Raw genomic sequence first — 106,215 nt, forward strand, 5'->3', positions numbered from 1 at the left:
ACAGGCCAGACCCCTGTGTTCTCCAAAGGTGAGTCGTGGCCGGCAGGGAGAGGGCTGGCGGCTGGAGATGTCCGGATGTTTCTAACCTCGCCTGCTGTCAAGCCTGTTTTGTACCCATTTTGAAGGTGACAGTTGATATCTCTTTAAAGCATTGCCTTCCTGAGCTTCCCAGGAAGTATCTCCCTTCCAACATAGGAGTGGTATTGGAATACCAGATTTCGTATGAGCCGAGATTAAGCTAAGACTAGCCCAAGTAGCGATTTTTGCAAGTAACGAGAGTATGAGGTAGCGCGGAAATGTTGGGAATGCAGAAAATGGTATTTGGCTTGATTAGCAGTTAGGGTTACATAGGCTACAATTAGAACAGGGCCGTGTCCCTAGACTAATCTAGTTCACATCCTGGCTCCATCACTTGCTAGTCTGTGACTTCGGCTTCTCTGGGCCTCAGCTTCCTTATTTGCATGCAGGGGATGGTAGTATTTGCATTACAAGATCGCGGGGGACAGAATACGTTACATGAAATGCCTTCTGCATACCAAGCACAGTGTAGGCAATACTGTTGTTACATTTTTTGTTTTTAGAGTTTCATTGCTTTGGGGTAATGGAATATGGCAAGTCCTTGGAGTCTCAGCCTGCCTCTTACTACCAACTGATCTTGTGCAAGTTAACCTTTCACGGCTTCTGTAAAATGGGGATACAATAAGGTTTTAGCAAATATTAGCTATTATTAATAAACATTATTAGTAGAATGCATGGTCATTTTCCTTTAGCTTATACTGGTTGTGAACTTGCCCTTCCTGAGACTTTGGCATTATGGCTCTGAGGTCTTAATTGCTCGAGTATGGCTGAGTGACTTGAAGCTGGAAAATCTGTTTCTGTGTTAGAATTGAATCTGATTAACTGATACAAGTTGACACTGATTAGAACACCACCACTTTAGAATGTGGATGGATACTTAATGTCTCTTTGGAGTCATAGAGATGATTTTCTGGGGAAGAGGGGAGTGCAGTGGGAGTATGACAACAGCTGACTCCTTGTTACCCCTGCCTGCAGCTAGATACACCGTCAGATCCTTTGGCATCAGAAGAAATGAAAAAATTGCTGTCCATTGCACAGTCCGTGGGGCCAAGGCAGAAGAAATCCTGGAGAAAGGTCTGAAGGTGAGGCTGATCCCTCCGTGGGATAATACTGAAGAGCACCAAGTTAGCACACAGTTACTGGGGTAGTAGTTACACTTAATGTTCTGTCTTCTGACTTTTGAACTTCTAAAGGGTTTTTCCCTTCCCTTCGAAAGTTAGTAGTTATATGAAATCCATAGCTGTGATTTGGTGTAGTGGGAAGATCAGATTTTGTTCCTGGCCAAATTACATTGAATTGTGTTTTGGGGGTCCTGAGTGTTGCAGGCTGAGCTAGTTACTGGGGGGGTTGAGTTAACAGGGAGTGATTGCTGCGTTTTTTTTTCCTCAGGTGCGAGAGTATGAGTTAAGAAAAAATAACTTCTCAGATACTGGAAACTTTGGCTTTGGGATCCAAGAACACATCGATCTGGGGATCAAATATGACCCAAGCATTGGTATCTACGGCCTGGACTTCTATGTGGTATGAATACTTAATTTTTTCTCCTCCTGGTCTGTGAGAGCGGAATCTGTTCCTCCTTTATTTCGTATGTGCTAGCTTGATGGTGACATGTTGGGTTGGGGCTTTGAGTGTCGTCTGTCTTCTCTCCCTTGGGAAGATACACCTCGTTTGTGGCAGGTGTGGGGATACAGCACTGTGAACTAGATGGGCAAGATCCGTGACGTTTCCGGTCTAGGATCTAGCAAGCACTGATGTTGCACAAAGGTGGGCGAAGGAAACAGTTCCATCCAGCCACTGAATCGAAAATTTGAGAGAGGGTATTGGGGTTGCATTTGGCGTTTGGGTTGGCTGCACTGAGGCTGCTCTTTCCCTGCTTCTTCCCTTAGACTCTGGGAATGGGGTGGCTTCCCTCCAGAGGACATGGAAGCAGGTTTGACGAGGGGGCTGTTTGCTCAGGATGGGGATTTTAATGTAGACGTGACCATTTGTGTCACTGTAATGTTTTGGTCCAACCATCAAAGTAAATAAATGGCAAAACGCTGAAGTCCTGACTAGTATGAACCTGAAGGATGGCAGCACTCTCCTTGCTAGATTTGAACATCCAGACAAATGGTAGTGAGAGTTGGGTGCTCACGGGGGATGACAAACCTTTAAGAAGCACTTTTGAGCTGAAGCAGAGGAGAGAAATAGTTATTTCTTTGTGCTTCTTGAAATTTTAAGATTTCTACAATGCACATGTTGAAGTAAAATTTATTTGCTATTTTTTTAAATAAAAGTGCTTTGAGGTGTGGGGGCAGCGGTGAATCCTTAGCTACCATTGGAAGTTAAGTAGGGGAGCGGGGAGGAGCTGCAAGTCCAGCCTCCAGAGCAGACCTGTAGTGTATAGGAAGGCGATGTGTCATCCAGGATGCAGGTTCCATCACACTGAGATCATGGGTCTCTTGGGCCACCAGGTAACTCTTGAAGCTCAGTCGCTCCAATGTGTGAGTCTTGTCCGTCTGCTCTTGACTCTGAGCTGGCTAGGTGACTGTTGGTTATTCCTGGGACAGGTGCTGGGTAGGCCAGGTTTCAGCATCGCAGACAAGAAGCGCAGGACAGGCTGCATTGGGGCCAAACACAGAATCAGCAAAGAGGAGGCCATGCGCTGGTTCCAGCAGAAGGTAAAGCTTGATCTGTCTCAGGTGAAGTGGTGGAATGTGGTGTTGGTGAATGGAGTTGGGATACGGGGATGCAAAGTCTAGCACCCTTTGGTGGGTAGCTCTTTTAAAGGTGGAACATTTGGGCAACTTGGAAAATGGGCTTCCAGGGTTGGTGGTTTAAAAGAACACCCAGAACCAGGCTTTCTCCCCAGCCCCATGAATGCAGATAGCTGGAAGGGGAGGAATACGGCTTTAATAGGAGCCCCTTTTCTCAGGGTATAGTGCAGTTGAGCATAGTGTAGCAATTGTTAAAGATGGCCAGCTTCCTGTTTAGGGATATGGGATTCAAAGCCGAAGTTCACGTACCTGATTTGAATTCTTGAACGTTAGCCATTGCTGCAATCTTCACTGTTAACCACCTGTTCTGAAAAAATAAAATCTGTTCTCTTTCAGTATGATGGGATCATCCTTCCTGGCAAATAAATTCCCGTTTCTATCCAAAAGGCTAATAAAAAGTTTTCAGTGAAATGTACAATTACTGTTGTGTGTTCTGTGAAAGGAGCCTGGCCATATTCAAGTCCTTGGACCTCAAGCCACTTAAAGCTTCGATGGGAGTAGCTGGTAACAACCCTGTCATCCCCGATTGGATGCCAGTGTTTCCTGGCAGATCCAAACCTGAGAGCTTCGCAGCACTGTCTGTGCTCACCACACCCTTGTTGACAGGCTGTGGTGTGGTGACCCTGTGGAAACTGACTGTAGAGGGGAGGGAATGGTTGGGGCTGGGTTTGAATTTAGAGCCTTGGTTAAAGTGGGGTGCAGGGCTCCCCTCTGTTCAGCGATTCTGCTCTTCACTAGAGGTTTTACCAGCAATGATGTCTGAAGGGATCAGAGGCTTTGGTGTGGTGCTTGGGGTTAAATATTGGACTGAGTTTTCCTTTAAAATGAGAGTCTAGAGTTGATGAGACTATAAGTAGAGAAAGGGGGTGGTCTTTGAGACACATTGCATGGATTTGATTCCTCACCCTGCATTTTATTAGCTGTGTATAAATCTGCCTCAGCTTCCCCGTATGTATCGTGAAGGCAATAATGGTTATATCCCTCAGGGTTAAACGGTTTAATACTTGTAGAATGCTTAAACTTGTACCAGGCACATAGTGCTCAAAAGGGATTAATTTTGTGTTATCATCTGTGAGAAATGTTACTCTTATCCAGTTTGCTCCCCCTTTGGTGTGAAAGTGGAACGTGTCTTGCCTATACTTTACCAGGTCACTGAAGCAGTGACATTCAGAAGCCACCATTTCTCTACTGGACACAATACTTGGCCAGTGGTTCATAGTTTGAATTTTGAGCACAAGTTAACTCAATAATTTACTCACTTGTGACTAATGAGTTCAGTTGTCCCTGGGCCACCTTTTCATTGCTGTTAAATGGTTCTCTAATTTAATAGCTGCCTTCGTAGGTATTTTTAAACCTTGAAGTTATTTGGTATGCCCAACTTTTTATGAAGATACTACTTATTTTGTCTTCCTGATAAAGTCTTAGGCATCAGATCCAGATGCTTAAAGGGGAGAATCATGAAATGTGTTAGCATAAACTTTTTGTTTCACTTGAAACATCAGTGTGCATTCACTTCTCAGTCTTTTACTGTGGGCCACCACTTTGTAAATGGAGTAAAGACTTGTGAAGGAGCCCAATTCTTGTGATTCAGCTTCTCTTTTATAGGCGGGGGCACCTCATTGTTTAACAGCTGTAATTACACTAACAACTACAACTGGAATAAACATCTTTGAGAACAAAGTAACTCTTGGTGAATATATTAGCTAACTAGGACTGGGTGCTAGCTGCTGTGGGAAGTCAGTATATTTTCCAGGGGTGGGAGTGTATGTATGCTAGCTTCATCTAAATAAAGCATTGCAGGAAAATGAAATGTAGAAAGTGAAAGTCCTTCTAATAGTATTGCCGTCCTTGTGCTCTTTACTGTTAGCCATTTGCCGTGTAGCTGTGTTTTTAAGTTTGTGGTACTATTTAGTTTAACAGTGTAAACCTGCCCACCCTCCATTTGGTCCTGCTGTATTGTGTACTCAGTTGAGTTCACTTCCCATTTAAAAATTAAACTGCCCGGGCTTCTGGCCCAGAGGAAAAAAGGCCCTACGGAGTTTGGGGAGTAGCTGGATTTTACTCCTAGTTCTAGCAGTGGTATTTTAGGTGAGTGATGAGACATTTGGGAACTGGAGCAGGTGAGGATGCTTCCTTAACCAGTTTAGAGCGGCAGTGCCAGGAAAGCTTACCCGCTGTCTGATTAGAAGCTTGGCTTCCAGACAAATGTCACACAGGGTCTGAAGCATTGATGTTTGGGTTGAGCTTGCTTGGGTCACTTGGGGGGTTGTTAGAACTCCTATAGGCCCCACCTCAGACCCGAATTCCGTTAACAAGATCTGTAGGTGATATGTATGCATACTAAAGAGTAGAAGCGCTGACCGCATCCTAAGGTCAAAACGGAGAGAGGGAAGGTATAACAGGGAGACTTCTTGAGTAAGTTTAGTTTTATGAAGTTCCTGCTGTGTGGTTTTTCTCATTTCCTCAGCTGCCACCCGTGAAAACTTAGGTAGATGTTAGGTGACTCTGCACCCACGCTACATGTGGTTGTCTTCAGAACAAGGTAGTGTCCCTGGCGGGCATCTGTCTGTATCCCAGTTTCAGGCCCGGGAACACTAGATGCTGCTTGGCTGAATGAATGTTGTAGTCCTGCAACTACCCTTTGGGGCAGAGTTCTCAAACGGGTAGTGTTGCCCCTCCCCGTCCTGGGGTATTTGGATATTTGTGGGGGTGGGCTTTTGGTTATCACAGTAACTAGGGCTGCTGTTGGCTACTGGAGGTCAAGGATACTAAACATTCCGCCATTCGGGATGATCACAAATGTGTGAAGTGCTATGGGGGTAGGTACAGGGTGGTTACTGATGACTTTAGCTACATGATGGGGCGAGCCAGCTGTGCAAACGCTAGGAGGTCCCAGTCTGGTTGAGAAACAGCAGGGAGACCACGACCAGAGGGAGCGAGGGCTGGGGAGAACAGTCAGGTCAGGCCTGCCATTGGAGGCTCCAGCTGTTTTGGCAAGACAGACTTTAGGAAGGGGAACTAGGGCAGAAAGGGAGGGACCACGTGGGCTGTTGTTCCAGGGTGCTGGCATGTCATCCACATCGGATAGCTAAACGGACAGGAGATCAAAATCCAGCCAGGGAAGTGTAGTCACAGGAAATCGTGTACGTGCATATGTTACTGTTTTGAGATGTTAGGTAGAAAATGTGCCAAATAACTTCAGTCAGAAATTATTGCATGAGAATCACAAGACTAAAGACAGGTTCTCTATTGGAAATGCTAATTCACAAACATGGCTAATGTTACCTTCCGGCCTTTTTTTAAAAAAAAAAACAAATTGAGAGGAAACTATAGCTATAATCTGTGCTTTTTTTCCCCTCTTAACATAAAGTGTTTTCATGTCATTACAGTGGCTTCATAACATGCCATCCTTTAGATGTATAGGCCATATACTACCTTAATCTATGCAGCCAGCACCAAATGTCAGGAATGTCAGTTCCATAGAACTGCCCCAGTAGAAGCACTGTTGTCCTGTTTTCTTGGCCCTCTGTCCAGGGAGTGTGTGTAAGGTTCTTGTATCTTAAAGCTGTTGGATGGTGTTATATAATTTCTGCTCTGCTTCTGCCAGCATCGTGACCATAGGCAAGTAACAGCAAACTTCAGCCTCTCTGGCCCTCTATAGCAAAGCCTATTGGGTTTTGTGCTTTTGCCTTTTCCTCCAGCTTAAGCACCCGCTAGTCCCAACCTGTTAAACTCCACGTGTACACTGAGGCGCTCTAGCCGACTGCTGAGTAAAGACAACGAGTAGGCTGCCAGAGGGGCCTGAGTCTTACAGGCTTAAGGCCCAGGCCGTCTAGATGAGTGGTGAGGTCAGGGCCCAGAAACCACCCACAAATAGTTTAAACTGCCTGCCACTGGGGACCTAGCTGGTGCCTGGGGGAACAGTACCACTTTAAGAGCAGCTTGTTATGGAAACCAAGGTTGTGGCTGTCAGAGGGGAATCCAGCCTGAGGTACCCGGGGGCACCAGGAAGACTGAACTTGACTGTTCAAGGTGCAGGTGCAGGTGCAGGAAAGCTTAGGAAACAAATGCAGATGGTTTGTGCTTTTACATATCTGAACAAAAATAATGTGTGATTGTACCAATTAAGGACCTTGTGTAACATGATTTAGGATTATATTTATCACTATTGGTTTAATTTGTTATGTAATAAATATATCAACAGTTAACCTGGAATCTGAAAGTAGCTTAAAAGGCAAAGGCATTCGACAACCGAAGCAGAAGTGATGTTCTAGACTCCGCCGGTTACCCTGCTAAACACATTGCTTTGATAACGTGACTTTTAACCCTTTTAATACTGTGGTGACTGCCTCTGGAAATGTTTTCCTATAGTGTATTTCTATTTTTTGCTTTTAAAGATTGGTTCTGCTTCCTGTATTGTTTTCTATATGTGCAATTTCTTATGGATCTATATGTAAATAACGGGGTATAATTCTATGAGGAAATGAAATATGGTTTATACCATCTCTATTTTCAAAATTCCAAATTTCTTATTGTACTCCAAAATAACTGAAAACAATCAGTTAATTAAAAAGCACCTATTGAAAAAAAAAAAAAGACTGCTTCTGCTTCTGCTTAATCATTACACGGTATATCACAGTGGGTAAGAGCACAGAATTTGGAATTTAAGCATCTCAAATCCCTTGCAGGTCCCTGACAGATAGTGTAGGCTTGTTTTCTATGAAAGGTCCCACTAGCTGCCACTTCACCCCTTTCCAACTCTAATTTTAGGAAATAGCTGTGCAATAGTTGTTACTCTGAGGGTGGTGGTCCAGGCAAACACCTGGGGGGCAGGAGTATGCTTTCCCAGATGTTGGTTGGGATTCTTTCCTGACACGCATATTATCTCATTTAGTTTTCATAACTATGAGGTGTTACGATGATGAGGACATAGAGACCGGCTGTCTTTTTGTACAGTTTTATATAGCTCTTGTTGTAATAAGGTTAAACCTTTTTATAGCTTCTGTTGTAATAAGGTTAAACCACACATCTGCCCCTTGAAATATACTTCCATTAAATTTTCCTTGAAATTAGGTTGACAGGCCCACAAAATGCTAGCCTACATTCTCCAAGTCCCCAAGAGGGCTGACAATCATAGAAATGGAGTTGGTCTTTACTTTTCAAAGACTGGGTCTACAGGGACAAACACCCAAGTAACTGCTGAGTTATAATTAAAGGAAGAAAGTTCTTGAGAATGGGAGATGTGTGCATTTTGTAGCTCATGCTCTGTAACCTCGGGCACAAGGCTGTGTCTCACTGTGCGCTCCCAGTGTCTGACCTCCGAGACCAGCTTGTTGCTCAGATAGGGCACAACCAGCAACACTGCCCGTTACTACCTGGGTGAGACTGCAGGCAAGTCAGCCAACCTCCCTGGGCCTAAGGTCTTGTGTAAAATAGGTCAACACCTACCTTTCAGGGTTATTTTCAAGAGTTAAAGGTAGTATATGTAAATCACATAGTAGGAGCTGTTATCAGTATGTAAATACTACATATTTATTGAATATACTTTGTGGTCTGTGGTAGGCTTAAACGTAAGAGGTTTTATTCTGAGACTTGAGTGCTTCTCTTTCCTGGGAAAGGAAAGAAGATGAGGATGAGGGTTATTCACTGTAAAGGCGCTGAGTAAGCTCAGATTCAGGGGGTTGTTTTCAAAAAACTGGGCCTTGAGAATGACAGTAACTTGGAGAGGAGCGAGGCACAGCTTCCTGTTCTCTCATTTCAGCATTTCTCTCCTTATTCATTCAACAAATACTTGCGTGCTTACCTCCCTGAAGCATGGCATTGAACCGGACAGATACAGTCCTCGCTGCTAAAGTGGACGAAAAGTACATGTTCCTCCTTCCCCCACTTCTCAGGTAGAAGAAAAATCCAGTGTCCTTTTTAATGTTATAAAGAACAAAATAGGGCTCCTCCCCAGTATTACAGTACAGTGATATTAACTATGCTTTTCCAGATCATCCCTTAGCACCACCCAAAAAATGGAGGGTTGGGATTTGCTCCTTCCCAGGGCATTCCAACCCCCCTCTTCCCCCTCCCCCAGTGTTGAAAAGCACTGCATGAGTTGGGTCCTGGGGGCGGGTTTGAGTTCACAGAGCTCAGTTAAGCGTGGTCTAGGGCCACCTGCATCAGTCAGCTGTTAAAAATGCTGATTCCTGAACTCCACTCAGAGACTTGAACTTTGTGGGGCTTAGCAATTCGCATTTTATAGCACTGAAAGTTAAGAGATTCGTTGTTCTCTCAACAATAGCTTTCAGAGTTTTTTGACCACAGCACCCCGCCACACAAACACACACACAAATTTTATATCACCACTTATTAAATACTTACATATATACTCACCTCTGAAAAATAGTTCATGAAACAATACCCTTACTACAGGCAATGCGTTCTCATTTTATAGTCTGTTTTGTTATTTTTTTTCCTGATGCTGGTTCTAACCCATTAAATCTGCAGTTTGAAAAATCCTGCTTTCCAGGGTAGTCAGTTGTGTTTCAATCAGAAAGTCAGAACTTCTGAGCTAGAAGAGCCCTCAGAGGTGATCTGATCCAGCAGTCCCTAAGTCCTAATCCTTGCCCAGCACTGGACTGGTTACAGGAGAATCACCTGAGACATATGTTTAAAATACAGATTCCAGCCCCAACCCCAAAGAGCTTCGAGGAGAAGTAGGAATCCTTTCTGTAACAGCCTTCCTAGATGATTTGTGTGCACAGCCACGTTTGAAAGTTCTAGGATGCAACCCTTAACGCTGTGAAGGCCCTCTAGAATGGCAGAGGATTTGAATTTGCCTGTCTGTATATAGCGGGTGGAGTTTCTCAATTTGTAAACCACCTCTAGTTTATTTCTGAAGTACTGTAATTTACCAGATGTTTTTCTTTAAAAGTCATAAAAGAACCTGTCACTGAATTTACAGGTTTGACATGTTTATTATATTACTTTATATATTTTTAGTTGGCCGTGCCATGTAGCTTGCAGGATCTTAGTTCCCCGACCAGGGATTGAACCCAGGGCCACGGCAGTGAAAGCGCTGAGTCCTAACCACTGGACCACCAGGGAATTCCCCTACTTTTAGTATATTGTACTCCAGTAAATATACTAAATAGATATGTAACTATCTAAAAAAATGTGTCCTACTTAAGTCATTTATTCTGTAAAGTTTTTGAGTGCCTACTATATGCCCGGCACTGTTTAAAGTTCTTAGGCTATATCAGCAAACACAAACAAAGATTTCTGGGAATTCTCTGGCGGTCCAGTGGTTAGGACTCCGTGTTTCCACTGCAGGGGGCATGGGTTCGATCCCTGGTCGGGGAACTAAGATCCCTCATGCCGCATGGCGTGGCCAAAAAAACAAAAGATTTCTGCCTTCGTAGAGCTTAAATTCTAGTGGAAGGAGATGGATAACAAACAAGACACAAGTAAATTATAAAGTATGTCATGAAATGATGTGCACTGTGGAGAAAAGGAAAAGTAGGGTGGGGAAAGGGGGATGGGGAAGGTGGTCAGGGTAGGCCTCATTGAGAAAGTGAGGTTTGAGAGGACTTGAAGGAGGTAAGAGTTGGCCAAATGGATCTGTGAGGCAGAGCTTTCCAGAGAGGGAGCAGCTAGAGCAAAGGCCCTCCACCGGAGGGGTATGTAGCACAGAGAGCAGGAGAGCCAGGCAGCGTAGGAGGGGATGAGGTCAGAGAGGTAAGCGGGTGAGGAAGCTGCCTGGGTAGGGCTTCGTAAGCCGTTATAAAGACTCTGGCCTTCACTGTGAGTAAAACGGATCACTCTGCAGAGTTAGAGCAGAGGTATCACATGATCTGACTTCTATTTTAAAGCTAACTCTGCTGTTTGAGACTGGAATATGGGGGAATGGGTAGAAGCAGGAAGGCCTGTTAGAAAGTATTGCAATAATCCAATCATGTTGGGTCTGACATGGTGGCAGTATTGGAGGTGGTGAGAAATGGTCAGATAACAGGTTTAGAAGGTAAACCAGCAGGATTGCTTTGAATGAATGGATGAGCGATATGAGAGAAAGAGAAATCAAGAATGATTAAAATTTCTGGCCTAAGCAACAGAAAATACAGTTGCCATTAATTTCGATAGGGAAGGCTGTGTTTGGAGCAGATTCGACTGGAAACTAGGAATTCCATTCTGAACATGATTAAGATGTCTATTAATCATCCAAGGGGAGATGTGGAATAGGCAGCCCAGAGGCTGGAGTTTGGGCTGCACATGTGTGTTTGGGGGTCTTCAGCATCAGGATATCCATATTTAAAGTCTTGAGACTGGATGAAATCATAAAGGAGTGGGTGTGGTGAAAAGACAACCCAGGACTGAACCTTGGGGTACTTCAGCATTAAGAGGTCTGGGAAAAGAAGAGGAATTGACAAAGGAGACTCAGAAGGAAGGACTAGTAAAGTAGGAGGGAAAACAGAAGAGTCTGGTGTCCTGGAAGCCAAGTGAGAACACGTGCGGGAGGAGGGTGTGATGAGCTCAGGGAAGTGCTGCCGGTGGGTCAAGTAAAGTGAACACTGAGAACTGACCATTAGATTTCTCAACATGGAGGCACTAGTGACCTTGACTGGAGAGGTGCTGGTAGGGTGGTAGAGGTGACAGCCTGAGCAGAGTGACTGGAGACAGCTGGTATAGACAGCTCTTAGGAGGAGTTTTGCTGTCAAGGGGAGCAAAGATGGGTGAAATAGCTTTTTCTGGTGATTGGAAAAGTCCAGTAGGAAAAAAAAAAATTGATGTGGGAGAGGGGAGATGTGCTGTAGCAATACCTTTGAATAAGCGAGAGGGGTTACTTTTAGCACACAAGTGGAGGGATTCAGTTTGGGTAGAACTGTGGCTAGTAAGTCACAGAGGCTGAGTATGTGGGTGTAGATGTTGGTAGGAGGTGGATGTGGGATGGAGATCCGTGGACATTCTCTTCTGATTGAGCTTCCATTTTCTCAGTGAAGCAGGAGAGTAAGGATGGGGGGAGAGGTGTTAGGCCTTAGAGAAGGAGTGAAAGAATCATCTGGGAGAGTCCTGCACCAAATATGGAGGACCACTCCTGAAGGGCAGGACCCTCTCAGTGGAGCACCGATGGGTGAAGAAACAGGTTGAGAGCTAATGGGCCATGTTCAAGATCACACAGCTGGTTAAAGGCAGAGCCAAGCCCAACCCAGATGGCCTGGTTTCCTGGCCTGGTACTTGATAGATGCACAAGGAACTAATCTTTTCCATGATAGAATCTTTGCTCTTCCTGGTAGCGTCTCAACCTGCGGGTCTGTCCTGATACAGAGTGCTGTCATGCGAAAAGCTTCCTCTCACCTCTGCTCTTGCTTTCTGGCTTCTGTCTTGGCTGTCTTCCAGCCCTGCTCTGTATCTTTGTCTTACAGGTCAGTGATGATCAAACCTAAGAGTGCATTAGGATCTGCTGGAAGACTTGTAAAAACCAGCTTGCTGGGACCCCACCCTCAGAGTTTCTGATTCAGTAGATCTGGGGTGGTGTCTGAGAATTTGCATTTCTAACAAGTTCCCAGTTGATACTGAGGCTACTGATTCAAGAACCATTCTTTGAGAACCACTGAACTAGGCTGTATACTTCTCTGTAACTCATTCATTCAGCAAATTCATATTATGGGCCTGCAGTGTATTGGGATCTGGGGGATACAGCAATGAAAGACAGTCTCTGTCCCTGAGGAACTCCCAGTTTAGTGGGGGAGACAAGTGAATAAATCAACAATATGCTTCCACAGCTTTTTTTCCCTCAGCTTTATTGAGGTACAATTGACAAGTAAAATTATATATATTTAAAGTATACAATGTGATGATATATGTATACATGTGAAATTATTACTACAGTCAAGTTAACTAACACACTTATCACCTCACATAGTTATCTGTGTGTGTGTGTGTGTGTGTGTGTGTGTGTGAGAACACTTGAGTATACTTCTCTAACTTTATTCGTTCCAGTACTGCTTCTATTATTATTTTTTTGCCATATCCAGGTACCACCTGTATTATTGCCTAATGTTTATTTTCAAGGGACTCAATTGTTAAATTTGTATCTCTTTATATCCTACTATAAATGGAACATCAGTATCAGTAGCTGGTTAGATTCTGTTGCCTGCTAAAGGCTCTGGGCCTGAGGCTTGCTCTATTCGAGAATAAGTAGCAGTAGTCAGAGAGGAGCTAAAGAGAACTAACTATAGTAATTATCTGCTCCTGAGCGCCTACCCTGAGCAGGTAATGAGTTAATGTTATTAACTCTCTCGATCCTTGGAACGGCCCCGTTTACACTCTTATCTGTACAGTACAGATGAAGAAGCTGGGGCACAGAGAAGTCAATGGCTATTATGTAGCACAGCAGGGAGTGAGCCCAGGCAGTCTGGCTCCAGGGGCCGTGCCCTTCACCACCACCTGATCACCACCACCGCACTGAAACTTCCTGCATGTAGTCAGAGATTAAAAGAGAAATGGAAAGGGGATACCTTTCTCACTTTGCGATTCAATATTATTTAATATTGTGTCCATGTACACACCCCATACTTTAGGATACAGCAGGTTAGAAAACTGATGGATGGTGTGCCAGAGGTTTGCTCAGGCTGTTCTGTGATTGTGTGTGTGTGTGTGTGTGTGTGTGTGTGTGTGTGTGTTGCAGCGGGGGAGGGGGGGCGGGGGCGGCAGAGGTTGATGACAAAAAACTCACTTGATTTAAATGTCGGTGTCGTGAGTGAACCAGGCAAAGAAAAGGGTTGAGGAAAGTCATTTCAGACAAGACAATAGTGATCACTAAGGTGTGGAAGCGGGAAGAAGGATGTTAAGTTGTGTCTGGAGCCGAGAGCAGTGTTGGGGGCATGGCAGGAAAGCTTTGGGAAGCCGCTGGCTGTAATGGGGAGGGCACGAGCTCTGGAGCCACAGAGACCAGGGATGGAATCCCAGTCCTGGCTCTTAATGACCTTCCGATCTTGGTGAGTTTCTTAATTTCTCTGAATTCAGTTTCTTTGATAAGTAGGGATAGATATTCCTATGTGACTTGGTTATTATGAAGAGTGAAAATAATGTAAGTGAAGTTATTATGACACAGATGGTCAAATGATTATCAGTTTCCTTTGTGTTTAGAAAGCTCCTCCTAGCAGCAGGGTACCAGGGGCGTCAAGACTGGGCAGAGGCAGAAGCACCAGGAACATTTTGCCGTACTCCTGATGTAAGATGATGTGACCTGAAATGAGGAAGTTGGAGAGGGGGTGGCAAGTAGAGATAGCTGAGTGGCGTCTGGTGTTTGTGAATTTTAGTCAGAATTACAGCTGTTTGCAAGCAAACCTGGAAGTCTGTAGCAAATTTTAATTTGTAACTTTGCTGGGACATCCTAAGAGGTATCTGTTATGAAAACCATTTGCTACTGAGGGTGATGGAGGTGAAGAGAAAATGATGTGCTCTAAAGAAAATGGTTTCAGAGACACAAGCCCATGGGAGATAAAGAGTGGAAGTCAGATTCGGCAGCCTTGAATCTATGATGTGAGGTGGCCCCTGTATAGGCAGAATACTGTGTACTCTGCAGCAAAGAGGAAATGCCATTTGTTTCCATCATTTTCATCCACAGTAAAAAAATCATCCAAGGAGAAGGAAAAGGTCAGGCAAAAGTTGACAAGATTTCATAGCTCTATAAAGCACCATAGTCCTGGATTTATGTGATCAGTGGGTATCTAAGGGTCTTTTTTTTTCCCCCAGTTATACCTTATATCATATTTTGGGGGCAATTATATGGAAGTATAAATTTGGGGAAGTCTCAAAAGTCTCCTATCCTTCCAGAATATCAAGCGTTCTCTGTAGAACTGATAGGCTTTGGTCTATAATTTTCAAGGCTATACTTTTCTCATGTTTTCAAAGATGGCAACAACAAATGAAGTCAGTGAGTGCAAGTTCTGAAAAGCGATTACAGGCCACGGAGCTTAGTTTGAGATATGTTAATCCAGTATCCTGGTCCAGGCTTTCAAAGTATATGCCACTGACCAGAGCATATCTGGAGGGCTGTGGTCAGTTTGGAGGTTTTGACATATCAAAGTAAGGTCCAAGGAGGGCCTCCAAGAGTTAAGTGTAAAAGATGTCTAGACTGTTTGAGATCTCTTGTACAAATACATCTCCTTCATCCAAGCTAGAAGCATGTAATTGTCCAGACTGGTGGGTTCAGCCTAGACTGACTCCCACTGAGCCATAACAGCTATTAGAGATGAAAAAAGGGCTTTAAATTCAGACCGGCCTTGTACTGTTGAACTTGAGCTTGTACATTAACCTCTCTGAGCTTCCATTTTCTTATTTGCAAAATAGAGGTAATGCTATTATGCAAGATTATTGAGAATTAAGTGAGATGATACCAGCGACTTCCCTGGTGGTGCAGTGGTTAAGAATCCGCCTTCCAATGCAGGGGATGCAGGTTCAATCCCTGGTCAGGCAACTAGATCCCACATGCATGCCGCAACTAAGAGTTCGCATGCCACAACTAAGGAGCCCTCAAGCCGCAACTAAAGAGCACACATGCCGCAACTAAGAAGCCCATTGGCCGCAACTAAGGAGCCGGCGAGCTGCAACTAAGGAGCACACGTGTCGCAACTAAGGAGCCCACCTGCCGCAACTAAGACCTGGCACAACCAAAATAAATAATAAAAAAATAAAAATTAAAAAAAAATAGATGAGATCATACCATATAGTAGGTCCATGACAAGCACTGGCTTTGACATTCTTACAGGAAACTTCTAAAAAGCCTTTGTTTAGAAGAATAGAATAGAATAGGTAACATCTATCTAGTTTCTCATCTAATAAATATCAAAAGCTAGTGTATTTCAGGTACTGTTTAAGCTCTGGGTATACTTACTCTCATGGGGATTACATTTAGTAAACAAACATATATAGCATCAAGCATTGATTAAGTGGTATGAAAGTTAACTGGGTAGAAGATGATGGAGGATGTAAATAAAAAGAGTGGTTAGGGGAGACCTCTGGGCAGGCTACACTTGAACAGACCTGAAGTGAGGGAGGCAGCCTTGTTGTGAGTATCTAGGAAGGCACTAATTCTAGACAGAGGGAACCTTGACATGAGAAAGGACCTGGCCACTTTAAGAAACTGCAAAGAGGCCAGTGTGACTGGAACACAGCAAGGGAGTGGGAGAATGGAAAGAAAAGAGGCTGGAGAGGTGCAGAGCAGACCACTTAAGGCCTTAAAGGCCATGGTAATAAAGAGTTTGGGTTTATTATGTGATGGGAAGGTGTTGAGGGGGGTTGGAAAGGAAATTGAGGTGGTCTGATGTAGGTTCCTCCCCTCATGCCTGTGACATTTCATCAACTTTTTTTTTTTTCAGAGATTCATAACATTTTATTGCTGGAATGGCCCCTAGAAATTACATGCTCCAGGGTTCACATATTTAAATACCTATAGTGGCTAGGAGTAACAGAGTTGGTTGAAACTGGCATGGTGGTGGACCCTTCCCCTTTCTCAGAGGAGGTGGGGATGGGGAATCTCAATTGTGCCAATTCATCAACCTTTTTAAAAAATCTTTTTGTTTTGGAATGATTTAAGACTTACAAAAAATAGATGTCACATACACACAAATGAGTACAAGTGAAATGGAGAAGATAGGTAGATTGTATCAATATTAGTATCCTGGTTGTGATATTATACTATAATTTTGCAAAATATTACCATTGGGAGAAACTGGATGAAGTGTACAACGGATCTCCATTATTTTTTACAACTGCATGTGAATCTACAATTATCTCAATAAAATTTTCAAGATATTAACATCTTATATAACCATAGCACAATGATATCAAAACTAAGAACTTAAAGGACTTCCCTGGCAGTCCACTGGTTAAGACTCAGCGCTTCCAAGGCAGGGGTCACAGGTTTGATCCCTGGTCATGGAACTAAGATCCCATGTGGTGCAGCCAAAAAAAAGAACTAAGTGGTTAATATTGAGAGAATACTACAGACTTTATTTGGATTTCACCAGTTTTTCTATTCCAGGATCCAATCTAGATGCCACATTGCGTTAAGTTATCTATCCTTAGTCTCGTCTAGTCTGTGGCAGTTCTTAGTCTTTCCTTGTCTTTCATGACACTGATACTTTTGAAGAGTACCGGTCAGTTACTTTGTGGAATGTCCCTCACTTTGGGTCTGTCTGCTGTTTTCTCATGATTAGATTGAGGTTGGTGCATTTTGGGGAAGAATACTACAGAGGTGATGTGCCCTCCTCAGTGCATTGCTCTTAGCGAGTATATGATATTGATATTTTACTAAAGAGGTAGAAGAAGAAAGGATCTGAGCTAAGTAACTTTGGAAAATAGTGTTTGATTGGAAACTAAGGCTAAAGACAAAAAGAACTGTACACAAACACTGTATTCTAGTTGGTAAATTTGTTCATCACACTGGGGAGGGGAAGAGAGAGGAGGAGGAATGTGAGTTAGCAATTCTGAAATTACTTGATGTTTATTCTAGGATAGAACAATAAGTAAATATATTCTAGATAATGAGAATCAGGTTTCTCAGTGTTGAAAAAGAAGTGACCAGAAGAATTACCAGTAAGCAAAGGAGAAATGCTAGAATGAACCCTGTGGTGCTGGATTGAAGTTGCTGGTATTGGTTGGAACTCGAAAGAGATAAATGTGTGTAGGTACATGAGTTAGTATAAACACATATTTTCTAGCTCTTTCTGCTGAGAAGGTCTAGAAAAAGTGACACCTCAGTAACACCACCTTAATCAAGCAATCAAGATTAACATCACCAGTAGTAAGACATACTGACATCGTGATGTATGTTTTAAAAGATTAGTTGTGAGGAGAGAAAGCTGTAGGGTCAAGGATTGGATGTCGAGGCACTTGCAATGAGAGGGCTTGGACTAGGTTGGTAGTGGTGAAGACATGGTGAGCAGGGTGCGATTCTGGATGTTTGAAAATTGGTTTGACAGGATCTGTTGATGGACTGCATTGGATACGGGGCCTGAGAAAGAATGGCATCAAGATTGCCACCTAGGTTCTTGGCTTGAAGAGCTGGGTCAATGGCTGTGCTAGTTCCCAGTGGGCAAAGACTGCAAATGGAGCAGGTTCAGAGAGAGAAAATCAAGAGTTTGGTTTTGAACACATTACATCTGCAATGCCTTTTAGTCATCTAAATGGAGAAGTCACAGAAGCAGTTGGATAAGTGGGGGAAATTGATATAAACTTGGGAGTTAGCAGGATACAGGATGAATCAGTTTATGCATTGTGTGTAGCAAAGTGCTTCTCAAACTTTAGCGGGTTTACAAATCTCCTAGAGAGTTTATTAAATAAAATACGTATTCCTGGGCCTCCCAGGGATGCAGGTTTAGTAGATCTGCGGTAGAGCTGAGACTTCGCATTTCTAACAGTGTAGCAGGTGATGCTGATGCTGCCGGTCTTCCAAGCGTACTTTGAGTAGAACTTGATGCTGGCCTTTCCCCCATGTATTTGATTTTTTCCTTCCTCTTTCTAAGAAGGCAAAATATCATACTCTGGAGGACAAGTGTCTAAAAGTCATATGCCTCAAGTAATCATTATTATTTATTTAAACAGATTGCCTGAGTCTCATTTACTTTATCATGCCTAAAATCACAGCATGAGTGAATGGCAGAGTCAGAATTTGAACCCAAATCTCCTGAATGGTTTGCATTATGCCCTACTGCCGTATGCAGGCTGTGTAACCTTAGACCAGTCTTTCAACTCTCCATCAGTTTCCTGCCTGTCTCAAAAAAGATAATATATGTGGGCTTCCCTGGTGGCGCAGTGGTTAAGAATCCGCCTGCCAATGCAGGGGACACGGGTTCGAGCCCTGGTCTGGGAAGATCCCACATGCCGCGGAGCAACTAAGCCCGTGCGCCACAACTACTGAGCCTGCGCTCTAGGGCCTGCGAGCCACAACTACTGAGCCCACGTGCCACAACTACTGAAGCCCACGCACCTAGAGCCCGTGCTCTGCAACAAGAGAAGCCACTGCAACGAGAAGCCCGCACACCACAATGAAGAGTAGCCCCCGCTCACTGCAACTAGAGAAAGCCCGCGTGCAGCAACGAAGACCCAAAGCAGACAAAAATAAATAAATAAAATTAAAAAAAAAAAGATAATATATGTGAAAGTGTCATGCAAAGTCCAACATAGTTTGTCTATCCTCGTGAGGCGTTTCCATCATCATCATTTCAGATGTGGTCAAGTGTTTGTCAATGTGCCTAACATTTCTGATCTGGGAGTAGTAAGAACTCTCTCAGCTCTAATTGTGGATTGAGCCTCTGTGGAGAGAATGTGTGGTGTATAATGAATTCCTCTGTGCCCTAGAATACGTTCCTTTGGTCTTTGTTTTACAAATTGCCCCCATGGTGATCAAAACCATCAAGGCTTTCCAAAACAGATGATCATGCCTATCAGTTGAGCACACATAATCTGTGTGTGTTGTGGGGGGGGTGCCGGGGGGAGGGGATTAGAGGAGGTGAAGAGGAGAACATTTATTGACAGCATCCCCTTGGTTCCAGGCTCTTTACATATTTGAGATAATCTTTGTAGTTGCCCTATGAATTATATAATATTCCCATTTTACAGATAAGGAGAGAGAGAGGCTCAGAGTCACTACCAGGAGGTGGTGGAGCTTGATTTCTAACCCTTTTCCTTCTGACTCAAAGCAGCAAATCACAGTGTGCTCCTGTTGCCTCATGAGAGTGAACCATAGATACTTGGATGTAGTTTTATATACTTCTACCTAAGAGCTTCAAGTGTAAGGCCGTAGACAGGATGAGCCCCATAGAAAGGCATGAAACCTTAAAAAAACAAAAAAACAAAAAAAACACTGGGGGGGCTTCCCTGGTGGCGCAGTGGTTAAGAATCTGCCTGCTAATGCAGGGGACACGGGTTCGCGCCCTGGTCTGGGAAGATCCCACATGCCGCGGAGCAATTAGGCCCGTGAGCCACAACTACTGAGCCTGCGCGTCTGGAGCCTGTGCTCCGTAACAAGAGAGGCTGCGATAGTGAGAGGCCCGCGCACCGCGATGAAGAGTGACGACCCCCGCTTGCCACAACTAGAGAAAGCCCTAGCACAGAAACGAAGACCCAACATAGCAATCAATCAATCAATCAATAAATCTTAAAAAAAAAAAAACTGGGGAAAACAAGACAAACTTGTGGGCACCCTCCTTGGGACTTCTGGGAGTAAAAATCCCTGTCAGGAACTGCTGCCACTTTTCTTCTGTTTCTATCTGCTCCAGGCTTCCACCCTTCACCCAAGTCAGCTAAACTGCCATTCGTTCATTCATTTAACAAACATTGATTGAAACACCAGCTTGTGCTGGTCCCAGGAGGAAGACAGACATGGTTCCTATCTTCATGGCGCTAAAGGCAGTGTTGAAGCAAGGGGGCAGGGAGAGTATTAAAGAATGGAGAAAAGCAATATATATATATTTTTAAAAATAAATTTATTTATTTTATTTTTGGCTGCGTTGGGTCTTCGTTGCTGCGCGCGGGCTTTCTCTAGTTGCGGTGAGCGGGGGCTACTCTTTATTGCGATGCGTGGGCTTCTCATTGCAGTAGCTTCTCTTGTTGCGGAGCATGGGCTCTAGGCGCGTGGGCTTCAGTAGTTGTGGCACGCAGGCTCAGTAGTTGTGGCTCACAGGCTCTAGAGCGCAGGCTCAGTAGTTGTGGCACACGGGCTTAGTTGCTCTGCGGCATGTGGGATCTTCCCGGACCAGGGATAGAACCTGTGTCCCCTGCATTAGCGGGTGGATTCTTAACCACTGCGCCACCAGGGAAGCCCAAGCAATATATATTAAACATAGAATTACCATTTGATCTGGCAGTTCCACTTCTGGGTATACACACAAAAGATTGGAAAGCAGGGCAACTGATATTTATACACCAATGTTCATAGCAGCATTATTCACAATAGCCAAAAGGTGGAAGCAACTCAGATGTCCATAAATGGATGAATGGATAAACAAAATATGGTACATCCAAACAGTGGAATATTATTCAGCCATAAAAAGGAGTGAAATTCGGACACATGCAACAATGTGGAGGAACCTTGAGGACCTTATGCTTAGTGAAATAAGCCAGACACAAAAGGACAAATATTGTATGATTTCCACTTATATGAGGTACCTGGAGTAGTCGAATTCACAGAGACAGAAAGAACAGTAGTTACCAGGGGCTGGGGAGAGAGGAAAATGAGGAGTTATTGTTTAATGGGTATTGAGTTTCAGTTTGAGATGATGAAAAGTTCTAGAGATGGTCAGTGGTGCTGGTTGCATGGCAACGAGTGTACTTAATGCCACGGAACCATACACTTTAAAATGGTTAGAATGGTAAATTTTATGTTATGTTTATTTTACCACAATAAAAAAAGTAACACATTTTGGACTTTGTCTTGAAGAAAATGAAATGAAAAATTATGAAAATAGATTCATCTTATATTTAACCAAAATAAGGTAATACAAATAGTTCTATGATGGCCATGATGTTAAGTGCTACAGAGAAATGCTCCCTGGAGTTGGGAGAGAAGAGAGCAGGTGAACCTGCTCTGGTTGGTGGGGTTTGGGAACTGGGCAGGGCTTCCTCAAGAGAATGGCATTTAAACCATGCCCTGAAAGAGTCAGCTTGGTGAAAGGGGGGTGGGTGTGTGTGGAGGACAGAACACTGCAGACAGAAGGGACAACAGGGGGAAGACCAGGAGCAGCAAAGGCCCTTGCTTCAGTCGAGGAAGAACAAGCCTGTGTGTGGAGCAGAGGAGGAGGCAGAGTGGGGAGGGAAGGTCGGGCTTGCGGGGCCTTGCGGAGGATTTCAGGCTCCTCGAAAAGCAAATGGAAGCCACCCTTAAGGGATTTTAATTTTAATTTGCAAGCCTATTGATTTCGTTGAGATTAAGTAGAAAGGGAAGGAAATTAAAGTTTATTGAGGGATTGCTCAGTGCCAACTAGCTCCTTACCATTCAGCTGTCTCTAAGCATAACACCTGGCACAGACAAGATGCTCAGTAATGATCCAAATGGTTGATGTTCCAGATGAGGCTCAGGGAGGTGAAGCCATTTGACTCAAGGCAGTACGGCCTGTGGGATCCTGGCCTCTGTGCTTTAAAGGGTCCCTCCCTGGACGCCCTGGAGCTGTGTGCCTCCCCACATGACCCAGGAACTGTGCCAACCTAGAGCCCATACCCCCTTCCAGACCAACCACAAGTACAGAAAACCCACATTTCCTTGCTCAAATGGCCCCAGCTCTCTTCTAGAGCCTCCTTCCTGGGTCCCTCCTCTTGAGAACACTGGTGTATGTTGGGGTGGCCAAGGGGCAGCTGTTGGTGGGAGGGCCACTTAGGACTTGTGACTGGCGTGGCCCAGCAGGTAAACACGAGGCTTCCTGGTTCAGGGTAGAGCCTGGGCGGTTCACTAGTTTCCTGTTGCTGCTGTTAAAAATTATCACAAATGTATCTTCTTACATTTCTAGAGGCCAGAAGTCAGAAACGGGTCTCAGTGAGCTATAATCCAGGTGTCAGCAGGGCTACACTCCTTTCTTGAGGCTTTAGAGGAGAATCCGTTGACTTGCCTTTTCCAACTTCTAGAGCCCACCCATGTTTCTGGGCTGGTGGCGCCCTCCGTCCGTCTTCAAAGCCAGCAATCCCATCACTCCAAACTCTGCTTCTGTCGTCACATCTTCTCTGACTCTGACTCTTCTCTCCCTTTCACTTCTAAGGATCCTTGTGATTATGATGGGCCCACCAGGATAATCCAGGATAGTCTCCCCATCTGGAGGAGAGGTTGGGTGATTAGCAGTCTTAATTCCCCTGTGCCACGTAAGGTACCACATTCACAGGCTCCAGGGATTAGGCTGTGGACATTTTGGGAAAGAGGGGCATTATTCTACCTACCACTGGTGGGAAGAGAAGCAGGTAGGTTGAGCTAGTTTTCCTTGTTCCACCATATTCCCAAGAACTCTAAGAATCTGAAATTCAAACCTAGACTTCCAGGTCATTATGAAGGTATGTTTATCAAAGTAGGAAAATAGAATAGAAACTGTATTTAAATGGTTTATTAGTTTATTTGATAACTTTTAGATATTGAGACATGTGGTATGTGGGCCTCCATTCGCACTCCTGCCACTGGCCCTACAAATATTAGGGGTAGACCTAACCCAAAGTCACATAACAAGCAAATGTCCAAATTAGAACACAAATTAGAACAAATCCTCTTTTATTTCCATCACACAGGGCACTTCTTCAAAGAGAAGTAAGGCTACCACTGTCTTACTCAGTTTTGATGCTATGTAATCTATCTATCTGCCTCCCTGGTGGTTATAAAGCTGTCTATTTTTGAACCTCCTATCCAGAGCCTAGCTCCCTGAAGCAGAAGCTTCTGAAGCTGTAAACCTCCTCTAACTAGTTTCCAATCTGCTCATAACTTGCTCATACCATACATTGTCCTAGGTGGATACCTCTTACACAGACCCCCCTCTTGGTCATTCAAGTTCTCTCATTTATGGATTCACCAAACAATTAATTAGTGCCTCCACTGGGGATACAGAGATGGTTTAGTCACTATCCCTGCCCTCATGGAATTCACAGTCTAGTAAGGGTGCCAGACAATGAAATGCACAATATAACCCTAGGTACAGAGATGGGTGCATGGCTAATCCGGGCAGATCTGGGGGTGGGGTTTAGTAGAGGCTTTTCAGAGGAAGTGGTTCTCAAGCTGAGTCTCAACTAGGCCAGGAGGCTGAGGGCTAGATTTTTGGGTTGAGAGACTGGCATGTTTATAGGCCCTGAAGCTACAGTGGGGCAAGTTTGGGGAATCCCAAATCAGTAAGGATTACTAGAATAAGGAGTGGGAGGTGGGAGGAGGCAGAACTAAGGCTTAAAATACGAAGAGCCCCAGACTGACCCTGCTAGACCACAGGCTTCATGAGGGCCCTCATGTTACTCTTCGCTTAGCCTCCGTGCTGACGAGGTGTCTGGTACACAGCAGGTGCTCAATAAATATCTGCTGAAAGACTGAATGATGTGGAGTTCCTGAACACCATACAAAGGATCCCTGGAGGCAGCATTTCTCAGCCCGGCTGCACATTAGAATCACCTGGGGAGCTTTAAAAACTAAAAATCTGGGCCCTACCCTAAACCATTTCTCGTACTAACTTATTAGCTCCTTGAGGGCAAGGGTTGTATCTCATTTCTCTTGAAATTACTCAGTGCCCAGCAAGTGCATGGCTCACAGTAGAGTTCAATATATTGTCTGGAGGAGGAGGGGAAACAAAATGTAAAAGGGCCACCGTAGATGCTTTCTCTGAATCTCTGGATCTGGGGACTTGGTGCATTAGGATCACCTTTAAGATTCCCTGGGTGATTCCAGCGTGCAGCCAGGGCTGAGATCAGGCCCGCAGGCCCCACACCATGGAAATGTCCTACCCAGATCAGACTGGCGGGTCAGATACGCTCTGAATTGACAGCTCTGCGGGAAATGAGGGGGGCTGGGTACAGAGGTGGTGGTGTTGACGGTTTAGTGATCCAGGCGAGAGAGAATGAGAGCCCCAACTAAGGCGATGTGGCAAGCAAATGGATTTTGAGAGAGTTAGGAAGACACAGTCAATAGGATCTGATGGCTGGGGTGGACAGGTGAGAATCTAAGATGCTCCTGACTTCAGGTTTGGAAAACTTAGGTGAGTAATGGGGCTGTTTCCTGGAATCTGACATATTGTGCAGACACAGGTTTAGGAAGCGTTTCGTGGCCCTGTAATCCTCTGTAAACAGCCGTCTACTCTTTTGCTGGCCTTCTGACTGTTAAGCCCCAGAGTTTCCCTAATCTTTTCCATCTTGCCTCCGGCCCTCCCTGAGTAGTTCCAGCTCCTTTCTTTCCTTCTTTACCACCTTCACTATCCACTTGAGGGCGGGATGGGGGTGGTGGGCACTTCTTCCACAAAATCTGGCTGATGGCACGTCTCTTTAGTTCCTCTCCTCCCTGCTGCCCCCAAAACACACTCTGGGCCTGTGTTCTTCAAAAAAAAGAAATCAAAGTGGGGGCATGGTATAGGAATAGGGGGCAGCAGGGAGAAGGTTTCCCTTACTGTTATCAAAGTAACAGTCTTCAGAACATTCGGAGAATACTGGGGGAAAAATTTTAATCATTTATATCATGCCCACATAAATCCAGTCACTGCCATCATTTTGGTGTGTTTTCTGCCCCCCTCCTCTTTTTAAACTAGACATAGATTATTTTGTTATGTTCTTTTTACAGTTGTAATCATACTGGTGAAACAGAACTGATTTATAAAAATAACGAAGCAGCTTAAGGGGGACAGCTTGAGAGTGGTGCATAGATAGCAATAGAAAAAATATACCCAGTGGAGGCAAGGGTGTGGAAAACAGGCCCGTGGTAGGGTGTTGGTGGGAATGTGCATTAGTAGAGCCTCTGTGGAGGGCAACTTAATATCTATCAAAATCTCATACGTGCATGACCTGTACCCCATAATTCTACTTAGAATTATCCTATAGAGGATATGTTCAAGTGCACAAATTTAGGTGAAAGAGAATGTTTGCTGCCTCAATTTTTTTTTGTTTTTCTTTTGGACCTGCACCCCTGAATAAGCTCTGGGCTCTCCCAACCTTGGCCTCTTGGCAGGTGTGGGGGGAACATCAGTTTAAAAAAAAAAAAAAAGTAAGGAAAAACAGGAGACAGATGTTTATAGGGAGATAAGTTAAACAAATTGTAGTGTGTCCATAGAAATGGGAGACTATGCTGATCTGGATAAGTGGGGTGGAATACTTTGCAGGATGGTATGTGGTATCCCATTTCGGTATTAAAGGCTAACACAAAATGTCTTGGAAGGGAGCCACTGAACTGTATACTGGCGAGGTCCAAGATCTGGGAGGTGGGGACTTGTTCTGTGGATGCTCCAGAGGCCTGTCAGCATTGCCCTGAGAGTCAGGCTCTCCAATGAGATGACTGGGTTCAAATCCCTGTTCTGCCTCTTTACTGCCTGTGTGAACTTTGACAGGTTATTAACCTTTTGTGCCTTCGTTTTCTCATGAGTAAAACGGAGATAATAATCATTCCTATCTCATAGGGTTGAAGTGAGAATTACATTTTTAGTTCATGTACGACCCTTAAAAGTGCTTAAGTATATGAATGTGCTTAATCAATATTAGCTAAATCAGAGATTCCTGAGTTTGCATTCCAGCTTTGCCACACTTTGGGCAAATTTCTTAACTTCTCTGAGCCCTGGTTTCCTGCAGAGTTGTAAGGATCTGGGTTAATGGTGTGTAAAATATCTTGCTGAAGAAATTGTCTCCCGCTGTAGTTCCTGGCCCTGTTGCAGAGGTGGTAATACCAGTTTCTGGATCTTATCCCTGGGAGTGGATCTCATTCAGTCTTCAGTTGAGGGGGAGCACACTTCAGGGCTAGAGGTAATGGAAGTCAGTGCAGCAGCCCCAGTGCCAGAGGGTGGAAGAGTGGGGGGACGTGGTGGAAGGAGGGGTTCAGCTGCTACTCAGCTCCAGCCGCATGTAGACTGGCCAAGAACTGCTAGATCTTAACTGTTTTTCGAGAGAAGTTGTGAAATCGCCTGATTTTTAACTCTTGGCAATTAGCTCAATTTTGTAAACACTTTGAGGGCAAACAAAACATGGCAGCAGGCCATATTTAACCCACGAGCTGCCAGTTTGCTGTCTCTGCTCTAGCCTTTCTATTCGTGGATTAGCAAAAGGTTTAATAAGTGCCTGCTGTACCTGTGCTCCTCAGCTCCTGATCATGTTTACCGTTCTGCAACCTCAGGTCTGCTGGCCCAGTATTGCTATCGGGTACTAATTCAGTCTGGTGGGTATTTCACTGTGGTTTTAATTTGCATTTCCCTGATTACTAGAGAGATTGAACATCCTTTCATGTATCTATAGAAGTATTTTCTTCCTCAGTAGAATTTTTGTTTCAAGTCTTTGGATCGTGCTCTAGTTGCTGATAGTTTTAGGGCTTCCCTAATGGAATTTTTCTTTTGAATAACATCACACCCACTAGACTGGACTCCTTACAGCTTTGGTGCTGTCTGCACATCTTAGGGGGCCCAGCACCAAGCACAGTGCCTGCTACACAGTAGGAAGCTCAGTAAATATTTGAACGAATCAAGTCCTGTTTCAAGAGTACGATATTTCTTTATTTTGCAGTTCTCGGCACAAGTAGTATTGATTTAGCTATCGGCTTATTCGACAAGCACAACTCCCCCACTTTGATGAGAAGACAGACTGAGAGAGATTTGTCTGTGTCTTGCCCCGTTAAAACCAGGAAGTAAAAAGAGGAACTGGCTTGCCTTAAGGGAACAGTGATTCTTGTAGGTGATTAGGGAAGTGTTTACTGAAAGAGGTACTGGAGCTTGAGAGAGGGAGAGATTGGAACTCTGATAGCCAACTGCTTAGAAATTATCCTGACATGAGGCTGAGGATGACACGCCTGAGGTATGAGTGTCCCCTTGATGGTTTGTGCACATCATATTAATACGTGGAATTGAATGTGCCCTTTTCCCCGTGATACAGAGGGTCCTCCCTCCTTCATTGGTCAATTGCGAAGTGAAGCCTCTTTTGTGTTGAAGTGGGAAGAGCATTGTTTTCACAGCCATAGACCTGAATTTCAGACCCAGTGGTTCCCATTACCTCACCAAGCCTCAGTTTCTTTTTCTATAAAGTGGGGACAGTAATAAAAAAGGCTGTCCCTTAAATGAGAAAATATTTAAAACATCCATTTCTCCTAACAATACTAAGTCTTCCATATGATTTTTGTTGTTTTTACCATAACTAGTCTGCCTTCCTACTAGGTCAGAGGGATCTCTCATCTGGTGGGGAGGGGTCTAACCCATGTTTGTCTCTGAATCAATCTTCCTGTCTTAGGCAACTCTGTTCCCAGGAGCGGTCTTCCTATGGATTTGCCGATCAAGCCTGGTCTTTGTGGTGGCAGTTTCTCTGATTCTTGGTTACACAGCGGCTATCCTAGAGAGTAAGTTCCTTGAGGGCTGCAGGGAGGTCACGCGGTTTGAACAGTGTGGTTCTGCACGGCTGGTTTTGCATCTGTGCTCAGATTACCAGCTTTTTGTTTTCAAGGTAGAAAAATACGCCAGCCTCACACCCCTTCAGTCAACACCCACTGGAATTATCTGTGGATGTATTTATTGGTTTGGGGTATCTTGACCAAGACTGGGTGGGGGGTACACTGTAAGCATTGCCTTTTTCCTCATCTCCCCTTCCTTTACCCTCCACTCAAGCCATACTTCCATTTCCTCCAGCACTGCAGACTCTCTCAGACCTGCAGTCCCTTTTGTTGCCTCACCTGGAGTGTCCTTCCACTCACTTTTCACCTGGCAAATTCCTTCCTTCTCAGCCTTCAAGATCTAGGTCAAATGATTCCTCTCTGAAGCTTCCTTTGGCCCTCTAGGCAGATTGAGGCCTCCCTTCTTTATAGATCTCCATTTACTCACTCACTTGATTAGCTACAGATTGATTGAGGGGCTACTGTGTGCCAGGAAGAGGCTACGGAGATTCATTTTAAAAAGAGTCTTTGGGGCTTCCCTGGTGGCGCAGTGGTTGGGAGTCTGCCTGCCAGTGCAGGGGACACAGGTTCGAGCCCTGGTCTGGGAAGATCCCACATGCCGCGGAGCAACTAGGCCCGTGAGCCACAATTACTGAGCCTGCGCGTCTGGAGCCTGTGCTCCACAACAAGAGAGGCCGTGATAGTGAGGGGCCCGCGCACCACGATGAAGAGTGGCCCCCGCTTGCCGCAACTGGAGGGGGCCCTCGCACAGAGGCGAAGACCCAACACAGCCATAAATGAATAAATAAATAAATAAAAATTAAAAAAAAAAAAAAAGCAACAGTCTTTAAAAAAAAAAAAAAGAGTCTTTGCCCTAAAGGAGTGCATAGTCTAGGTGGAGAGACAGACCCAAATATGCAGACAGACATGCTAACTGCTTTAGGGAAGCACTGAGGGGGAGCACCTCACCTGCATCTGGGGACAGGTGACAGGGAAGGTTCCTGAAGGTGGGGACACCTGAGTCCTAAGAATGTGTGGGTATCCAGGTGGAAGGACTGGCTTGGGCAAAGATACAGAGTAGAGAAATAATGTGGTCTGTGCAGGACAGCGGCAAGCAGTTGGTTGTGTTGGAACATAGGCAAGGGCTAGAAAACTTAGGACTTTGTAGGTTGAACCATATGAAATTGTCATTTTTGTAGGTCAAAACAAAAATAGTCAGATATCATCAGTTTCATATGGTTCAAGCTAATATGTTCTCCTAAGGGTTTTGGATCTTATCTTAGTGTTCCGCACACTTCTGTCATTCTTGAACCACCTTCATGATTTTCACTACTGAGTATCCACTTAATTTTGATGTGAAGAGACTCACTCTTTATTTTTAACTTAAATAAATTTATTTTAAAAGGAAATTTTATGTCCAAATGAAAAAAAATCATTATTACTCAACATAAAAAGAAGTTAATTGTAAAAAGAAACAGTGAAAATAAAACTCTTGCTAGATAGATCCTGTTGCCTGCCTTGCTCTGCCTAAGAATGTCCCCTTCCACAAATAAAAGGAGTCTAAGCAATTGTTAGAGAAGTGTGCAGAGAGAGAGAGTTTGAGAGAGCAAACATATTTTAAGAGCCCAGGAGGGTTCATGGCAGTAGGAATTTCGAGGAGAAGATGGAATCAAGAAATGTTTGAGAATGAAAATCACCAGGATTAATTCAGTGTCACAGGAGAGAAAAGAGGAATCAAGAATGACTTTCAGGTTTCAAGCCTGGAGGAATGCGGGTAGATGATGGCGCCAGCTATAGATGTGGGGAACAGTGATTTAGGAAGGGAGGATGGTGAGGTCAAGTGTGCACATCTCGCATTTGAGATGCCCAACAAACAGCCAGGATGAGGGTTCGGAGCAGAACTACTGGACACAGGCAGTCCTCGAGGCTGAGGGTGTGAGCCTCTAATAGACCAGCTATGGGGGCAGCCGTTTTGGTGTGAGTGCTTCCTTGTATTTCCTCTCAGGCTAAAAACCGATCTTTGCCCTCCGCTGTGAAGGAGTAGATGGAAGTCCTGGGGCAGCAGTGTTCTCAATCATCTCCGTCTCAGCAGCTCCTAGCTCACTAGAGGAAAGGAGGTTTAAGGAGAAGATGGCAAGTTCCACTTTGAACCTGCTGAGCCACAGGGCCATGGGGGACATCGAGGAGGAATATCCATCCAGATAGATTCTGCTCTCCATCCAGGCAATCTAAAGTTTGGGACTAGACCTATAGATTTGGGAATCACCAGCCTATAGATGGTGGTAGAAGCCATGAGAATAGATGAGAATGCCCAAAGACAATGTAGTATCATAGTAGTAGCGGGCCCAGGACTAAACTCAGAGGAACTACAGCATTTAAGGGGAGAGAAGTGGTGGGAAAGGAGACCATGAAGGAGACAGAAAAGGAACAGTCGGAAACTTTCAAAGTTAATCAGGAGAGGAAGTGTCATGGAAGCCAACAAATGGAGTTTCCCAGAGAGGAGAAATCCCCAGTGTCAGATACAGCAGAGAGATCCACCACAGTAAGAACACCTTCAGATATTGCAGTTGGGATTTTACTGGTGACCTTGAAAAGTTATTTTCAGTACAGTGGTGAGAATAGAAACCAACATTCATATTGACTGAGGCAATGAGCAAGCATAGATAGCAAATGTAGACTGTTCTTTGCAGGGGCATATAACATACCTTTGTTATTTGTTCATGCAATAAATATCTATTGACTGCCTACTGTGTGCCAGGCACTGTCCTAGGTGGTGGTGAATAAAGCAGTGAACAAAAAATGGAATTTATATTCTAGGAATGGAGAGACAGACACTATATGAAATACAGTTGACCCTTGAACATCATGGGTGTGAAATGCACGGGTCCCACTTACAGACGGATTTTTTTCTCATACATATATATACTATTATGTTTACTATGCAAGGTTGGTTGAATACACAGATGGGGAAACCACGGATACAGAGGGCTGACTGTAAAGTTATACGGGGATTTTCGAGGGGTGTCGGCGCCCCTAACCCCCCAGTGTTGTTCAAGGATCAGCTGTATATTAGGTGATGATAAGTGCTTTGAAGAAAAATATAGTGACAGAGGTGTGTGGGTGTGTGTGCATATGTGCACTACTTCATATAAGGTGATTAGATCAAGTCTCTCTGATCAGATGACTGTTATAAGGGATTGTTGAGTTTGTTTTAAAGCACAGTATCAAATTAATTGTAGTCTTTAATTCTTGATACCCCGTCTACAGTGTTAAAATAATTAGTTTATAGGTTTTACCACTTCCCTACCTGGGATCCATAAAACTTCACAATAAAATACAAAGTCCTTACCACGGTCTCTAAAACCCTCCATAATCTGCCCCCTGCCTTCCTCACCAATTCATCTGGTACTGCCCTTCCCCTTTCTCAGTCCACTCCAGCACCAAAGCTGGAGTGAGGGAATGAAGGAATGAAGGAATGAATGAATGAAGTGTGTCAGTTGGATGGTATCTTCCCAAGTGGCCTCTCTGGCAAGGGGAAACAAGGCAGCTTAAGGTCAAAGAGCTTGAGCTTTGGTGCTGGACAAACCTGGCTTTGACTCCTGGCTGTGCTGCTTACAAGTTCTGTGACTTTAGGTAGGTCACAAATCCTCAGTTTCCTCATCTGTGAAATGGAGATTATATGATATCTATATTGCAAGATTGTTTTTAGGTACAGTTGATAGTTAATGCAAATTGCTTAGCATAATGTGTGGCACATTGTAAGTGCCAAGAATTGGTGGTAGTGTTACCACCATTGTTATTGTTATCATTGCTTTGATACATCAGGCCTCCTCAGCTAACAGGTGAGGAAGCAGGCCTCGCCAGCGTCAAGCAATGAGTCAGGGAACTAGGAGAGGTGACCAGCACCCAGGTGTTCAGTTATGGAGTGCAAGCCAGTGTGGGCTTCCGAGCTGAGCAGACCTTGGTTCATGTTTTGGGTTTGTCATTTACCACGTTTGAGCTAGTTGCTTTACCTCTCTGAGCCTTGGGCTCTCCATCCTTAAAATGCCTCATGAGATTGTTGGAAGGTGGAGAAATAACATATAAAGGTAACACAGAGCTGGGCCACCTATAAGGCACTCAACAAGCAGCAGTTCTTCCCACCTCAGTGGTGGTGCTGCCTTCTTAATCTTCTCTACTTAACCCAGTGGTTGGTTGGTTGGTTTTCCCAAAGAGATAAGGGAGACATGGACCCCTTTGAGAATTTGTAACTTGTGAACACCCAAACTCAGAGGGTTCCTAAACCTTTGCTGATAGTGGGGGTGAAAATTTAATAGATCCAAACTTAATCCAATCAATCAATCTCTCCCTCTTCTCCCTCCGTCCTCTCTGTTCTTTCTCTTTACTGTCCGGCCCTATGTGTGCCAGGCAAGCTGCTTTTATTTAGCTCACACTTTTTCTAACAACTTACCTCTAAGGGCATTCTCAGCACAGACCACAACCACACTCTCAGTTTCTGGAGCTGAGGGCATGGTGTCCCTTAAGTTTCCAAAGCATCAATTTCCTTATCTGTAAAATGGATGGTGAGGATTAATGAAGATAACATTGTTGGTTGATAGCACTTTGCCAGGTATGTTCACACGTAATCTCATTAAATCCAAACAATAATTCCGTGAGGTAGACCTTTCATTCAACTCAGTCAATATTGAGTGCCTACTATGTTCTACGTAGTTTTAGTCACAGTGATGCCTCATGGAGCTCACAGAGGGGAAGAGACTATAAAAACATGAACCACTAAATAAAGCAGTTTCAAATTGTAATAGATGTTATAACAAAAATGAAACAAGGTAAAGAGCTAAGGGACCCGGTGGTTAGGTTACTACCTGGATACAATTTATATAAATTCATAGTATAAAAGTATCAAAGTATATCATTGATACTTCTTTATTTTTATAGTAGCCCCCACCCCCACCCCCGTCCCCGCCCCGGCCCCATAAATACAGATTCTCAGTGGACTGCTTTCCATGGGCATTACAGAATGCTTCAGTCTGCCCTCTTAAGACAAAGGGCCTCAGGAGGTTTCTAGGTCTGATATCCCTAACTAGTTAGTAGAGAGTTTAACTGAACTTCAAGGCAAGTCTATGAAAGGTGTGGACTTTGAATCTCAGACACCATTCCTTGGAGCTGGCAGTCTCTGCTTGCATTACCACATTTGAGGAGGGCAAATCCAGCCTGTGAAACTCAGAAAGATGCCGTCCCTAAGTAAAATAACCACCAACTGAACATGTTTGAAGTACGTGAAACATGAACATGTTTGAAGTACGTGAAACAAAGATGAATGTAGTCAGTTCAGAAAAATGAGCCCATTGGGGAAGAGAACAATGGCTACAGCTGTGCAGAACAAAGCTGCCCAGATGGTTTTACATCCTCCTTTACAGCAGAACATAATATTCTCTTTACCAGGGCAATGAATTTTCTCTAATAACTTGTTCTTTAAAAAAAAAAACAACCTCTGTATGTCAGTTACTTAATATAACATATTAATAAACCTCACAAGAAATCTATAAAGAAACAATTTCAGCCAGTTTAAGTAACTTGACCACAGCCAACATTGGTAGAGGTGGGGATTGGAGCTCAGGTTGTCACTGAGCTCCAATCCTGTGTCCTTTACATCCACCACCCAACAAACCTCAGATGCCGCCCACTTGGTTAGAGAGAGGAGTGGCAGAGCCCAGGCCAGGAGAGGTCCAAGGGGGAAGCCTTTCACCCACCAGTATTCCTCACCCAGCACACTGTCCAGCCCACAGAATCCCACTTGACCATTCCATGAAAGGCAAGGGCCCCTTTCTGCTATCAAAGACAAAGTGGTTGGTTTTTTTGGTTTTGTTTTGTTTTTGTTTGGTTTTTCCCCCCTCTTGTCTTTCAGTGTTTTAAATGACTCTAGTGCTAACCAGCCTGGGATTGCTCTTTTCCAAAATTAAAATGCCTTTAAGTTGTTTTCATTATAAAAGTGGAACATATTTGTTGCAAAAAGTGTGCATAGCAGAAGAGAGCGAGCCTCCCTGCCCATTTTTGTCTCCCAGGATAGCCTTAAACATGCCTTCTGAACATGTTTTGTTGTTGTTTTAAAAGATGGGTCCTTTAAGTCCTCTCACAAGGGGCTGTATAGTGCTAACCCCCTCAGGTTTTCAGATGACACTCTGGGCTGGCCTTATGTTGAATAATAATTAGTTCAGTTTTCAAGAAACCTTCATGGAATGTCACCTGTGTGCTAGGTGTTGCTCATCCAAGGTGGACAAAACAGCCTCTGACTTTAGGGAACTCATTCTGTTGTTGAAAATCCTTGCATAAACCAAGGATTAGATAGATGGTAATCCCCCAGTGAACATATACAGAGTATCACTTTCAGAACTGGTTAAAAACTTTCTTTTTAATCAGAATGACACATATGACATAATTAACTGATCTGAGACGTAGACAAATATTCAAGTGTAAGAGTTCTTTACTTTGCAGGTAACCCTGCCTCAGGCTGGCATAAATGGGGTAGGGATGGGGTGCATACCCTCCAGCAGCAAACATTGTTTCTTTTCATTCTGGTTGTTGAGATCTCCCTGGGTAACGTGCACAAAGTGTTCCATGTGTCCTAAGTATATGCCAGGTCAGTTAGTCAGCAATTCTGTGTCAGGAATGGGCCCATTTTTCCATTACACCAGTGTTACATTTTCAAAATGGAAGGCATTGAAAATGTAAACTTAAAAGCATTTGCTGTGCAGGAGAGGGAGATTCTAGGGCCAGGACTAGAATCCAAGTCTCCTCACACCAGTTTGATGTGTTTTCCATTACACCCCATGATTGAGTCTTAGAGCACTGAATGGGTGATTATTAATCTTTATGGACTTTTTATCCAATGCTGATTATATGGACTGCATTGTGCTGGGCAACAGAGATTTAAAGTTGGACAGGTCAGGGAATTCCCTGGCAGTCCAGCGGTTAAGGCTCAGCGCTTTCACTGCGGGGGCCTGGGTTCGATCCCTGGTCAGGAAACTAAGATTCCACAAGCCACACGGTGCAGCCAAAAAGTAAAATAAATTTGGACAGGTCAGTCACTGTACTTGATAAATAAACAGCTCAGTGAGAAGACAGAAGAATAAATTGACAATTTACACCCTGAAAAGTGTTAGTTGCAGAGGAAAGGGCACCAAGCAGAGGGGGTGGGAACACGGGTTGGGGGGGAGGGGGGCTTCTCAATTTACTGAGTGAATGAAAGCTCATTTGAAGAAACAATTTATATTGTTTCTTTTACCTTTCCCAGAGCGAGACCTGAAGAGCCACTGGGCTTTCCCACATTGGGTGAGAGGTCAGGCTCAGTACACTGCCAAATTGTTGATGGTGATCAGATTAGTGTGTAATCCGATATGATCTAATCAAACAAGATGTAATCAATGCTGGTGTTTTAAACCAATTTTCAACTGTTCAGTAGCTTTTTTTTTTTTAGTAGTAATAATACTTTATTAATAGTAAAATTTAGTGCTTCTAGGATGAGGGTAAGGGCTCTCAAGGATGGTGTCATGGGCTTGTCTGATTGAGGCCCTACTGATTTAGAGGAACCAGCCATTCATTCATTTATTCATTCATTCATTCAAGAAGTATTTATTGGGTACCTCTGTACCAGACACTGTTTTTGGCGGAAAGTGAGACACGGGCTATTACCTCTTGTAGCTAAACTGTTTGACTTTTGACAAATCACTTTCACTCTCTGGGTCTCAAATCCTTGACCTGTTCAGAGATGTGCGGTCACAGTGGACCTGGACTGTTTAGATTCACATTCCAGCTTCACTTCTTTCCTGTTACATGACCACATGCAAGTTAATTTAGTCTCCCTGAGCTTCAGTTTCCTCATATGTAACATGGGGATAATATACCTCGTTTCACTGGGTTGTACTGAGAGTGAAACTTAGCTCAACCACTGGGCTTAGTACCCCCAATCAAGGGTGGTCACTAGCGTTAATCCCTGATTTCCTGAGCCGCAAACCCACCCTGCAACCACACACAGGTGTTATTTGGGGCGTGGCTCAGAGCGCAAGGGGGCGGGCTAGGATTTATAAAGGCAGGGTCCGGCGCCGTGATCTCATCCTGCCTTGGCTGGACACCGGAGTGGTTTTCCAGGCCGTGGCTCCGCACTACGAGGACCAGAAGCGAGGCTGCCCAGCGGCGACCAGTGCGGAGCCCACGCCCCCGGACCAAGCTGCTCCAGCTCCCGGCGCACGCGGCTCCGGGAGGGCGCCAAGGACCGGACCCCCGACAACCACAGGCCGTGGGGGCGGGGCCTGCAGCCGGCCGGCCTCCCCCCCCCCCCCCCACCACGCCCCGCGGCCCCTCCACCCCACTTCGCCGAGGCCCGGAAGGGACCAGTCGCGCTTCCGTCTCCGCCGGGGAGGCACGGAGGGCGGAGCTGCAGCCAGAGGACGCGACGCGAGCCCAGTTCCGGCGAGGAGGCCGCGCCAGTGACAGCGATGGCGGCGGAGTCGGCGCTCCAAGTTGTGGAGAAGCTGCAGGCGCGCCTGGCCGCGAACCCGGACCCGAAGAAGGTGAGAGAGCGGGCAGCGCGGAGCGGGGCGGGCGTTGGGCGCGGCGCGGCCCCGTAACGGTCGCGGGCCCGGGCGCGGCTCCTTCCCGAGCGGCCGGGGCCGTGGGGGCTCGGACCCGGAGCGCGGCCCCGCCGGTCTGCGGCCTGCGGTCGGGAAGTTAGTGGCCCTTGGCCGCTGCCCACGCGGTGGGACCCCGCACGGCGAGCGGCGCGCCTCGGCGGGCCCGGCCTCCCTGCCTCCCGGGCCGGGTGCCCGCGGTGTCCGCCCGGAGCCCGCGTGCCGGCGGGGCTCCCGGAGCCCTCCCCCGGCGTCCCGGGCCAGCTGTTTCCTGTCGGGAGAGCTCGCCCAGAGTTAACTCCTGCCCGCTCCATTCCTCGCCCTGCGAAATGTTTCTGATTTCTTAGAGTCTTTTGATGTTTGTTGGGAGAAGGAGGTGGTTCTGCCTGTGCTTGATGGAGTCTAGGCTCGGTGTGTGGTCCTGCGTCTTTAAGACGTTTTTATTGCTTTGGCTTGATTATTAGAGCGTGGACCTTTTCGCTTTCTCAGTAAATCTCTTTCAAAACAAAATAAACCTCACGTCACCCTAACTAAAAACTTAGGTTGTAAATGGAAAGGAAAGAAAAAAATTAAGGCTTAGAAGTTGCAGCTAGATTTCCTTCTGGCCTTGATAGAAAGGTAAGAGCTACCGTTTCTGGCTGCTGCGAGTGATGGGCAACCATTTTTAATTGCACTCAGCTAGTTTTTTCCCCCCTTAACTGTTTTCTTAAGTTAAATGCATTCTTCTCTCTCTGCGACTTTTCTTCCATCCAGCTTCTTGGTGTCTGGGAGAGTGTCCCGTGGATGTTAGAATTTTTTTTTTTTAATTGAAATACATTGATGAAAACACTCAAGGTGTTTGACATTCTCTGTCAGCATTATAGCTGGAGTGTACAGTGTGTAAGAGTTGGATCTCTGAACCCCGGAGTGGCTTTTGAAGAGGAAATAATCCAGGGAGGCAGTGGAAATAAAGTGGTGAGGAGATTTGAGTTCTAATTCATTTGCCAGCCATGGACATTAGGGATGTTCCTTGCTAAGCCAGCTTCCTCACCTGCTTCTTCCCAGGACAGAACCAAAAGGCAGAAGAGCTCAGTAGATGTTAATCTCCACTCTTTACAGTTTTTCTTGAAGGGCCCCTTTCTCTTCACCTGTTCTTGGCCTGTCATAGGTGAGGTTTTTTTCCCTCCGTTTCTAAAGGCTGCTCAACGCATCTCACTATCAGACCACTGTTTAACTCTTCTCGTGCATACCTAGCTCAAAGATCCACTTCTTCAGGACGACATTTTAGCTTTAAGTCTGTGAAAACTGAAATGCTTTCACTTGTTTTGTGTTATATTTTCTATAATGGCTTCAGTACCTAGTGGACAGACATATTTACAAGTTTCTTTTTACAATAACCCTTTGTGGGCATCTAATAAATGGTCATTATTTCCGAGTACTAGCTTGTTTTCCCAAACACTGTAGGTTTGTGACTGATTTTTTTTAAAACCCTAGAGCAGTATGATGTAAATCGCCCCCCTCTCCCCAATTTGGTCTTTCATCGGGTTAAAAAAAATGCACCGTTATAGTGTCTACATTTTCCCACTAGAATTTAAATTTTGAAGTAGCTTTTCCAGTAGTTGATGTGCATGAAATTTAAAATTAAGAAAAGGTTGGTTTGACTTCACATCCTCCTTGAACTATTAGTGATTGTGAGTATCTGGGCTTTCTCTTCCCAGATAGAAACTCACCCTGAGCTTCTGACTTTGCATTATGAAGATCATTTTTGCAAAGGGCACAATAGTTGGCATTTACAAATGAGCTAATGCAGAGGGAAAACTGCAAGCTGGCACACTGGCCTCTCAACCTTCTGTTAACCCAACAAGCTCCCACAGGTTGTTCTTGAAATTGTAAGATGATTATATAGCAGTACTGAACTTACAACTAAATCTTGATTTCAAACCATTATTAGCCAAAGGGTTGATTCCACACCTATATTCATAGATTTCCTCGTATTAAACATAGGTGTTTAACTGTAACTCTCTTTTCACTTTAAGCTCATCTGTGATCTAGGCTTACTTGGGGAAAAAGGTATCAGGCAAACCAGGGTCACTTGGTTCCTACTATTTAAGTGGAAGCAATTTTCATGGCTGGTAAAGTTACCTGTCCTGTGTTACAGTTTGAACGTGGAAACTACGAAGAACACCGTTTGAAGGCAAGTGGAGAACGAGGGGTCAACATTATGAATATCTTTAGCTCTTTGTGTTGAAGTAGTGTGCAGAGGACAACTGAGATTCCTAAGCATGGACTGTGCAAATGTTTGACATTTCTCAATGACTTGTTATCAGTTCTTGCAAACTACAACTGGTTTGATAACGGCAAGTTTCCACCTACCTGAGGATACCCAAAGTGCTTTATCTTTTTAATGCTTTGTTCTTTTTTTTTTTTTTTTAATAGCTACTTTATTTATTTACTTATTTATTTTTGGCTGTGTTGGGTCTTCGGTTCGTGCGAGGGCTTTCTCTAGTTGCGGCAAGCGGGGGCCACTCTTCATCGCGGTGCGGGGACCGCTCTTCATCGCGGTGCGCGGGCCTTTCACTGTCGCGGCCCCTCCCGTTGCGGGGCACAGGCTCCAGACGCGCAGGCTCAGTAGTTGTGGCTCACGGGCCCAGCTGCTCCGTGGCATGTGGGATCTTCCCAGACCAGGGCTCGAACCCGTGTCCCTTGCATTAACAGGCAGATTCTCAACCACTGCGCCACCAGGGAAGCCCCTTTGTTCTTTTTTGAACCTAATTGAAAATAGAGGGGCTCTGAAGCCCTTTTTCTCTTATGTTGGGCTAAATTGGTTTGAATATCTCTAGGGTTTTAGTTTCATCTGCTTTTAAGTCGTCCCTCCTAACCCAAAACGAAGCAGAAAGGCAGCATTTACACTTCCAATTAGTGCTAGGCTTTGAGATGAACACACCTTCAATGACTTCTGGCCCCATTCTTATATGTGGCCTTTGTAGAGGTCCTGGGACTCTGTCCTGGTGGTGACCTTCTTTCCTCTGTGGACTCTAAACTGTCTGACAACGTAACACTAAGGAGGGGTTCTTCTGCTTTGTGTCGAGTGTGCTAAGAGGCACATGAACTACTGCTCCATTTACTTTTCCGGTCTTCTAAGGACAGTGTCTTTATGTTGGATATTTCTCCTGGCTTTGTAGTACATGCTGTGGTAAACACACTTGACCTACTCGCTTGTTAGGCAAGTTACCTAACCTCACTGAGCTCAGTTTTAATATCTGTAAAATGGGGAACATAATATCCATTTTATAGAGTTGGTTAATGAGGATGAAATGAGGTAACACATGTAAGGACTTAGCATAGTAGCCAGTGCACAGTAAATAGTATATAAATGCCTTCCAGGGAATGGCATTAGAGGAGACAACCTGTCTTTAACCTTTTCAATGATTCTAAATTTTCCTTTAAGAAAAGGAATTGGCATTCATCTTTGCACCCATAGCTTTGATGACAAGAAATACACATATACTTTGTCCTGAGTTGGATGGTGGTGGTGATCGAATTCGAAGTGGAGGATAATTTTCACTCAACTATGAAGGTGAAACTCCTTAGATACACCACTTGGCTTCTCATATGTTCCCAGTCAAAACAAGATTATCACATGTGATCCAGTTGCTCTGCCTAGCAACCAGGTTCGGTAATTACTGAAGTAGAATGACCAGAAAAGCATACTTGCTACTCCACCTAGTAGCAATATAGCATACTAATTGTAGCCTGGGCTACACATAGAAAAAGAACAGATCTTGTTATCAGATATTTAAATATAAAGGTAGTCACAGTTAATCTATTTTGAACTACTTGTACTTTTCAGCACTCCTCGAATGGTAGGTATATTTATATATACATAAATATTTCCTAGAGAATGGCATAGCAGTCATGACTTTGGGTAGAAGTGGAGCAAGGAGGAATTGGCTGGGGAATATCTGGTAGAGGATCAAGGGTAGCCGTTTAAAGAATGGTCAGTTGATGAATGAAATGATTAATAAGAAGCATTTATTGAGCTTGTATAGCATTCCAGGCACTATGGCTAAAGACTGCACATGGTTTGTCTCTCTGAATCCTCACAGCTTGTGAAGTACAGACAGGATCCAGTTCCTGTTTTGCAGATGAAGTAACTGAGGTTCAGAGAGGTTAGTGACTTGCACAAGATCACCCCACAAGGAAGTGGCAGGGCCAAACTGAAGCCTGTCTCTGACTCTGGAACTCTGTCGTAACAGCTCTGCTATCTGATTTTGAGCTAGCTCAAGAGGATACAGAAAGGAAATGTGACCAAACCCAGATTGCTTCTCTAATCTACCCAGACATTTTGTGTTCACCATTTGCAATGGCAAAGCTCTGATTCTAGCAACTTGAAATTGATCTTGGTTTCCCACTTACATCGAAAAAAACCCAGTTCTGTTAAACACACTTTTTCTGGAAACATGATACCCTTTTTCTGTAGAGACCTCTTCTCCTTTTTACTTTCCTCTATGCCGGGTGCATGAGTAATTTCCTAAAATTGGCTCCTTTCTCAGGAAGTCTTTCTCAAAACTGGGCAGAAAGATAGTTGTTGATTACTTTTCCTAGAGCTGATAGGTTTGATTCTCTTCTCTAAGTTTTATTTCCCCTTGGTGTAGCATAGTGGCTGAAAGCACACAATCTAAAGCCGCAGATCTGAGTGAATCCTGCCCTACTTGCATCCTGGGGCAAGTACCTTAACTTTTTCGAGTCTGTTTTCACACTTGTAAAATAAGGATAACAATCATACTGTATACTATACAGAACAGTGTAAGTACTTAACCATTGGATATTATTCTTATTTGTTCCAGTGAATGATTATGATTTTATAGAAATTAATGTTCATTTTATTCTCTGCAGCTATTGAAATATTTGAAGAAACTCTCCACCTTGCCTATTACAGTAGACATTCTTGCGGTAAGAACTGTGTAATTTTAGATGTTATATAGCTATGTCCCCTCCCCTTCCCGACCAGAGAGATTGTACAGTAAGAGCATGGGCTTTAGAAGTGAAAGAAACCAGACACAAGGCCACATATTGTATGGTTTTGTTTATATGAAATGTCCAGAATAGGCAAATCCATAGATAGAAAGTTAGATTAGTGATTGCCAGGGGTGGGGAGAATTGGGAGGAACAGGGTTTCTTTTTAGGGTGATGAAAATGTTCTGGAATTAGTGGCGATGGTTGTGTAGTATTGTGAGTATTCTGGAAACCACTGAACTGTACACTTTAAAATGGTTAAAATAGTGAATTTTATCTCAGTTTTTTTTTTCTAAAAATTAAAAGAACATTGGCATTTAGTCCTGGATTCAAATCCAAGTTTGTGACTTTAGGCTGTTCCTTCGTTGTAAAATGGGGCAGGTCCTAACCTCATAGAGTTATCAAATAAGTATTAATTCAGACACTGTATGCAGTGCTCTTAGCTCAGTGCCTAACACCTGCCATGATCACTCTTGTTATTATTGCTAAAGTTCTAGAAGTGTTTTAATTTAGTGTTTTCCTCTTCTGAATCTGGTGCGCTTTGCTACTGTGTGTCTTATTAGAGTTTTGGGGCACAGACACAAAGTAAGTTTGTACTGAGACTTGCAAGGTATGTTTTTGGAAGGAAGTATTGGTTTGTTGAAAAGTAGGAGGTCTTATTTCTTTAGAAAATTGTGAGCCTGGTTCTACAACCCTCTAACAATTCCTTTGTCAACTTTGTAGGAGACCGGGGTTGGGAAAACGGTAAATAGCTTGCGAAAACATGAGCATGTCGGAAGCTTTGCCAAGGACCTAGTGGCCCAGTGGAAGAAGCTGGTTCCTGTGGAACGGTAAGAAAAGTTCCTCAGTTCTGCCTCAATTATAAGCAATAATCCATGATCATTATAGAATACTAGAAAACATTTAAAAATAGAAATAAGAATAAAAATTTCTTAATTCTACCATCCAAAGATAAGCATTATTGACATTTTGGAATGTTTCTTTCTAACCTGTTCTTCTTTTTTTAAATTTTTATTTATTTATTTATTTATTTTTGGCTGTGTTGGGTCTTCGTTTCTGTGCGAGGGCTGTCTCTGGTTGCGGCGAGCGGGGGCCACTCTTCATCGCGGTGCGCGGGCCTCTCACTGTCGCGGCCTCTCTTGTTGCAGCGCACAAGCTCCAGACGCGCAGGCTCAGTAGTTGTGGCTCACAGGCCTAGTTGCTCCGTGGCATGTGGGATCTTCCCAGACCAGGGCTCGAACCCGTGTCCCCTGCATTGGTAGGCAGATTCTCAACCACTGCACCACCAGGGAAGCCCTCTAACCTGTTCTTAAAAGGCATTTTTATATAGTTGTGAATAAACTGATGTAAATTACAGCCCTTTTTTAATGTAACAAGTTAAATATTTCGCTGTGTTGAAAAGCTTTTAAAGTATTTTCACGTCCACAAGATGTTTGATCTTCTTTGTGTCCTGTAGTTAAACTCATCATTTTCCATTTATTGAATATTTCAGCTTTCCCAGTTTTAAAACTTAGCTGAGTGTCTTTGAGCAGAACCCATTGACCTTCTTCCCAAGACCTTGTTTCTAACTCTGTAAACTCTTCATCTCTTTCGTGAGTTCAGGTCCTGTGACGTTGTCCTCTGAACAAGGATTACCCTGAGATTTATATCTGCTGCATCTTCTTTTTCTTTTATTTTAGAAATACTGAGCCTGATGAACAGGACTTTGAGAAGAGCAATTCTCGAAAGCGCCCCAGGGATGCCCTTAAGGAGGAGGAGGAGGTAGAGGGGGACTACCCAGAAAGCTGGAAAGCCTCTGGTAGCCAGTCGTTTAGTCCTGATAACAGACAGAAAAAACACAGAAAACTCTCAGAGCTTGAGCGCCCTCACAAAGTATCTCACAGTCATGAGAGGAGAGACGAGAGAAAGAGGTACCACAGAGTTTCTCCAGTTTACTCTTCAGACCACGAATCTTCCGATTACGGCCATGTTCAGTCCCCACTGTCATCCGCCAGCCCTCATCAGATGTCTGTGGACCATTACAGATCCCTGGAGGAGGACCACGAGCCCTTTGTTTCACACCAGAAGCCTGGCAAAGGCCACAGTAATGCCTTTCAGGACAGACTGGGGGTCAGTCAAGAACGACACCTGGGTGAAGCCCAAGGGAAAGAGGTCGTGAGTCAGAGCAAGGAGCACAGATCTTCCCATAAAGAAAAACGTCCGGTGAATGCCAAAGGAGATGAGAAGTCTTCTTTGAGCAGAGAAAAATCACACAAGGCCATCTCCAAAGAGGAAAACCGGCGGAGGCCACCCTCAGGGGACAGTACAAAGGAGAAACCGCCCTCTAGTGGTGTCAAGAAAGAGAAGGAAAAAGAGGGCAGCACCAAGAAGGTTTTACCCCCCTTGGAGGTGGCATCAGACAACCACCTTAAAAAGCCAAAATATAGAGACCCAGAGAAAACCAAATCAGACAAAAACAAGCAGAGTCTAGAAAGCTTAGACATAGGCAAGAGGGCAGGAGACCTGTTGCCCAAGGCAAAAGAGAAGGTTTCTAACAACCTAAAGACTCAAGAAGGAAAAGTAAAACCTTCTCATTCAGATAGAAAGTCAGTGGGCTCCTTTCTTAAAGCTGAGGAGGCAGATATGGATGATGAATTCGAGCAGCCCACCATGTCTTTTGAGTCATACCTCAGCTATGACCAGCCCCGGAAGAAAAAGAAAAAGATTGTGAAAACTTCAACCACGACTCCTGGAGAAAAAGGATTTAAAAAACATGATTCAAAAAGCACTAGTAAAAACTTGGACTCAGTTCAGAAATTACCTAAGGTGAATGAAAACAAGTCAGAGAAGCTTCCGCCAGCTGGATCCCATTCAGCCAAGCTGAAAAAGGTAACCCCTGTGGCCCCTTCCCAGCCAGAGCACCTGGGCCTGCAGAGCTCCCGGGACGACCCCAGGGACGACCCCACCGCTGTTTGTCTGGGCTGGCTTTCCCGTGGCCTGTTGAATGTCAGTTTGAAGTAATTTCCTCCCGGCCTCTCTGGCCACCTCTCTCTGGCCACCAGGGTCAGCAGAATCCAAGAAAAGTATTTTCTGAGGCATCCCATTGTGCTGGGCCCATCTCTCTGTGTCTCCTGACTTAGGTGGTGTCGGGCACGGCTGCCGCCCCTCCTTCAGGCTGGATACGCCTGTGAAGTTACCTGCCACGTCAGCGCTGCTGGGCATCGACTGTGGGAAGGAGCTGTGCTTGTAGAAGGAGGCTCTCCAGTCACTGGTCTCTTCTCTGCAGGTCCCCAGCGATGTGCTGCCAGTGTTACCAGACCTTCCATTACCTGTGATACAGGCCAATTACCGCCCACTTCCTTCCCTTGAATTGATGTCTGCCTTCCAACCAAAGCGAAAAGGTAATTTTCTTTGTCTCTTTTTCTTTTTTTAATGGAGAAAATGATTTTAAAAATTCATTCATGATCTGTCATCAGATTTTGGTGCATTTGCTAAGAGCACAGGTTCTGGAGTTTGATGGCTTGGGTTTGAATCCCAGCTCTGGCTTCTACTACAAGTTACATGAACTTGGGTAACAACTTAATTTCCTTGGACTTCAGTTTCATATTCTGTAAATGGGAGTAATAATGGTATCTGCCTATGAGGTGGATTGAAAGTGATAATGCTGGTAAAGCTCTGAGCTCTGGGTTTTTACACATAGTGTTTGCTAAATCTTAGCTGCTGCTATTACCAGCAGCCTTTTACTCTGTACATTCCATAGGGGCTTAAAAAAAAGGCCAGTTTAGGGACTTCCCTGGTGGTGCAGTGGTTAAGAATCTGCCTGCCAATGCAGGGGTCACAGGTTCGATCCCTGGTTCGGGAAGATCCCACGTGCCGCGGAGCAGCTAAGCCCATGTGCCACAACTACTGAAGCCCATGTGCCTAGAGCCCATGCTCCGCAACACGAGAAGCCACTGCAATGAGAAGCCCGTGCACCACAACGAAGAGTAGCCCCCGCTTGCTGCAACTAGAGAAAGCCCGCGTGCAGCAACAAAGGCCCAAATGCAGCCAAAAAATAAATAAATAAATAAAGGCTAGTTTTAATAGCAAAAGAATTAGATGCTACATAGGTGTCCCTTAGCAAGAGACTAACAGATGGATCATGGTTCATCCACATAGTGGCATCTTATGCAGCCGTTTAAAAAAAAAAAGTAGAAAATCTATGTACTGATGTGATTTCTAAAATGTAAATGACAGAATGGTTATAGTATGTTATTGATTGGTTAAAAAGGAATAAAATAAATATTAGTTTATATTTGCATAGACTCTCTGGAAGGACACAAGAAACTGGTAGCATTGGTTGCCTTTGAGAAAGGAAACTGGGAGGCTGGGGAATGGGGTGGAAGGAGAGTTTTCACTGTATTGCTCAGTGCCTTTTATCACTTACACTCCTGTTTTTCTTGCCCTACAGCACTCTCCTCACCCCAGGAAGAGGAAGAAGCTGGATTTACCGGACGAAGAATGAATTCCAAGATGCAGGTCTATTCTGGTTCCAAGTGTGCCTATCTCCCCAAAATGATGACCTTGCACGAGCAGTGCATCCGGGTGCTTAAAAACAACATTGACTGTAAGTCACATGCTTCTCTTTCGCTCTTCAGCACGTTGTGGCACTGGGACACCGGGTGACTTGGCCGCTACTCAGTGAGTTTCCCCTTTGATTCTCTGCAGCAATCTTTGAAGTGGGAGGCGTCCCATATTCTGTTCTTGAACCTGTTTTGGAGAGGTGTACACCTGATCAGTTATATCGCATAGAGGAATACAATCACGTGAGTATCCTGTTTGGATGGGAAGAGGGCAGTGTGCTGGCTTGCGTCTCCAGAAGCAGCTTTGTCTCCGAATCTGCCACGGTGATGGGCAGGTGGTGGTCGGATCACTGTTCTGGGTTTGTCTGTGGGCCTTTAAACAGGCAGGTTTTTAGCACCTGCTCCTGGCATCTTAAGTAGGCCTCTTGGGCTAGAATCAAGATGGGATTGAAAGGTGGGAGAGGGGGACCATTTCCCACACCTCCCTTGAGCTTGCCTAGTTACAGAGGTCAAGGGAGAATTCTAGCAGCACAGCCCTTGGGATCCAGGGCAGGGACAGAGCTATGTGTTGACACTCAGGTGTCTGGTGAATATAATTGGCTGGGTGTCTCCTAGAGACAAACAGATCTATCCCCAAATCCTCCTAATGCTGGAGATGCTCATCTGATTGCATTAGCTGTCTCTAATTCAAAGGATCTATGACATATCCTTCTTAAGTGGCCCCTGGCCATTGCAGTTCAGTGTAGTGATGGGGAAATGCCTGGATTTGACTTCATCCCAGTTCCTACCCTGCACTGATTTTCTAAAGGAAAAGACTGATCTTAAACTAATTTTTGTGTTGCCTTCTCTCCTAGCCCCACAACCCCCAAAAGCAGCTAGTATAGTGCCTCACACTTAACATTTTTTAATTCAGTGATTTGGGTTTCTTTCCTAGAACTGCGGTATTTTAATATACTACTGCTACTACTAAGAGGACCAAAATATCATTAGGAAGCTGGTCCCCCTGGGTGATTAAGGATGGAAAAGAGATGTGTAAGAGTACTTGCATGTAAATGATGTCCTGGTTCTGATTTTAGGTATTAATTGAAGATACGGATCAATTATGGAAAGTTCATTGTCACCGAGACTTTAAGGATGAAAGGCCAGAAGAGTATGAGTCGTGGCGGGAGATGTACCTGCGGCTTCAGGATGCCCGAGAGCAGCGGCTGCGAGTCCTCACAAAGAATATCCGATCTGCGCACGCCAATAAGCCCAAAGGTAAGGGGGCAGCGTGGGTCTGGCAGAATAGTGAGCCCTGTGCTCTGGTCAACAGCAGGGCCGTGGTGGGCTCAGCTAAGGTATCACCTCTGGCCCCCAAATCTCTCCTGCATTTGCAGAAGAGGGCAAAGCGTGAGGTGTTTCTTCTGCCACTGTGCATGCTACCCTACAGAGGGGTTTCCAGGGTTGATAATCCCCTACCTTTAGCACCTCAGCTCAAGAAGGCGGGTATTAATCTCCATTTCTCCGCAGGCCGACAAGCAAAAATGGCCTTTGTCAACTCTGTGGCCAAGCCGCCTCGTGATGTTCGAAGGAGGCAGGAGAAGTTTGGAACAGGAGGTGCAGCTGTGCCTGAGAAAATCAGGTAAGATCTCTGCTCCTCTGTGGTTTCTGCCTGCTCAGGGAGAGAGAGAGCCCAAGAGCTTATCTTTCAGCCCTGAGAGGCAGCCCAGGGGCAAGAAGCGATTGATTTTGGGGGTGAAAGCGTGGCAGTGCAGAGTGGGTTCTGCAGGCTGACCTTGACCATCTGGGCACTTGACCTCCCTGAGCCTCAGCGTCCTTGACTGCACTGTGGGCCGGATAATGATTCCTGCCCCTAGGTGGGGTCAGGGCGGGGGGTGGTCAAGATTAAATGGAGAACAGGGCCTGGCTTCTGGGACACATCCCCTAAGGCTTTTTTCCCTTTCCCCATTTAAACAAAAAACATATTACTGTGATGACTAAATTATCTAAGTACGTTAGCATTGTCAAAATACAGATTTACACCTAAACAGTGAAAAGTTAGTCGAGATTATCATTCATTCTGAAGGCCTACCACAGTCACTTCCGAGCCATCACCAGAATCTAGGGTACTAGGTCCGCTGGTCAAAGCCGCAGAACTGAGTCCTCAGACCAGCCAGCTTCAGGCTCTTGGTGCCGAGGGCAGATCTCTCCTGCTCTTGGCTAGCAGCTTTGCTCTGTGTCCCAGGATCAAGCCAGCGCCGTACCTCTCAGGAAGCAGCCGCTTGGGCAGTGGCGGCAGCAACAGCTTTAACGCCAGCCCCGAGGAGCCGGCCTACGACGGCCCGAGTACCAGCAGTGCCCACTCGGCACCCGTGGTCAGCAGCGCTGTTTCCTGTGATCCTAGGAAACCGACTGTGAAGAGTAGGTAACTTGGAGCTCCTGCTCAGATATTTCAAAACTAGTATTTGAACCCCTCTAATGTTATTCCTGCTGCATCACACTTTGTGTGTTAGATGTAGCGTATTTGATGCCTTGCACACAGCTGGTCTAAATGTCAGGGCCTCCTTCCCCTGCTTTGTTCGTAGTGCATATTTTCGTGTGTCATTTAAATTATGATCGTAGTGAATATTCATTTTGGTACTCTGCTTTTTTTTTTCTTTTATTTTTTTCAACCTAAATGTAAACCTGTTTCTCCAGGCAATAACATGGAGTTTCCAACTGTTATTATTAACAGCTAAATAATTTTATTGAAGTTTTATAACCTTATAACCCCACCTTCCAAGTATTTTTTTATATGTAGTTGGGTCTATTTCATATTTTACTAACTTAACTACTGTAGACTATCCCCAATATTCTACAGCGGTGTCCTAACTTAAGAAAAGCATTATTCTGCATTTACTTCAGGGCCCACAGGAGGGTGGGAGTCCTGACTTGCACTTTGGCTCGGTTCAGGTTAACCAGGCTAGAGGGCAGGCTAGTCGTTCTTAGGTGGTATGTGCATTTAGCTCATCTCAGACCTGTTGCTACACTGGACAGACAGGTATGGGAGGGGGTGCTTTTGGCTGGTTTGGATATTGGTGAGGCAGAGTTAAATTATGGCTCAGAATGGCCTTTAGAGTCTGGCAAGGCTTGAACTCCAGTTCTGCCGCTTACCGTACAGGGTCCAGCCTGAGTCTTGGTGAAGTTGTGAGAATTAGAGGGAATGATTGTCAGGGGCCTGGCAGGTGCTGGGGAAGTGTTACCTTTGGGCTGCTGCTTTTCTATGGGGTTGGCAGATAACTGCTGCTTGTATCCATTTGTCTGGCTGTGTAGAGCCAAGAGTAACAAGGCTTTGTTTGATTGTAAACCACTGGTGTCCACACTGCCATGGATCTGAAACAACTGCCTTATTTCTCTTTTCACAGAAATTGCCCCAATGATGGCCAAGACGATTAAAGCTTTCAAGAACAGATTCTCCCGACGATAAACTGAGGACTTACCTTGGAAATGAAATTTGCGGAGAGGAATACGAGGACAGTGGGGGTTGGGGAATGGAACTTCCAGAGGAGACCAGGATCTTTCGCTTCGTGGAGGCTTTTGGTCTCCGAGTCCTGCACAGTCGGCAGGCGTCGTGCCTGTGCCTGTGTCTGCAGCTGCCGCCTCCCTGCCTGGCGAGCACTTCCGAGTTCTGAAGAAGATGTGAAGCCTCACGCTCACTGAGGATTTTAAGGTCAATTGTACCTTTGTTGTTAATTACCTTCTTTGTAAACTATAAGACATAGTTTTAATTAATAAATATTGCCCCCAGATTGTATTTATATTACCCCCAGGTTTCTTTTTGTTTTTTTGGGTTTTTTTGTTTTTTTCCGGTCCTCTACCACACACTTAGCCTTTTATTTTTAGGGTTCTTTGTTAGACAAAAGCCTATTGAAAGCCTTTCCCCTGTCCCAGTTCATCTCTCCTGAGTAGACTTTGGCCCAGAGAGAGGACTGGGTGTCCCCAGAGCCTGTGTGGCACGTGCTGCACGTAGAGCGAGGAATGGGTCCTGGGCTGCCTGTCCTGGAGGGGGAGCCCTGGCGTGGTGACAGGAAGTGTTCAGGTCGGACCCTCCCCCCCCCCCCCCCCCCCCCGCCCCACCTCTGAGACCCTCAGTTGCTTTGAGGTCCTGTGCAGGTGCATCTCTTTCCTACTCATTCAGGGAATTATTTATTAAGGGAAGTTCTAGAGTCTTTCCCCCCATCCTTTTTGCCAGGTCCCACTGTTTTTGAGGCTCACTAGAGAGCACAGAACTCCAGTATTTTTACAATTTCCAGTTTCTAATTCAAAACTTTAGGGTTTTTTTCCTCCCCTATTTTTCCTTCTCCCCACTGGCATGGGGCAAGACACTAACACATGGCAGGGCTTTCTGTAGGCCCCCAAATACAACTTCAGAGTTTTAAAAGCCAGCACTGTAATCTCTTAGTCCATGTGAATTGCTACTAGAAGTGAATGGTTTTAAAAGGTAATGCTGTGTTGGAAATTGGTTTTGTTTTTGCCTTTCTTTAAAAGGTAAGATCATGTGATTGAAAGAGCACAACAATTTGCTATGTTTTGTAGAGAACTTAGCAACTTGAAACTCTACTTTTTGAATCTTGAAACCAGAATTTGGAGGTAAGGGCCAGTTTAAGGAAAGGGTCTGAGCTGTAGCATCAGGATGGGGTAGCCACAAGGGCATCCACCAGTCTTGGGAAGGGAGGATCTCACTTTCGAGTTGACATAGGGGGAAAAATCAGAGCTTGGAGGACAGTGTCAGTGTCCTTCTTGGCTGTTGAAGGGCACTAATCTAGTAGGAACCCACTTGGTTGTGACCCAGATAGAAGGAGATACTATAAATTTGAGAAGCTCATCCTTAAGAAACCTGAGAAGCAGATTGAGGGCGTGGTTAGTGTGATAGCCCATGGAGCTTGGCAGTTACCAGTCCCTTTGACAAGCTCACTCAAAGCCCAGAATATGGAGCCCACTGTTTTTAACCATCCTGGAGACCTCAGTTAGGCTAACTCTGAAGATTGCAGAGCGACGCAGCAAGAAGTCTGTGCAGCAGAAGCATTGTTCAGTGTGCGTTGCTATGCAGGGTACCTGAGGGACACAAGTATTGCTGTGTTTTAATTTGCTGTATTTTTGAATTGGGTAAAGCATTCTTTCTCTTGATTGTTTGTATTACCATTCCACCAGTCCCCCAGCCTGCTCCCCCAAGGTGGTATTAGAAAGCCTCTTATCTAAAACCAAATGAGCGTCTGGGTCAGGTGCCAGACACCTGTTGCCTAGAATAGCTTCCTCTAGGTGTCCACGCCTTGAATTTGTCTCTTACCTGTGTGTTCAAGTCTTTACCATTGAAACCAGTTTTTCATATTTGATACAGTTGTGTATGATTTAATTTCCTTTATTAGGAGTCTTTGGGCAGGGAGGGAAGAAGAGACACATCCCAACATCACTATCCATCTTTGGATCACCCCTGTTTGCATAGAGCCAGATCTTTCCCTCTCCCCCTCCAAGACTGTCTGCATCAGGGATGTGACCTGGTGAGAAGAGGGAAGAGGAAAAACTGAGTTTCTAAACTACCGCCTCTCCTGGGTTATTGAAATGCCTGCAGAGCAGACACAGGATGATGTTGAACCTTTGGTCTCATTTGTGAAAACTTGTGCAATTTTTTTTTTCTGTGCTACACTACATACAAATCACTGAATTGCAAATTAACCCCTTTGTGATCCTTGGTGTAATGAGCAGTTTCTTTGGGGCTTTTTCTTTCTTTCCGGGAAGTGGGAGGGAAAGGAGCAAGGTATTACCTTGCTCTTCATTTGTATTTTGGTCCCAAAATGTAAATACAATTTTCTATGTTACTTTTTTGTGGTAACTACCAAGATGAATATTTTAATTAGATAAGTTATATGAAAAGGAAGGAAAATTCCATGTCTAAATTAAAAAAACAAAACAAAACACCATATACTGTTGTCTTTCTTCCTTTCTCCCTTATCGTGTCAGAGAATGGAAGTCGGTCACAATGTCTGGTTTCTGGGCTGTGAGGCAGAGATCTTAATCCCTGGCCTGGGCCATGAAGGATGCTGGATTTCTGTCTGTACTATAGCACAGCAGGTCTGGGAAAAGGAGACTCAAAAGGGAGGAAACCCTATGAGCAAAGCAAGGAAACTCAGATAAAAATGAGCACTTGGTGGGGACCATGCACTGTCCCTTACTGCACTTGGAACCCTGGGACTGACCTGTTACCCCGTTTTACAGTTAGAAGCTGAGGCTCTGAGGGGTGAAATGACAGCCAAAGCCATTAAGCTAGTGAGTGGCAAAGGAAAGGATTTCAAACCCAGATTCTCTGACTGCAAAGTGTGTGCCACTCTACCTTTCAGTCACTTCCAGCGGGTGTGGAGGACCCAGATAGGTCTCCTCAGTCTTACACTGGCTTCCTAATGAGAGCACAACGAGCACACAGGCAGAAAGGTCGTGGCAGCAAGGGCTTAATAAGAACCTGCTGTGCTGGCCCTGGCTGAGCTGCGAGAGTTTCAGCATTCGTGGGTGGAGCCAAGGGCTTGGTTTCAGCCCCTACATACATCAAGAGCCTTGGTTCTCACATCAAACCTCAACATCTCACGGCAACACGGTTTTATGATCCCTTCTCTCCTAAAGAGGGTATTCTTGGTGTATGGTCCGGACTTATTTTTCCCAATTCTTTACTGGATCTAATTCTCACTGTTACAAATTACTATGCATTGAAGTTAATGATGGAATGTGGTATCCGATGGATGATTTTACCCGCTGTCTATAAGTTAGCCCTTTGTCCATTATTCATTAATTCAACATTTGCTGAGCCAGGGACCTGTATTAGACCCTGGGATACAGAGTAACATGCAGTCAAGTCTGGCGCTCATGGTCAGGTAAGAGTAACTGAGCTCACTGGTTATATACCTACCATGTTCCAGGAACCACAGTCTCATATACATACATTATCTCGATTATCACAATGGTACTATAAGGTAGGTTGTCACGGCCCCCATTTAAAAACTGAGAAAGCTGAAGCACAGGGAAATTAAGAACTTGCCCAAGGTCACACAGTGGTGACCAGTGGTGCTGTGTGCTGTTGGTCTGACTTCCAAGCACATGTTCTCAGTCACATTTCCCATCTCACATGCAAACACATACCCAATGTTAGGCTTCTGGAACAAAGCCAACCTCCAATGCAGAAAGATGCCCAGGCCAAGACCCTAATCATTTCTAGGAATGACTTCGCTGTGCTTCGTGTGACTGATGTCCAGAAGAATCCTCTTCCTGGCTCATCCCCTTAACAGATGCCCCTCTCACAGGGTTTCTCCACTAAGGTTCCACATCCACTTGAGTGTCTCCTTGGTGATTTGGCTAACCTGGTTATTTGGTGAAATAGGCAGTTTGTCCTCACAGGCCCCCAGATTTCTCTTTCTGTGATGCCTACTGTCTCAACTCTTTTCAGAAACTTCTGAGGAAAGTTCAAGCCATCAAAGTTTTATATAGCTATACCCATGTTTCGCAAGCAGAGAATCTCTGGGGTTGGGGCCCCAGAATGTGCATTAAAAAAAAAAAAAAAAAGAATCCAAGCAATTCTTCTTATAATGCACATTAAAGTTTGAGAACTGCTCCAGAGAATTTTCCACAAACAGTGTAAAAGCTTTTCACAGCTGGCCTGTGTGTCAGGGCTGGAAAGCCTGCATACTCAGTCACACAGCAAATACTGTGCTGTCCCCACTCTGTGTCACTGCATAAGACAGACATGGCCTCTGCCTTCATGGAGCTTTCATCTAGTAGGGGAGACAGTAATCAAATAACTACACAAGTCATTGTTTTCTTTTGGTTTTTTTGGCCACACCACGTGGCTTGTGGGATCCCAGTTCCCCAACTAGGAATCAAACCCGGCCCCTCAGCAGTGAAAGCGCGGAGTTCCAACCACTGGACTGCCAGGGAATTCCCAGAATCATTGTTTACATATTTCTGGCCCCACTGCAGAAATCTGAATTGGTCAGAGGTAGGATCTGGAAGTAGGTACTTTTTTTATAGGCCTCCCCCAATGAGTTTGATGAGCAGCCTGGTTTGGGAATGCCTCGTGCAGTGGGAAAACAGCGCATGAGCTTTGGGATAAGAGATTCAGGTTCAAATCCTGGCTCCACCACTCTTCAGCTTTGTGACATCTCTCTGAGCCTCAGTTTCCTCATCTATGAAATGGGAATAATGACACCTCACAGGAATTCTTGTAAGGATTCAATGAGAGAAGTGGAGCTCAATAAATTTTACTGTCCTTCCTTCATTCCCTCTAAATGCAGAATGAAAGGCAAAGTTTTGTTTTCTCTTGACAGGAATTAAAGCTTTAGGATCACAAGATAAGGACTATTCTGAGGTCAGTGAGTCCTTCCTGATAATTGAAATCTTAGCCCCTGCTGCCCCAGATAGGATTAGTTCAGCTTTTCTGTTTTTGGACTCCTATCTATTTCAGTTGCCTTAAACCATAGCCCCTAACAACCACCAAAAAGGCAGACACTACCTAATTTCTTGTTATCTCAGGGGCCACAAATACCAGAAGTTTGGTGTAAGACAGTGGGAAGTGGTGGGAACAGAAGGAAAAAGGGCTATTTACACAGCTCCACCTGATTGTTTCCAGGCAGAAGGCAGGGCCCAGTGTTGCCACGTCATCCAGTTTTAAAGAAAAGACCGAAATCTAGACTTCTATGTAAAATTTCCCAGTATTTAAAACCCAGAAAATCTATATAAAGTGGATAATTTTCCAGAAAAATACAACTTACCAAAATTGACCCGTATAGAAATGGCAAATTTAAACAGACTAATTACCATAGAAAAAATGAGAAAGTAGTTGTAGAGCTTGCCCTATAAAAAAGCTCCAGGCCTAAGATTTCATAGGAGAATTCTCTCAACCTTAAAGATTAGATAATACCAGTGCCACTTAAATTATTCCAAAGCAAAGAAAGAGAAGAGGTTAAGGAACCCTGGACTTGGTTAGGGTGTAGCAACAACTCCCAAATCTCAGTGGCTCAACACAACGAAGATTTGTTTCTCACTTACACTACATGTCCACTGAGGGTCTGTTGGAGCTCTGCTTTATGTCATCCTCACGCAGGGACCCAGGCTGAGGGAGGCCTTCTAAGATTTTCAAGGCAAGTTAAGAATACTGCACTGGACCCTAAGCTACATCCAGAGGTGACATCCATCATTTCCATCATATTTCATTGGCTGCACCTAAATTCAAGGGGACAGGGAAGTACAATCCATCCATGCACCTTGATGCAGAGAACTGGAAATATTTGCTAACTCCAAAGGCAATCACAGTAGCCTGGACTCTCAGGTACTCCACAAGGCCACCCAGCTTTGAATTCCACACTTCCAAGCTTCAGCAGGTCACTTAACCTCTCTGTGTCTCAATGTTTTCCTCCCCAAATGAGGAAAATACACCAACCTTGTGGAGCTATCATATAATGATTTAATGAGTTAAAACATGTAAAGTGCTTAAAATCGTGCCTGGAACATAAAAAGAGCTCAAGACATGTCAGCCAGGATGTCAGTGATGAATTAGGTGAAGTACCCAACATGGAATCGGCATTTAGTAAAGGATTTTTGTTATAACTGAAGCTCTGAGGAAAATGACTCGTCCAATGTAACCTAGCTGGTACATGCAGCATAATATGGTGGTTAAGAGCCTGAGCTCTGGGGACTCAGCTTTGCACCAGAGTAAGTACTTAATAAATGTTAACTAATATTTGGAGGTGGTTCAGTGTGGTTAGCCTCAGCACAGCCTCTGGAGGCCCCACTGCCTGGGTTCAAATCCTGGTTCCACTACTAACCAGCTGTGTGTCCATGGGCAAGTTACTTAGCTTCTCTGTGCCCCAGTTTTCTCACCTATAAAATAAAAATAATAGGACACCTATAATTATGAAGATTAAAAAACAATATAAGTAAAGCTCTTGGGACAGTGCGTGGCACATTATTAGTGCCATATGGTTATTAGCTATTATTAGTACAATACTCTCGGTTTGCCACAAGGAAGCATTCGAAAGTGACAGAAAAATAGTTCATTTCTCCCAGCTTAATTGAGACAGGAGAGAAGGGAAGGTGGATACAAATTCAGCAGTCCTTTTGCTACAGAAATGTTTGCAGATGAACCTGGGAGTAGGAGAAAGAAAAAATCGGAAGCTTTTCCTACCTGCCCCAGGGTAGTCTTAGAAATCAGTGAGAATTCCCATTTGTCCTCAGACATCCCTGCAACACAGGAGTGCAAGAGAAGAGGCAGACAGAGTAAGGAGAGGCCAAAGGCATTATCCGCAAATCAGAGCCAGGCTACCTTGCAAGAGCTGGTTTCTTCCAAATCCAACCCCCTTAGCAATTGCAATTTCCCACTGAACCAGACGGGGCTGCTGAGCTGAAAGCCTGGTTAACAATAAGTAATGGACACTATCTACCCTTTTCCAACCCACCAGATGTTGTTCCAAACCTTTCTCATACATTATTCATATCGCCCTCATAATAAAACCCTACAGAGTAGGTACTCTTATTATTCCCATTTTATATATGACAAATCTGAGGCTTAGAGAGGCTAAGTGACTTGCCCAGCAGGCCATACTCAATATTTGCGGGATTGAGGCAAGAGTACCAATAAATGGTGGTGTACTTAAAGAGTTATAAATGGAGCTAACGAACAGTTAAATAAAATACAGCCTAGGCAATTCCCTGGTGGTCCAGTGGTTAGGACTCTGTGCTTTCACTGCTGTGGGCCCGGGGTTTGATCCCTGGTGGGGGAACTAAGATCCTGTAAGCTGCACAGCCTGGCCAAAAACACACAAACACAAAATACAGCTTATTCTGCTACCTTGACAAATGAACCTTCGCAGTGACCTGGAGGCCACCTTCAGATTTCTGAGCCTTTGGAGCTCTGCACTCGAAGGTGGTGGAAAGGGAGAGAACAGGGCCATAGCCCCACCCCTCTTCTCTTACCCTAAAATGTGTCCCTGCAAGGGGCCTTGTGCACGGGCGTGCGGCTGTCTTAACCTGTCTGCTCACATTCTGTTCTAGGGTCTCTAACTTGAAAAGGTCTGCCAGCTATCCAGCACAGTGAACGACAAAAGAGCCACAGCATTACATTTCAGAATACTAGGGCCCAAAAGAAGATCTTAAAAGCTTCCAGAAATGGAATGAGGGCAACCCACACAAAGAATCAGGCATCAGAATGGCACTGTATTTCTCAAAGCTAGAAAACAACAGAGCAATAGCTTCACAATTCTGAGAGATTCTATCCTCATCCAAATTACCAATTAAATATAAGAGAAATTTAAAGACATTTTCAGTGGTTACTTAACATGTATGGTAGTGTGGTAGCCACCTCCAAGGGGGCCTCTAATGATTTCTACCTCTTGGTATTCACACCCTTATGTTGTTCCCTCTCACACTGAATATGGCTGACCTATGGAACCGTGGAGTATTTTAGAATCAACAATATGTGATTTCTACGGCTAGGCCATAAAAGACACTGTGGTTTTTACTTTGCTCTCTCTTTGATCACTTGCTCTGGCGAAAGCCAGCCACCATGTCACTAGGACACTCAAGCAGTCCTACGGAGCAGTCTATATGGTGAGGCCTCGTGCCAACAGCCTGCACCAACTTGCCAGCCATACGAGAGCACCATCTTGGAACTGGATTGTCCAGTTCCATCAAGCCTTCAGAAGACTTGAGGTTTGTGAGAGAGCCAAGACAGAACCCCCCAGCCCCCCAGCAAAGCCGCTCCCAAACTCTTGACTTGCAGAAATTGTGAGATGAATGCCGACTGTTGTTTTAAGCGGTTAAATTTGGTAGTAATTTGTTACACAACAAAAGATAACCAGTATGGGTCTATTGGGGGCGGAAGAGCAGGGAGCCACAGTATTTTGTAGTTCTTCCAATTAAAAGGTGAAGTCTATCTCTCCACCCTTGAATTTGGATTTGGCCAATGAAACTTGTTTTGGCTGACGGGACATTCACAAAAATGATAGAGGTTGATGGTTAACAGGTGCTTGTGCAATTGGGTCTTCCCTGCTGTGCTCCTGGAACTCAGCAACTGCAACAATGTGTCTGAGTTCCGGTAGTCTGCTGGAGACTTGTGGCCATCACCTCAGCAGACCGTCCACATCAACAAGACTTGTGAGTGAGGCTATTCCTAACTAATCAGCCCACCCAACTTGCCCAGAAAAGAACTGACCAGGTGATCTACAGAAGCATGAGAAATAATAAATGCTGTTGTTTAAATATTTTAAGTTTTGGGGTGATTTGTTACATGGTATAAGCTAATCGATACAACATATTTACTTGATATATACCTTTTTGTTTCAGGAAAACAAACTAGGCTCAAAACCTAGTTATTTCCCAAACTTATCTGATCTTGGGCAAGTTAATTTACCTCTTTCAGCCTCAATTTTCCTCACCTTCAAATTGGGGATAATATTGGGTAACACTCCCTATCTCTTAAAGATCATGTGACAAATAACTGAGATGAACTACATGAACTACATAATGTGCTTAGCACCATGTCTGGCACACACTGCTCGATAAATCACTAAAGGATGACAATGATGCAAATGATAGGAAAGAAGCCAAAAGTGAGTAGAAGGCCTGGGTTAGTCCTGCAGTGGGATACAGTCTTCCCAAAGAAAGGCTACTGAGTGTATCATTCTATTAAACAAATATTTGCTAAGTGTTTAGTTTAGCACGGGCCAGGCCCCTTCCCTGAAACTGTAATGTGAAAGCAGGAATAAGTCATAACATTGAGCTATCTGAACCAGAACCAAGCTTGCCTGCTTCACAAAGAATTGAACTAGGACATCAAAATATTTCTGAATGGAACTTGAGCAGATGTTTATTTTGGTTTCCAGCCCCGAGTCTGGTCTGGATACTTCAGAGCCAGAGTGAAGGGTAGGGGCTATCCAAAGTATCTCTTAACTCTCTCAATTTCCTATCTCTCCCCGTCTCCACCAAGAAGTAAGAACGCATACTACCCCGAAACCAGAATCATTTCAACTCTAAATAGTGGCTTTCCACTCTTGATCTCAACCCAAAAGATGAAAAACATTTTAAATTGCACCTGAGTATACAAGAAGCTGAAACAAAAGTTCCGTAAGTGGAGACTAAAATGTGTAATACATTCTGAATTTTCTATTTTATTCTATTTAATTTTTTAATGCTGGTCACAATCCTCTAAATGGATTTTAAGACATATCAATGGGTCACAACCAGCCGTTTGAAAAAACTGCTCTGAAACATCACATGGGGAGGGGACTTAAAGGTCATCTAGTCCAATCCTTTTATTTTACAGGGGGTAAACTGAGACTCAGAGAGGTTAAATCACTTGCCCAAGGCCACAAAGCTAGTAAGTGGCAGTGCTTGGATTTCAACCAAGATCTGACTCAACTATTGAATTCTTACCATGTGTCAGCCACTATGCTGAGTTTTTGAAGAGCATTATTTCATTTAATACTCACTGAGATCCTATGAAACAGATATTACCATTCCCACTTTACAGACGAGGAACAAAAAGTCTCAGGATGGGGAACATTACTTATTCAGGGTGTCACACAGTCAATAACAGACCCAGGACTTGTCTCCAGATTCAGCTGTCCATAAAGCCTGTGGTCTCGACCACTAAGCCCACTGTGAAGAAAGTGGTTATGAACGTGGGTTTGTGAGCTCTAAGCGCCTAAGCATGCACATGTGCGGCAGTGATAACGTTGTGCTCCCTACTCTTCAGGGCCTTATCACTGCGCCACCAGCTCCCAAAAAACGTTGGTGGTAAACGAAAAGAAAACAGACTTTAGCCTAAGGAGGAGGAGGATTCGAAACCCAGCCCCACCATTTACTCGGAACACCAGCTTGATCTCTGCTTTTCAGTTTCCACATCTGTGAAGCTGGGACTGCAATAGCAACTGTCTCCGGGACTGAAAGAGTCAACCTTAATTTCCCGGCCCCTGGAAGCGCCTTAGCAAACGTCTACCCTCTCCGAGCCCCGCCCTCTTCTCCTCACGCGCTTGCGCCGCACAGGGGCGCCTTTTACGACGCGGCGGTCGCGGCGCGCCTGGCGGCCGGAGCGAAACGAGCGAGTCGCGGGCGGCGGCGGCGGCAGGGCACGGGAACGCGCGGGAGGGGGCGTCGCCATGTCGCATGGCCACAGTCACGGCGGGGGCGGCTGCCGCTGCGCCGCCGAACGTGAGGAGCCGCCCGAGCAGCGCGGCCTGGCCTACGGCCTGTACCTGCGCATCGACTTGGAGCGGCTGCAGTGTCTCAACGAGAGCCGCGAGGGCAGCGGCCGCGGCGTCTTCAAGCCGTGGGAGGAGCGGACCGACCGCTCCAAGGTGGGCCTTCCGGGGCCTGGGCGGGCGGGCGGGGACCCGCGCGGGGCCTCAGGCCGCCCGTCTGCTCTGTCAGCCTCATCTCTGAAGTTAAAAATAACCACGGCCCGATTGCCAAGCGCTTTCCCGTGCCCGTCTCCTGCCAGTCCTGTGAGAGGCGAACAGAGTCGAATCTCCCCGTTTTGTAGGTAGAGGAGCTGAGGCCCAGAGACGGGAAGGGGCTCTTTGCTTTACACGGCCAACGTTCAGTTCCAGGGCTGCGGGGGGTAGTGAGGGAGGATGACCCATCAGGGCGTTTTCCCTACCGTTTGACCACTGGTCCCAGTGGCTGCCTGATTTCACTTATCACCTGATGAAGACCGAAGACCAGCCTCGGGAGATGAAGCACGTTATCCTATCTAGAGTATTTACCATTGTGGGGCGTAGAGCCATTTGAAAGCTGTGGACCGCATAGGCACAGATCTCTGCACACAATTTCAGGAGGCTAGTCGGTCCTGGAAGTTAATAAGTGCTGGAAAACTGAGGGCGGTTGACTATCTGCATTGCACTCCAGCTGTAAAGCAGGGTGGAAGATGCCTAAAATCGTAGGCGCTCAGCAAATATTTGTTGCTTTCTCCTCTCTCCTCCCTCTCCCCTCCAGTTTGTTGAAAGTGATGCAGATGAAGAGCTTCTGTTTAATATTCCGTAAGTATTTCTTTGGTGCTTGCCTCAGGCTAAAGAGGCTGTACCCAGTTGCCTTATCAGGATTCATTCCATGGTTGTGTCAAGAGGACACCTCTGTTTCTGGAAATGGGGTAAATTACTGAGGTGGGTGTGAGTAGCTTTCTTGGTGCAAAAAAGATGTATTTGTTAAAAGATAACTGAGAAGTCAAGGTAAATTTTTTAGAACCAAAGAATGCCAGAGGCAGACAGGATCTTAGAAATTATCTAGCACAAGTTTGACACATGAGTAAACTGAAGCCCAGTAAGGGGAAGGGCCTTACCCAGGGTCACACAGCTCAGCACAGATTGAACCCCAGGTTGACAACCCTCTTTTTTGCATTCTGGCAGATTTACAGGCAATGTCAAGCTCAAAGGTATCATTATAATGGGAGAAGATGATGACTCACACCCCTCTGAGATGAGACTGTAAGTGGCAAGGGTCTAGGCCCTCAAGAAGCTCCTATCCCTTTTTCTCTTTTCTCTGGTAGCACTTTATTCCAGAATAGTCTAACTTTTTCTTTTTACTGGGTTAAATATCCCCTCCCTCTCTTAAAAAAAAGCCTCATGTTTGTTCTGCATCGGAATACACTTATCTCTTCCTGAATTAATGGCATTTTTAGATTAAGTATCTTTAGGGCCACCAGCTTGTCTCTCTTCAAAGTATTTGCTGTGGCACCATTCAGAGAGCGTCCTATAAATGCCAACTGTTGATGACTTTGCAGTTTTCGTAATAACCCAGCTGCAGATCTCAAATGATCTTTAAGGAGTCTACCCTTGGGGTTAGCTTCAACATCTTCCCTTGCTGTTTCAGACAATTACAATCTTTCTGTGTGTTTTGTTGAGATGGAAGCACTCCATCTGAGTTTACACGGCCTTTAGTTAGCAAAGTTCTATATACCTCTTGTAACATGGAATCTGTTGATACTAGAGCTAGTACTCCCTTTCTGACAAGTTGCCTTATTCCAGCGTAGCCTTTCTAGAAGGAGGGGACACTGCTTTCTGAGGGCTGGAGAAGCAAATATGAGAAGAACTTTACATAAAAAGTTCTTCTGAAAAAGTGATCAATTTAAATGAGAGATTTAAGAAATGGACACTATTTGAATGTTAGAAACATGAATTTGAAAGCAAATCCACTTATTTAATCATTGTAAGGAAACAAAGTATGTTTGAGTTGATTCTTTCTGGGACTTGTTTACTTGCGAGATGGATTGACTGGACAAGACTAGACATCCATGTTGCGTTGTAGTGAAGAGGGGGCTCTGGGGTAAATACTCGGGTTCAAATTCTGGCTGTACCGCTTGCTAGCTGCATGACTTTGGGCGTTACTTCTCTATATCCCAACGTTTTCATATGTAAAATGGCAATAATAGTCTGAACCTCTTAAGATTGTGGAAAGAAATGAGCTATAACATGTAAAGAGCTTAGAATAAATCTGGAACGTAGGATGTGTCCCGTTTTGTTTGTTTGTTTTTTGGTTTTGCGGGGGAGTTTGGCTGCGCTGCGCAGCTTGTGGAATCTTAGTTCCCCGAACAGGGATTGAACCTGGGCCCTCAACAGTGAAAGAGCCGAGTCCTAACCACTGGACCGCCAGGGAATTCCATGGTATGTGCCTGGTTTTGGAAAGGCAGGTGCAAATACTTACAGAGCCCTCAGTTCTAAGCACTTTGCACTTTATCAAATCTAAGATGTCATTGATTATAAAATGCACCATTATTTTATGTACCATTGATAAAGAAAAAAGCAGTATCTGTTCAACTATGACATGTCACTGATACATTCAGAAAAGTTAACTTGAGACCTTAAATCAGTGAAATTTGAACACAAACTAGGTGTTAGATGATATTAAAGAATTATTGCTAATGGTTAAGTTGTTCATTGTAAAATGGTATCATATTTTTTTTTACGAAGACCTTACTTTGTAGAGATATATACGGACATATTTGTGAATGAAATGATACGTTTGAGATTGCTTCAGAATATCAAGCACAAACAAAATGGGGTTGATAGGCAGAATTGGCATGATCTTGATTATTGAAGCTCAGTAATAAGTATATGGAGATTCATTATATTTTTCTCTTAACTCTTATGTATGTTTGAAATTTTCCATAGTAAAATTTTTTAACAAGTGTGTCTGTTAGAATTGATTCAATTTAATATCCACATCAACTGTATGGGATATGTACTATCACTATCCCCATTTTACAGATGATGAACTAAGAGACAGATTAAATCACTTGCCCAAAATTACACAGCTGGTCAGTGACAGAACCAGGCTTTAAACCTAGAAGTCTGGCTCCAGAGACACTGCTTTTAACCACAGTGCTGTACTGCCTCTCATAATGCTGCTTATAAATGTTCACTATTATTATTATTATTCTGTGCATCATTCTTAGAAACACTTTGAAGCAAACATTTGCTTTCCTGTGTTACCTGCATTTTGCTGCAGCTAATATCTAGGCCCCTCCCATGTGGGTGTGGTAATAAGACACTCTAGAGATTGGAGGTGTGTGTGGCCCAGTCCTTTAGAATTTGTGAGTTACAGAGGAGACTGCTGTTTCTAAGATACGTCTTTGAAAATTTGTTTCTTCACTAGCAGTTTTACTTAACTTTCCAAAGCCCATTGTGAGTTGGCGGCCTTTTGTGCTTTCTTCAAAATGGAAATCCCCAAGTTGTATTTTTTTAAGACTTGTAAGATGACTCTGTATACTATAGGGTAATTTTGAACACAGAAAAATGCTTGAGCATTGGGTTACCTGATCTTATCTCTTAACTGTGTTTAAGATGTTTCTGCCAAAGTATTTTTTCCCAGTGAGTAAGCTGTTTTATTTAACATCCCCAGCTTGGTCTGAATGTGCTGAGTTGCTTATTTTCTCCATGCATTTGCTGCATGTGACCCAGTTTGAGCTATCGCTTTGTGTATTGCTTCTCATGCGCTCTTAACCCACTCAGAGATGCCATTGGCTTATGTTGCAGTTCTCAGCTCTTGTTGGATTAAAGATATTTCTGTATAAATGCCAGTAAAATGCCATTTCCAAAATTTGATCTCCTGTTGATAGAACCGAGGGCAGTTGAGGAGTCAGTAGGAAGTTCTGAGAACCTGAAAAATGTGATAATGCACATTTGTTGATTTTTCTCCCCTTTCCTTTCTCAGGTACAAGAACATTCCACAGATGAGCTTTGATGATACAGACAGGGAGCCAGATCAGTCCTTTAGTCTGAACCGGGATCTTACAGGAGAACTAGAGTATGCTACAAAGTAAGCACTGGGCCTCTCTTCCACTCTTTGGCTTCTGAGAATGGTAGGCGCTCCCTCATTTGCAGTGAGCATCTGTGCATTAGCATTTAGTGGGCTTGCAGTTGTTTTTGGCCCATCTCCTGCTTCCTTAGCATCAGAAACAAGTTAAAACAGTGGAGAGGCCTGATCCTCGGCTTGGTCAAATTTTGGCAGAGGTTCAGTGCAAGCCACAGACTTGTTAACCTGGAAGCAATTGACAGATTTGAATGAGCTCCTAGTATGGTCTTAGGAAGGATGTTTTCAGAATTCCTCTTTGCATAGTGGGCTTACAGCAGCCAAGTTACATGTGACCACCTTACCTCTCTCATTTTCCTACTGAGCTTGCTTTCAGATTCCTGCGTGGTCGCACAGCATTTCTCATTCCTGTTCCTTGCGGGCAGGGGCAGTGTTGATTCATTTTTCTGTCCCTATTGCCTTGGACAAGATCTGGTAGATGTTCAGTAAATGTTCACTGTATTCATTGCTTGCCCAAAGGAGAAGGATGAGACGTAAGACCCCAAGATTGTTCTCTGACATTTGCCTGGGTTTTACCGCAAGATGGAGCTGGAATTGACTTTTTTGACATGGTAGTGAGCTTCTCACTGAACTCTTATTGTTGTCTTCTCTCTCTACTCCTTCATCCTCTAGAATTTCTCGTTTTTCAAATGTCTATCATCTCTCAATTCATATTTCAAAAAACTTTGGAGCCGATACCACAAAGGTCTTTTATATTGGCCTGAGAGGAGAATGGACTGAGGTAAGATGGGGTTGGAAGTATTATTGCCCCTCTAATATGTGTACATATGTTTGTATATCTGCATGCTGTGGTAGTAGGAGCTTGAAGGAAAGGAAAAAGAGCAAGTGAGACATTGGTTTCTCCCAGTCTAGTTTTTCTTGGTTTCATCACTGTAAACTGTCCGTCTCATTTGACAGGCTATAGGAATTTTAAGGGGGTTGAAATAATACAGTTGATATCAATGCAGTTTTTCACCTTAAGATTCTTTCCTTCATTTAACATTGTTGGTAACCTTTCTTGTTCTGGGCACCAGAGATAGGGTGATAAACAAGATAGACAAGGTCTTCTTCACATGGTGCCTCCATTATAGTGGAGGAATGACTCTTCTAAGTGATGGGGTGAATCATTGATTCGCTCTTACCCAGGCTTCTCAGGATAAAAAGTATCAGAACGGGGAAGAGATTAGATGATGACTTCTAGAAATGAACCTGAATAAGGACCACTCCGTTGTGTGGTCTGGGCAATGGCCAGCTGACCCAGCCTCTCAATTTTCTTGCAGCTTCGCCGACATGAGGTGACCATCTGCAATTATGAAGCATCGGCCAACCCAGCTGACCACAGGGTCCATCAGGTTACCCCACAGACACACTTTATTTCCTAAGGGCTGGCCAAGGCTCCCACAGAGGCGTTGTGTCAGTGAAGATGTACGACATACTGTTGGGAAAGACACAGAGAGATGGGGCTCCAGAGAGAGTTGGCTGCCACAGCCTCTGCCAAGCTTTGTCTTTGGGGCTTGCTGCAGAAACCTGCCCTACGGAAGACACCACACCCCCGGGAAGGGTCGTGTGGGTGCCGAGGGACAATCGTGGTTCTCTGGGGCCCTGCAGAAGTTGGGTCTTGGGGTGGTCAGCACCTGGCAGTCATGGATAATGCCTGCCTTCCCAGTTAAGGTGGCCATGGGATCCCAAGTGTCTTGTTGCTTTGTGGCAGGATTTTTGTGTGACTTGTTTTTTCTTAAATGGAGACTCTTCCTGGGCTGCAGTAAACTTTCTGAAGCCTCAGCATTGTGTTCGTGTTAACCATCAGGAGGGTCTCCAACTAGAAATACTTGTCCCTGCTTGCTCCTTCTCCCTGTCATCTTTCAACATTCTTGTCAAGTTGCCCAGCTTGGAGTTGTCTGTCGTGCACTAGTGTCCCATGGTTATAGTTAGAAGAACAAGAATCTCCTGATAATGCTTAATAGCTTGAGAAGAAGTTCTTTTTTCCTGCTAACCAGGTAAGCAGTCTGAGGAGAGCATGGCCATCGTTTCTGTGCTTGTGGGTATCCTGGTCGGGGTAAGATTGGGACTTAGATAAGATTCCTCTTGGGACATCCTTAATATTAGCTTCTAACTAGTGTTGTAAGCCCAGTGGCAGAATTTGGAGATCTCAGTTCTTCTGTTCATGGCTTTTTATTCACTGTGACTAATAAGCTTCCTAATAAATCCTTGCCAGACTTAATGTTTGTATATTCTTTTGAGTTCTTGGTAGTACTTATGAAACCTTTACTGAGAACTGTATGAAACTTTGAAATCTGTTGTTGTTGTTTTGGACTAGGTAGATGATAAGTGCCACAATTAAATCGACAGTAGATCAGTATCTCCAGGAAAGGTCAGGTTTAATTCTGTACAGTAGGCTAAAAATGCTCCTATACCCACCCACCCACATTTTGTAAAGAAGAAGGTGAGGTTAAAAACCTTATATTCCATTTCTCAGGTAAGGAAGTAAGTTGTGAGGTGATGTTTACAAAAACATGGGAGAACAGATTCTGGAGCTCCTCGGAAGAAATGATGGTGAGGAAAGTGAAGTGAGCAGCACGTAAGGTCTGAAGGTAGACCCAAGAATTTGGACTTAAGTTTTTGAAAGTCAGTACGGCAATTGGACAGAATTTAAGTATCCTAAAAGAGGGGATTTGAAGTGGTCACTATTCTCTCCTTTGCAGAAAATAGAAACACTTGATAATGGAAATTAGTGTTGAATTTAATCCTCTTGAGAGAATGCCTCTGAGGGATTGGCCCACACCGTTGCTAGCCTGTTTCACCAGCTTATCCTGGGGAAAGCTTGCCACCACCAAGCCTTGCCCGAGCCTCAGAATTTCTAAAAATGCAGCCTGAAATCAACCAGAATGCAAATACAATTCTCGATGCACTAAGGGTCCTACTCACTCCTCCGCCACAGCCTCTTTATTTCATTTGGGTCATTTGGAGATAAAGAAGGGCTATGTTTTAATTTGGAGTAGGGGGAAAATAAAGTTAGAAGTGTTAGAGCAGACTAACCACTAATCCCACTAGCACTAATCACAGGTAGCCTCTGAGACAAGGCCTCTGAATTTGAGCTTCACTCTGAAGAATTTGCTCAAAGTGCCACAGTGTCTTAGGTGATTGGGGTGCAGGAGGAATTGTTTATTCTTCCACAAGCAGACCCAGCAGGGATTCTGGGAGTGGGAGCATCTGTGTTGTCCACATCCATTCTCCCCCTTTCCACCCCTGGATCCTTGGCCTGCTGTGGTCCTCTGGACCCAAAGTTTTCCTGTTCTGTGACCTGCTGAGCACTTAAGACCAAACTGCCTCTTAACCTGGGAAAAAGTGCTTTGTTGAGCTTCCAGATAATACTGTTTTCTTGCAGTTCAAAAAAAAACCAGTGTACATTAAGCTGGGCAAACGAGTCCTAAGCTGCTGAGGGATGACTCATTTCCTGTGTGCAGATGCCCACAGGTTCTGTCAGGGACATGGTCCTGCAACCCAGTTTGCCTCCCCTTCCGGCCTTTATGTGGACCCTGAGCCCCATTCCACTTTACCGATGCCACAAGGAGCAAAGGGTGACTCGGTGACCAAATGAAACCCTCTTTGTTAACAACTGGAGCTCACTGATGGCGGTATTTTGTGCACTGTCTGTGTGGTATTGCTTGCTGTGCGCAGAGCTAAGACAACACTTCGATTCCTGACCAGTTGTCTCGGACACTGCTGATGCCAGTGTTCTTTTCTCCCAGGGTCCTTTTTAGAGTCATTATGTCCTCACACTGTGACTTTACACCGTATAGAGCATTTCCACACGGCCTCATTTGAGCCTAACAGCAAAGCTGTGAAGTAAGCTGGGTGGTTATGGTCACCGTTTTTCAGCTCAGGAAGCAGGTGCAGAGGCAGCATTACAGTGTAATCCTGAGGTTGCTGTTTACTTCCCTCCCCTGAGCCTCAGTTTCCTCATCTTTAAAATAAGATTGGAAGACTAGATGGTCTCAAAGTGTCTTTTCAGCTGAGTGTATGACTTTATCCATGACCCTGGCACAGGACGTGAGGGCCAGTGGTGGATACCCAAGACCGTAATGGATGGGAAGGTGGGAAACTCTGCTAGTGTGAGGAATGCCTCTCCTTCAGGACAGGTTTCCTCCAGGAGGCGCACGGGTGGTGGTAGCAAGTGGGAGCCACGGACGCACTGTCTAGATGCGGCCGGAGATTCCGTGGCTTGGTTATGGGGAGTGGCCCCACCGTACCCAACATGGCAGCTCCTATCTGAAGAAACCCCGACGCCCACTTCCGGGTTCCGTACCGCTGGCCAGGCTACTTCCGGCAGCGCGATGGCTGGGTTCCCGGGACTCGAACGGAAGTTCCGGCGGGGGCGGTAGAGGGGGAAGAGTGAGTGTCTGTGCGGGAGAGAGAGGAGAATCGCCCGAGAGGTCTCGAAACCCCCAGGAGTGGAGGTACCGTGGTCCGGGGCCAGCAGGCCCGGGGAGGGCACTGGCGGGGCATCGGCCCACCGCGAGGGTCCTGGCGAGTGGGGAGGGGCAACCGCAGTTGTGAGGGATGGGGGTGGGGAGTGAGGTGCGAGGAGGCGCTGGCCGGTCTGGGGGACTTTGGGGGTAGAGAGGGGGAGGAAGGTGGGGTCCCGGTGTGATGAGAGGGACTTCAGGGTCGGAAGTGGAGGATCCCATTGTGGGGCGGGGGCTCTCCAGGGTCAAAGGTAGAACGCCCCTTTGTGGGCAGAAGCGGGTCCGGCGTCAGGATAGAAATTGTCATTGTGGGGAGGGCGACCCTCGGTCAGAACAGAAGTTTCCATTGTGGGGAGTGGGAGACCATGGGTCAGGGTGGGAGTTTTTACTGTGGCGAGGAAGACCCCAGGTCAGGGGGGAAGGCACCACTCTGAGAGGAGGGGCCTGGGGTGAGGGGTGGAAGTCGCTCAGTGGGGAAGGAAGGGAATCTCAGCTTAGGACAAAAGGTGCATTCCTGTGTGGGAAGAGGAACCCCAGGGTCAGAGGTGAGGGATCCCACTGTGCGGAGGGGCGCTCGGGGGAGAGGGGAGGGGGAAGCCAGTTGGTGAGGTGGGAGGGGTGGGCGCTGCTCGGAAGGGTCGGCACTTAGGGGCGGGTAGCAGAAGCTGCCGGGGAGTTTGGAAGATGCTAAGGACGGGAGGAGCCAGCCAGCTTGACATTCTTTTGTGTGTTTGGGAGTCCCAGAGAGAGCATGGTCGAGCTGAGGGACCTGTTTGGAGTCAGTGGGCAGCCGCAGGTGGCCTCATACAAGGGGGCGGGGGGCACTGTTTAGGAGGTGGGTGGTGGATCGGAGTTTGTGTGCCTTCTGGGGACATGGGCAGCTCCCAGGGGCTCTGAGAAGGGCTGAGCCAGAAGGCTGACGGGGGCTGGATGGGAGGGAAGTTGGAGAAAATGTGTGTGGGGTTGAGGGTAGGGGCTGGAAGCATATTTCCCGGCAGTTTTCCTTCCCTTCATTTCCCAGTAGGGCCGGGAGTTGTGGGGAGGAGGGGACACAAGGGCTCTAGAGAAGGGGGATGATTGGAGAGCAGGGAGAGGAGGCAGTTACCTGCCAACGAGTGTTAGGTGGGGAGAAGGCAGCAGGGGGGGGATGCCCTGGCTGCCCTGCCCCACGGCCCCACAGCCCTGCCTCTGCCCACCTCCAGCAACCTCAGGCTGTGTGGGGGCCAGAAGCAGGGCCACTAGGGTGGCCGCCCCTGCTTTTCAGCCCTGGAGTGAAGGCAAACTTCCTGCCCGCTTGATCGGGCCCAGGACTTCTTGCCTGGCTTTTCTTTGTGCCCAGGATAGAACCTGGGGTGGAGGGCTGATGGCCCGGTTACGCCCTGGGTTTGAGGCTCTGCTCCTGTGTCAGGATTCTCTCCCCTTCCTGGCCTTGCTCTTGACCGCTGCCCCGAATGTGCACAGGCCCCAGCCGTGGAGCCCTGCAGTGTATGTGTGGTAACACCATGTCTGTGCCCCTGCTCACCGATGCTGCCACTGTGTCTGGAGCTGAGCGGGAAACAGCTGCGGTAAGGGTCTTCTGCTACCCACGCAGCCCCCAGGGGGCCGGCTGGGGAACTGGCTGGAGGGGGCGTGGGGAAAACAGAGGTGGCAGTGAGAAGAGGGCGAGCAGCCTGCAGCCGGGAGGCAGGGGCTTAATCGCCTGACTGCCACCTCAGTTCCCCTCCAGGTCCTTGGGGGTGAGGGAGGGGTGGCCAGAAGTTGGACAGAGCGAGAGTGATAGCAGGACGGTGACTGCCCTCTTCCCCATCTCTGATCCTTTTCCAGGTTATTTTTTTACATGGCCTTGGAGACACAGGGTGAGTGAGCTGGGGAGGGGGTGTTCCTGGGGAAATGGGGGAGGGCCCAGTGGGCAGGACTGGAGAGGCCTGCGCCCTCCCTTCCTCCCTCTCCACATTGGTGCCTTTTCTCTCTTCCCTCCTACAGGCACAGCTGGGCTGACGCCCTCTCCACTATCCGGCTCCCTCACGTCAAGTACATCTGTCCCCATGCGTGAGTGCCACCCCAGCAAGGGAGGGGCTGAGGATGGGGGGTGGTCCTGTGGTCCCAGGCCTGTTCTCTCCTGCCGGCTGCATCCTGGGGCCTGGGGCCCAGAGCAGTCACAAGTGCCATTTTCAGCCTTCATCATTCCTGTGGAACCCTCAGGAATAGGGTCCAGCCCCAGCCCCAAGGCCTCCTAGACCTGAGACTCCTAGAACCAGGACCCCCTGTACCCCTTCCCCAAGTACTCACCGACTGAGCTGGAACCCCGTCACACCGAGTGCTGGGCTGTGCTTCTCCATCGCTACTGCTGATGCCCCAACCACAGCCTCCAGCCCCACGTGGCAGGTTGCCTGGCAACACCTTAAACACAGGCCCTGCCTGCTGGGAGGGTTCCCCAGGGGTTGCCCTGCCCCCACCTGGGCTCTCTGCTGTGGCTTCCTCATCCCTCCTGAGCATGACGGCCCTTCTTGCTGTCCCTCCCCAGGCCTCGGATCCCTGTGACACTCAACATGAAGATGGTGATGCCCTCCTGGTGAGTTTGGGGAGGGGGAATAGGAGCTTGAGGGAGCTGCCTGGGGCCAGCCCAGGTCTCCCGGTAGCTGCCAATGCCTCTGCTTCTCCAGGTTTGACCTGATGGGGCTGAGTCCAGATGCCCCAGAGGACGAGGCTGGCATTAAGAAGGCAGCAGAGAACAGTAAGGCCCCAGCCCCTCCTCGGCATCCTCCCTCTCCCCCTCTGCCCGCCCAGGAAAGTGCCTGGCAATACCTCTGTTTGGCTCCCTTCCTTGGGTCCCTCTGGCAGCTTTCCCTCCACCCAGTCATGCCCCCTCCCCCCAGTCAAGGCCTTGATTGAGCATGAGATGAAGAATGGGATCCCTGCCAATCGGATCGTCCTGGGAGGCTTTTCACAGGTGAGGGGAGAGAGAGGCGGGTGGGTGGTGGGAGCTGAGCTGTGCCCTCATGACCCCTCATTCTCTCCTTCCTCCAGGGTGGAGCCCTGTCCCTCTACACAGCCCTCACCTGCCCCCACCCTCTGGCTGGCATTGTGGCATTGAGCTGTTGGCTGCCTCTGCACCGGGCCTTCCCCCAGGTGAGTGTCTCCACGACCCCGCTCCTGCCCTCTGTCTCCTTGAGGCTGGGGGATTGTGCCCAAGCACTGGCTTTGCTCTCTGAGTCCCGTCTGGCCCACAGGCAGCCAACGGCAGTGCCAAGGACCTGACCATCCTTCAGTGTCACGGGGAGCTGGACCCCATGGTTCCCGTACGGTTTGGGGCCCTGACAGCCGAGAAGCTCCGGTCTGTTGTTACACCCGCCAGGGTCCAGTTCAAGACTTATCCCGGTGTCATGCACAGCTCCTGTCCTCAGGTCAGTGCTGAGGGGCTGCTTCCCACTCCCGCCCTTCTCCTTCCTCCCTCCGGCCAGGAGCCTCTCACAATACCCCCCCTCCCCCCCAGGAGATGGCAGCTGTGAAGGAGTTTCTTGAGAAGCTGCTGCCTCCTGTGTAACTACAGTTCCTGGCCCCCAGCGCGGTCCCCCAGCTCATGGGGGACTTGGCACGCGCGGCACCATCTTGGATCTGAGCCGGTCGAGCCCCTTTCTCACCCTCCTGGACCCTTCCTCTTCCCACAGGCCTCTGGGGCAGGCAGGCCAAGGCCTGGCCGGGCCTCCCTTCCTGGCTTCAGCCACCTGGCTGTCTGCCGCACGGGGTGGGCTGCTTTCTTATCCCATTTCCCTGGAGGGGGGGCCCCCCTGGCAGCAGTATTGGAGGGGCTGTAGGCAGCGGGAGAAAGGGGCCCAGCCGCTGACCCACTCACTCAGGACCTCACTCACTAGCCCCACTTTGGGCCCCTCCTGTGACCTCAGGGTTTGGCCCCTGGGGCCCTCCCAGGCCCCACCTCCCACCCTCTCCCGCCAGCTGATTCTGCCCAGATAATCGTGTCTCTCCTGCCTCCACTCCAGCTGCTTCTCAATCATGACCGTGGCCGTGGCCCGGGCCCCCTTGCTGCTGTGGGCTCCCTGCCCCTGCGCAGGAGTGTGGGTGACGGGGCGGAGTCCTTCGAGGGGGCCTCCCCTCAGCCATTCTGACTTGGGGGCTGGGCCCTGCCTCCCCATTACCCTCCGCCCCCGCGGGCCTGGAGCCTGCAGGGCTGGACTGAGGCTCAAGGTCTCCCCCAGCTGCCTCACCCCACGTTGTCCCCACTCTAGGGCCGGGGGGAGGTGGGGAGGAGTCATGTCTCGTCTTCTGTCTCCATGTAGTTTTGGGTGTTTTTCTTGTTGTGTCTGGATTCCGATAAAATTAAAGAAATTGCTTCAACTCTTAGGCCTGGATGATTCTATCCAAGGGGTAGAGTGTGATCATGTGCAAGAATCTGCTCCAGTGTAAGAAAACTTTATTTTAAATACTTTGGGAAGCTCCTTCGTAGCAGTATAAATTAGTCCCTGGGAGGGAGGGCGTTCTGTGTGTCTCAGGGCCCTGCTTCGCCCCACTTGCTCTTTCTTGGTGGTCCTCCTGGGTTCCTGGACCCTGTGGAATAGAGACCCCTGATACCTGGTCAGTGGTGCCCTTGGCCTCATGCCTGGTGGGCTGAGTGGGCACAGTTGGGGTCTGAGGTAGGGGAGGCTCTGAGGCCCCTGGGTTCCTGCCAGAGGCTGGAGAGCAGGCAGTTGTTTCTCTTCCTTTCCTGGTCCCTGGTAGGTGAGGGTCTCAGGCCTGCGCGCCAAAGCCTGAAGGATTCTGCTTCTGCCAGCGCCATAGATCTTCGCCTGTGATGGGGCAAGGTCTGTGCTCAGGGTCCACACTGGAGTGCAGGGCCCGCACCACCTCGGACAGCCCGGAGTGGGCAGGCCCAGACCCCCGGTGGCCCTTTTCCTAGCCCCTGACTCTCTCCCAGGGGCCAGGCCAGCACCCAGGGTCAGGGGTTGGGCTAGCACTCACACATCCTGTCCAGCCCTAAGGCTGCTGACCAGCCCAGCTCCTTGAGGGCCAGGCTGGGGTTGGCATAACAGGCAGCCACATCGCCTTCCCGCCGGGCCACCACCTTGTACGGGATCTGCAAGAGAGCGGACGGCTGTAGCTTAGCTGAGCTGGCCCTGGCCTTACCCGCCAAGTTGCTGACCAGGCCCTCAAGAAATGGAGGTCCAGAGCAGGGTCTCGCTCTCAGGCATCAAGTCCTGAGGCAGGCTTGAGGAGACAGGGCGGTGCTGGGATGCCCGTCACGTAGGTTAGTGGGAGGGGCTGGGGGTGGGTCAGGGTGGGCTGCCAGCCTACCTTCTTCCCCGAGGCCTTCTCCATGGCCATGACCATCTGTAACACCGAATAGCCCGTGCCTGTGCCCAGGTTGTAGATCTGTCCGGAGAGGAGAACAGGGACTGTGCCGGGGGCTGGACTTACTACCCCTCTGGGCCCCATTGGTCCAGGCCTCTGTCTCCTTCCCCTCCCTCCCTTCTCCTCCTACCCGGCAGCCACACTGCTCCTTCAGCTTCCTCAAAGCCGCGATGTGGCCCTTGGCCAGATCCACGACGTGGATGTAATCCCGGACGCCTGCAGAGGAGGAGGTGGTTGGGTGTTGGGTTCAGTACAGTCTCTGCCCCGCCTCAGTCTCCCTCCCGGCTCCCACTCCTGGCTCCTCCTGGTCCTGGGCTCACCTGTGCCATCCTCTGTGTCATAGTCATTGCCAAAGACATTCAGTGCCTCCCGTCGTCCAATCGCCACCTGGGGTGGAGGTCAGGTTAGCTTTTCCCAGGACCTTGGCACCAGCTGTAGCCCTCAAGCCTAGGGCCACCCCCTTCCTTTCCCTTCTCCTTTACCTGGGAGACATAGGGCATGAGGTTATTGGGGATGCCCTGGGGATCCTCGCCGATGCAGCCCGAGGCGTGGGCGCCTATGGGGTTGAAATATCGCAGCAGCACTGCATTCCAGGCCTGTGGGACGCAGGTCAGACGATGGGAGTTGGGGGTGCAGGCTGTGTGTCCCAGCTGAATCCAGAGCCCACCCTGCCGGTTCTCTATCCCTAGAAAGGAGCAGGGTATCGGGCCCTCCCTGCAAGTGCTGTGTGACCTTGTGCAAGTCACTGCTGCTTCCTGAACCCCAGCCTCCTCCTCGGTGGAGGCTGATCCGGATCCCATCCTCGGGCTCGCGGGCGTGGGCTGTGAGGGGTCCGTGAGCGGAGCCACGGCTGAGTCAAAGGGGGCCCTCACCTTGTCCGCCTGGCACAGGTCCCGGATCATTTCCTCGATGAAGAACTTGGACTTGCCGTAGGGGTTGGTACAGCCACCTGTGGGGTGAGCCTCATCCAGGGGCAGGTACCGGGGGTTCCCATACACGGTGGCCGAGCTGCTGAACACCAGGTTCTTCACCCCGTGGGCCCTCATGACCTGCCCGTGGAGGGGAGGCGTCAGTGGCCTCTGCCTCACACGTTATTCCCGCCCCCTTACACCTCCCAGGTGGGTGGGGCTGAGCTATGGGCTCCCATGTACAGAAGGGGAGACTGAGGCTGAGAGGCAAAGACCTGTCGAAGTTGACACAGCTTGGGCTCTGCCACTGTGTTTGGCAGCGCGTACCCGGCTAGGGGCCCTCACAGTGTCTGTGTCCTCGCCTCACGCCTCACCTCCAGAAGCTGGATGGTTCCTGTCAGGTTAACTCTGTAATAATCCAGAGGCTTCTGCACCGACTCGCCCACAGCCTTGAGCCCAGCAAAGTGGATGACCGCTGTGAAGCTGTGCTGCAGGGTTGCAAAGCTGGGGTCAGAGGTTGCTTACAGGCCTGGCCCTTGGCTATGCCCCCTGTCTGCCTGCCAAGCACCCACCTTCTTAAAAAGACGCTGTAGGGCTGCCTGGTCCAAGATGTCCATCTCCTCAAACTCCACAGAGTGGCCTGTCAGCTCCTGAACCCGCCGCAAGCTCTCAGGCATGGAGCCCCCTCCTGGTTGGGCACATAGAGGCCATCAAAGTCAGAGGAGATGGGGTGCTGGGTTCCCAAGGGACTGGCCAGACACACATCTCTTGGAGGCGGGGGTAGAACGCAGGGTTTCCCTTCCATCCCCCTGGGAGCACCAGCCCCCCTCCACCTGCTCACCACGAATGGCGTTATGGAAGTTGTCGACGACCACGGGCGCATAGCCCGCCTCCAGCAGCTCCAGCACGGTGTGGCTGCCGATGTAGCCAGCCCCACCCGTTACCAGCACCTTCTCTGCCATCGCGCCTGGCCCAGGACAGAGACTCAGAGGTGGCCAAGGCTGCCTGCTCAGGGCCTCCTTCGATCTGGACTCTGGCGTCAGGGAGGCAGTGGTGCGTCCTAGGTAATAGGGTGGGTCTGGAGTCAGCCCTGGTCCAAGACTGGATACCATCACTTTCTGGCCTTAGGCCTTGGAGACCACTTCTCTCTTGGCCTTAGTTTCCAACTCTATACCATGGAGTTTATAACTGTACAACTATCACGTGGTAGTGTGAGGGTCAGATGAGGTGATTTTAAAGGCCTGCCACATGGTACAGGTGGGGAGACGACTGAGGCACAAGCGCCATAACTGACCGGGGGTTGGGAAGATGGAACCCTAGGCTCCACGCTGCCTTCCCCGAGCTGTCTGGGGACTGGACAGTTCTGGACAGAAGGAAACAAGGCAGCAGCCTTGGGACTCCAAGAGCCCAGGAAGGGGTTCTGTCTGCTCAGACTCAGACCTTCCCAGTCCCTCTGCCATCACTAGGTATAAACTGGCTCCTTGGTTCAGTGACTAATACCTCCTGGGGTAAGCAGCCCCCTGACTCCCTCCCACAAAGGTCAACTGGGAGGAGGCAGGAAATATAGCAGATGGCCTCAAGGTGGGGTCTTTTGCCAGGCAGGCTGAGCCCAGCTCTGGGGTTACAGCACTGCACTCCTGGAGTGGGCCCCACCCCAGGTCAGCCAGGCTGGTTCCGCCTGTGCGGATGCCACTCCCCGCTTGGAGCTAAGGATCTCGCCTAATTCTAGGGGGCACTGAACAGGGTAGTGTAGACGTGGCCTTGGCTCCAAGCTCCACTGCCAGGTGTGCACCACCGCCCTGAACAAACTCTACGGGCAGAGACGGTGGAGCGGAGGAGGGGGGCGGGGGAGGAAACTCAGACACTGAGGTCTTTCATTCCGGGCGGCCTGGCCCGCAGCCGCCTTCCTCCGAGCTGCGTCAATCCTCTTCTGGGCTCATCCAGCTCCGACCCACCTGACTGAACGCCCGCTGCGTGCCAGGCTCTGTATTGGGCACTTTTGCATTATTTTCCTGAATTCCCCCAACATCCTGATGAGGCAGGTGTTACTACTGGCACTTTACAAAAAAAGATACTAAGGTCAGAGAGGTGAAGTAATTGCCTTAAGTCACAAAGCTAGTGCTGGCCGGGCTAGAATCTGGATCTCCAGGCTCAAAGTCCCGCCCCTCGCCCCAAGCAGTTCGCCCCCTGCCCCCACTGTTTCCCGCTGGACTCTGCTCCTGACGCTGAAGCCGCCCCCGCCCCCGTCCCACCGAGCTCCACGCACTGTGCGGGCCCCCGGAAAGTGGAGGCGGAGGAGCCATGGGAGGCAGGAAGGCTGGTGAGGCCGGCCTTCCTCCGACTCGCAGAGTGGCCTCGGTCAGCTGTCGCCTCCTCAGTTTTCCCAGCCCGTAAAATGGAGGGGAGGGGGCCCAGGGCCGTGAGCTATCAAGTGCACTTGAGCCTCAGGCTGGGATTCGGGCGGTGCCTCGGCCGGGAATGAATGAACCCTGGCCACCCCAGCCAAGGCAGCGGGAGCTGCGAGCAGCGAGGGTGGGTCTGCCCTGGCGGGACTCTGCCCAGAACGCAGCCCAGACCCCCGAGACTCTCCCTCGCGCCCGGTGGACCACCCGGCCCCTCGCAAACCCGCCCAGGCCCCCCATTCGCCTCCCGAACCTGCTCCGCACCACGGACCCCGCGCTGCCTCGAACGGCGCCGCCTCCCGAGCTCCGCGCCCAGTCCCTTTAAGAACCGACGGCCCGCCCTGGCCCCGCCTCCTCCACGCCCCCAAGAGACGTGTCAGCGGAGAGACCGCAGTACGGGGCGCCGGGAGGACCACGGAAGCTGCGTCTTCAGGACGCCTGCGCGGCACATCCCGCAGAGGGAGGTACCGACCCGTGCCTGGGCGGTGGGCAGAGGAGGGCACGGCCCGCAGCCGGGCCCGCGAACCCAGGCGCCAGCGCTTGTCCCGACCACGGGAAACGGGCGCCGCGCCCCGGGAGATGGGGCTTCTCAGGGGCGCCCGGCAGCCGTCCGGCGGCGGGAGCCACAGCCAGGCGCGGGGCCGAAAACCGCGGCTCCACGCTCGCCCGCAGGTTTTTCACTGTTTTCGTAGCTGCCAAACCCTTTCTTTTTAGTAACCCTGGCATGAAGCAGATGGCTGCCTGGAACAGGCAAGAGGGACGGCGCCGAAGGACGGGAACGGGTAGGGGTCGCCCAGAGGCTGCCGTTCTGTAAAGTCTAGTTCAAAAACCCGCCAAAAGGGAACTTCCCTGTCGGTCCTGTGGGTAACACTCCGCGCTTCCAATGCTGGGGGCCCGGCGTTCGATCCCTGGTCGGGGAACTAGATTCCGCATGCATGCTGCAACTAAGAAGTCCGATGCCGCACCTAAAGATCCCGAACGCAGCAACGAAGACCCGGTATAGATAGATTAGATTAGATAGATAGATAAGATAGATGAGATAGATACTTAAAAAAAAAAATACCGCTAAGGGAGCCCTGAAACTAAAACAGGAATTACAGCGCCAATTGCGGTCAGCCTGGAACGGTTTGCACCCTGCCTACCATAATAGTACGTTAGAAAATGGTGTTCTGATTTTGTTTAAAATAAAGGGAGGGGGCTTCCCTGGTGGCGCAATGGTTAAGAATCCGCCTGCCAATGCAGGGGACACGGGTTCGAGCCCTGGTCTGGGAAGATCCCACATGCCGCAGAGCAACTAAGCCCGTGAGCCACAACTACTGAGCCTGCGCGACTGGAGCCTGTGCTCTGCAACAAGAGAGGCCGCGATAGTGAGAGGCCCGCGCACCGCGATGAAGAGTGGCCCCCGCTCGCCGCCAACTGGAGAAAGCCCTCGCACAGAAACGAAGACCCAACACAGCCAAAAATAAATAAATAAATAAATTTATAAAATAAAGGGAGGGTTAAGGAATGATGTGTATAAAGGCATGACATACTGAATGATGAAACCCGAGCAAAGGAAGAAATGCACACGTGTGTGCCACAGCCTGAGTGCCCTGGGCCTGCCCGAGTCCAGCAAGGACGCTGACAGGAAGGAGAGGCTGAGGTCCTGAGAGCTGAGTGCGCCCAGAGCTGCACCTGCCCAGGCCCAGAGGACTTCGTGCAACAGCCCAGGTCACAGAGCCACGAGCCTCAGAAACAACCTCCCCAGGGTGCTCTGGTCAGCGCTGTCATTACCACCGACCTCCCCAATTCTCAAGAGGGGAAAGAGGGAGAAAATTCAGAGATTAATAAACTGAAGTCTATGTTTTCCTCTTAGAGGAAATGTAAAGATGCTTTATTCCCTCTCCCCTATGTACACGCATCTGCACAACAGAACACTGGAATGGTTATGTCATTAAACCTTTAATTACGTAAGCTGTTTTCAACAATCATGTTCGAAGTGGAGATTTTCCAGAGGTGCTGGAGTTGGCAGGTGGCCACACCACAGCTCAGCCCTCACCCCTTCACCAAATGCCCTCTGCCAGCTGAGGAAAAAACTCCTCCCTGCCCCTTTGCCCTACAAAGTCAGCGAGCGATGGCCCCAAGGATATGGCAGCATCAAGCTGTGTAGAGTGGCCAACTGGCAGGTTTCACCCAGAGATGAGACTTGAGGATCAACCCAAGTCAGAGAATTGGGTTCCCAAGTGCCCTCAGGCATCCAACTCCTGGGCCTTTGGGTCCATGGTGAAGGGAGACCTCCAGCTGCCCAAGCCTCTCACTCATCCTCGGGTCAGGCAGGGAGGGCCTGAGGCCGGGCAACTCCAGTCCACCTCCTTTCCGCCAGGAGAGACCTAGGTGCAGAGCTGGCAGTGAGGTGCCTACTCCTGTTGATTTCATTCCCATTTCCACATGCCCATCTGTGAGTCATCCACACATGTCCCTATTCCCACACAGTCCCCAGGGCTTCGGGGGGCAAGGGGCTCACAGTTTACAGGTAGCCTGAGCCACTTTGGAGCTGGTTCTTCTGTTCAAGGCTTGACAGATAAAGGCCCCAGCTTCCAGGAGCTTCTGGAGGTTCACACCCTTTGAGAAACAAGTTAGAGGATGCAGTAAGTCACGACATGCCCTCAACACCCAGGGAAACATCAGACTGGACAGAAAACTGTGTGAGGGTGAAGACAACCAGGCTCTCGTTCCTCTGACGACGGGATACCCGCTGCCTGTGAGGTGGTGTCCTCGTGGCACGTGGGGTTCCCCTCTGACTGCCCTCAATGTGTGAAATGGTTTGTAGCGCCGCCACCAGGGGAGGGAGCTCAGTAGTCCTGTGTGGTTCTCCAACTCCAGGGTCTAGCACAGGCCTGGCCCACAGTGGTCAGACACTGAATACTGAAGTAAGGACCGTGAGGTAGAGAGAAACAGGAGTAAAAACACCAACTAAAAGGGCCACACTGAAAACCTTGATAACAATAGCTCCTATTTACTGATGCGTACTATCTGCTTAGCTCTGGGCCAAGCATTCCACATTTTCTTATGCTCATAATAACTCTGTGAGATAGGTGCTGTTATTATTCCCATTTCTTAGGCCCAGAGCGGTGAAGTAATCTGTCAGGTCACACAGCCTGTGAGTGACAGGACTAGGTTTTAAACCCAGTTCTGTCTAATCCAAAAGCACAGATGCTACACTGCTTCCAACCCACACTGAGGGCCCTTACTGACTCCGGCAGAGCCCTGCGGGGCTAATTCTACTGTCCTCATTTTTCAGAGAACAAAACAAAGGTCCAGAGGAAACTGACTCGTTTCAGGTCATGGCTTTACTCTTTCAGGGCTCTTTCCCTACACCCCGGTGCCTACTCAGACTGAACCATCAGACTCACACTGAGGGCCTGCCTTCTCGTGGCCTCCATCTGCCACGCTCTGTTATCCCAAAACATATGACAGAACGGCCCTAATCTCTTGGCACCCTTCTCTTAACTGCACCAGCACCACCACAAAAACCCTGAACAAACCCAGCAGCTTCTGTCCTCCGGCTTCAGGCAGAGCTCTGGTCAGTTCAGGGCTGTCGCCACCAGGAGGCAGGTGGCATTACCGTGTGAACGCCCAAGCCGGCCAGCATGTAGACCAGGTCCTCGGTGGCCAAGTTTCCCGATGCTCCGTGTGCATAGGGACAGCCTCCAAGTCCCGCCACAGAAGAGTCCACGACGCTCACTCCCATCTGCAAACAAGGATGGTGAAACACGGCTGTCACTGTGGGGACCAGAGCCTACAACGCCGGTTCTTGTAAACCTACCATCTGCTGCCTGAAATTCTTTGGCTTATGATTCTGTCGACGTGAAAATCCCACTGAAAGAAACTGTTCCTCTTTTTAGTTCCTAAAACAGTGTGAGTCTTTTATGCTACACTGTTTCCTCTGCCAGGAATATCTATCCTCCTTCCTTTCATGGGTGACTCCTCACCTTCTCCTTCGCAGCCTAAAAGCCACCTCCTCAGAGGGGCCCTTCCCGATCACCGACCTAAACTAACCCTCTCCCACTGTTGAGGTTTCAGACCCCTGTTGCTTCCTGTGTTCACTCACCCACCCCCGCTCCCTCACCCCACGTCAAGCCTCTAACCCCACGGGGGCCTATCCCGTTTCCCTAGGTCAGTCGCTCCCACTTTCCTAAGATGACTGTTTCACTTTTCCTCTCTCCTTAAACCTCAACTCTGAGAAGACAGACCCAGAAGGTAATAGAATCATCTGGCTTAAAGACATGAGCCTCAAGGAGGTAATGTGAGAGCTAAAAAGAGGGGAAAAAATAAGGTGGCCCAGGATTGCTCTAGCTAACCTAAAGACAACCGGCTAGACTTAGACTATCACTACAGCAAGGCAGCCTGTGGTCAGACACTCGGAATTTTCCGTCTAAGGGGCTGCTGGGCCATGGGACCCTCATTCTGGGCCAGCCCGCAAGAAGCAAGCCTCAAAAGAAACCCAATCTGAGGTCTGAGTCCAATCTTTGGGGAACAGCATTAAAGGTTCTCCCTCTGCGTGACCTCTGCCTGCCTCCCTCCCTCCCTCCCTCCCTCCTTCCTGCCTGCTCTCGCTACACACAGGCACATGCACTTGCACTCACAGCCCTGTGTGCCAGGGCGGGGCCAGGGCACCTGAGTCCTCCCTGACCCCACCTTAGTCTTAAAATGCAGTGCTGCCTGGTCACCTTTCCGCTTCCCTTTTTCAACTGCTTAACTTCTTCGTGTCCTTCAGGCCTCCCCTGGCGAATCCTCCCTGACCTCCCCAGCTGGGACTGGGGCCTTCCCAAGCCCCATGCTTCCTCCCTGCGTGGCATCTGTCACAATGCATTAGGATTATCACCTGATTCTCGACTGTCTCTCCTAACAGACAGATGCAGGCACTTTCAGGGCAGGGTCACATGTTTGTGTCCGCCATGGCCAGCCTGCGGCCTGGCACACAGGTGTGGGCCTTCAGCACAGTGAACGCTTGCTGAAAGAATAAATGAAACATAGCTGTCCTGCCACCATACCCTTTGGGAGAATGGACATGTGCCTCTATTCTGGGACATGCCCTGATTACCTGCAGGGCCATCAAGGTGTTGGCCAGGGCCTGGCCATAGGTGTCATGGCAGTGGACAGCCAGGGCAGCCACTGGCACCTCATGCATGACAGCGGACAGCATATCCTTCATGGTCCCGGGAGTGCCCACGCCAATGGTGTCCCCCAGAGAGATCTCATAGCAGCCCACCGAGTACATCTTCTTGGCGACCTGGGGAAACAAGCAGGCGCTTGGAGGACCCCCGATTCCTCAAGCCAGGGGTCCTTGGCCTACGCAGAACACCTCCACGTCTGAGACACTAAATTCCTATCAGACCACAGACTCCTTACAACTTCATGAGTGGGAATGATAATCCTCCTTCTACTCATCAGGAGACTGGGACGTAAGGAGCAGAGCCGGCCACTGGGTGCAGGCCCTGGGGCCCCAACCCCTGTGCTTTCCTCCCGCGCGTGTCTCAAACTCCATCCACTCCTTCACTTACCACCTTCACACACTGTGTCAGACCCAAGGACCAGAATCAGTAGAATTGATTCCTTTCGCATAGCTCTATCCTTGGTAGGAAGATGTGTGAAACATGGGTCTGAGGTGCTAGTTATATATTTTTAAGGGAAGTACCTAACTACTAAAATTTTTAGAAGCGCACCTGTCCACCCCTAAAATCACTGTAGAACCAGAGAGTATACGCCCCACCCGGGGAGGTGCTGCTGCACACTGTTCCGCTGGAGAAGCGGGAGGAAGCGGGAGGTGGGGTCAGGGACATGGTGGTGCTCAACGGCGGTCTGCTGGATAAAGAAACCGGTGCGCCCCCTCCGCGGCCGCCCATGTGGGCAGAAAGACCAGGAGCCATGGCAGCCAGCGGGCAGCAGAGGGTGGAGCCAAAGGGGCAGGCTTGGGAGTGACGCGACGCTGGACGTGACCACTTCTGCTGCTCACTAGCTACGGGGCCTTGGCCACGGACCTAACCTCCCTGAGCTTCAATTTCTGCTTCTGAAAAACAATGACGAGCCTTTGCAGGGATACAGGCAGGACTGGCGGCCACAGGAGGCTGAGATTCTGGACGAGAGCAGCCACTCTCAATAAGCAGTTGCTACTGTCACCAATGCTCACTTCTGGGTGCTGCCTGGTGTGTGGGAAGAGCAAGAGGGCTTTAGAGGTAAGCAGATGGGGGTTGAGACCTGGTTTCACCATTTGCAACCTGCCTGGCAAGTTAGTCTCAGTTTCCTCAACTGTAAAATGGAATAACAATAACACCAAATTTGCTGGGTGGCTTTGAGGACAAAATGACGTAAGTTCTTGGGTTGGTCATTTCCCGCCCTGTGTTCTTCTCAGAGGATGTCAATGGCCTCTCCAGCCACTACAAGGAACCCCTCTGCAGAGGATTCTCACCTCACATCACCGGTCCACTGACCAGACTGGAAACTGAGTCAGGGGCTTTCACCCTGGGGTAGAGGGCAGGGGCTTCAGAGACTCCATGCCAGGCCAGGAGGTGGCCCTCCAGGGGTGAGTGCAGGGCTGTGCTCTCAGAGGGGCTTAATGAAGGAGCTGGGCAAACAAATGAAATCCGTGACCCACCATGAAAGTGTGGCGAGAGCAACCTACGCACTCAGGGGCAGGCACGGGAGCCAACCCTCAGGAAATCCCGCCCCCCCCCCCCCCCAACGCACCTCAGCTACTTTGGCCGGGGAGATCTTCCCTTCGTAAGGGCATCCAAGCACACAGGAGACGTACCTGTGGGAAAACAGGGAGGACTGGTGTCAATGGCCCCGGGCTCTCTGGCCAGCAGAGCTGGGGCAGGGTGGCTGCTTGACACACGTCCCTGGTTAGCCTGCACCCAAACCTGCAGCCAGGCAGGAGGCCAAGGGCTGGGTGGAAGGCTAATGCAATGCTGGTGAGCCGGACGAAGGCACTGCTGCTCAGTGCCAGGAGGGGCCAGCGCAGTGCCACAGCAGGGAAGAAACTAACAGGCCTGTAGTTCAGGAAGCAGGCGACACACAGAGAGGCAGCCAGAGATCAACCAAGGAGGAGGAGAAGCTGAAGAGGGCAATATGGGCAGCCAGCTGAGCCGCACAGAGTGGGGCCACGCTCGGGAGAGGACCAAGGACGGATGAAACCAAAGCGGGAACAAAAAAGCTGGGCCAGCCAAGGGCCAAGGGATCGGCTGCTCCGGTTGAGTGGCCAGAGGGTTCCAACACTCATTTATTCAACTGATATATACCGAGCTGCCCACAGCGTGCCAGGCACTGGGGAAGCGCAGTGAGCAAGACTGAAAAGATCCCCACCGCCACGGAGCTTAAGGTTTCAAGTTAGGGAGACAGCCGGTAAAAAAGTGATCTAATAAGGGAAGGAGATAATCTCAAAAAGTGATGTGCTATGAAGGAAAGACAAGGGAAGTGTGACAGAAGCAACCAGAGGAGGCCAACAACAGTAGGATGGCCCAGGAAGACCTCTGTGAGAACGCGAAGCTGGAGCTGAGATGGGGGGAGAGCCGTGCTCCAGGCAGAGAGAAGAACCAGCGTAGAGTCCCTGAGACCGAAGAGTAGGTGTGTTCAAGACACAGAATAAAGGACAAAACAGCTGAGGTATGGGCAGCAAGGGGCAAAGAAGTACAACATGAGGTTGGAGAGGAGGCCACCGGCCTGATCATGGGGTCTTGAGAGTTACGGTGAGGAGTCCGGATCTTGAGTGTAGCCAGCTTCTATGTCCACCCACCCCATTCAGGCTGAGGCTCCATTAAAACCTTTTAGAGTCTTACAAAGTACTCTGCATATTATGAGGCATAATAAATGTCTGCTGGATAAATAAATTTCAGACTCAAACATCTCAGTGTATTTTTCCATCTTAATCCTTCTTCTTACTCTCCAATCACTGCTGAGCACAGAAAAGCTAAAGAAATACTGAGGAAAGAGCACAGGCTTGGGAGTCAGGAAGACCTGATATGCCCTTGCTTCCCCATCCATCTATCCGCCCGTCGGTTCCTGAGCACCTACTATGTGCTAGGCCCAGAGCTGGGAGAGGGAGTACAGCAGGGACTGAGGTGGGCTCTGCCCTCACGGAGAGCACAGTCTAGTGGGGGATGGGAGGCAGAGGGGAATTTAACAAGCAGGTAAGTGCTTTGTTAGAGGATGTTCAGGGGACTCTGGGAGCCCAGAGGAGGGACACCAACTCCGCCTAAGGGAACAGAAAGCTTCTTGGAGAAACTGGCATCCATGAGAGGACCTGAAGATGAGCAGGAATTAGCCCTGACAAGTAGGATGTAGAAGGAAGAGTGTTCTGAGTCTACAGAAAGCACGTACAAAGGCCCAGAGGCAGGAGAGAACTGGGCCATGTGACAAATGGAAAGAAATTCCAGTTGGCTGGAATGCAGTGTGCTGAGGAAGCAGGGCCAGAAGAGGGACGTGAGCAACGAGGCTGCAGAGAGTGACAGGGGCTGAAAAACGCAGGAGCTTGTAAACCATGTTGAAAAGTCTGGAGTTGGTGAGTCACTGACAGGTTTTTAACCAGGGAGTGATGTGATCAGATGTGCACTTCTGAAACAGCGTTCTGGCTGCAGTTTGTTGTGTGACCTCACAGCAGACTCTTCATCCTTCCCGAGCCGTAGTTTTGTCATCTGGAAGTGGGGACAGAGGCCTCCTTGCTGGGCGACTGTGAGGCTACAATTAGATAATACATGGACAACGTCTGGCACTACTGCTATTAAAGATGTGATGTCGGAGACATCTTAGAGGCCGAGGGGATTCCTCAGGGAGGTGTGAAGAGTTGGTGGTGGAGCCAGGATTAAACTGACCTCCACAAACCCTGCTTAGTGTCTGTCCTGCTAGATTCCTCTGGTGAACTGACCCAAAAATCAGGTTTGGGGAAAGCACTTGCCAGGATTTCTTCTGACCAAATTTACTTGGGAAAAGATGTCTGGGTGTGGAGCTTGGGCTGCCTGCACCCAGGATAAGGAGTCTGTGAGGGATGGTCGCTGGAGCTGGAGCCTGGCCCTAACCAGAATGGTACTGAGGAAATAGAGAGAGGCAGCAGCAATGTGGTCAGACTCACCCCCGCACAGGGATACTGGCCGCCCGAGCTGCCTTCAGGATTTCGTCAAACCGCCGCACGCTCTCATCTATGGAGCAGTTGATGTTCCTCTTGCTGAAGAGCTCGGAGGCAGCTCCAAAGACAGCCACTTCCTTGGCTCCGGCAGCAACCTGCCAACAGCCAGGTGAATTCCTTTCAGCACTTTTCTCTTCAAGGAACACCCACACAGAGTGGCAAAAACCTTTGTCTAATGGTGAGTTTTATGATATATGAATATTATAAGTTGAATTGTGTCCTTCCCAAAAAGACATGTTGAAATGCTGACCCCCAGTACCTCAGAACGTGACCTTGTTTGACAATAGGGTCATTGTAGGTGTAATTAGTTAAGATGAAGTCATCTTAGTCCCTCTTCCCTTATACGATTGCGCCCATGTGAAGACAGACACAGAGGAAAGGCCAGCGAAGGTGGAGGCAGATACTGGAGAAACGCACCTACAAGCGGAGGAACACTGAGGATTGCTAATCATCACCAGAAACTAGGAGAGAGGCGTGGAAAGATTCTCTCTCAGAGCCCTCAGAGGAACCAACCTGGACTTCCCTGGTGGCGCAGTGGTTAAGAATCCGGCTGCCAATGCAGGGGACACAGGTTCGAGCCCTGGTCCGGGAAGGTCCCACATGCCACGGAGCAACTAAGCCCGTGAGCCACAACCACTGAGCATGCGCTCTAGAGCCCACGAGCCACAACTACTGAGCCCACACACCTAGAGCCCACGAGCCACAACTACTGAGCCCGTGCACCACAACCACTGAGCCCACGTGCCTACAGCCCATGGTCTGCAACAAGAGAAGCCACCGCAATGAGAAGCCCGTGCACTGCAACAGAGAGTAGCCCCTGCTTGCAGCAACTAGAGAAAGCCCACGCGCAGCAACAAAGACCCAACGTAACCAAAAATAAATACATAAATAAATTTTAAAAAAAAGAAGGAACCAACCCTACTGACACCTTGATTTAGGACTTCTAGCCTCCAGAACTGTGAGAGAATACATTTCTATTGTTTTAAGCCACCTAGTTTTTTCATATTTTATAATGGCAGCCCTAGGAAATTAATACAGGGAATTATATCTCAATAAAAAAGAAGACTTGGCCTCCCCCAAGGACCAACACTGCTGCTGCCGTCGCCACCCTGGAAGTCACTCTTTTTTTTTTTCAAGTCGTAAATTTTTTAATTCTAGAAAAGAGAAATCCCATTCACACATCACAGGTGGGAAAGTAAACTAATAGACCATTCTGCAGAAAAAACTGACAATACTTAACAATTTTGTTTCAAAAGTACATATCTTAGAGAAATTCAATTTACAAATGCAAACAAGGAGGCATAAACAAAGGCGTTCACTACATCACTGTTATAATGAATAGAGGGGAAAAAATCTAAAAATCTACCAATAGGGAGATACGTAAATAATGGAGCCGCTACATTGCTAGTTCAGCGGATACACTATGGAACTCAATTACGTAAAGTAACAAAAGCAAGTTTTCATTATATTCTACTCCCTCTTGAAACCTCACCAAGGATTTTTTTAATGCATTCTTTTTTTTAAAAATTTATTTTATTTATTTATTTATTTTTGTCTGCATTGGGTCTTTGTTGCTGTGCGCAGGCTTTCTCTAGTTGTGGTGAGCTGGGGCTACTCTTCGTTGCAGTGTGCAGGCTTCTCATTGAAGTGGTTCTCCTGTTGTGGAGCACAGGCTCTAGGCGCACAGGCTTCAGTAGTTGTGGCACATGGGCTCAGTAGTTGCAGCTCGCGGGATCTAGAGTGCAGGTTCAGTAGCTGTGGCGCACAGGCTTAGTTGCTCCACGGCATGTGGGATCTTCCCGGACCAGGGATCAAACTCGTGTCCCCTCTCTACTTGGTGACTGAACACAAATGTCTTTTATTTTAGGTGTTGAATAAAGCACTGATTTTGTGGAATTTGTGCTAAAATCACTGGCAAGACTTTTTTCTTCAAAACAATCTAGTAAGATTTCCAGTATATTCCTGCCTTGCTCCATATTAATGTCAGGTGCCCTGGAAGGTCGGCAAAATCTTCTACTATAGTCATTTTTGAGAAGATCCAGCCCCCACGCGGCCATGTTCCGGCCCGGCTCAGCCCACGCAGGGGTTGGGGGCGGAAGTCCACACAGGCCGCAGCTCCAGGCAGCCCAGCGAGGACGGAGTCACCCGAAGAGCAGCCAGGCGGAAACCCAGTAGCACCTTAAGCGAAAGACGGCGGGAGATGGCGGGAACTAGGGAGCCGCGACCCAGCCTGGAAGTCACTCTTAAAAGAAGCTTTTTGCCTAAATTCGGAATCAACATCTCCAATGACGTTCTCATGTAAAATTATAAGAAAGTTGACAGATATTAGCAACTACCTTTAACTCCTGTGAGGAGCTCGATCACCTTTCTTTAAAGAGGACATGGGCAATAACAACAAGAGCTAACGTTCATTAAGCACTCATCTTCTACCAGGCTCTTACTAAGCAACTCATGTGCATCCTATCTTCTGAAATCCTCACAATGTTAGGTACCATCATTAACCTTATTTTATAGGCAGAACCTGAGGCTCAAAGACGTTTAGCAGCTTGTCAAGATCAGAGAGCTGCGAGTGGCAGGGCCAGAACCGCCCCCAGGTCTGTCTGACGGTGCCCATCACCGCTGGAGACAAGTCCTTCAAACAGACATCTTGGGACAGGGACTGAGCCCAGGGACAAGACAGAGGCCATATGCCATCAATCTCATTTCAGGGGCCCCCACCAAAAACAAGTCTCTTACCGCTGCCTGGAAGCCTTTGAAATTTGGGGTCAGCACTGGGTAGCTGATGCCAGGAAATTTCTGGATGCCCTTCATGACTTCAGCATGGTCAGCCATCTGAGAGCCAAAGGAGACACTGCCAAGTCACCACCAAGGGCAGGCAGAGAGTTCAGGTAGAGAAAACCGTTTTAGCACAAAATCTCTGTTCTCCAGGACCCCTGGAGAATGAGTCCTTTTGCAGAGCTGAGTCTCCCCAATGCTTTTACTATCTGTTTGACTGCTGATGAGCGAGAAGGCTCCTTGGCATGGGTGAGATCCCCAGTTTCTCCATATGGCCAACACTGTCAGCTCTACATAAGGAGTAAGAGCAGCAATGGTACTTGTAGCCATTTGCTGAGAATGTGCTCCGAGCCCGGCACTGTGCTCAGCTGTCATCTAACTCAGTTGGAACAGGATCTTTCTTCCCACTTGACTATCTCTGTGAAGCAGGAGTCGCCAGTCTTTCCCCTTCACAAACGCAGAAGCCACACCTCTAGACAGGCCTAGAGATTCTAGACTTCTTAGAGCCAGAAGAGACCTGAGAGGTCCTCTTGAAGCTGGTGAGGGGAAGGCCTCACCAAGCTCACCACGAAAGTCGGGGCAGAGCCAAGACTGAATCCAAGCCACCTGCCTCCCGGGGCATGCTCTTTTGCTGCACATGCTACTAAGAAGCACAGAGAGCTCTCAAAGCCAGAGACCTGGAAACCTACGTTCCTGACTTCTACTGACTTCCAGGGCAAGTGCAAAACTTTATATCCCTCTCATCTGAGACATGCCTGAGGGCTGGGGCTCACCTGGGGAACCCATTTGGGAGACACAAAGCTGGTGGCTTCTATAACAGGGAGTCCTGCTTCGGAAAGCATGTCTATCAGTTTGATTTTCATTGGAGTAGGTATAATATTCTGTAATGCAGAGAAAAACCAGAAAAGACAGGTTGGCAAAGTCAGTAATAAAATGGTCTCAGAATGCAGTCTGTTAGTTCAAAGCTTTTACTACAGCAAGCACTTCACTATCTCAACTTTCAAACACTAACATGAATTCACATGTAATCCTAGCCAACAGGTGCAGAACAAGGCTTGTCTTCGAGTTCTACAGATAGCATTTTGCAGTGGAAGCAGTTTCTCACTTGAAAATGAGTTAATACTGACATGGAAACAATATTTTCCTGTCATACAGGCTTTTAAACTAAATTTTTATTACTTTATGACCCCACCATAAACAAATTGCCATGGCCTGAAAGGGCAGAGATGACTAACCTTCTGGGTCCTATGAATGTGGCCTCCAAAGGGTCACACTCTCCCCCTTCCGTCTCTCAGCTGGCACAGGATCTCACCCTCACATGATCAGCCTACTGCTTCTCTCTTTCCCTCCCTCACCATGTCTAGCTGCTCACCAGACTCTGTGGACTCCTATCTCCAAATCTACCATCATTATCCCATGTATGTTACGGCATGGTCACAGTCACTCTACCAATTCATCCCACACAGGAATCCTTCTAAAGCACAGTCTCCATTATCTCACTCTCCTGCTCAAAAGCCTTCCATGGCTCCCTAGTACTTACAGGATTAGGTCAAAAATCCTAAAAACTCCAAGTCCTTCTCGCCAGGCCCTTCCACCCCCAATTTCTCTCCCACTGCTTTAATTTAATCTATTCCACAAGTAATTTTTGAGAGCCTTCTATGTTCCAAGGATTGTGCTAGGAGCTACAGATACAGTGGTAAGCAGAACAGACATGATCCTGTCCTCAGAGAGCTTACAGCTTATTGCTTCCAACCAACACTCACTATTAAAGGTAGGCTGATCATGCTTTTAAAAAAAATTTTTTTAAAGAGGTTTTCTTATTGAAATAAAATAATTAATACATGATTATTTCAGAAAAACATGGCAAAAACAAAAGAAAACCACCCTTAAAACCTCCCAGAGATAACACTCTCAATACCCTGATAGGTAACTTTCTAGATCTGTGCAGTCCAATACATTAGACATAAGCCATACGTGGTTATTTAAATTTAAATTAATTAAAATTACATTAAAAAATTCAATTCCCCAGCCACACTAGTCACATTTCAAGTGCTCAACAGCCCCAAGTGTCTAGTGGCTACTGTCTGGGACAGCTCAAGCCTAGAACACTTGTGTCTTCACAGGAAGTTCTATTGGACAGCACTGTTCTATGATCCTTTTCTAGGCAGATGCTCCCACACATATATAAACTTTTTTGTTTCTTACACAAAAGTATAAGATTAAATATATATATAGACACTATCTTATAATCTGATTACATCTTAATATACTCCTATATTATTAACGGCTTCACAATATTCCATTTTATGAAGTCATTAATGTATTTGAGTTATCTTTCCCCTACTGAACACTTAGGTCGTTTCCAACTGTTCTGCTGTTACAACAGGGTTTTAAGGAACATCCGCAAGGCTAAGTCTTTGCATGTGACTTTCATGACTTCCTTTGGACAAATCCCCTTACGTGCAATTGCTGGATCAAAGGCACGCCCTCACCTTCCCTCTGCACTCCTGCAGCGCTTACCATCCACCCCACCCCCCCACAGGGCCTTAAGGTGGACCTGGGGTCACAACACTTGTGCCTGAACTGTCACAGGTGCCTGCCTGGCCTCCCCGACCCGGCCCTAAGTTGGGTATACTTCTGCACCCACCACATGGAACGCTCAATGCCTGCAAAAACTTTTTTGGTTGATTTCCATCCTTACCTTTTCATTTTGTAGTCCGTCTCGGGGACCAACTTCCACAATTTTCACTCGCTTTGGGAAAGTACCCACAGATGAGGTGCTAACCTTTGGTTTAAAAGAGGAAACAAAAAGTAACAGGAGGAAATTGTCACAATTCTCCAGGGGGGCAAATCTGAAAGAATGTATCCATCTTCACTAATACTGAGACAAGAAGCAGTATTTCTCACCCTTTAATTCACATTCGCTCTGTTTCAGAATCAAGAACAAAAAAAAAATTTCACTTAGAAACAGGAATAGAGTAAGACAGCAGTCCCCAACCTTGTTGGCACCAGGGACTGGTTTCGTGGAAGACAATTTTTCCACGGACTGTGTGTGGGGGGAGGGGATGGTTTCGGGACGATTCAAGCACATTACATTTATTGTGCATTTTATTTCTATTATCATTACATTGTAATATATGATGAAATAATTACGCAACTCAACATAATGCAGAATCAGTGGGATCCCTGAGCTTGTTTTCCTGCAACTAGATGGTCCCATCTGGGGGTGATGGGAGACAGTGACACTTGAAGTGTGTTGCTTATGTCCAGTCTACTCCGTAAGATGCAGCTTGTCACTTGCCACTCACTGATAGGGTTTTGATATGAGTCTGCAAGCAACCGATTTATTATGGTCTCTGTGCAGTCAAACCTCTCTGCTAATGATAATCTGTATTTGCAGCCGCTCCCCAGTGCTAGCATCACCGCCTCAGCTCCACCTCAGATCATCAGGCATTAGATTCTCACAAGGAGCGAGCAACCTAGATCCCTCACGTGTGCAGTTCACAGTAGGGTTTGCGCTCCTATGAGAATCTAATGCCACTGCTGATCTGACAGGAGGCGGAGCTCAGGCGGTAATGGGAGTGATTCGGAGCGGCAGATGAAGCTTCGCTCACTTGCCCACCGCTCACCTCCTGCTGTGCGGCTCGATTCCTTACAGGCCACAGGCTGATGCTGGTCCATGGCCCGGGGGTTGGGGACCTCTGGAGTAAGTGATTCATGCTCCCAGTACAGGGCCATTTCCAACTCTCCTTTAGTCCAGACCCATTTCCAACCGCCTGACAGTTGAGCATTTAGGTTTATATTTTAAATTATTTTTAAAAAATATTTATTTATTTAGTTGGTTGCGCTGGGTCTTAGTTGTGGCTCGCTGGCTCCTTAGTTGTGGCATGTGGGCTCCTTAGTTGTGGCTCGAAGGCTCCTTAGTTGTGGCATGCATGTGGGATCTAGTTCCCTGACCAAGGATCGAACCCTGGCCCCTGCATTGGGAGCGTGGAGTCTTAACCACTGTGCCACCAGGGAAGTCCCTAGGTTGTTTTTTTTTTTTAACGTGATGATCCATTTATTTATTTATTTATTTATGGCTGTGTTGGGTCTTCGTTTCTGTGCGAGGGCTTTCTCCAGTTACAGCAAGTGGGGGCCACTCTTCATCGTGGTGCGCGGGCCTCTCACTATCGCGGCCTCTCTTGTTGCGGAGCACAGGCTCCAGACGCGCAGGCTCAGTAACTGCGGCTCACGGGCCTAGTTGCTCCGTGGCATGTGGAATCTTCCCAGACCAGGGCTCGAACCCGTGTCCCCTGCATCGGCAGGCAGACTCTCAACCACTGCGCCACCAGGGAAGCCCCCCTAGGTTGTTTTTTTAAACAAACCTATTTGCGCTCTCACAGATGTCCCCAAACAGAACTTTAATTTCTCCTAAAGCCCAGTCCGACTTGAGTCTTCCTATCTCAGTAAGAAGCATCCCATACACCCTGTTGCCTAAGCCAGAAACCTGACTCATTCCTTCCCCACTCACCATGGCCTATAAGATTCTTATCACCTGACTCCTGCCAATCTCCGTGAACTCATTACTGGTTCCTTCTGTTCTGCACCCACCCCTCAGATGGGTCACTATACTCCAGACCCACCAGCCTTTCTCCCACAGCAGGGCCTCAGGGCTTACAGTTCCCTCTGCCCAGGATGCTCTTCACCTGGCCCTTCCCATATCTGGCTCCCTCTCATCTTTCAGTCATAGATAGGCCCCTCTGACTACCCTTTGTAAAGTTGCCAATCCCCTCACCCTCATTATTTTCTATTTCAGGACTATAATTACATCCTGAGAGCACTGCAAATAATGCCTGCTCAATGATTCCTCCAGTAGAATGTATGCTCTGTGAGCGAGTTTGTCATAACCTCCACTTCCTCTCACGTTTGACATTGTGCTTGGCACAAAGGAGGCACTCATTAAATAGTTATTAAAACAACAAATAAATGCATGAAGAGCATACCTGCCCCAGAGGAGGGCAATTACTGAGTGTGGTGAGAAGTAGTCTTGGACTTTGTGGGGCTGTGGGGATGGACGGGGCTCTGTTCTCTTATAATCATAGGCTGGGTGATGACAAGGAGAGTGAGTCTGAGAGGAGATAAAACCTTCAGCAGTTGAAGACGTTAAAAAAAAGACCCCGAGTCTCCTCTGTATAAAGTCTGTCCTATATAAAGTCCTCTATAGGAAATCTCCCCTTCCCCACCACCACCGACTAATACAAGGTTTTTCTCCCCTCTTTCCTCTATTCTTCTTAGTACTACTTAATACTGTTTAAATTAATTACATTTTACCAGATTTGCTCTGGATAAACATATTGCAATGGGGCAAGGGGCGAGGGGTACTGGGAATCTGACAAGGATCCCAAATTCCTGCAACCCTTAAGGAAGGAAATATTCCCAGCTATGAATCAGCTGGAACTTAAACAACTCACCTGAACTGGCCTTGGTTTTAGCCAGCAAAGCTTCCTAGAGACTAAGGTGATGAGCCACTGAACTTCAGGAAGTCAACAGGCTAGGTTGGAAGGTCCCTGCAAGTTGAATCTCCCTCCAAAAGGGATGTTCAGCCTCCGCTGGTACATTACCCTAAAAGGATCGCACTGGAATGTAAGCTCCATGAGGCAGGGACTTTGTTTTATTCATTGTTATGTTTCTAAGGCCCTGCTACCTAATATGGGCTCAATAAATAACCAGTGAATGTTGTTGAAAGAAGGTAAAACCTGTTTCCAAGTTCCTTTTATGAGAACAGAATAAACTCAATTCTACTTCCTACCCCATAACAACTCTTCATATACTAACAACAAAACAAGTATTTACTATTATTGAAGCATTTACTATTTGCCAGGCACTTAGAAGAGCCTTTTACATATTAACCCATATCATCCTCTCAACAACCTTATTAGGTAGGAACTATTATAATCCCCACTTTACGGTGAGAAATCTGTAGTCCAAGGAGATTAAGTAATTTTCCCAAGGTCACATGGTTAGCTAGTCACTGAGCTCATATCTGAACTCAGCAGTGTGGATCTAGAGCCTATGCTCTTAACCCCTAGGCCATGTTGCCTCTGTCACCCTTCGGTCCCCCCCGCCCCGGTCTTCTCTCGCCTTGGTTAAACACCCAGTTCATTCCCTCTGTAAAGTTCTGCATGGAAATAATCCCCTCTAACCACACAAATCCTGGGCCACAGCCTCCTGAGCTATGGTACCTATATCAACAGCTAAAACTGACTAAAGCCCAGTGCTAACTTCCAGACATCAGCACCTCATTTAGTCCCTACACGACAGGAACTATCACTATTCCAATTCCATAGAAGAGGAAACAGCCTCAGAAAGACCCCAAATCACACAGGTAGGAAGTGAGGAAGTTTGGATTTAACCGTCTGGTTCCGACATCAAGTCTGTGCAAGTTACCCCATGGAGGGAGGGCCTACTACCAGCATTTCATTACACCAGGAATTTTTTCAAATCACATTTACATCCACCATCTCATTTAATATTCTTAACTTTTCAAGTTGGACTTACTGGATTTATCTGCAATGAGCAATCGGTGGGGGAAGGTGGTCTAATAGACACTGAAGTGGTTTTCTGAGAGGGGCCCCTACTGCCAAGAGTGTAATTTTTACCAGTTTAAACTCCTCCTAAACTCTAAGGCAACAACTGAGCAATCACTTCCTAAGAGCTAGAACAATGTTAAATGCTTTACTTACGTTTTCCTTAATCTCCAAACCAACCCTGAGGTAACGTTTTTTCATGTCATGGATCAAGAAAACCGGGGTTTAGAGACCTGTCACTCAACCGAAAAAGTGGCTTCAGAACCACTGGGACATCTCAGCTCGAGCTTTTCCCAACACAATGTATTCAACCCTTTATACAATTAGGTCTCCTACACTTTCCTTCCACTCACTGAGCATGGGCGAGAGATGGAAACACCAGGATCAAACTGGCCCAAAGTACAATCACAAGGGAATCACAACTGGCCGCACGCGATCCAAGTCCTGCTCGGCAAGCTGGGATAGCTCGCCAAGCGTCCCCAAACGCGACAAGAGCTGGAAATGGAGACGGACGGAGGGGGATGACTGGCTTTTTCCTCTCGAACTGGCAGGGTAATCATGATTTTCCTTAATGAGGGACTTGAAGAAGTCTGAAGCTCAATTAGGAGACAGATGCCAGGGTCACCAGAAAGAGCCTTGGCCAGGGAATTAGGACGCCTGGGATGGCGACCCACGTCTCCACGACAAGGGCGAGTCGCTCCCCATCTCTGGGCCTCCGTTTCCCCATGCCCCTCAAGGGATTTGGACGGGTCAGAGAGGGTCCAAGATACCAAAGCCCTCCCAACCCTGGCCTGATGAGCTCTCCGGCTTCGCCTCTCAGAGGGCAGCCGCTATGGGCCACGTCCCCGACCCTGACCATCACGGTGCCTTCAGGAGCGCCCCTGGGCGGGCCGGGGCACTTACAGCCCGGAGGGACGCCGAGCCCACCAGTCTCCGCAGGAGCGCCTTCTTCACTGTCGCCATCTTGGCCCAGCTTCGCCGGCGGCAACCCAGCGGAGCCCCACGTGACCACCGACAGCCAGGTGGGCAGGGCCCCGCCTGTGGGGCGGGGCCTCTGGAGCGCCGTGGTGACGCCCTACGCTGGCTCCGTACCCGGTCTGTCTACGTTTTTATTTCTTCTGGGCAGTGTTTCCTTAGCCGTTGTTTATGCGCGCCCTTTGTGTGCCAGGCGAAGTGAGGCGCTAGGACTATAAAGATGAACAAAAACTAACCAAAGTCTCTAACTTAATGAGTTTGTAGTCTGGGAGGTGTGGGAAGACAGATATTAACAGTCACACGAATAGTTGTAGAATTACCTTCCGCATTAATAAGATGAAGCATTACTATTTGCCACGCGCTGTTCTGAGTTATTTGCATGTATTAACTCATTCATCACGATCTTCAGGACTTAAATGCAGGCAGTCGACTCCGGAGAGAGAAGCATCCTTTGATTGAAGAATGAGTAAAATTTACCCAGGTAAAGAGGATACAAGAAAAGCTTTCCAGACAGAGCATAGCATATGCAGAGGCCCCGAGGCAAAGAAATTGAATGCTCAGAGCAGTGGTTTTCAAAATGTGTGTTGTACCTCATTGGTAATAATATCAATTTAGTGGGTACTTTGTCAAAGAAATAGAATAGAAAATATCAGAGTGCATTGTATAAGTAGTAAAGCTAAGTACTGTACTGCTTTACAAAACTTTTGTTTGTTAATGCATAACAAACTAGGTTGCACTATAAAATAAAATCCTTTCTGTAGGCTGCAATTAGAAATGTTTGAAAACATTGTTTTAGAAAGATGAAAAGAAGGCCACAATGACTGGAGAGCCGGCAGGGAGTTAGAAGGAGTCTTCCTACTAAGATGGGAGAGATTGGCAGGGACTGTACCACAGGGCTTTGGAGAACACGTTAATAACAGCTATCTTAATAGCAATGATTTTGAAGGATTTTAAGCAGGAAGATACGATCAAATTTGCATTTTGTAAGTAGTCACTGTGGCTACTGGGTGGGTGGATATCCAGCTAGTACGTGCACTGACTGGCATTCTCAGGAGAGGCAGAGAAGTCCCTGTCCCTGTTTTCAAGGGACTCAGATTTTAGCTAGGGAGAGAACAAGACATGATATGTGTTTTGTTATGCTTCCACAGCACCAAAAATTTTCTCCATCATAACAGAGCACTACTGACAGAATCTTCAAGCGTGCAGCTAGAGGGCTGAACTTGACCCCAAAATACTAGCATGACATTTAAAATAAATATGACATTTGAGACTTGTACACTGAAAAGTACAAACCATTGCTGAAATTAAAGACGACATCAGTAAATGAAAAGATATCCGTGTTCATGAATTGGAAGATTTAATGTTGTTAGGATGTTAATACTACCCAAAAGTGGTCCACAGATTCACTGCAATCCCTATTTAAATCCCAGTGATGGTTTCGGCAGAAATAGAAAAAATAAAAAATCCTACATTTCATAAGGAATCTCAAGGACCTTGAATAGCCAACATGTTCTTTAAAAAAAGAACCAAGTTGGAGCACTCACACTTCCTGATTTCAAAACTTACTATGTTAATTAAAATGGTGTGGTACTGGCATAAAGGGGGACATATAGACCAATGGAAGAGAATAGAAAATCCAGAAATTAGCCCTTGCATATATGATCAAATAATTTTCAATAAGAATGCCAAGACCATTCAATGGGGAAAGAATAGTCTTTTCAACAAATGGTGCTGGGAAAATTGGATATCCACGTGCAAAAGAATGAAGTTGGATCCTTACCTGATGCCACATACAAAAGTTAACTCAAAATGGATCAAAGACTTTAACTGGTTGTTCACTGTGGTGCCCACAAGCCAGGTACATGGCTGGCACTAAGTAAATATTTACAGTAAGAGTAATACTAGCAAAGGTATGAGAGTCAGCCTAGGGTCACCTGCAGTTGGAATCTTATTTTAATTCAAGATGTGAGAAAAAGAACAACTGGAAAACTCCAAGTAAGTATAATGAAGGCCAAAATAAAAGGTAGAAAATTAAATGATATCGGGAAAAATGTTACAATAGAGAGGGAATCATCCAATTAAAAAAAAAAAAGAAAACTGGCTTTTTGAGACTAATAAAATTGACAACATTGTATAAGCACATTGATCACACACAAAAAAGCCATGAATAAAAGAAGAGGACAGAATTAAAGACACTGCACTGTTTAATATACAAATTTATGGACAATAAATCTGAAAACTTTGTTGAAATGGATTTCCTGGAATATTATAACTTTAAAAAGTGGTTTGAAAATAAAAGAATCTCCCCACATCCACTAGGATGGCTATAGTCAAAAAGACAGAAAATAAGTGTTGGTGAGGATGTGGAGAAATTGGAATCTTTATACATGACTATATAAATGGTGAATATAAATGGTGCAGCTGCTGTGGAAAACAGTTTGGTGATTCCTCAAAAAGCTAAACTTAAAATTACCATAAGATCCAGCAATTCCACTCCTAGGTATATACCCAAGAAAGCTGAAAAGGAGGAACTCAAAGAAATAACTTATTCATCAATGTTCATAGCAACATTTCTCATATCCCAAAGGTGTAAACAATTCAGGTGTTCATCAGCTTATGAATGGATAAACAAAACGTGATATATATGTACAATGGAATATTAGCCTTAAAAAATCCATTTGACCCAGTAATCCCACTCTATATACTCAAGAGAAATAAAAACATATGTCCACAAAAAACTTGTACACGGATGTTCATAGCAGCCTATTTATAATTAGCTGGAAAGTGGAAGCAACCCAAATGTCCATTAAGCGATGAATAAGTAAATAAAATGTGGTGGTGTGCCCATACAATGGAATATTATTCAGCCATAAAAAAGAAATAAAGTACTGATATGTGTTGACATGCATTGACTTTGAAAAAATTATACTAACTGAAAGAAGCCAGACACAAAAGACCACATATTGTATGGCTCCACTTGTGTAAGGTACCTAGAACAGGCAAATTCACAGAGATAGGAAGTAGATTTGTGGTTAGCTAGGGCTGGGAGAGTGTTGAGGGGAGATGAGAGTGACTGCTAAAAGGTACGGGGTTTCTTTTGGGGATGATAAAAATATTCTAAAATTGATTGTGTCGATGGTTGACACCACTGTGAATATACTAAAAGCCACTGAATTGTACATTTTAAATGAGTGAATTGTATAATGTGAATTATATCTCAATAAAGCTGTTTTTTACATGGCAAAAACATAATTAATAAATAAATTGAGGGAAAGTCCCTGAGACGACTGACGGTAGAGTCCATTGGGCCTCAGAGGCCCAGTCCCACCTTTCCACCAGCTCGAGGTTGACCGGCTGGGTCTATGGCCCAAGAAAGTCCCCCCAAGTGCGGTGTCTTGGGCCTGGAAAAGGTCTCCTCAGCTGCACCACACGTCCCCTGGTGGCCACTGGGCAGGATTGCCTACCTTCAGAAAATTCTCAGCCCATTAACAGACTATGGGAGTCACTTTTATCAGTTTTCTAAGATAAGCACAGTGAAAAAATATTTTGATGGCAGATGGGAGGACGTGGCCTCCCAAAGTCCCCGGCTGAAAAGTCCAGACATGCCTTAGGCCACAGTTTTGTAAGGGGTTCAATCCACTCTTCACTGCAAACTATCCAGTCCTGGCCTGGTAATCCTGGCACTGCATTATTTGAGACATTTGAATTGAAGGCAAACCCAAGGAGTTCAACTTACTCCTCTCCACTGAGAAAGATCCTCCATAGTAGACTTACTAAGGATATTTGATATAATCTAGAAAGTTTAAGAGTTGGGGACACACCTTGAGCCTCCATTTTGTAAGGGGGTCCATCCACGTGGTTGCACAGCAAACCATCCTGGTCTGTGACCCTCCACTGAGCTATTCCACCGAAAGAAACAACACACCTCAGATCTCGATTTTGTGAAAAGTCACATCTACTAATCTCCATTGTAACCATTCTGGAATCTGGAATCCTGTCCTACAGTGTGGATTTACTCCAGACTTTAAGATGCAATCTAGAAGTCTTAGGGTTGGAGACATAGTCTGGGACTTGAGTTTGTAAGGAGTTGGATCTCCCTGTCTCCAATGGAACGATCCTGGAATCAAGCCCAACAGCGCGGATTTACTCAACACATTGCATGCAATCCTGAAGACAGAGTTGGGATCATTCTTTTGGATGAAATTTTTAAGGATTTGGATCTACTCTTCTCATTAGAATCATCCTGGAATCACACCCCAAAGCATTCCAGACATTCAGTATCTACTGGAAAATTTACAAGTTGAGGACACACCTGGGGCCGTGATTTTGCCAGGAGTTGGATCTATTTGAGGATTCACCCAACAGGATTTACTGGGAACCTTCCATACAATCAGGGAGACTGGGGTGCCAAAGCGTCCAAAAGGTCTGAGATGCTGCCTGGAGCCATCTTGTTGCCCCGCCATCTCCTTCTGGTGGGAAATGGCGGTTGGAAACTTAGAGAAGTTGGAACTTCGGCTGTTGAGTCTCTTGCACAACTTTTGCTAATTTTGTTTTAGGTATTTTATATCTTTTGTTAAGGTAAATGGAATTTTTTCATCGTTTTCTAGTTTCTGGACTGTAGGTATGCAATTGCTTTTTATTGATGGATCCAAAAACCTGCTAAAGTATCTTATTAATTCTAATAACTTTTTTTTTGGCCATGCTCTGAGGCTTGTTGGATCTCAGTTCCCCGACCAGGGATTGAACCAGGCCCCGGCAGTGAAAGCCCCGAGTCCTAACAGCTAGACCTCCAGGGAATTCCCCTAATTCTAATACTTTATTTGTATATATTCTTTGAAGTTTTCTATGTGAACAATCCCATCATCCAAGAACAATGACTGCGTGATTTCTTCCTTTCTGATTCTTACGCCCCTGATTTTTTTACTTGTTTTACTGCATTGGTTAGGACCTCCCAAACAACACTGAATAGTAGCAGTGATGCTTGGCGCCCCATCTCACTCCTAGTTGGAAGAGCTTTTTTCTAAACATCATGCCTTTAAGTATAATGTTTGCTGTAGATTGTTAGTGTTACCAAAAGCAAGTCGTGTGCCGGATGCACAGTGAGGCCAAACAATACCGAAACATCAGAGTTTGGAACAGAGAAAGGTTTATTGCAGGGCCATGCAAGGAGACGGCTGGCTCATGCCTTAAAAACCCTGAACTCCCTGAAAGCTTTCAGCAAAGCCCTTTTATGGGAAAGGTGAGGGGGGGGGCGTGGTTAGCTGGTGCAAACTTCTGGGGTCAGATCCTTTGTTCTTGAGGTCAGGTCACGATGTTCCTATAAACCTCCACTAAAACAAATGTTAGCAAATACCAATCAGATACTTGAACGGAGAGACCGAAGCTGGTGAAGCTGTCGCCTTAATGGCAGTGTCCGTATACTTCGGTTGCTGAGGCCTCCATGGACTGCGACCCATGGAGACTGCTGCCACCATTAGGTCAAGGGCTGGGCGCAGCCAGTGGGCGGCGTGGCAAGGGCTCTGGAGGTCTGCAGGACACAGCCCTCAGCCAGCCCCCCGGGGCCTCCCAGCTCACCCGCCGGCCTGAGGCCGGGATGGGGAAGGCCGATCCACCTCTCACTGTGCTCTCTGCCGTGACCACTGGCAGGCCGACCGTTGGCGGAGCAGGATCTCCAACTGCTGCACGACAATGGTCTCGCGCTAATGGTCGTGCGCCAGTGGGCGCTGGCCAACAGTTACGCACCTGCCCGCCCCCATTACAGTGGCAGATACACCTGCAGGTCAGGCTCTCGAGGCCGAGTGGGCACAGGCCTGTGCTGCCTCCTCGCCTTCTCCCCGGCCGCCTGCTTCACCCTCCTGTCGTAGTCGTCCCCGCGGGGAGCTGAGCAGGAGTCACGGGTGGCCAGGCCAGGCTGGGGGCAGTGGCGGTGCGCGGGGCAGCGCAGCACAGGGCGAGCTGGCTCCGCCGGATGTGGTGCACGAAGCTGTCGCTCCTGTCCGGCCCCCCGCCAGGCTTGCAGCAGAGCCCCGGCCCGGGACGCGGCACTGCTTCCTTCTGGAGCCACGGTGCCCGGAGCTGCCGCTGCCTCAACGGCCCCAATGGCCACCCTTCTGCCCCATATTCTTTTTCATTATGGTTTATTAAAGGATATTGAATATAGTTCCCTGTGCTATACAGTAGGACCTTGTTGTTTATCCATTCTATATATAATAGCTTGCATCTGCTAATCCCAAACTCCCAGCCCGTCCCTCCCCATCCTCCCCACCCTCCCTCCCTCTTGGCAACCACAAGTCTGTTCTATATGTCTGTGAGTCTGTTTCTGTTTTGTAGATAAGTTCATTTGTGTCATATTTTAGATTCTACATATAAGTGATATCATATGGTATTTGTCTTTCTCTGTCTGACTTACTTCACTTAGTATGATAACCTCTAGGTCCATCCATGTTGCCGCAAATGGCATTATTTCATTCTTTTTTATGGCTAAGTAGTAGTCCATTGTGGATATAGATATAGATACATGTATCTTTACATATATATATATATCACATCTTTTTTTTTTTTTTTTTTTTGGCTCAAACAGGGATTGAACCCGGGCCCTTGGCAGTGACAGGGCAGAGTCCTAACCACTGGACCACCAGGGAATTCCCATCTATATATACCACATCTTCTTTATCCATTCATCTGTCGACGGACATTCAGGCTGTTTCTGTGTCTTGGCTATTGTAAATAGTGTTGCTATGAACACAGGGGTGCATGTATCTTTTTAAATTATAGTTTTTTTCCAGATATATGCCAAGGAGTAGGATTGCTGGATCATATGGCAGCTCTAGTTTTAGTTTTTTGAGGAACGTCCATACTGTCTTCCATAGTGGCTGTGCCAGTTTACATTCCCACCAACACTGTAGGAGGGTTCCTTTTTCTCCACACCGTTTCCAGCGTTTGTTATTTGTAGACTTTAATGATGGCCATTCTGACCGGTGTGAGGTGGTACCTCATTGTAGTTTTGATTTGCATTTTTCTAATAATTAGCAATGATGAGCACCTTTTCACGTGCCTTTTGGTCATCTGTATGTCTTCTTTGGAGAAATGTCTATTTAGGTCTTCTGCCCATTTTTGATTGGGTTAGTACTGTAGTATTTATTTTAAAAATCTGCATATAAATGGACTTGCACAGTTCAAACCCATATTGTTTAAGAATCAGCTACATATATATATGCTTCCATGTTTTAGCTATTGTGAATAATGCTGCTATGAACATGGGACTACAAATAATCTCTTTGAGATTCTGTTTTCAGTTCTTTTGGGTATATATCCAAAAAGTGGAATTGCTGGACCATGTGGTAGTTTTCTGTTTAATTTTTTCAGAAACTGCTATACTGTTTTCTGCAACCAGCTGCACCATTTTACATTCCTACCAGTAATGCACAACAGTTCCAATTTCTCCATATTTTTGCCAACACTTGTTATTTTCTGGCTTTTGTTTTTTGATAATAGCCATCCTAATGATTATGAAGTGGTATCTCACTGCGGTTTTAATTTGCATTGCCCTAGTGCTTAGTAATTTTGAATATCTTTCATGTCTTATTGGTCTTTTGTATATCTTCTTCGGAAAAATGTCTATTCAAGTCCTTTGCCCATTTTTGAATTACTTTTTTTTGTTGTTGTTAATTGAATTTTAGTAGTTCACTATGTATTCTGGATATTAATCCCATATCAGATATATGATTTGCAAATATTATCTGTCATTCTGGGGGTTGCTTTTTTTTAAAACTCTCCTGAGAGTGCCTTTTTTTTTTTCTTTTTTTTTTCTTTTAATTATTTATTTATTTATTTATGGCTGTGTTGGGTCTTCGTTTCTGTGCGAGGGCTTTCTCCAGTTGCGGCAAGTGGGGGCCACTCTTCATCGCGGTGCGCGGGCCCTGAGAGTGCCTTTTAATGCACAAGATTTTTAAATTTTCATGAAGTCTTTTTGTCTATTTTTTCTTTTGTCGTCTGTGCCTTTGGTGGCATAGCCAATAAAGCACTGCCAAATCCATATCATGAAGGTTTTGTCCTATGTTTTCTTTGAAGACTTGTATTGTTTTAGGTCTTACATGTAGATATTTGATTTGTTTTGAGTTAACTTTTGTATGGTGTCAGGTTAGGTTTTAACTTCATTCTTTGCATATGGATATCCAGTTTTCCCAGCATCATTTTTTGAAGACTGTCCTTTCCCCATTGAGTGGTCTTGGCACACTTGTCAAAAATAATTTGTCCATATATGTGAGAATTTATTTCTGGTTTCTGTTTTATTCCATTGGTCTACATGTCTGCTTTATGCAAGTACCATGCTGTTTTGATTACTGTTGTAACTAACAGATTTTTTTGTGTGGAATCTTTAGGGTTTTCTATATATAAGATCATATCATCTGCAAACAGAGATACTTTTAATTCTTCACTTACAATTTGGATGCCTTTTATTTTTCTTGCCTAGTTGCTCTGGCTAAAACTCTAAGTACTATGTTTAATATGGTGAAAGTGGGAATTCTTGTCCTGTTCTTGATCTTGGAAGAAAAGCTTTCAGTCTTTCACCCTTGAGTATGATGTCTGATGTAGTTTTTTCATATATGGCTTGTATTCAGTAGGTAGTTTTCTTCTGTTCCTAGTTTGTTCAGTGTTTTTTTTTTTTTTTTTCTTTTTTTTTTTTTAAATGGGATTTATTTATTTATTTATTTATGGCTGTGTTGGGTCTTCGTTTCTGTGCAAGGGCCCTCTCTAGTTGCGGCAAGCGGGGGCCACTCCCCATCGCGGTGCACGGGCCTCCCACCATCGTGGCCTCCCCCGTTGCGGAGCACAGGCTCCAGATGCGCAGGCTCCAGACGCGCAGGCTCCAGACGCACAGGCTCAGTAATTGTGGCCCACGGGCCCAGCCGCTCCGCGGCATGTGGGATCCTCCCAGACCAGGGCTCGAACCTGCGTCCCCTGCATCGGCAGGCAGACTCTCAACCACTGCACCACCGGGGAAGCCCTGTTCAGTGTTTTTGTCATGCAAAGGTGTTAAATTTTGTCAAATGCTTGTTCATCATCAATTGAGACGCTCATGTGGTTTTTTTTCTTCATCCTGTTAATGTGGTGTGTTACACTGATTGATTTCTGTATGTTGAACCATACTTGCATTCCAGGAATAAAACCCAGTTGGTCATGACATATAATCCCTTTACTATACTGTTGAATTCAGTTTGATAGTACTT

At 47.0% G+C, this 106,215-nt stretch overlaps 6 protein-coding genes across 19 annotated transcripts in view; 4 read left to right on the forward strand and 2 right to left on the reverse strand.

Moving 5' to 3' along the window:
- RPL11 (ribosomal protein L11) overlaps positions 1 to 3,252 on the forward strand; it is a 4,217-nt gene extending 965 nt beyond the window's left edge. For 2 of the 3 annotated variants that reach the window (XM_059915912.1, XM_059915916.1), the window contains exons 2-5: positions 1 to 28; positions 1,054 to 1,160; positions 1,468 to 1,599; positions 2,628 to 3,252. The exon at positions 1 to 28 is cut by the window's left edge and continues 123 nt beyond it. In XM_059915912.1, coding sequence (XP_059771895.1) covers positions 1 to 28; positions 1,054 to 1,160; positions 1,468 to 1,599; positions 2,628 to 2,819 — 459 coding nt within the window. In that variant the 3' untranslated portion in view covers positions 2,820 to 3,252. The remainder of the gene's footprint in view (positions 29 to 1,053; positions 1,161 to 1,467; positions 1,600 to 2,627) is intronic. The other variant, XM_059915920.1, reaches the window with a different exon arrangement.
- A 32,972-nt stretch (positions 3,253 to 36,224) lies between these two features.
- ELOA (elongin A) lies at positions 36,225 to 49,814 on the forward strand. Of its 2 annotated transcripts, none has more exons than XM_059915923.1 (11): positions 36,225 to 36,440; positions 41,373 to 41,429; positions 42,216 to 42,322; positions 43,172 to 44,360; positions 44,758 to 44,872; positions 45,922 to 46,077; positions 46,179 to 46,276; positions 47,110 to 47,290; positions 47,543 to 47,654; positions 48,258 to 48,433; positions 49,417 to 49,814. In XM_059915923.1, the coding sequence occupies exons 1-11, from the start codon at positions 36,366 to 36,368 to the stop codon at positions 49,476 to 49,478; spliced, it is 2,328 nt and encodes a 775-aa protein (XP_059771906.1). In that variant the 5' UTR covers positions 36,225 to 36,365; the 3' UTR covers positions 49,479 to 49,814. The 2 variants fall into 2 exon arrangements, with proteins under 2 accessions (XP_059771906.1, XP_059771905.1); XM_059915922.1 differs by having other exon boundaries at positions 36,270 to 36,440; positions 48,258 to 48,437.
- Positions 49,815 to 60,088: 10,274 nt separating this feature from the next.
- Positions 60,089 to 66,590, forward strand: PITHD1 (PITH domain containing 1). Its single transcript, XM_059915926.1, has 6 exons — positions 60,089 to 60,381; positions 61,019 to 61,062; positions 61,429 to 61,506; positions 64,232 to 64,336; positions 65,003 to 65,111; positions 65,650 to 66,590. Exons 1-6 carry the CDS (start codon positions 60,184 to 60,186, stop codon positions 65,749 to 65,751), a joined length of 636 nt encoding a protein of 211 aa, XP_059771909.1. The 5' UTR covers positions 60,089 to 60,183; the 3' UTR covers positions 65,752 to 66,590.
- An 87-nt stretch (positions 66,591 to 66,677) lies between these two features.
- LYPLA2 (lysophospholipase 2) lies at positions 66,678 to 73,188 on the forward strand. 2 transcript variants are annotated; one of them, XM_059915924.1, is made up of 10 exons: positions 66,678 to 68,826; positions 70,244 to 70,400; positions 70,660 to 70,691; positions 70,819 to 70,884; positions 71,360 to 71,407; positions 71,499 to 71,569; positions 71,712 to 71,785; positions 71,863 to 71,964; positions 72,066 to 72,239; positions 72,329 to 73,188. In XM_059915924.1, the coding sequence occupies exons 2-10, from the start codon at positions 70,287 to 70,289 to the stop codon at positions 72,377 to 72,379; spliced, it is 732 nt and encodes a 243-aa protein (XP_059771907.1). In that variant the 5' UTR covers positions 66,678 to 68,826; positions 70,244 to 70,286; the 3' UTR covers positions 72,380 to 73,188. The 2 variants fall into 2 exon arrangements, with proteins under 2 accessions (XP_059771907.1, XP_059771908.1); XM_059915925.1 differs by having other exon boundaries at positions 68,204 to 68,826; positions 70,297 to 70,400.
- Positions 73,189 to 73,495: 307 nt separating this feature from the next.
- Positions 73,496 to 77,841, reverse strand: GALE (UDP-galactose-4-epimerase). 4 transcript variants are annotated; one of them, XM_059895646.1, is made up of 11 exons: positions 77,763 to 77,841; positions 75,949 to 76,167; positions 75,680 to 75,795; positions 75,482 to 75,595; positions 75,072 to 75,248; positions 74,682 to 74,795; positions 74,520 to 74,586; positions 74,330 to 74,415; positions 74,143 to 74,220; positions 73,810 to 73,924; positions 73,496 to 73,637 (listed from the first exon to the last, which is right to left on the reverse strand). In XM_059895646.1, the coding sequence occupies exons 2-11, from the start codon at positions 76,067 to 76,069 to the stop codon at positions 73,579 to 73,581; spliced, it is 1,047 nt and encodes a 348-aa protein (XP_059751629.1). In that variant the 5' UTR covers positions 76,070 to 76,167; positions 77,763 to 77,841; the 3' UTR covers positions 73,496 to 73,578. The 4 variants fall into 4 exon arrangements, with proteins under 4 accessions (XP_059751629.1, XP_059751640.1, XP_059751649.1 ...); XM_059895657.1 differs by having other exon boundaries at positions 77,774 to 77,813; XM_059895666.1 differs by lacking the exon at positions 77,763 to 77,841 and adding an exon at positions 77,063 to 77,240.
- Positions 77,842 to 79,434: 1,593 nt separating this feature from the next.
- Positions 79,435 to 97,018, reverse strand: HMGCL (3-hydroxy-3-methylglutaryl-CoA lyase). 7 transcript variants are annotated; one of them, XM_059915931.1, is made up of 10 exons: positions 96,914 to 96,990; positions 94,895 to 95,045; positions 92,143 to 92,226; positions 90,215 to 90,322; positions 89,403 to 89,498; positions 86,613 to 86,761; positions 84,236 to 84,299; positions 82,593 to 82,781; positions 81,114 to 81,239; positions 79,435 to 80,110 (listed from the first exon to the last, which is right to left on the reverse strand). In XM_059915931.1, the coding sequence occupies exons 4-10, from the start codon at positions 90,302 to 90,304 to the stop codon at positions 80,009 to 80,011; spliced, it is 816 nt and encodes a 271-aa protein (XP_059771914.1). In that variant the 5' UTR covers positions 90,305 to 90,322; positions 92,143 to 92,226; positions 94,895 to 95,045; positions 96,914 to 96,990; the 3' UTR covers positions 79,435 to 80,008. The 7 variants fall into 7 exon arrangements, with proteins under 7 accessions (XP_059771914.1, XP_059771915.1, XP_059771912.1 ...); XM_059915932.1 differs by lacking the exon at positions 96,914 to 96,990 and adding an exon at positions 96,167 to 96,875; XM_059915929.1 differs by lacking the exon at positions 94,895 to 95,045 and having other exon boundaries at positions 96,914 to 97,018.
- Between the last annotated feature and the right edge of the window lie 9,197 nt (positions 97,019 to 106,215).

This window comes from Balaenoptera ricei, chromosome 1, assembly GCF_028023285.1.
Source record: "Balaenoptera ricei isolate mBalRic1 chromosome 1, mBalRic1.hap2, whole genome shotgun sequence".
Lineage (NCBI taxonomy): Eukaryota > Metazoa > Chordata > Mammalia > Artiodactyla > Balaenopteridae > Balaenoptera > Balaenoptera ricei.

Excerpts from the sequence above, each read along its gene's own strand:
- ELOA (XM_059915923.1), top strand. The coding sequence starts at position 36,366 with ATGGCGGCGGAGTCGGCGCTCCAAGTTGTGGAGAAGCTGCAGGCGCGC. Across the intron at positions 36,441-41,372 it reads CGAACCCGGACCCGAAGAAG|CTATTGAAATATTTGAAGAA; the intron begins GTGAGAGAGCGG and ends TATTCTCTGCAG. Across the intron at positions 44,873-45,921 it reads CTTCCAACCAAAGCGAAAAG|CACTCTCCTCACCCCAGGAA; the intron begins GTAATTTTCTTT and ends CTTGCCCTACAG.
- PITHD1 (XM_059915926.1), top strand. The coding sequence starts at position 60,184 with ATGTCGCATGGCCACAGTCACGGCGGGGGCGGCTGCCGCTGCGCCGCC. Across the intron at positions 61,063-61,428 it reads GAGCTTCTGTTTAATATTCC|ATTTACAGGCAATGTCAAGC; the intron begins GTAAGTATTTCT and ends GCATTCTGGCAG. Across the intron at positions 65,112-65,649 it reads TGAGAGGAGAATGGACTGAG|CTTCGCCGACATGAGGTGAC; the intron begins GTAAGATGGGGT and ends ATTTTCTTGCAG.
- LYPLA2 (XM_059915924.1), top strand. The coding sequence starts at position 70,287 with ATGTGCACAGGCCCCAGCCGTGGAGCCCTGCAGTGTATGTGTGGTAAC. Across the intron at positions 70,692-70,818 it reads CATGGCCTTGGAGACACAGG|GCACAGCTGGGCTGACGCCC; the intron begins GTGAGTGAGCTG and ends TCCCTCCTACAG. Across the intron at positions 70,885-71,359 it reads AAGTACATCTGTCCCCATGC|GCCTCGGATCCCTGTGACAC; the intron begins GTGAGTGCCACC and ends GTCCCTCCCCAG.
- GALE (XM_059895636.1), bottom strand. The coding sequence starts at position 76,219 with ATGGTATCCAGTCTTGGACCAGGGCTGACTCCAGACCCACCCTATTAC. Across the intron at positions 73,925-74,142 it reads AGAAGGCCTCGGGGAAGAAG|ATCCCGTACAAGGTGGTGGC; the intron begins GTAGGCTGGCAG and ends GCTCTCTTGCAG. Across the intron at positions 73,638-73,809 it reads CTTAGGGCTGGACAGGATGT|GCGAAGATCTATGGCGCTGG; the intron begins GTGAGTGCTAGC and ends GCCCCATCACAG.
- HMGCL (XM_059915927.1), bottom strand. The coding sequence starts at position 93,232 with ATGCTCAACTGTCAGGCGGTTGGAAATGGGTCTGGACTAAAGGAGAGT. Across the intron at positions 90,323-92,142 it reads ACGGACTACAAAATGAAAAG|AATATTATACCTACTCCAAT; the intron begins GTAAGGATGGAA and ends TCTGCATTACAG. Across the intron at positions 80,111-81,113 it reads CCGGCTTGGGCGTTCACACG|GGTGTGAACCTCCAGAAGCT; the intron begins GTAATGCCACCT and ends TGTTTCTCAAAG.